The following is a 107901-nucleotide window of genomic DNA, read 5'->3' as shown; positions in this document are numbered from 1 at the left end:
CCAATGAGCAATTTGAACTGTGACCAACAGTAAGTTATGTAATCAAGGTCTCAAATAGATAAATAAATAAATAAAGGTCATGCTTTGTAAAATATCTATCCAATAGATATCTATCCAAGGGTTTCACACTCATTCTATCATGGGCTGATATACAGGTTTATGCAATCCTTTTGTTTTGCTTCCAGTTTTCGCAGATTTAAGTGAAATACCCAAGACTTTTTTATGCACTCAGTAGAAGAAAAAAGAAGAAGATATTCTTTATTAATCAAGGGGAAATTATTTTTTTTCATTCTGTTGTCATATACACGCAGGCCTGAAATACACACATGTACAAACAGGATCTATACATGCATTAAATGGAAGGATGTCAGAGTGAGGGGGCTGCCTTGGACAGGTGCCCCAAGCAGTTGGGGCTTAAGTGCCTTGGTCAAGGGCATTTCGTCCTCCAGCTATCAGCCCGTGCACCATACTTGGTCTGTATGGGTACCAACGACCCTCTGGTTGTGGTGATTCTTGTGTGTGGCAGGGGGCGTGGCTGGCTCTTCCCACTGCAGCTGACAAGGCACACCTGTTCCCACTCAGCTCATCAACCTGCCTACATATACCTGGTCTCCACTCCACTACTCTGCCAGAGAAATCTGTCTGTGTCGATAATGCCAGCTGTATGCTTTTTCAGTGTTGCTTCTGTACTGATTTCTTCCTTGTGGTTTTTTGTGCATTGTGCTTACTTGTGTTTTTGCCCTGTTTTCCACATGCTCAGCCCTTGTCATCTCCAGAGATCTGGTTCTCTTTACTGGTGGACAACCACCTAAAACGTGCAGTTTGATCACAGAACACAATGCCATACATGTCCCAAGTTTTGAGGGAGTGTGCCATTGACCTTCACAACAGCGCAAGTTGGTTACGATGGAGAACTGCTGTCAGGTCAAGACCCTGGTGAGACAATGAGCATGCAGATTAGCTTTCCTGGGACAGTTTCTGACTGTTAGTACACAAAATCTAAACATGTGCAAACCAATTTTTGTGTCGGCTGGGTGGCTGGTCCCACATGATCTTGCAGATAAAGACGCTGGATGTGGAAATCCTTGGCTGGTGGGGCTACACATGGTCTGCAGTTGGGAGGCCATTTCTGCACCAATCTCTTGTGCCTGTTTATATAATTAATTAGCACTGCCATTGTAAGTGGGAGGCAATGTAATGAGTTGTTTCTCCATATGTAGAGATCCATGTTTGCTTGACCTACTTTAGTGCTTACACATTTTGTAAGTTGCTTATATCAACGTATCTGCAAAATAACTAATGTAATGTAATGAGTTGTGTCTAACAGCTATATCTAGGCCTGGAGTGGTGGGATGGATTTTGTCTGACCTTTTCACTTAGTTTCTTGACTTCTATAAAGACAAATAGGGTGTTATTTTTTTTTATTTGACATGCCTTCACAGCCAAAGTCTGCAGTCTTCGAGGTGTTGCTCAGCTTCTTTTCAGCTGATTTATTTGTCCAAATGAATCAGTTTTCTGATGTGGACTGCAGGCTTTAGCAGTTGGGACATGTCAGGGAAACAATAGCATCCTATTTGTCTGTGTAACAAGTCAAGAAACTATATCTAGGGTGATTGTTATGTGTTTATTTTCACAGAAATTGTCACCCATAGATGAATTAGTGCTGTTTCTGATGTACTGGTCTCTGTGCCTGCCTCTCCCTCTCAGAGATCTTGCCAACCCTTTTGGTATTCTCCACACCACAGCCAGCAGAATCACTGCAGCCTGGACGCACTTTCTGTGCTATGTTCTTGGCTCCCTCCGCCTGTGGATACCACCAGAAGAAGTCAAAGCTCACAGTTACCACCAGTCTTCAGCATTCCCTGATACACAAGTGGTGCTTAACCATACAGTTTTTTTCCTGGCTCCCTCCTCTCTCATTTTGCAGAGCAAGGTGATTGCAACATATAAATCACACCACATCCAAGGCCATGACTGGCATTGCACCCCAGGGTCCCATCACCTATGTGTCTGCGCTATATGCAGGTTTTATGAGTGACTGGGAGATTTTCCAGCTATCTGCCATGACCAAACTCCTCACAGCAGACATAGTTATTATGGTGAACAAGTGCTTTCTTGTGCATGTTCCTCGTTCCCTGAAAGGTTTATCAACGTGCCTTTCTTTCAAAGAATGCCCAAATGTGTAGGGAGTGTCACAGTCTATTGCTCCTTTCAGAGTCCATGTCAGGAGGTGTATCCTCAGGGTCAAAGAGAACAAACTGTTTGACAAAGTCATACCATTATCACTGGCTGAGCTAGCAGCTAGCAGCTAATGGTGCTAACCACACGATCTGCGCACAATGCTTACAGTGGCAACAGTGCTGACAGAGCTAACGGTGTTTACCTGGGTGGACAGGCGGTTGCTAGCGGTTAACACTGTATGAGCACAGTGCAGAATGGCAGCAGTTAGCTAGTTACTGGAATACACACACAGGGACTCACATGCACTAACATGCATGGACAGCAGGTCCAATTACAACACGCACAGAGGTAGCGTGATTTGATTTTCTGCTCAGGATGCCATTACTCTAAAATATTTTTACATAGTAAAGTTGTTTGCTGCTATTTTGATGTTCTTTATGTCGTATACAGCTCCTTTAAGAAAATGACAGGTGAACAAATAATGCCTTCTTTAGTAAAGAGGATGAAGAGGCACTTTTAAATCATTTCACATATTCTAATGGCTTATTCTAATGCAAAGTCAAGTGGAAAAAACTGTTTTCAACTCTTTAACTCTTTGTGTACCTTGAAGAAGGCAACAGGGCTAAACCACATCAGATGATGATTTTTAAAAAAAAAAAAAATACCCAAAGCCACATGAAGGGTTTTTGTCTGACTGACAAACATCTCTTTGTTATAACTTATTCCAATTTCTTTTTTTTTCTTTTTATGGTTGAGAAAGAAAAAAACGTTTTTGAGTCTTGTCATTACTCAACACCAACTTCAAAGCATCTGTTGCTGCTTCTCACAGAATTAAACTTGTGTTTAACGATACCATTAAAAAGAGAAAAAAAGGTAATCTCATTGCACTTTAACGTACAGCCAGTCAGGGGCTGTATCTAATTTGGAGTTTCTGCTGACATGTGTGGGAAAATTGGGTATATTGGAGAACAAATAATAAATCCATGCACCACATCTTTGTTTTATATCTGACTGTCAAAGATGCGCAGTGGGCTTTTTTATAAAGTCTGGGGAACCTTACTTAAAGCACCTACACTCTCATCTTCCATATTACAGGGATTTCCTGAATCAGCTTAGCCAGTCTCTGTACATTGCCTGTAAATCAGTCTTCTTATAATCTTGCCATTTGTCTATATGCCCTATTTGTTTGTTTGTTGCTGCCTTTGTGTGGTTGTAGGCAGTGGTGTAGTGGTAGTTGATGAGGTGGGTGTACTGCTAGGTAGATAGGTAGGTTATGGATGAGGAAGTGGGCATACTCTCCTATATATTACAATGGCTGTGAAGCTGATAGGTGGATATATACTGTAACTGGATAGAAAAAGAAGTGGGTATACGCCGTATACCTGAGTATACCCTCCACGACACTACTGGTTGTAGGAGGTAATGCCCACTATTTTTCCCCTCTTTTTCCTTTTTTTAACTACAATTTTTTTTGTCACGTCATGTCCGAGCTACTTTGTTCTGTATTGTATGTAAAAAAAAAATGTAATAAATATATTCCTTAAAAAATGCACAGCACAACACTAGAATTTGAGATATGTATTTTCATCCTCATACTGATTGCCCTAGTTTGACAACAATCAGTCTTAACCAGCTGAATACTGGACTGACTTTGTAGAAAAGTCTAAATAATAATTGGAGGAAAAAAACTTTAGTCTAATTAATGTTTTGGCCACTTGGGGGCAGTGTGACAACCTAAAAGCACAACACTGACACATCAAATAGAATTGATAGGGTGAATGTGCTAGCACACAGGAGCTTGTTTGCACATAAAGCAGGAATAGTGCAACATCAGTATTCATTTGGAGTCGTGTTATTGGCCACCTGAAGAATGTAAGTCTATTACTCACTCTCCTTTTAGTTCCATTTTAGTGTCTACCAACTACCAAGGGCAATATCTGGCTCTTTATTTGCTAAATGCTAAATAATGAGCCACTGTTTACCTGCTCAAACTTTGTCCTGACCGCTGTGTCATGCCTCACAGGTACAGAAGGTTAAAGTCAGTTAACTACATGCTGTGTCTGAAAATGACCTGATGAGAGCAGTAAGACTCAACAGAAAGGTTTCGGACCTTGTCGCTGTCCAGCTGAGGGGAAATGCAGAGCTGGGTGATAATTTTCTGTGGCTTTATTAGTGACACCTTTATTTATTATACCGATATATGCCAGATTAAAATTGTAAATTAACAGAATTTTCTTTATTTTGTCATAGGAGAAACTTGTTTTTTTGTCGTGTTGTTACAAGAGGAGGCCTTTGCTTTTTAAACGATCGATTATGAATCGATAGTGTATGTATAAGTTTAAATGACACCCCCTCTGCTGGAAATGCTGAAAGGTGCCTGCCCTTTAGATCTCCACATCCTTCACTGAGATGAAAGCTCTCTGATTTATTCTAATCAAAAGGCTGCTAAATACCAAGGCCAGACCCCCTGAACCAACCTTCCTCCAACACAAACACACACACATACACATACACACACTTCCTGGTCGGCTCTCTGCGGACTGCAGAGCCAGGTGATCTTCCACAGGACCAAAGGGAGGCGAAGGTAGCTGTGACTCAGAGGGAGACATGGCATTGGCAGGCAGAGGCTTTAGCATGAGGCTTAATTGCAGCCAGCCCCTCCTGCTGAGCATAATTAGCGTTAGCAAGCATGTCACTTCCTGTGGAGTTTCATTTATTAGAGATGATGATTGGCTGAGGGATGAAACGCAGGGGTGACACCCCCGCCTCCACTCTCAGCGGGAGGGGGGCGCAGCCAGGAGGGCAGTGAGGAGAGGATCTCACCTGCTGAAAGCTCCCCTGCCTTGTATAATGACCTAATTAAGCTGGGCTTATTTTTCCACTTGTAATGCTGATTATCTCCATTTTTTCCCCCAGTTTCCTTTCAATCAGTTCCTCCTTTCTGCTCAGATTTTTTATCATAACTTCAATATAAGCCTCTCTCTTATTTCTTAACATTTTTTACAAGTATTTTATGATAGTCTGCAAATAAACACCACAAAAACATTAACCAATACCAACTGACAGCTGAGGGCAAACACCAGCTGATACATCAGTAACTATGCATCCTAGCAGTCCTGCTTAACTATCACTTCCTTCGGGGGGTAAAAATCTATATACTGATCTATCATGAACTATTTTCCACAATGACTAAACTACAGTCATCTGTCATGCATTTTAAGCAAGATCCTAATTTGTTTTTAAGCTCTGTGGGCAGCAGCAGAACTTGTGAAACGAGGCACTGCAATATGTCTCTAATATAGACGATCATTAGTCACACTTTGACCTAATGAGGTCCAGCTGGAAAAATGCCTTGTCACCCCGCACACCTGCTTTCTGCTGATTACATAAGTTGTGCTCAGCAGAGCTATGCTCACCCTGCATCAGGGGCATCGTAGTGAGGGGAAAAGTGGGACTGATTACCCAGCGCCCCACTGGGAGGGAGGCCCTTCAGAAGCCTGGAATAAAAAGTTTGGTATTGTTTATAGTTATTTTATGTAGTGCCATAACCAGTGTTCCACCGCCAGGAATTTTGGGCCCCATGAAAAAAAAAATCCCATTGGGCCCCCCCTGCACAGCTGTCACGACATCTAACATACCTAACTGATCCATTAAAAGCTTTAAATATCTCTAACTTTGAAGGTTTGCAGCTGTCTCGCTTCGTGTAGTTCAACACTACCAGTACATTATTTACTGCTAGTGAGGTGTACATGCAACAATCTGCATATGGTATGCAATTCACTATTTGATGAAAAATTAAAAGCCGCCATAAAAAATGTGCTAAAGGCCATCTTTTACAGTCTAAATGTAATTTTTTTTGTAAAATCCCAAAATGGAAAATTCTCTTAACATTAATGAAAGACTTGAAAAAATAACTTAAATATACATTAACTTTTCAATCATAATAAATTGAGATCATCATCTCAAAATAATGAAAACAGCAGATTTTTGAACACAATGGATGTTAAATTATGCCATATACCAATAAATGAACAACACTAAATCCTACAGAACATTGAACCAAATTACCTACAGTCCTGTATCACCACCATTAGATTACATACATTAGATAAATTATTATTTTGTGTGTGTGTGTGTGTGTGTGTGTGTGTGTGTGTGTGTGTGCAAGCTGCTCAAATAAATTGCCCTTCATGGGAATAATGAAGTCTGTATCTATAGATGTAATTTAACAGCCAGTGCAAAAATAATTTGTTAAATACTGAATGAGTGATGAGGACTTCAGACAGAGTGTAATAAATGTGTAAGCTGTAGAGGGAGAGGTCTGTCGCAGTCGAGGTCTAATCAGACACAATACGTGAAAACACTTGGGATGGTGCACCGTGGCGTGGTTGTGTAGGGACTTTCAAATGCTCCAGTCACCACTAAAACAGGTCTAAGCTCATTTTCACACACTGGAAAAATGGCAAAATTAAGCAGTCTTAAAACAGTCAGTGGCCAATGCTTTATTTTTTGAGTTTGCTGATGATGAACACTCCTGTCCTACGTTGTCTCCAGAGGAAATGGATGAGCTCCTCCACAGCTGCACAAAAGTAAAATCAAGTAATTGTGGTGGTAAGACAGCTACAGAAAGATCTTGAGAAACCAAAACATACACTTTGAATATTTGGAAAAACATTTTGGTTCATTTCTGTGTAGTTTAGTTAACAGTACAATTCTATATCTGATATCCATTGGTAAACGTATTGCCTCCTTCGTAGTACAGGCCTCAGGTGTAACTAATAACACAAACAATGGCTCTGTTCTATTCAAGTGTTCCCGTGACAGTGGGCAAGTACAATACCAGGACCCTAAAACTGAGGCCCAGTCTACACATACAGATATTTCTGAAAAAGGATATTTTCCTCTACAGTTTGGGCTCTTGTCTACATGCAAATTTTAGGTAATTAAAACTGAGATTATTTAAATTGCTTTTTAAGGTGCAGATTTTTCCAAACTCTGGTTACTGTTTATCTGTATGGACATGTAAAATGTAACATTTTGGAAATTTGCACATGTTCAGTGTTGCTTTGTGTCTTACAGCAACAATAGCAGACTACTGCTTTGTTTATATTTTATCAACACTGCTTTCAATAACTACTTCATACTTAAACTTAGTACTGCTGCACCACTTCATGGACGAACAGACGCATCTGTTGCATCATGGCTGTGCCCAGTGTTATTTGTGCCACCTCAGCATCTGCAGTTTAAAGCCCACCAGAAACAACAATTTTGGATCAGGTCCGGTTGAACCAACAGTCCCTTGTGGGACACTTTCCAGTGTGGGATCGTTGTTGATGACGAATGAAAAGAAAACGTTAGCATGTCCAGAACCTAAAAATCACTCCTCTTTATGTGAGCTCCTTCATCCTTATGTCCAGGAACCTTATGTCCGGGAACCAGCAGTGATGAAATCTGCAGTAGATGTTTTGTAAAAGGTAACATTAGCCTGTACCCTATATTTCCTTTGTGATAAGGGGAGCCTGATGAGGACAGCTAGCGCTAGTGTTTGGGGTCATTTTTGCATTCTATGTGGACGATGATGTTTTGTAAGGGTCATGTGGACAGAATTATTTATTTTAAAAAAGGGGAAAATAATATCCGTTTTCAGAAGTGTTTGTTTACATGCAGGTAGGGCCTGAAGCAGCTAAGTGGAATTCAGCCACCATTCATTTTGTTATTGACACCTGTGCTTTTCCTACTGTGACATGTCAAGATGTCTGCCATGAAAAAGGCCTATGATGGTGCAAAGTAAGCACAGGTGATTTGAGTCAGGTGCTTGCTCACACACTAATCAGGCAAAACAAGGCAAAACAAGTCAAAACACCTGTGCTTAGGGATAGGAATCGAGAACCGGTTCCTGTTAAGAACCGGTTCCAACTGGTCCAATTCATCGACATCATTAGCCTTTATGCTTAACGATTCCCTTATCGATTCTTTTCATTATGCCGAATCTATGCTCGTCAGTCAGCAGCCCGTTCAACAACAAAGAAGACGTAATGGCGGAGAGACAGAAGCGGTCAAAACCATAGCTTCGCTTCAGCTGTTGTTAGCCTCCCTGGAGCTGCTAGCTCACTGTGGAGCTTCGGCGCATCCCCACTCCAGGTGGACAGCGGGCGGGGCGCTGTTGTTGTTAGCCTCCCTGGAGCTGCTAGCCCACTGTAGAGCTTCGGCGCATCCCCGCTCCTGTAGTCGGATTTCATGGGAACACCAAGGATGGTAAGATGAGGGCAGTTGAGTTGATTTGCACGCTATTTGTTGTTGTAATATGCTGGGCTAGCTGCGTTAGCTGCCTCACCTGAGTTAGCTGCACTAGCTGCATGGTGTTGACACACTCAGGCTGGGGATGCTTTTTTTCAAATCTTTCTCATCATCTTTCTAAACTAGACCATGGCTTTAAGGTTCATAATAAAACGTTCTGAAAGCAGATGTATTGTTGTTACAAACAACAGGAGTTGATATCATTAATTCACAGGAGGAATCGATAAGGGAATCGATAAAGAATCGGATCGATGAGCAGAATCGATAAGGGCATTGATATCGATAAAATCCTATCAATTCCCATCCCTACCTGTGCTCATGCACTACAGGCATGTAGGAGCTTATAGAGACATTTAATATGTCTTAAATATGGGACGTCCTGGATTGTACCAGTTGTTTACCAGTGATTAGCAGCTTCAGGCCTTTCTACTGAAATTGGATAAAATCCCACAACTGCAGATTTAGTGGCTCGTTTACCTGAGTAAATGCCAGAGCCCGAGGTGTCAGGCAGCACCAGCTGGAAATAGTGGTCACATAGTGTATTTAAAGATAGTATCATAATGTTCACACTTATTGCTGTATACTAACCTTTAATAATTTCTCTCTTTATACAGTGCAGATTTAAATTGTGGTCCAGCAATGAGTGCATAGATTTTTGCCTTTGGTGTTTATGGCCAGGTCACTACCCCAGGGACTGATGCTGGGTTATATAGTTAAGTGTTCCTCTGATTGAGGTACTTGCCTCTGGCAATAAAAGGTCGACATCAATGATTAATGAGAGGAAAATGTCATAAGGGAGGGGAGGGAGTAAAAAGATGTGTAAGGTAACTTGGGAATAAGTCCTGCATCCTAAAATTTTCTTCTACTCTCTTTTGTACATTGTACATTTTATCATGCCAACCTTATATGTTTAACCCCATTTTAAATCTTTGATTACAGTAAAAGTGGGGTTGTTTACATGCAGTGATCAGCACACGCGGGTTACTGTTACATCAGATGGACAAATCGATCACAGATTAGCTCAGCCACAGTTTCCTCTTACGTTGTTTATCCCTTTAATTGTGAGGTTTTGACCTATCATGCATATTCAGATCAATGAATAGAGAATTCCATATGAGGCTCCCACAGAGGAGAGTCCACTGACACGTCTCCATCTGAGTTCAGACGAAAGCTCTTTACCTCTAATTAGAACTCTTGGCAATTCTAATGGATGCCCTTATGAAAATATGTTTAATGACCTGATGTCAGCAGGAGCCCATCCGCTGATGTCTGATTCATCTCATTAAGACTCTCCTGTACATGTGTGTGTGTGTGTGTGTGTGTGTCTGTGTCTGTGTCTGTGTGTGGGTCATTGATTGAACATTCCTGACTGATATGAACACAGATACACACCAAAAAGCTTGTGTGTGTCGATATTTTACTTCTTATCTATATTATTTTAACACCACAAGACAATTTTATCACACACAGTCAACACTTTTATAACTGTCTTTATTGTAAACACATTTTTATGCACAATAGTTACAAAATATTCTCTCTCACAACAACAGGAAGCACAGACTCTCTCAAAACTGCCTACTTCAACATCACCAATGTCCAAATACACAATGATTGCACAAGAGTTAACATTTATCTCCAATTAAGATTTTTACCAGAGGATGTCTTGCAGCACACGAGTCTTTTAAAACTTTAATCAAAGGGCAGTACTGTGTCTGGATACTTCAAGAAAACTGTAATTTACAATGTTCATTAACCACACGCTACACTGAAAATATATGTAGCTATAGTGTGTATTGAATTTACATAGTCATCATTGCCACAAACTTGAATTTACAGCCACCGAAAGTCATCTTACACTCATTATGATGTAGTTCTTCCCTTTTTAAAACAATAAAAAGACAACATTATGTATAATGTTTATCATATATACAAATGATACTGCTCTATTTATAGTCCACCCTCATATTCCAAACTGATTACACGTCTTACCTTTGAATAATACCATGAACACAGCTGACAGAAAACAAAATGATTTACGGTGTAGCACTCAGGAGTCCATTCAACCCACGTCTCTTGTCTGCTGTCTGAGGAGTGTATTGAAGATCGGCTGGATGGTGGTTGTTATTTTTCCCCCTCTTTGTTCTGGTGCTCCCACGGCACGGGATCGTTTTCCTCTGTGTGTGATCCACCCTCCCTCTCATGCCAGAACTGCTCCACATCAGGCAAGACAATCCCATCTTTGAGGCTCGCTCTGTCTACTTCTCTGTCTCCTCCGTGCTCCGGCTGGGGCTGAGCCTCTCTGCTGGGACCCTGGACGGAGTTGGATCGAAGGCTCCTCTCCCCACCAGGCTGGCCAGAAGTCTCTGGTCTGGGGCAAGGCGACTGGAGAGTTGTAGGGTTGTGAGGTCCCGGTTTTGGCTTTGGGGGAGGTTGCTTGCGCAGGGTGAGGCGCCTCCACAGCCCCCTGTAGCCCTCTCTGAACTCCTCGGAGAGAGAGAGGACAATGAGAGGGTTCACCAGGGACAGAGAGAAGGTGAGCAGCTGAGCAGAGAGGGTTAGAAGAGGGGGAAGAGAGGAGACGAGAGGCTGAGCTCCTTCGATTTCTTTCTCTGCTATATGACGCTCCCAAACCCAAACCACCCACTGTGGAAGCCAGAGAATAGCCATGGCCACGGTCAGGCTGAACAGCATCAACGTGAGCTTCCTGGATCTGATCTGTGTGCGTAGGTTCTGTGTTTTACTGGAGCGACGCTGGCACTGGCCATAAGCCCTCCAAAAATACATGAGGGCAAAGCTAAGAGGTGCACAGTAGACCCCCAGGGGGTATGCTTTGACGTACACAGCCATGAAGTCCCGGGCTTCAGGAGGAACAACCAGCACACACACCAACCCGCGGATCTCTCTCTGCAGCGTGGCAAACAGCCAGTGAGGGATGGTGACAGAACAGGCAGACAGCCAGATAAAGAAGAACACCACCAGGATGGAGCCCAGATGGATGCTCACCTGCTTGGTGGGGTTGGACACATAGCGGTAGCACGCTTTAGCCATGACAGCCACTGTGAAGCTCTTCGCTGCCATGCAGGACTGGAGGAACCAGTCGGCCGTCTTGCAGACCACCCAGCCCAGATTCCAGCTAGCTTTGGAGTAGGCGGCAGCCCTGAATGGCACCGTGAACAACAGCACCAGCCCGTCTGCAAACATCAGGTTGAAGATGAGGGAGTTGATGAGAGATAGTTTGCCTCTATGAGCGTTGGAGAACAAGATGACCATCGCAGTGAGATTACAAGCCATACCCAAGACACAGATGACTCCCAGAATAGCCGGTACCAGGACCCTAAGCTCCCTGGGGTCCAGGTGTTGGTATGAGCCACGTTCGTTGAATGGCCACTTGTCAATGGAGCTGTTCACCACTGTGGCGTTGTTCCCACTCAACGTATCCATCTTTTCCAAAAGGATGGCGAGCTGATGCGAGAAGAAAAGATGAGAAAAGTAAAAGGCAGCCAGGAGAAGAAGAAAAGAGGTTCTGGGTCGAAGATTTCCAAAGACTGAAGTGCTCGAAAGAGAGAATTAATATATCTAGCAACACTCTCACTCTAAATCTAAACCTGTTGGAGTATTAGCATCAGAGAAGGCATCGATTGACGATCAATAGTCACAGTGGAGCTCTTGTCTGTCCCTGGGTTTATCCTGAGACACAATGATGCAGCTTCTGCAGCTGGTTATAAAGATGCAGTTTGATTGACAGCTGCTGTCCCAGCTGACAAAATGTGCGTCGACTACAGCCTCACGGGGCCAATTAGAAAAACTCTGCATAATGTGCACAGTACGACAGATGAATGTATTAGATTTGTAATTTGTGTAAATGTTTGTGAGTAAGTAATCGTTACAGTCAGGTTTTCTAAGAGATACGGACGCTTAATTGCTTGTGAAATGTGTTTTTCTTATTATAGCTAAGGCATTTTTGGATTTGTCACAAACAGTACATGAACTCTAACATCTGAAGCATCCAACAGCAATCCAGATGGATTCTGTCCTTTGTTGTATGAGCTGCATAGATCAGCAACCTTCAGCTGGATGCTGGATTTCTACTCTTACAATGTTACATCAGTATAATATGAATAAACATGAATAATTTAAAGAAATTAAGAAAATTGTGACTGTGGCTAGTTATTTGAAATCAACCACCAACTGTGTCCAACTGATGAAAATGATCTTCCCTACCTTTTTTTTCTTTTTTCAGCAGCTAGATTGCCTTCACATGTCTCTCTTCATCCACAAGAGGGCGCCATTACACCACAGGCAGCAAGGTATCATTCGCTATAATACATTCAATTTGAAGGTGTAGCTGGTAAGTTTGATAATATCTGTTGAAATTGTCACTATATCCACACTATAGAACATTAGACAAAAAAACAGCATGTCTCTCTGCCTCCTCATAGTGTTCTAGTGGCATTTACAAGAATCCACTGCAGCTGAGAGAAAACAACCAATCAGAGCTGAGAAGTCTCTAATGTAGCTGTCCATCATGTCATGTCCCTAGGAACTGTGGTCAAACTGTCAAACTAGGCAGTGCTGCTCAAATATGAGTCAAGATCCTGCAAATGCATTACATATTTCTTGCCTCAGATGTTTTCAGAAACATACTTAGTGTACTGTTTGGATGTAAAATGATAACCTTTGTGACCCAGCTGCCATGTTTTATGCAGTTATATGGAGTACCAAGCACTGCCTGCCAGCCGGACCAACTTTCTCATTTTACAGCTAAACAGTACACTAAAATATGCCTCTGAAAACATTTGAGATGAGAAATGCAATAACATAATAATGAACAATTTCCCCTTGGGGATCAATGAAGTATTTCTGAACAGAATCTTGATTCATATTTGATCAGCGCTTCCTATTTTGACATTTTGACCGGTGTTCAAGAGAAATGGATCTTTTTCACAGCAGACATTTTAACTTGTCATAGTAGAAAAACCACAGGCAAAACTGATGAAGTTCACAATGGCTTAGTTCCATTTAGTGTCCCAGTACCTATTCATGTAAGCCAGCATGCACAGTATCAGGGTCTCCCTAAATGCAAGTGAACACACCTGTGCTTTTCCTACTATAACATGTCAAAATGTGTTTTCCTTCAGACCCAGTAGATTCTTGCAAATGCCATTAGAAGCACTATAAAGTAGCTGGAGGAACATCATTAATTCTATTTGTACAGTTCTGTGTGGATGTAGTGGTTTCAGCAAATATGACAAAAAGTTATTTTATATAAAAGTTATCAGGTGTAGCTTTAAGTCAGCAGCATTAACAGAGGAGGTCCAACAACGCAGGCTTTGAACTTGCACATCTTTATTCTTTTTTATTCAAAGAAAGTCCAGTAAGCATAAAGACTGCATGGTAATTAATTGCATTTCAATACATTCTGAGCTATAAAAGTTTTTTTTTTGTTTCAATTAGAAGTGTCACAAAGGAGGTTGTTTAGAAGACATTACTGTTGAACGGAATCACACTTAATAATTCCCTGATTTCACAGAGTTCATTTAGACCTTTGACTGCTTTTCTTTAAGGGAGTTGGCTCTTAAAACAAATCTGACACAAATGAGGGCCTCCAAACCGGTCAGAGCCGTGCGCCAAAATACGAACCTGCTACTGCTCCGCGTCACCCATCTTCTACAAGACAAGGAACGTGGACAGGCACTGCAGCGATCTTAAATCAAACCTTCTTTTAAAACTCGCTACTTCTGGAGAAAGCCAAATATTTTACTTGCATAGTGCCTCAGATGATCTGTAGATGTTCAGATATCTATATGCAGGCTGTCGGTTTCATCAGAATCAGATCCAACACATGCAAAAAGAGCTATGCTAGCATTATGTTACGCCAAGAAATCTCAAGTTCAATAATTCGACATGAAAAGTTTACGGTTCTACCATCTACAGATCATTTTCAGAACAATCCAAATAAGGTAAAAAGGAGGGTTTTTTTGTCCAACAGGGATTTTGCAAAACAAAATTTAATGTGGCTTTGTCGTGTCTCTTGCAAACTGATGACATCAGACTGACTGCAATGTGATAAGAGCAACAATTACTTTGTACATATCACAGCGTCCTCCCCAGAACTCACAAGCAAAGTAGCCGGTGCTATAATGTAATCATGACTACATCGCTTCAAGCACTTTTTTTCCACTTGGGACGTCAGTGGAGCTTTTTTTGTTTTTCTTTAAAGAGAAAGAGAAAAAATAAATCAAAAGAAAAATTTCTAAGTTAACATTTCATTTGAAACATTCACACTCCTGCCTTGTACTCAGTCCCCTCCCCCCTCCCGCTCCCACTACATCAAACCCCCACATACCAAAAGAAGGCACCACAGCTTCTAAACAGACTCATTGACCGAGCGAAGGACTCAATAAAACAACAGCATTAAATAAAACCATTGACACAGCCTGGAAGGGCTTCATTCACATTACAGACTACAGCAGTCTCCCCAGGGAGACACAGAATCGGTACTAGAAAGACTGACCACGTTTGTGTCACAGGCAGAGAGACCTCTCAGTTTCTGGGGTCAGAGATTAACAGTCTCTTCTTCTTTTTGTAGGATTTCTGCAGCAGGTTGAACTGCCCGAAACGCCGCCTCAGTTAGAGGCCGCAGGGTTGATCACATGCACTGGAGCATGAGCAGAGTGGCAGAGAGGGGGCACTGTTGCTACATGACAATGAGCCACCATCATGTAAGCAAGGTTTCTGTCTGTGTGCTCTACTTTGTGTTCAGTGTACCCACATCCAGCCCCTTCCTGCAGGGTCCGGACGGCTGCTACATCATGTCACTCATGCAGCAATCCTCTTCTTGCACAGGATTCACTTCTCCAGGTGTCCACATGGCTAAATAAATTAAATTAGAAGTCAAACTGAAGAATGAAAGTCCATTCTTGATTTCAAGGAACCTTTTTCCTTGCGCGTTATCCAGGTTGTTTCAATTTCCTGCTTCCCAAAATTCGTCCGCAGTTCAGTCACTGGACACTCATCTCTTCACCTCCCCCAGCAGAGCGGCAAGACCATTTCAAGACCAGCAGCAACAAGACATAGGGAGAGGAGGAGAAGGATGTAGATACCGGCTTCATCTCTCTCTTTCTCCAACTCTAGCTCTCCCTGCAGCCCCTTTGCATGTGGGGGTCAGGGGTCAGCATGGGCAGATTGCCCTTTAGTTGACCTTGTCTTGAAAGATGTAGAGGTTGTTGGTGGCCGCTACAGCAATGATGTTCTCATGCGGGTGCCACGTAGTGTGAAGGATCTTCTTGCTGAAGTCTAGGCTGTCCACACTGATCTCGTCCTTACGGCGCTTCCCACCCACACACACCTGGAGGACAACAGGAGGGATAAAGAGGCGTTAAAATATGAGTGTGCACAGCATAAATTAGCACTGATTTTAGTGATGTTAAAGCAGTATTTATTTATTTTTGCCCACTTGGGGGCAGGCTGTGAAATGCAACACTGACACAATATCACCCTATAAAGTAGATATGGAACATACGTTAGCAAACTATTTTCACATTCAGGAGACACGCAGCAAAATTAGCATTCATTTGGGGTCATGTTTTTTTAGCCACTCAGAGTGTGAACTACGACGGTAAAGGCCATAAAATTAAAACAATGGGCTAAAATGCTCAGATGAACTGAGGGGAACATCAACGTCAGGTGATAATTCTCTGTGGGTTCACCACTTTGAGTGACCCCTTTCACATTACACAGTCATTTGACCCATTGTACATTTAAAATATTGATTGCCGCAGTTTTAACCTGCTTCACTTTGTGTACGTTTACAAGCCCAACTGGTCTGTTTTCTGTGGGGAGAAATGATGTGAAGAGAACAAAAGAAACCAAACATCTAATGCGGAGGTATCCAACTGTCTTCTACTTAAGAAAAACTTTTATATTCCATTTGTACAATTTAATGCAGATGTTTTTTGATATTCAGTTTCTAGGGGGCGGCAGTAGCTCAGCCCATAGGGACTTGGGTTGGGAACCGGAGGGCTGCCTGTTTGCCCGTCTGGACCAAAATATGGAGCGTGGACTGGTGGCTGAAGTGGTGCCAGTTCACCTCCTGGGCACTGCTGAGGTGCCCTTGAGCAAGGCACTGAACCCCCAACCTCACTCTGACATCTCTCCACTTTGTGCATGTATAGGTTTGTTTGTGCATGTGTGTGTTCGGACCTGTGTGTAATTGACAAGCAAGAGTGAAAACACTGAATTTCCCCTCGGGGATTAATAAAGTAAAAAAACTTAAACTTAGATAACATATAATATCATATAGCTCAGTAAATAGAGATTTGGCAAGGGTCGCCAATTTAAGTCCCAATGGAACAAGTATGGCGCATGGACTGGTAGCTGGAGAGGTGTCAGTTCACCTCCTAGGCACTGCCGATGTGCCCTTGAGCAAGGCACTTAAGCCCAACAGCTCGGGGCACCTGTCCAAGGCAGCCCCCTTGCTCCGACACTTCTCTGTTTCATCCATGTATAGGCCCTGTTTGTGCACGTGCGTATTTTGTATTTGCGTGTATATAACAACAGAGTGGAAAAAAAAAATTCCCTCAGGGATTAATAAAGTATATCTAGTAATATTTTATTATTATTAATAATAACAATAATAATAATAATAATATGGTAGCTTACCTATGATGATTCCGAGTTATCAGGATATCTAAAAATGCTAATCTGAAGCCAAGTGGAGGCATCTAACATTTTCCTCACTCATAGAAATACTCTGACAATATTCAAATCCAGCTGCCTTAAACCTAGGTATTCCAGATATCAGGTAATGTCAGCCTCACACCAATTGCTATTGCTGTTTCGCTATGGTTGACAAATATCCAAAGTCGGAATAAAATCTTGAGTGTTTTTTAACTCCGCTGATGCATGCTTAGTTGATATAACGTGGTCATATAACTCAGTGTGAGCTGTCTTTTTCTCCTCTTGATGTTCCGACACATTCAAACATGTTTAATATTGTTGTAAGGTTTAAGTCTTGGCTGAGGCAAATAGTGAAGTTCAGTGACATTTGACTTGATCAAGGTGTGTATGGTGAACACTGGGATGGCAAGTGGGAATATTTGTGTTTAATATTAAGTTCATTGATGAAATATAAAAAAGGGGGTAGGAGTCAATAAGTATTCGCTTCCTACTCCTTTTCAGACAGGAAATACTTAAATCTAACAGGGTCAGTTATACAGCAATTATATGTGTAGCAAAGTCAAATGTTTACTTGTAATATTATGTATCATAATTACACAAAATTAGTTTCAGTTGTTATTAGCTGACACGCTCAGGCCTCCATAGTCAGTTTGTGGAATGTTTGATACTGGTGCGTTTGTGAAGGGAACAGGAGTCTGTGTTTAATCAGAGCGTATCTGATCCACCAGTCAGCACTAATTTTAGTGAGAAATCTCAATTTCTGAAATGTTTTGCCTCTCATTCCCATTCCCTGTCACGCTAAAATATTGCTGCTAAACAACGGAGGCTGGTAGCAAGTTGTAGCAACAAAATCAACGATGTAGTTTGTACACAAATACAGTTTATTTTTATAGATTATATTGACGCCGATGTGATAAGAATACTGTCGACAAATGACGTCTTTTATCTTGCATTTCTAAAGCTATGTGTTTTTGCAGACATGTAGAGAATTGTTAAAACGTCATATTTCTTAAAGGGAGTTTGGTGTAATATTTTAACTTAGTTCTTTTAAAAGTCTTTCAAAGTCTTAGTGTATGGTAGGTATGACTTGTACTGATGAGCAGTACTGTACCTTGCGAGGCTTGAGAATGGCTCTGGGTTTGCTGTTCTCCCTGGACGCCTCCAGTGTGACGTCACGTTTGGTGTTTCGGTCAAACATTCGGAAGAAATTGTTGTAGGAGCCGGTCATTATGACGCTGAGGAGGAGCAGAGGAGAGCAAAGGGTTATTAAGCTAGATAAATGCATGCATGGATGGATGGAAGTAAATAAATCGTACCTGTCTGATCCATTCCAGACACACTCAAACTTGTCGAAGATGCAGTCATTCTCATACAGAGAACAAAGTTTTCCACGTAAATAGTCATGGACCTAAAAAGCAAACAAAAACATGAGCATCTGAAGTAGTTGGTGGATTACGATCACACTCTCCCAGCATCTTAACTTCATCACATTGCCTTTCATTGGACAACCACACAACCATAAGCTGCACTGCCATATGCTCTACTTTCAATAATCCCTCCAGACCTGGTGACCCCTGCTAAGATGCTAGGTAGCAGGTGGAGGCGTGGCTAGAAATGGACAGAGAATCCCTTGAGCCCAGCTGATGGCCTTATCAATCATGACTTGCCCTAAGATGGCTTCCGCTGATCAGACAGTGTGGATCTGACCCCGGTGACCACACAGTGGGAGGTTTTGCCCTTCAGGATGCATCGGCACCGTCACTATCTGTCTTTTTACGGACAGTCTGCTCAATAAGCCCCCCTGGGGTCATCGCTAAAGATGACACGGTCACAGATTGCCAGGGTGACAGAGAAACAGGATTATGTTGAGTGATTAGTCTGAAATCAATAAGTTTTGATTTGATCTCGGCCTAACCGTTACTTAGGATTATCTTTGGAGCCTTCAAGCTGTCCGACAGGCACGTAAAAGCATGATGAAAGCTTACCTGGTACGTCTCCAGCGGTTTGTTCTCCATTTGAAGATCCCACACCTTGACAGTGAGGTAGTCCCTTGTCATCAGGTAGCGCCCGTTGTGGCTGAACTTCACATCAGAGATGGATGAGATGATTTCAGAGAAAAAGGAGCGAGTGGAGGGATCCTCGGGCTCCTCAAAGTCTATGAGAGAAAAAAGAAACAATAAAGCAGTTATCTTCTGACAGAGAAAACACATTTTACACTGTAGGAGGTCGCTGCTTAGAAGAGATGCTTTTCCACCCGCAAGTCTTTTAATCATTCGCAGCGAGGAGAAAAAACAAAGCAGATTTTGTTTGGGTGGTGGGGGCCGTCATTAGCAAACAATAACAGCCACAACAATGCGAGGATGCAGGGTTTTGCTGCAGCAGCTGCATCTCTTCACGGTATTATTTCTGTGTGTGTTTAGGGGGAGAGTCGTGGGTCAGCATGCTGGGTAAATATTGGTTATGATTCATATTGATTCTGGCAGCTGCTGATCTGTGTGCAGGCCAGCACGCTGGGGATAAGAGCCAGGCATTCCATCGTTAGCTGTCAAGTTATTGTTCCTCCTCCTCTTTTTCCTCCCACCCTTCCTCCCCTCGCTCCTCTCCATCTCTCCAAAAATGCCCCCACCATTCTCTCCCCTTCCCTCCTCCTCAGCTGAGGCCTGGAGAATAGCTCTGTGATGTGTCAATGGGGAGTCTAACAAGGGATCCAGCGTGAGAGATGAAAAAATGGGGGGGATGAGGAAGGGATAAGAAAAACAAATCAATGTCAAAGTGCTGGGCCCATTTGGGCCCCTCTGGATTTGTGTGTGTCAGTGAATGAGTGTTTGTGTATATGTGGGTGTGTGCAATATGTGCATGTATGTATGCATGTGTGTGTGTGTCCCTGCCCTCCCTCCCATCCCACTCCAGGGGTGTATAATAGGGTCCCTAGGGAGTTGGCATGGGGGCTGCTTGGTCCCTTTCTCTCTGTCCTGGGGCTCTGCGCTTTGGCAATCCTCTCCTGTCCCTCCATCCATCCATCCTCAATCTAACACTGACTGATACCACCAGCCTCCCAAATTCATAGCTATGGGAGGGTATGAGTGTATGTGTTTTTATGTAGAAGGTTCAGGAAGTTTTGTGTGTGTGTGTGTAGATGTCAAGGGAAGGAGGAGCTGTGTGTGTATGCGTGGGAGGGAGGGCATTATTCATCGCTCTGAGCCATACACCGCTCATGCAGTGAGACAGTGGGTCGCTATCAACAGACCTGTCCCGAGGCTAACGAGAGCACCTGCCTTCTCTGTGAGTGTGTGTGTGTGCATGTGTATGTGAGCACTGCGAGCACCTGTCAAGTAACAGCACGTACAAGTCAATATCAAACAGCTGTAAATATCTTGGCTTAAAATTTACACCTAAATCCAAATATTTTCTAATACTTATACGCTTATTTCGCCCTCAAATAAATGCTCGTGCGCAATTCAACAGGCCGTGTTAGTGCATGGTCCAGTGAATGCATCAATATGTCTGAGGAAATGACTGGCATTATCGAACAACAAGGTGTGTCCACGAGGGACTAATGCAATTGCTCTTAAGCCATTGATTTTGCAGCGAAAATGTCAATGTATTCATTATTCATTCATCCAAAGTGTATGCACCTGATGTTAAGCTTTAGAGAAGGCCATTCATTGTTTGAAACACACAGAGAGAATTATTGATGGGTTATCAATCCTGGCATATTGAGCAGGGGGAGGGCTGCATTTCACAGTCAGACAAGGTGGAGCTGAAGCAGAAAAAAATTGTGTGAATTTGCAATCATGGTGCTACTATGTTGTATTTATGTATACATAGAGGGAGGGGAGCGGACCTCTTACGTTTTTTTCTCATATTATGTCATATATATTATGTTACAATGATGCATGTTCATATTAAATATGGCCAAAGTTTGAAAAAATGAGGTAAGCGTATGTAAAAGTAATTCATGTGAGCAAAAGCCTCAGGTTTCAGAACATTCTGAATACTCTATTTAAAACAGTTTTTTCTACTTTCTGGACAAGCTGACGTCTGATCACGATGGATTTCTTTCTATGGTCATCTGCTCCAGGTACGCTACTGCAAGTATTGACACTGCTACATGTAGCTACATGCTGACATCGGGAAAACATTTCATCTTGGCTGCGGATGTTGTTAATTTCTCCCAGATTTAGGATGAAATTCCTGCAGGAGCAGTTGTGTTTAGAAGTTTTGAGTGATGATTTTTCATGGTAGACAGTTCCACGCAGATTAGGGCATACTGGACTTTTTCGGGAGGGGGGCTAAAAATGGTACTTTGCTGATTTTCTTACAGATTTGTGTCATAACAATGTGGGTTGTATGTATAAATTTAGTAAACTTTCCTCCATCTGGTGCCTAGATCTATTTGTCCCCCACCCAGATAACTCAAAACACGTCATCTGGTGGAGTTTCGCTGGCTCTCAAGGCTGTTCCTTGACCTGCAATCTATACTTTTGCATTTTGCATTGCCGGCCTCCCATGCAACTACACTGTATACAAAGAGTACAGAAGTGGATCAAGAGACAGACCCGCCCCTCTCTTTGTCTCTCAAACTTACAGTAGACCAAATCCGATCAAAACTAGGCAGTGCTGATCAAATATAAACCAAGAATATGTTACTGAATTGCCCATTTCTCACCCAAAATGTTCTTTAGAGACATTTATTAGTGCCCTGTTTAGCTGTAATGTGGAGAATTTGCAAGAAGGGAGTGGGCACCACTTTGTTTCCTGCATAGTGAAAACAGAGGCTAAAAAACTGAAATCAAACTGTAAACCTAAGCAGAGCTGACTGAATATAACACAAGATTATTTTACTGTGTTGCCTCGACCCAGATGTTTTCAGAAACATGTTTTAGCTTGCTCTTACTCTGTAATCATTGTTACCATTGAAAATCCAGCATTGTGTCAAACTGATATGTTCCCTCTGTTTTCTCCGGTCATGTAGCACCAGATAACACACAGTGGGTTTTTTCAATATCTAAATTTGACTGTTTTTAGGGGGAAAAAATATTCAGTTAAAATAAATAAAGGGATTCAGTGTTTCAGTTCAGTTCAGTACAATGCAACTATTTTTTAAACTTTATGCAAAAGCTTGCCAGAAAAGGCAACATTTAGATGACAGGAAGGAACAAAAATACGCAGAATATATCACAGTTAAAGGTAAAATATGCAAGAATTGTCATCACCAGCATAAGTAAAAGCCCACCCCAGATTTAAATGGGGCACCACTGAAATCCAGCATTGTGTCAAACTGATATGTTCCCTCTGTTTTCTCCGGTCATGTAGCACCAGATAACACACAGTGGGTTTTTTCAATATCTAAATTTGACTGTTTTTAGGGGGAAAAAATATTCAGTTAAAATAAATAAAGGGATTCAGTGTTTCAGTTCAGTTCAGTACAATGCAACTATTTTTTAAACTTTATGCAAAAGCTTGCCAGAAAAGGCAACGTTTAGATGACAGGAAGGAACAAAAATACGCAGAATATATCACAGTTAAAGGTAAAATATGCAAGAATTGTCATCACCAGCATAAGTAAAAGCCCACCCCAGATTTATTCTCCTTTTGGAACAAGCTTTGTCCACTTGGTGTTTCACCTTGCCATATTTGTTTTTTCTTAGCAGTGTGTCACGATTTTCATAGCTTCCTCTTTGATGTGCACTGCTTACAGTCTGGCACCTGGTCACTACCTTATTGTAAAGTCCTGACTTCACCTTCATGCTGTGGATGATCCTGAACACAGCAAGATAAGAAAATACAGGCAGAGGGCAGAGTCTCTGCAGAAAAATATACCGCCACACGCATACATACTGGTTCATATGTGCTGATTGAGAGGGATTACTTTTAGATGAGTCTATATATTGTCTTTAAGGAAAATCCTCAATAGTATACCTTTAAATTACTGAAATGCTAGCACTTAAGTTTTACAGCACTTCTTGGTGGCTTGCCCAGTAAATATAATGAAGCACCATAAATATTAATAGACATTTTATATTTTCACACAAGCGCTGACTGTTTCATGTCACTCTTTTTTTCCCATGATGCACGCCACTGGTACTCACATTTGCAGTGTTTGTCGCAGAGCGCGGCCTCTCTCATGTCACAGAGGCGTATTGAGCCTTTGCTGCTGCTGTAGGCAAAGGTGTGACACTGCTGGGGATGAAACTCTGCTGAGGTGATCACCTCTGTCAGCTCCTCCATGTTGGCTGGCTTAATGTCCACGATGTCTGAGAGAAAGGCGCTAAGGAACAACTGCAACTGTTTTGAATTTTAGCTCTGAAAACAGTGACTCATTTTGTGTACAAACAGGACTAAATAACAGGACTACTTTACACCCATTTTATGCAGACTTTAACAGCTCCTAAACACAGAAAAGACCCGTGTAAGAGGATACTGAAGCTGCGATCTGTGATCTCCAGGTTCCACAGGTTGACCCTGAGGTCGTCGGTGGAGATGTACGTCTGAAGGTCGGAGTTGACAGAGATGGAGTTGATGTGGTAGGTGTGGGCATTACTGAATACCCGCCTGGCTGTAGCCTCAACCATCAAGTCCATAGGCTGCAGCACCGGCACCTATTGGTGAAGACAGGTCAATTAGAGAGGGGAAAAATGAGATATAAAGAAACAGAAAAATATGCAAGAAATTCATCTTGAAGGCTTTGATGTGTTTTGAAACACTGTTTCAGTGTTATGTGTACTTTGATGCTGGTTTCCTCGAGGCCTTCTTCGATATTATCTGTTTCTGTGAATGTACATGCACATAATTGCTTGTGTGTGTGAATATTGTGTGTGTGTGTGTGTGTGTGTGTGTGTGCGTGTGTGAGAGAGAAACCAGATGACTCCAGGGGTTCGTGTGACATTTACTCCACAAATCTTAATGAAACAGCAACAGTGACTGAGGGGCTCAGGGGCTGTTTGATGCGCAGGTTCAATCAGACGGTGAATATCTGTTAGCTACACAGCTACTCTGAGATCACGCCTCCCTCCATCGCTCTCTGTCTTTCTCTCATGTAAGTGCTGAAGAAGTCACTCCTGCTCGCTTGTTTGTGTGTGTGTGTGTGTGTGTGTGTGTGTGTGTGTGTGTGTGTGTGTGTGTGTGAGAAGGCGAGAAAAAAGAGAAAGCGAAGGAGGTGGAAAGAGAAATGGCCCGAGGGCATCACTCGGCCCTGCTGAGGAATGATAACTGAACTCTGCAGAATTAAGACGAGCTCACACACACACACACACACACACACACACACACACACACACACACTGCGCTGCTCGGGCTTCAAAGACACCCAGCTCCAGTCTGCATGCAGCCCCCCGTTGGCCAGATAAAACCCAGACAAAGAGAGAAGGGAGGGGAGCGAGAGAGGAGAACAAATCGACTGCTTCTTCCCTTTTTCTCTCGTCCGTTGCTGGCACTGACAGAGAGACATGGCAGCCCAGCAGGCTGCTGTATCTCCATGGGTGTCACTTCATTTCCATGTCTTTCACTGGCTGTCCAGAGAGACACGGACCGTATTAACCCATAACCCCCAACACTGACAGTTACATGGCTCAGCTTTGCTCCTGCACCTTTGAAATGACCTAACACAGTCTCCTCCTTATAGTATGTAAAACAGAATATTTTACATTAAGATATTTCTAACTAATCTGATCTTTTCACAGCACAAAATTTGAAAGCAGTTTCCTTTTTATAGCTGAAATCTACGGACGGGTATTGCTGCCACGCCAGGAAAAAACAACAACGGATCAGTCAGTTACATCAACATGAAAAGTTTCATGTTATAACAAGTTCTTTTTCATGTTTTTACAAGATATTTTTTACATTGTAACGTTATAAGTAACCACATTATAACATGAAATATTTTACGTTATAACAATATAAACCAATAGAAATCAAATAAAACACATAAAGTACATATTTTTTGTTTTTAGGACGTACTGAATCATAGACTTCTCATGATACAATAAAGAGCGTGCGTTGTTTGATTATTTTTGGCTACATTTTGGTATGATTTTTCTAAGCTCTTCCCTTTCCTCCTGTGCTTTTTCCCCCCCCCCCCCCCCCCATGCGCAGATTTCACAGCCTCTAAACAGGATTGCCACAGTCCCGGCCTGTCCTCCAGGTTGCTATGATCCCCTGGCCAGCCAGACAAAGAGGGACAGACACGCTGAACACAGCACTAATCTACTATGGCAGACACACACGTACACACACACACACACACACACACTGTCCTATGTGCCTGACTGCTTTGTGTGAAAATTAAAGAGGTAGTGGAGTGATAAGAATAAGAGGTGGGGGGGGGAGCGGGGACAGGCAGAGAGGATGATCCCTTCATGGTCTTCACCTCAGCGCACATATCGATCACTCATTCTCACTTTCTTCTGCTAGATTCAATTCCAAATTGTCCAACGACTGTGTGTGTGTCATTTATCAGAACTGAAAGTGAGCATATATTACTGTGTCTGCTTTGATACAGTGCAGACATACAGCACGCCCTGCTAAGAAGTTTATGATGGATTAAAGGCTATCATAGCATCCTGACTGAATGCTAAATTTTGATTTAATCAGCTTATCTGGACTGTACATATTCAGACTTCAGACTACTCACAACTACCTCCAGAACAGGAAAAGCACAGGTGTTAATTATAAAATGAATGAAAACCTATTTAGCTTCTGGTATTGTTCATGCTGGTTGACTGTCAAACTGTCACTTCTTACTGGGACGGAGCCATTGCTATTGTTATTAGTAACAATATTAGTGCTTTTGCCACTATGATGAGTCAAAATGTCACCTGGGAAAAGTCTACCATCAACATGCCTTTCTAGAGGGACATCCATCCAAAAACTTCCTGAACTGCTGAATTGTTTTTAAGAAATAGTTGAACATTTTGGAAAAGGCCCTTATTTTCTTTTTTGCCAAAATTTAGATGAGAAGAGTGACACCATTCTCATATCTGTAAGTTCATTATAAACCTACCACCAGCAGTCAGTTATCTTGGCTTAGCTGGGCTGCATAATATGCAGTATTTTTTATCGCAACCTGGGTGATAAACACATTTTGAAACACTGTAATATGCACTCAGGGATCTCAGGGAGTTGAAAGAGTATCAGTAAAAACTGCACTTTATTATGAAACTATGACTCATGTTTTTTAGTGGTGCCTTTTGTGTTTAGTTCAATGTTCAATAAAAGAGTGCTGGGAAATTTTTCCTTTGACTTTTTTAATTCAGCAAGATATGTGTTGTATTTCAGCAGCATACTGAAAGCAGCAAATGCAGAACTGATGTTCACTTTAACATCTTTTTATTGCAATTTCGCAAGTGTATATCATTATCAATGTTGCATATTTTCCTACTATCATGTAGCCCTAGTCCAAAGGTAACTTACTTTTAATGGAAGCTGGGGGTTGGAGCTGGGAATAACGTCACACTGGAGTTGACTGCGTTCCAGTACAACAAGTCAGAAAACCAAGATGTTGTTAGCATTACCAATTCTAGCCAGGTTAGCTTTTGTTAGCAATACCAGTTGATAACAACGCATTACGCTGTATTATGCGCATACCAAACCTGTAGCAACATGTCCACAGATAGAAGTTGGACAGACTGTGTGTACGACTGTTTTTAATGAGACACTAATAAGACAGAAGTGCTAATAAAGTGTGTATTACTACAGCTTTCCTTAATGATGATGCACAGAGCAGCCATCTTGGATTTTGAGGTTGGGGTAGGTCTGACTTTCCCAGTTGGAAATTCAAATTAAGGGGGCGCCTCAGTTTAAATGTCTGTTTAAATTGTCCAAAGAACAAAGTTTAAGAATTCCAAGTTGCCTTTGTAGAATGTAACATGTTTATTTGTGAGCTTTTAGAGGTGCTGGTAGGCCGATTTAGTTAGCTTGGATGGGGCAACACTAGCTGTTTCCCTGTTTTTTTGTGGTAATGCTAAGCTAAGCTAACTAGCTGTTGGCTCAAGCTTCAAGAGGCCATCTGGCTGCAGCTTGAAATGTTTTGTTTTTGTTTTAATTCAAGACAAAGGTGGAATTTTTTTGTCTTCAGATCACAACCTGCTGTTGACTTTGAGTCAAACTGAAATTTTAACACACCAGCCGTTGACCTGACTCCTTGTGACATTTTGGGTTGTGTTAGACCTGACAGTTTTCTGTGACCCCCTCACCCGTAGCGTGGTGATGGTCGACGGGTCTCTGATCCGTCCATCGTCATCCTTCAGGTTGTAGCCCTCCGGACGCTTGTCTCTTTCGCTGATTTTCCACAGCTTCACCGTCTTGTCTGGGATGGATACATCACACAAACACACACACAAACGGACACACACGAACACAACATACAGTTAGATCAAGGCTCACTACAGTGAATCTCAGATACAAGATGGATGCGGGGGGTTGGGCAGCCAATCTGGCATGTAGCTGGGCAGGAGCCAGCGAGAATGATGAATGGCAGTTCCTGTGTACATTCTGATGTCACTGATATCAATCTACATGTTGACTACATTTCCCGGCTGCAGTATACGCTCCCCCTGAAAAAGCCATCTGGGCGCTTTTCAATTCTCCATCACACAAACACCAGTTACATCCCATCGTCTCAGTCTAGTGAGGGGGATGGCGGCAGCAGTCAGGTTGTTTTTTTCTCTCTATTTTAATTTCCGCTGTGAATATTGGTGTCAGAGCAGCGAGGCCATCGCCACAGGACCCTCCGCCATCTGCTCCAGCCACCGCTAGCACTTCTGTAGCAGCCATGCATGAAGCTCACAATCTGCAAGACGTCTCGCCGCTGATGTGTGTGTGCGTCTCTTTGAGCTAGCATGCATGTGCGGTGTGTGGTGTCACATGCTTTGATATGTGTGTCTGCTCCTGCTGTTGCAGCCATGCATGAAGTTCTCAATCTGAAACGCGTCTGGTGGCACTTGCTCAGCCGAGCGCAACACCAATACATTCACACAAACAGTCAAAGAGACATTTTCTTGTGATATTAATAACATCTCTTACATCAGCTGTACTGTATATCTAACCATTCTGCAAAGTGAGGGATGAATCATGCCTTCAGCTGACACTGTTAGTGAGTAACAACAACACTCTGCCCACATGTAAAAACACTCTCATGACTGATTAATGGTTTCTTTGACCATTTCGCCACTTGTGTTGCTCCAACAATACCACGATTGCCTTAGCTTACTAACTGACCGTTGGTGGAGAGCAGAAAGTAGGCGGCGTTCTGCTGAGGAAGCCATTTGATCTTGTTGATCTTCTCCTCAATCTCCAAACTCTTCAGGTAGTCAAACTCGGGCTCGTGGCTCTGGAATGTGCTGTAAACATTGTACTCCCCTCGACGTTGGGGCTGGCTCTTACTCTGCAGGAGGAAAAACATAGTGAGGGATTGATCTGTTTGCTGTTAACGCCACAAGATTAAATACTGGCTCCCACAACAGAGTTAAAGCCCTTAACAAGGTGTCCAACGTTTGCTGGTGTAAATTCAAATTTTAGTCATCTTAAACTTTCCCTTAAGTAGCTTCATAGTGAGAAAAATACTTTAGCCATGGTAATGGCATGACTTTGACCCCATTACATTTCATCTTGGGAAACATTACAACCTCTAAGCAACAAACAGTGTATTAGCAAAGTCTTTAAGCAAAGTTTTGCTTAATTTGCTCTGAGCAGAGTTTAAACAACATGCAGGCCCAGACACACGACTCGGCCGTGCAAAAGACTGTTTGAACTGACTTGTTTTAGATCGTAATGTTTTAGTTTTGTGGAAGATCTGAGCATACAACTGGATAAAATAGACTTGGATTATACTGTGCGAGTTGTGTGAGTGTTTGTTTTGATGTAGTTTTGCTGTTGTTGATCATGGCTCCATTTACTTCAATAAATGAGGAATGTTCTCCTTTTCTTCATTCACCATGGAGGCATGCAAGAACAACAGAGTTTTGGTCACAAATAAACGAAATATGCTGTGAGTATTTTAGAGACAAATGGTCAAATGGTCTTTTTTTTTTTCAAAGCTCCAGCCTTTTTTCAATTGTTCCCAATGAGGAGAGAGCATGCCACCGCCTAGAGAAAAAGAGCTGCACCCAGTGTCTTTTTTTCAGAGCATATTTGTGCAGCCCTTTTGTATGCTTCTGGTTGAAAACCTTGGAACTTTTCACAAGGGCGCTGGTGTCGTCACTGCTGCTCCTTCAGCTATTGTGTATCCCGAGCTGTATGATACGTCAGTAAGAATCTATCACAACAAAGGTGTGGGAGCAGATCGGCTAGACACTAAATGATGCTGGTGAGTGTTGCTCTTCTTTGACCATACGTGTTGTAAGCATATTGTTAAAAGTGTAGTAAACCATCTGTTAACATGATGTTATGTTAGTTGCCTAGTTACTCTAGATCTTTGATATTGTTGTCATAGAAACAAAACCGATGTGTAGCACGTCATTAAGGAAGACTCCCAGATGAAGTGTTCTCCTGCACCCTGCCAACACTTTTCTGCCAAAGAAAACTGTAATGTGGACAGAAAACCTTAGTCCTGTTTTCTACACTGTTTCACAACATTACACGTGTGTGTGTGTGTATACAGTATATATATGTTTGTGACTTTTATCAAGGAGGTTATGTTTTCAGCCCATTTTGTTTGTTTTTTAGTTTGTCTGTTGGCAGGTTTACTGAGAAACTACTGGCCCAATTTGATGAAACATGGTGGAAGGGTGCAACATGGGCCTGATAAACATAATGGCTTAACTCTTGGAGTGGATCCAAATCATGGGGCGAGTACACAAATTATTTTTCACTGTCATTAACATTGCGAGACAAGACATTTGGCCTTGGCAGAATAAATGCCATACATTGTTACGTTAGAGCGTTTTTAACTTCTGTACTGTGACGTATGTCAGTACACAATTACAAGAGGGATTTAAAACAAATCCTTCTTATTTAATTGGACCGCTACAACGAGTGTGTGGCGTGATACAGAGCAACAGTGGAGTCTGCTGTTGAGCGGACTGTTGGCTCCACACATACGTCCCTTGGTAAGGAGGAGGACAAGGGAGAGATGAATGATTATTCCTCCACCACATTGTTTTGGATATGACAAAAAAGCTTTAGCCCACTGATATCCAAACACACATCTCTCTTGCTCTGTTAGCTAGCGACTGCAACCCACAGACAGTGAGGTGTGGTTTTACATGACCTTCGTTGCCAGCTAGTCACCCAAAGCCTTATTTGATTGGATTCATTTTTGCAAACCCCACTGAGGAGGATGCATCATCAAACAAATCATTTTACCTGGTTTCACAGAACGAGAAAAGACAGGCATGTTGATGTAAAAATATTCAGATACTTTTTTTAACATATATTAGGCATATAACAAGAGATAAAATCATATTTTTCATTTCATGGAGACTTTAAAGTCCAGTAGATGGGAGTAAATTGTAGAAATACGATGACTCCATTTTATAATCCATATTCACAGGTACCAGTGATCCTCTAGGATAGCCTACACATAGAGTTACTCAAACTTCATGTAGCAACAGATGGTATGGAACATTTGGGCACAGTGGTTTTATGCAAGAACCAGTACAGTTGTAACACCATGTGTGTAAATGATTAAGTTACTAAATCATACTGGTTTGGGTTATAAGGTTTTCTTTCTAAATGTGAATTTAAATTTGACTCAAGTAAAATGTCTTCCTTGTGATCACATATGCTGATCACATATATATATGATCATACATATGCATGATAATTCAGTGTTTTCTGATTTAAATAAATGCATGTTAAGCATGTGAAATATTTCCAATTTAAAAGCAAATAATACATGAACAGCTAATAATGAGGCTTCAGCTAGGTACAGTCATATAGTTTGGAAATATATCCATACATCCATATACAGTGTTTGTGCTTGCAGATTTGCATATCATAGAGGACTGGACTATTGGCCTTGGCAGAGCTCTGGGTGCTCTCCTAGTTTGTTTTATTATTTGCTTGTTCTAGCACTCCATAGCAGCTACATTATATGGCACATTTACATTGAATCAACATTCTCATCGTGCTACATATTTATGGCTGCTCCATTACATGAAATGTAAAAATCTAGACATGCATACAAGTTTTTAGTATCACTGGAAACCTTGACATCGTAACTGGAATTCAGAATAAATTTTGGTGGTTTTAAACAATGCTTCTCCATGTAACATGAGTTTATAATGATGGCTCCACCAAAGCTTCTTAGCGGTCAAAGAGATGTTTATTATTTGTGGTTTTAAGATATTTACTGTTGAATTTCCAGCTAACAATCCTTTCCAATGAAACCCTTGACTGACTACTTATCTAAAAGCAAACAATGCGACTTTAATGTTTCAAGGCTGTCAAATGCTCTCGGCAGAAGGGCAAGCATAATTAGTGTTGCATTGTTGGCATTTCCTACCTCCTGCTCCCTCTGGAAGACAACCACTCTGCCTCCTTTATCCCCGGTGGCCAACAGCTCCCCCGATGAGTTAAACTCAACCGTTGAGATAATGTCAGCTGCAACACAGGAAGCAGAGCAGAGAGGGGGAGAAAATGTCAGTGTGGACGTACACAAAGCTGTCAAGGTATCAGTCAGAAAGAAAGAAAGAAAGAAAGAAAGAAAGAAAGACCTTTCCATAAGATCTGGTAGAGTGACTTCTAGAAAACATGTCAGGGGAAGGGAAGGGGAATCTCGTGAGGAACTCACAGAGGACTCTTCGGCACAGATACCCTAGTTTGGTGAAATATGGGTTAGGAGAAGCCACTGAGTGAGTCACCGCATGATATCAACTAATTCAGCCCCTCGTCTGACTGAAGTGAGTCAATCTGTGTCATTTAATGGCACTCCTGCTTTTTAAAGGACGCTGTCGCCACACTAATAATCCCATTCACCTCTCCTCCCGGCTGCAAGACCCCGTGCTGCTCAGTGACTCTCCTGCTCCTTCATTAAAAAACACAATCATAAACCTTTAAATAAAGCAAGAGCTCTTTGCTGCCGATATGTGTGGCACACTTTTTAACTTCCAATCTTATGCAGTGCATCAACAGAATAGCAAAAATATAAATATATTCACAAGCCGTCGCCAACATTTCTCAGTGTCTCTGCATAGCTACAGTTTGACCAAAAGTAAATAACAGACACCTACCCTTAAGGTAGCTTTTCCTCTCCTCCTCAAAGACATACATCTGCCTGGATTTAGGAGAGGCTAATGGTGACTGTAATTATTATACAGCCCCAAGCTAAAAAGGCACAGCATAATATCTGTCACACACACACACACACACACACACGGACACACACCACAGCAGAGGCTAGCCCCCTGTTTAACAGTGACAATAATATTAGAGAGAGAGGGAGAGAAAAAGAGAGCTTGTTGTTTTGTACCCCCCACGCCCTCTGTGGACCTGCTACTGGCGGAGCGCTGAACAGGAGAGGGGAATGTTGCTATGGAGACCGTTTCCATCTCTAGCGGCAGTCAGAGGGGTGTATATGTGTGTGTGTGTGTGTGTGTGTGTGTGTGCCAATAGCTCTCAGACTTAGTTGCTGATGCTAGCTGTAATTCAGCAGACAGAGCGAGTGCTGCAATAGAGTGAAAACCTGCTACTGCATCTGGGGCGAGTGTGTGCAGTTCAATGCAGCACACAACTTCAGACAATGGAGTCCCTGTAGACGGGCTCATCTCTTCACATAAAGCTGCTGTGCATGGTGGGAATGACTAAGCGTCATGTCTTCCAATGTATGTGTGCGCGTGTCCTCCCCTTGTTTCGTTTAATTGTCGATGAGAAAGCTACATTCAGCGATGACCCCAGAGGGATTCTTATGGCCATGTGTTAATAATGACGTGAGGGAGCATTGGTGGCAGCGTGGGGGTGTGGATCCTAATCATATTTGAATCTATAAACTAATTAATGTTGCACAGACAAGACACACTCTGACCTAATTACAGCCTGGGAGTACCCCACTGACACACCCTCGCAAATGCATGCAAAAAACAGACACTGGATTTATCTCTCTGTATTTTCTGCATCACACACACTCTGTCACACACACACACACACACACACACACACACACACACACACACACACACACACGATGGTGTCTTCCCCAACACCATCAGGCCAAAGCCACTGGTGTGAATCGAATGGAATCGGCTTAGCAGTCAGCATTCTTGAATCAAAGCTTTTCTCTCTCTCCCATTTTGTCCTCCACACTTTTTTTCTGTCTCCCCCCTCTCTCTTCTCTCTCCTCATCATCAACCCATTAAGTCACCGAGGAGAAACAGTAATTGATGGGTGCCATTTAACGAGTTTACACACGGATACATCCTTCAATCATCTCGCAGAATGAAGAATCGGGAAAAAGCCAGTGAAGCTGAAACTCTTTCTAACGTGATGGAATGCCTCCCTAAATTAGATTTTCCTCATGCAAATGTATTCAAGCCAGAAACAGGCAATCTACTCAACCTCAGCCAGTTACAGGGCCATGTTTGAGCGGTGTTTTCTGATAAACTTTCATTATAGGGAACAAACTGATTGGCAGGTGGAGATGCCGGTGGGCGGGGTCTGTGTCATGATTTCCGCTTGCATCAGATCAGATTTTTATTACGTGAGCGTCAGCAGGTTCAAGGTGGACTGGAATTAGCAGCAGGCTGATCAAATGTGTACTTACACTCTCTCTCTCGCTCTCACACACACACAGCTTCATCAGCAGACCATAACCAGATGAAGCCCATAAATCCTGTGGCCAGCCAGGTCTGACGCAGACAGGTCAACGCTTCGTGATGCATCAGATGGATGCTCGAGATAACACACATCAATCACCAGTAATAACACAGACAAGCCTGTTGGCCTGCTGCTGTGATGTGTGTGTGTGTAACGGCGTACATATGACCGAAATAACACAGGCTCTTATCTGTTTCTATTCCCTAGTCTGAACCTCAGTAACCCCGCCTACAGCATGCAATATAGAATCTGGGCTCACACCAATTGGATGGAAACATAGATATGCATTGATTCTGGAATGAAAAAGCGTGCACGAGGAGCCAGAAACACAGGGCGGGGAGAGAGGATATTGAATGTATTTATAGATGCCCAAGCATGCAACATCTATCACGCATAACAGAAAGGGCCACTAAAAGAAAAGAGGGGGGAAGTCTGGGGAGGTAAGTAGGTCAATAAAAGATCGTACAGCGAGCCTCATCAGTACAGAGTGCAGCGAAGACCAAAATAGGAGAACCCTGGCTAACCTCTTGACAACATGTAATCCTGTCAGGGGGTGAAAAAAACAAACAAACAAACTGAGGCTTGATCCTGTGGCACTGGAAAGTTGTGTAAGACAGACAGATCCAAAATAATGTGACTGAATGGAAAGCTAGTTGCGTAAGTGCTGTACAATAATTCCAGGTAGCGGGAGGGATGTGAGCAACATGGTGTCGTGTAAATGCTTTGTTAGACGTTGAGAGGAGAGGATTACAGCACTTGTGCTGAGCTGCCTGCGTCAAAGGATCAGGACGAGGGATAATTCACGTCCATTCTCGCACTCTCTTTTCACTCGCTGCTTTCATTCCTTCTGCGATAATCAACAATACCTATCAATCTGCTTTTTTTTCTCCAGGGACAATAACACTGAAATTTTGCAGCGATAGACTGAACACCTGTCTATTCCTTTATTTCTGTGCTGAATAAGCAGCTGATAACGGCAACAATGGAGATCAATCGAAATTTTGAATAAACCGTGCTACCTACTAGTCTGGTGCCCAGTCATATGATTAAGGGTTTATTAGGCTTTATTAGCTGCACACAAAGCAACAGAGCACAATGCAGCTCTCTTCATCTGAAGAGCATGACTCTTTGTAAGATCTGGAGTGAACAAGCTAATTAACCTGGTTTCTCCAGGATCAGCCCCTTGAGGACAAGACAGAATGTGTGCGTACGTGTGTGTAGTCCCTTTCTTTTGTACGCCCATGTATGTGTGCGCTTGCTTTCCTGTATCCCCACACTCCGGGGAGTGAAGGGTGAAATGGGCGAGACATGTTACTGCTTCACTTCTCACACTTCATTAACACGTCGACGTGGCACACATCTGACTACAGACACAACACGGGACGGGGCGAAAGGAGGAGAAGTGGTGAAAAGCTGTAGGATCAGCGATCGATTCTTGCATGCGCCGACACGAATACCAAGAGGGATACTGAGATCATTTCATATGCTTGTTATTTGGTATTCTCTTAGAAATTGAAGATGTAGGAGGGGGATGGTGGGGGAAGCGGGGGTGCATAGAATTATAATCCACCACCAAAACAAAAGCTGTCTCTCCCTCTCTATCTGTCTGTGTTGCTTTGGTGCAATCCCTTTCATCTCCCCGTTTTCAAGGCTGGAGTGAATCAAAGATTAGATTGCTGCTGCACAGACTGAAATCCTGTATCTACAGTGACCTTATCACAAAAACATGAAAGATTCCGAGTGACGCAGGCTTCCTCGACAGGACACAGGAATTAGCTATCAAAACTTACAAATGTATCCCATTATAAAGTCCAGAAAGGTCAAACACTGCTTAGCCTGCAGGCTAGCAGTGCACCGAATGACTCACGTACAGTACATCTATCACGGCGGCACCTCAAATGACCAGGAAGTCATATGAGAAGTAGGATATTTTTTTGTAATCTTCCTACAGTAGCAACACCACGGGTATTCTTTAATAAATTCTCATTAAATTTTCATGGAGCTGCAGACTTAATAAGAAGCTAATCAGCGGATGAAAGCAGCTGCTGAATAAGGAGTGTGACTCGCCCCAACTTCACAGCTTGCCATTAAGCACCCGCCGCCCCCCACACCAACCCCCATACACACACATGGACATTATCTTTCGTGCGCTACGTGCTGAGGAGGGGTTCGGCGTTTTGAGTGTTTCATAGTGAATAATGGATGGGACCTGAGGGTATGGTGGGCTAAGTCTTTTTATGCCGGGGTCCTAAAGTGTGGCCCCGGGCCGTTTGCCTTGGCACAGGCAACCATAGGCGGTGCTCTGCTCTCATCAGCAGCTGCAATAAAGGCTGCGAGCTCTCTGTTACAGGGACTGCATCAGTATTCAGCAGGTCTGGAGGGGTCACATCACACACAAGCTTGTACTCGCATCACACAGACATATCAGCAGCAAGGCAGGAAGAGAGAGAATGAGAGGAAAGAGGGGGCAGGGGAGAGAAGGTGGAAAGGATTACATGTCCTACCAATAGATCTTTAGGTCATTGTTCCGGTAGCTAAATTGTAAAGGAGCAGAAATCAATACCAGCGCAGACAATAGGTTAGGTCCTGCCTCACAGCGAGGAAGGTATTTACATTTTTACACCCCAAGTGGTTTTCTGCTATTTGACAATTTCATCCATTATAGGAACATCCAAGGTGTAGATTATGAAAATTAACTGAGACCCATGTTGTAGGAGCGTAACAGTCCATTGACTCAACACACACTGATGTGCACAGCTGCAGTGAGACACACACCATCCATTCTATCACCATTAGCGATGTGTCATCCGCAGGCGGCTGGCAAATGCAAATCAGACTGTAAAGCAATTTTCTTTCATCTAGACAACAGAGATGTTCCTGGAAACTTTGCATTGAGGTTGACTTTTTTAAATTTCCAACCATGGATGACCAGCACAGTGTGTGCACGTAACGCGGTCAATGTAGCCGCCCACAGACCCACTGGGGCGTGGGATTGGTGCAAACCAAAGGTCAGCGTGAGTGACATCATTAAAATGTGACATCATTAAAGTGTCCTGCTGCTGTGGGCAAGCACGGCCTGAGGGAAATCCCTACCAGCTCGCCGCCACTCATCAGGGACCTATGTGTGTATGTGTGACTGTGTGTGTGTGTGTGTGTGTGTGGTCTGAGCAGAATGGGCCTGATGGAACATGTGCACTTTGCTAAATTTACGAGGACGGATGATAGACCCAGACACCAGCCTGTATGATCTTTGGCTTCAGACTGACTTCATACCACTTAGAATACAAGGAGAAAACCAGTGAATGGGCACACACACACACACATTCATGGTATACGAGGTGTGACGATCAGTCATAAATTACAGCAATAAAAAAAATAACAAAAGTAGACGTTCCTTGTTTGAAAAGCGCAGATGGGCCACAGACCAGACAGTGCTTCGCTTTAAGGAGCCACATTTTACACCCTGGGTAACTCTCGCCCACTTTTTCTTGATCAAATGAATGACACAGAGTGAAAGAGTGAGACGCTGGAAAAGGGAAGATCCCCTACTGTTTTCTCATCTCAGTGCACACATCAAACAAAGATATCCATCACACCCACTCCCACCCCCACTTCACTTCTCCTCGCTCTCAACCGGTGCCTGTGTGTTTAGCAGTGACAAGGAATCATCTGTAAGAGCGGGAGCGGAGCAAATGATCATGCTCTGCCATATTTAAATGACGAAAGGAAAAAAAATTGAGGAAAGCAGCAGGAGAAATTGTGAGAATGAGACTCTGCTTCCTGAGCCTTGACTTTGTCTCTCCTCTAACCTGCAGTGGCATCAGTAACCTGAGCTGGTGGCAGCTCCGACCCACCCTGCAGCCACAAATACATCCCCTCCATCAACCCATGTGTACTCTCTATATGCCTCTACCTATGCTATGACATCAAATTCTGCACATAATTTGTGAGGATGCGCTATTTGATTGTTAAATTATGGGACTATCCGTCATATTAAATGTGTTTCTTTTTTTGTCAAACCTCATGGTAAGTGGGTGGTGAAATGTGTCTGGTGTGAAAGAATTTGAGGCTGCCCCATGCTGCAGAGACTATAAATAAGAGCTGACTACACTGTAAATAAAACAGTGCTTCGAACTGAACAATATGGATCACCTACTGATCAAATATTTGTTAAAAATGAGAATAAAAGAGAAGAAAACAGACATCCACATTATGCACATAGACTGAAATCTCGTATTAATCTGTGGCTGCGTTTTACAGCATTACATTATGTTTTGTAGATCAGTCCCAGCAATGAGAGGCCTTTAGTTCCCAATGGTTTTATTACCTTCTGATATCAGTCCAGCAGCTAATGTCCATAACTGCCCTGCATAATAAAATAAAGTTATTATAATCAGTGAACGGGGACTGAGGTCGTAATAAGATTAACAATGGTTCTTTTATCTTTAATCAGTGTTTGATGTTGATCAGTGATCTAAGCAGCTCGAGGAGGAGAGGTGGAGCTGATCGGTGGAACATAAGGGAACTATTTCGCATCAATTAGTTAACAGGCTGATCATCAAGGGGCTGATGTGTGGTCAATGAGGAGGAAACACACATGTGCAGGAGCAGCATTTAGAGCAGCGGGGCTGTAGGAAACAGCTATTGTTCAAAGCTGCAGTTATGAGCGTGTACAGTAAAAATATACTGTGTGTTTGTGTGTGTGTGTGTGTGTGTGTGTGTGTGTGTGTGACAGAGAGAGAGAGAGAGAGAGAGAGAGAGAGAAAGAGAGAGAGAGATCCATATTTCAGTATCTCAAAATGAGGGCACCTTCTCTGTCTAATTCTTTCAACAAGTGAACACATGATGAGACAAATCCATTCTTTCATCACTAATTCATGTTATTGTACTGCTTCACATGTTTACTACACAGACTCCAGACGCTGGAGCAGCTGTACAGGAGGCTTTACTCCACTGCTGCTCACAGTACATACAGATTAAAGCCCTGATTCCCCTCGGTCAGGATGGTCATCCTAAAATAGCAGGCATGATGGGAAGCCACCTCATCATCTCCTGCTATTGACACCACAGCTACAGGCTGAGCTACAGGCTCCATGTTTATAACAATTGAGCGGAATATTTCTTTAATGCCCCTAGAGCAGCTTATGGTGTGGGTGAGGTGATTAAAATGCGCTTTAAATGGCATTTACGCACTTTATGGGCTAGATGTATATTTATTTTTATCACCCAGGCCATTCATCCAACAGTGACATTTGCGTAATAGGTATTTTTATGGTTCCTTTAATATTCCTATGCAGTGACTTATCTTGCCTTGATATCAGCATCCCTCCAGCTACAGCCTCAGGTTATTTTCTGTGCCGGTAAAACAGCTTAAAATGAGCATTTTTTTTTTCCATTTTTAAATACCTTCGGTTGCATAGTTGTGGTCGCGAAGGAAGCTGTTGTTGATTTTCCGGGTGTCACTCTCCTCCTCCATTGATAAATCGACTGGTTCGGGATCCTGAACGCGGCAGACCTGCTCCCATCCTGCCCGGTACCGTCAGCAGGCGGGCTGTGGGACCAGCGGGGGGCCTGTCATGGCTCCAGATCTCCGGTGTAATCAACACAATCACGATCAAATGCCTGTGATGATGAGGATGCTGATGATAATGATGATGGTGATGATGATGGTGATGTGCGGGCAGGTCCTGTCCACACCTCAGGGCGCATCCAACCGCCCACCGTCCGCGACGCAGTGACAGTGCCGATTCCAACAGTGGATTTAATACCCTAATTATGATAGCGCATGAGGTCCTCTTGCTTCACAGACATGTGGATCTCCCAAAAATATGCTCATTATCACCACAGAGCGCCTGTAGAGCCAAAATGAAAGAAATGTCTTCTTGAAGGTGGCTGAACTCGCAGCAGCAGCAGAAGCAGCGCACTCCGTAAATCTCTTGTGGAGGATTTGAGTTTAGGCAGGCGAGATTTGCCCCCCTCCCAGTGCCAGCGGGGCGGGCGGGATTATGCGTCAACAAGCTTGCTCCGATCACTTCACTGTTTCCATGTCAGTGTCTCAGCTCCACGCATCTCCAGAGTCGCACCTTCGCCTTTCTGTATCCAAACCCTGCAGGGTCCCCTCTCTCATTCATTCACTCACTCACCGGCGCCTGTGATCCCGGCAACTCAGCTGACTCACTGTGATAGCGCAGAGAGAGCAGAGCTGTGCTGTAGTTACCCACAGTGCTGCTGCTGCTGCTGCTGCTGCGCCTCAGCAAAGGAGGGCCCCTCCCATGCTGCCTGGCGGCTGGCTCTTTAAAAAAACACAAGCAGCAAATGTGACGCTCACTCGAACCACCACCACCAGCGCCACAGAGGAAGAGTTCATATTCTGCTTGCTCACAGCTTGATGGCCACCTACAAGGTTCGTGCGTGTAAAGCCGACAGCTGCCTTATGGCCTGGTAGCAGGTTGCCTCATAAGTAGATCCTGCATCACCATCCCTCCTTCCTGCTGCAGAGGCATCTATACACTGTCATATGCTTTCCTCTTTGCATCTCCAGTTCTCTCACAGCGGCTGTGCACGAGGAGAAGACAACAGAGGCTTTATAGCATGTGTGATAGGAAGCGCATGACATGGCACATTTCCGTCCAAACACTTAAGACTGGGTGCGAAGTTCAGATTCAGAGAAATCAGGGCAGACAGGGAAGGACGAGTTCAGAAAGGGAGAAGACCGCAGAGCAACAAAGAGGGACAGAAAAGAGGGCAGAGAAAATGAAAAACCCAGACACTGATTAATTAGATTAGTAGGGCCGTGTTGTCTGTGCCTCTTTCTGGAAAGATCTCATTTCCATGCTGAGTTATCCAGCCTTCTTCTGGTCAAACTATAAGCTTTGATGAGTGTGTGCGTTGCATCAGTGTGGCTGCACTCACAGTGCATCCCTGCCCTTATCTACTCACTTTACTCTAAATCTCTCATTCTCCACAAAGGGACTGGGTATCTCCCCTGCACGAGCCTCAACACACACACAGAGCAGTGGCAATAAAGAGATTGGAGCCCCCTCTCCTAAATGCATTAGCTCTCTAATCCATGGGACCATTTGCACATCCAATCCTCTGCTCCTGTCCTAATGGGTATCTGGCTGTGAGGGTGGCAGCCTGCTCGTAGCAGAAAAACAGGGCCTTCCTACACATGCTATTTTACACCCCATCACCCTCCAACCTCCATCTCCATTGGAATACATTACAGGGAGTTATCCATGCAGGGGGATAATGAAGGTTGCTGGAGCAGCAGTGAGGGCCTAGCGATTCACATGCTTCCGTATTTACAGTCCTCTGCTCCCTTAATGAAATCTGCAGAGAAACCCTGCCATCCTTGACCCCCTCAGATCTGACTGAGTGGTCAGCGGTGCTTCCTATCTCTATCAATATTTAAACAGGCTCTATGAGGACAAAAGAAACACAGCGCGTTCCTCTTCCACAAAAGACTTCGGCTAAGTTACAGCTGAGCAGCGAGACCAAATGAAATTGAAATGGAATCAGGGAAAACAATGGATTTCGTAGAATGAAGCCGCATGGATGAGAGGTTCAGGTTTGTCAGATTTTGTTGGGAGGCGTGGAGGAAATTACGAGGCAGAGAGACAGACAGATGAAGGGCAGGGGTGGCAGTTAAAGGCACGGAGATATTTGACTGTATAATGAGGGAATAAGTGGGTGAATGCTGCTCGGAGCCAGAGCCTGGGATCAATGCTGCCTCTCTAATAACATCTACCATCTCTCTCCTTGCCCCTGTCCCATTGCCTGTGCATATATGCCAATCTCCTCTCCCCTTAACCCCCCTTCCACTTCTCTTCCCCGCTCTCCTGCCAAAGCAAAATATGAACACGGTGGCTCCTTTGCCAATGGAAAGCATCTCAGAGCAACAGCCCTGACTGGAAACCAGTCTGTCTCTTGAATTGATGCAATCACATGACCTTACAAGTGATCGCAGGTCGATACACACATAGTCTAAGATCCTTCACTCAGAAGGCCTTACGTTTCTGCACCCTATGGCTCATTTATTGCTCCCCTCCCCTACCTCCAGCTTGTTCTCCTCTACTACCTCACTTCTCTCGCTCATTACACCCCATATCCCACTCCGCTGAGTAAAGGGCCAGTGACGGCGCGTCTACAGCCCAGCTGCTGTGTGTCAGACTTGCAGGAAATGCTCGGGGGGCCACCAGAATTGGAGAGCGTGTCCTCAATTCTCCTCAATCGTATGGACAAAGTGGGTTAAATTAGGCTCCAGCAACCCAAACATAGGGACACAATCACATGGCAATGATATTTTAGTCATGCCCAATTGCTTTCCTTGATGTGTGGTAATTGCTTGACCTGGGGATGCCGTTGTAGGGCTACAGGCAGCAAAGACGCTGTCTGCATACCAAGCAGCATACATGCACATACACTTACACATGAGTAGAGATATTTAACCACACGGCACACTTACACTCCACCTTTACTGCAGATCTCTCATAGCTCAAGATTGCAGTCAATGGTATATTGACCACTGGATAATAACTAGTTTATGCAGGGTAGAATATTGATCATTTTCATCTGGTTAATCCAAGAAATATGAGATTAAGATAAATCAATACAAACTCTGTTTAAGGCCAAAATTGTTAATCAAAGTCTGCAATGGATCAAGTATAAATGATGGAACAACTAAAAGTGGAAAATGTATTATTGCGCAGTAAACTGAATTAACTGATAGACAGTGATGCAATTGTAGATGGTGTCTTTCTCAACAGTTAGTAATCACATGGCTGATGAAACCCATGAAATTTTATTAAACACCTTTGAACACAAGATATGCCACTAAGATTTACCAAAATTTGCAAAGTGGAAATTGAAATTTCCCACGAATGTTAGTATAAAATGACTTAATATGAAGAAATAAATGCAATGCTTTTGTGTAAAACTCTGTTTTTTAATAGTTTACCAGACAAAAATGGACTGCAGATACACACAGTGTCTCATCTGCAGCAAGTTTCACAGTGTCTTCAGGTGGGAGAAAGGGTGCAAAATCTAATAGAGTATGTAATCTCACATTGTGATACTGATGTATAAAGTAATGCCTCTGTACTGTCTGTGCTGTTTAAATATAAAATAACCAGTCAGGAATGATTGTTGTTGGCTAATACAGTGAATGAAGTGCCTGTAAAACAAAAGTTCATCATCACAGTGACGCCAAAATCATACAGACAGACTATGTCTTGTCAAATGAAGCTCTGGCGAAAGTTCAGTCAGAAAGACAATACTTTTCATGCTCAGGCTGTAAGTTTCACCCAGCCATTCACTCCTTGCACGTAAGCTCACTCACTATCTCTAGGTGTCATCATCTGGGTAGGTCAATTGAGTCATCAGCTGATTCACAATCAACCAGTAGCACAGCGACATGCCTTCTCTGTCAGAATGTCATCTTACTGCTCCTCATTTTAAATATGGTTCTTTCTCTGCTGTAGTTCTTTCTTGCTGCACTTTCAGCACCATCCACCTCCCCATCACCACCCAGTCTTTATGGATTCATCAGCCTCATATGCCTCAGCAGTCAGCAGCCTCAGAGTCAGCAGCCACCACCAACATCAGTGTCTGGACTCCATGGGGGGATTTATCCTGCTGCCACTCAGATGTCCCTCCATCGTGAAATATCTTCCTCTGGTGTCCAAGAGCCAAAGACTTCTGTTAGATCTTAATCTTAATTTGTACCCTCATATTCTGTATTAAATACTATCTTGACTTCATTCTTCTGTCTCTCCTGATTGAACTAGTCTGTAGCCATGCTAGTAAGGTTGCTCTGCAAGGCTGTCGTTATGAGCTAAATGCTACCATGGCACAATTGACTGACTTCAAATTGGAGTCATAATTATCATGTTCACAAGAGGAGTTCAAATGAACACCCCACTCATATGGTATTCATAACCTATCAAGTGGAATTTTCCAAAAGCTCAGAGTTCACAAGTTGTGACCTGTTTTGCTGACGTTCACTTCATTTTTCAGGGGATGGTAAGTTACGATATTGTAAATTTAGTTGTATAGAGTTGCTCTTTATAATGTTATTGTACATCTGAGGGAAATGTTGATATGATGATAATGATGATGATTGGTAGTTTCGCTTAATCGTCAGAAAAAAAATCTGAAATTTGTCTTGCGTTCCAGGATGTCAACAGTTTCAAATAAATACACATAACTACAAAAATACAAAACAACATTTAACCAAATGACAAGATCCCCAACAGCCTCATCTTTATCTCTATTATTATGCCTTTGCATTTCCTGCATCACAGTAGCTTGCTAAATAGCTAGGGTCAGTGGCTTCTAGAGCTAACAGTGGTGTCCATGTTGCCTAGCAGTGAATTTTTCAGCTTAATCACTTGAATGCCAAGCATATTGTATACGCAACTTCTCATGTCAGAGCCATGAGCTCACAAGTTCCATTTAATGGCAGCAATGCTCACAATGTCAGTGTTAACATGCTGATGTTTAGCAGGTGTAATGTTTTCCATGTTCACCATCTTAGCGTGTTAGCAAGCTAATATTAGCTAATTAGCACAACACAAACTAAAGCTAAAGCTCAGTAGCTGTTGAAACATTTCACTTAAAACACAAATATGAACCTCATACTTACACAAAAGGAAGTCATCAGGTCACCATGTTGAGGAAATGCGCGCAATGTGTGTACAAAATTTTGTACGAATCCATCAAGTCAAAACTTTGACCTCATGACGGCACTACAGTCATTCAGATTAATCCTGCTGTGCACCATGAACAGGGTATCTGTACAAAAACTCAAGACAATCTGCCCAATAGTTTCCAACAAATTTCAGTAGAATGGTGGTAGAATGGTAGAATCCATTGACCAACTGACCAATATTGCCATCCATAGATCCACAAGCGTGGTTAAAAACTCAATCATGTCATAAAGTATTCCTGCTAATGGATTTACACTATTGCCCACAATGTTTTTGTACAGTCAGAGATTAAATGGAATAGACACCGCATGTAAATTTAATGGCAAATCTCTTATGGTAGACAGATCTATATCATCTAATGGTACATACAGTCACAGTGCCCAACACTATGTGAGAGGCCAGGCAGTAGTGATGGGATGCCTAAAAAGTCACTTTCTTCATCTTTGCTGGACAAGGATGAAATCACTATGTGAAATATATACAGTAAAGCCTATTTAGTGGCTGAGCTGATTTAATATGACATCCCTCAGTGAGACACACTGTATCAGAGTGCACTAGCTGAGCTACAGTCGTCATGCTTATATTCTTCACTGCCTGTCGCTGGTTTTAGATCTCCTCAAAGTTGTTAAATAAATGGTGATGATCATCATTCAGTAGCATGAGACTCTCCCTCCAAACATTCATTGCCTCCCATTAGCCATGCAACCCACCCTGGCATTAAGAGGAGCTAAACACATGGGGGTAATAGGATTGCCCTGGCCGTCCATCTGTCAGGGGACTGAGCAGCAGCAAACCCCGGGGACGCAGCACCCTGGCCTGGATACACCTGCTTAGTCTGCCCTTTCTTTGCGCTCTCCTCTCGGAGATATTTGTCCAGTAATAAAACATAACCTCTGTGAGAGTAAAACACATCCATTCAAGTGTGTAAACGCCAGACGGAGTAAGTAAAAAGCTGAAAAAATACCCGCTCTGTGGGAGTTTATAACCTTCTGCCTTTAAATATAATAAAATGCAGCTACTGTTCGGTTAATAGAGTACAGATGGAGATGCATGGCTGTAGCTGGTGAATGAAGAGAGCGCGAAACAGGGTGGGGGAGGAACACGAAGTGGAGCGGAGGGGCCTGCAAGAGGGAAGGAGAGAAAGATAAAAAGATGGATGTATAGTTTTGGCAGAGGGCATTAAATCAAGCCTAGAGGCTGTCCCTAAATCAGCGGGCTTTACTCTTGGTGTCATTCCAATTACATCAGGATGAGACTAATGCTCCATTGCTCCGAGACTTCAGACCAGCAGGATTGGATTTTCTGTTTCCCCCTGACTCTCTTTTCCCCTCCCCCAGCCCACCTCCCCCCCTCTCTCTCTACCTCCCTTGATAATGAATTAATTGAAAAGAATGCATGTACAATGATTAGCCTAGGACGCAGCATTCTGGATGAACATTAATCAACTGAAATGATTTTGTTTGCTGCGACACAGCTATTTTATAGGCTTTGACACACCTCTAGGGTATACAGATGCACACATGACCCATATGGATGTCTACATAAACAGGTACCCTATCCATAAAACACACACACACACACATACACGCACGCAATTCTTTTGGCTGCATTTTAATGTTAGGAGCAGTAAAGCAACAAAAACATTAGCCTGGAGGTGAAGAAGCATGCACACATTGCAGATTTAGATTTGTTTTGTGAATGTACACTGTAGTCTCGCTGTGAGGAAATGATGCCACTTAGCAGAAAATCATTTCATTGTACCTCTCTGGTTGCTAGGAAACTGCAATTGAACTGGCATTGCAATGCAGCACAACAGCTGTCTACATAATTGGACAATTAAGATCTTAAAATGTCATTATTTTGGTCATATTCATCTCAATGAAGGTTCAAGCGCATCCCAACACGTTTTCTACCAGTTGGGTTAATGGGCCAAACATGAGGAGTCCATGTTCGGAGTGAGGCTGGATTTCATTAGGGAAATGATCAGTGATGCATTGAGGGTAAGGACGCAGGAATACAAGAAAGCGTGGCACTATCGGTGTTGTTCAGAAAGCCGGGATGGACACTGTGTGTGTTGTTAAGTATGCTATATTTATCCTACAGCACTTTCCTCTCTGTGGACAGATGAAAGGCCGGCAAGTAGAAAGTAGGTTAAGCAGGTTAGTGAGTGACTACAAAGCCACCTCCCCATACATGACCAGGGATCCATGCGCAGCTTATGTTCAGGACCGCGGACAGCTCTTCCCAGAGCAGACGCTGAGGCAAACAGAAAATGGGTTAAAGGGAAAATCCACATGAAAAATGTAAATCATGTCCACAGACCACAGCTCAGTTTTAATTTTAACAAGCGAGAGAGGAAAAATGTTGTGATGATGTCATCTAGTGACCAATCCTGGAGCTGCTTCATAGACTAATGAATGCTGGAATAAAATAATGGAAAAGCTCTGATACAACACCCATTATCATTTTCCATTTTCTCTACATTCAAACAAATTTAATTGTCATATCTCAAACGCTGGACCAATCCCAAAAGTCACATTTTCAATTCAAATTTGGTGAGAACTGACATTGAATTTATTTGTAGATATCTGTATTTACTGTCAGAGATCATTGTAATAGCACATTGCAATTTTGAGGATCTTATAAATTGCCCTTTAAACTTTTAATTTTTGTTACATATCATATGATTATAGACTAAAATAAAATTGCACCTGCAATAGAGTCATTGTGTTTTGGGTTCGTCTGTCCATCTGTCCCCTTCTCATGAATGTGATATCTCAGGTGAGCCTGGAGGGAATTTCATCAAATTTGGCACAAACATCCACTTTGACTCAACAATGAACTGATTAGAATATGGTGGTTAAAGATCACTGTGACGTCACAAAACACATTTTCAGCCATAACTCAAGCACTCATGCGCTAATTATGACATTTCAAACACATCTAATGGGATATAATGATGAAATTTTATATCCAAAAGGTCAAAGGTCAACTTCACTGTGACATCATAAGATTCTGCAGTAATACTTTTCTGGCCATTATTCAACGCTGTAACTCAGGAGCAGGAGGGGAGACATTTGGTCAGACACTGGTGACACTAATCTTGGCTGCCCACTTTGAAACGGTGCTGATTGTATAGATCTTCTGAGATGCCATGTTGAAGATCTGTATGAAGCATCCATGTTTGAGAATTTGTAGCTTCTTTGCAGCAACATCCATATTTGAAGCATTGTCTACTGTCATGGCTACATATGAGTCCGAACAGACACAGATGTAAACTGCAAGTTGACTGGTTAGCGGAGGCAAACAACAACAAGGTGGTAATTCTAGTTTTCAACATGTATTATCTCTCTATATTATTATCATATGGCAACATCATTTGAAGTACTTTTTCATGCAATGACACAAAGAGTCTACAGCCATTCTAGCGGCTTTGTGGAGGTTATATTTCCCAGGGTTGTGATGTTCAAAATAAGATAGCCACTGATTTATAGATGTCTCTTTCACAATGTAAATCAATGGGAAGAAGTCTTTTTGGGCCCAATGGCATCACATGAAGGACTCAAAAGTTGTAACTGAACTCTTTGGCCATTAGGAAAATTTGGCTCCAGAGCCCGGCACACTTCCTAGGGGCCTGCTTCAAAACTGGCAGTCCACAATCCGTCCATTATTTTATACAGTCTATAGGTTGTACTTAAGTATAGGCATAACTCAAGCATAGCATGCTAACATTTCCAGATGAGACTGATGGGAATGTCATTAATTTTGCAGGTATTTTGGTCATTAACTGTGACCATGGATTTCCAGTACAGCTCAGTGCAAAACCTAAACATTTACCAGTTGACATGCAGTAAAATCAGCCTGGTCTAAACATCCATAGGCTTTAGCTAAGCTATATTCACAAGATAAATAAGGTCTTTTCAGCTGTTCTTATTAATGCTGCTAATAAGAACAGCAGCAGTTTGGAAAAAGCCTGACCCCACATCTGAACACGTTCCCTCCCTTTTTATGCACACAGCTTGCCAGAGAGAGTTCAGCCATGTTCCAACCAGCCCCATGTGACAGAGACAGAACATGTTCTCCGTGCACCTCGGCTCAAGACCCCCGCACACACATTTAAACGCACAAAAAACCCACACAGCTTTATTACAATAGTCCCTCACACGCACTCCGTCAACAACAAAGACAAACACATGCAAGCGTGTCACACTTAGAGGCTGTAATCTCCAGGAAAATCCCATTTGGCAGAGCAGCTGCCAGCGTGGATCACAGATAGACTGTAGTCGTGGTGCCCACAGGGTGGCAAGCTGTCCATCCACGCTATTCAAGTAGACACACACACATACATGCAAAAACACATTTGAAGACGAGCTTAAGGTGGGATCAGGCCCTACCACTGTGATGATAAATTCATGCTACTTGATTTAATAGAAATTTGTCAATTGGCTCACCAAGTCAGTTTCTCATTTGAACAGGGCTTAATTTTTATTGCTCAATGTATTGATCTGGCATGAGGGATCTCTGTTGCACAGTAGCCTCAGGGACCCGCCATTTCTGACATAGTGGAGTCTGAGAGGACTGGCTGGCAAAGGTGGTCTGTCCATCTGTCTGTCTGTCTGTTTATCGTGCTGGCTGGCTGTCAAAAACACTCTGTGAAATGATACACAGGTAATATAAAACAATAACAGCATTAATATGCATTAGAAAGTCTTAATATCTAATGCGATCTAATGTCATTTACCATCTACATTATGAAATAAAACAAATGTGAAGTACAAAGTCTATCCATCTATCTATCTATCTATCTATCTATGCTTTGTATGGTATTACACAGCACACACACATATAGAGTAAACCACATTGAACTTACTGACATGAGCAACCTGCCTTCAGCATTAATAGAGCTGATCTTAGAGCACCACCATCTGGCAAAAGGAAATATTACACGTTTAAACTTGAGTAGCACTGTCAACATACCATATAAGATGTATGAATCACACGCATTAACCTTAGCCTGTGCAGGATTTCCCAAGAGCTTCTTGTCAGCCTGTCAAACCAACAATACTATTCACAACTGTGTGTGCGTGTGTGCAAAAGAGAAAGTGTGTCATATATCACATTTAGTTAACTGCTGATATTTCCCTCACACATACACACACAGACACACGCACTACACTACACTTCTACTACATTCAGCACAAGCTATAATGGTTCCTGCTATTGTTGGGATTGGATTGAAAATTAGATTTAAGGGTTAGGCGTGCACTGGGCATACGCCAGGAAGAAAATCAATCAAATCAAAGGCAATGCAAAGAAGAGCTCCAGCAACACTGGGCTTATGAGGCAGATATCAATATGGATGTGCCAGAGTAGAAGTGCTGATAACAGTACGCTGTATTGTATGCCATTGTAACACATAACAATGATCCCTCAATTGTAGTCATTAAAGAGTTGGGATAAAGATATGGAGTGAAGCAGGATCTTTAATTAATCAGTAGGCTTTGTTAGTAAAGATAACTGGACTTCGGGTGAAGTGGTGACTGTTTGAATTAAATGATAGGTCCATATTTCTTGTCATAAATATTCATATTTAAAGAGATTTTGTTAGCTGTAAATATTTCTCCTGTTCATGCTGGCTGTAAAGATGCCCTCCTAATGCAATTACAATGTAAATAATGGGGACAAAATTCACAGCCCTCATCCTCTGTAAAAATGCAAGCTGTTCTCATGCACTGTTCGTACTTATACCTGCAAAAGACAATGCACAAAATGCAAATATGTCTCTTGTGTGCCAGTAATTCCTGTACAACCCATGTGTTTGGGAAGGCTGCAATCATGTGACAAATTTACAGGTGGGAGTACAGGAGAAAACAGTCCACATGAGGGCAGGTTGGGGTGGTGGATGGCTCATAAACCACAGGACTTTCCCCCAGGAGACCGGTATTCGTAACTGTGTGATACCAAGTGAACTTTGAGTCATTTTATGGTACTTTGTCACCATGTTTCTTTTCCTGAATCTAACCAAAGTAACTTTACTTGCTAAAACCTAACCTACGTTACTAAGTTTAGTGCATAACGTCATTTGTGGGGTGCTATGTATGATAAGATATCATACAAACAGTTGTATGAGGATACGTTGAAAGATATATCGTGTAAGTTCAGCTGAAGATATGAGGCTTCAACAGTCTGAGTTAGTCAAATCGATAGGTATACTCCAAAGCTACAGTCTTCTTAGTAGAAAATTCCCTCTTTGTGGTACCATCCCTCTGCAGTGGCTTTCACTGTCTGCCGAAGCATCATTGCTGAAGCATCATATTTGCTTTGGCTGAACTTTGGGATACGTTTTTGCACAGCAGGTGAACTCTGACCCTCATCATCACTTATATTGAAATTGCCTCAGGAAGCAATCTCTTTGCTGCCAATATGGACAGCAGGAGCAGTAACAACCCTTGTTGCATGTCTTTCCCCTTCTCTCTCTTTCCCCCTTCATTTTCTGATAGCTCTTTACTGTAGACTCACCAATAAAGGCATCCTTGACCCAAAACAAAAAAATAATTACAAACACAAATATAAAGGTATGTTAATTTCAAATGAAGGACAAGTACAGCCTATGAAACATTAAAGCTGCAATATCATGTTTGCTAATACTGTGACAATCAAGCATCAGCTGTAATACAATATCTTCTCTCTTTCTAATGGGATGTCCCCGAAAATAAACTATTCGTGTGTGTGTGTGTGTGTGTGTGTGTGTGTGTGTGTGTGTGTGTGTGTGTGTGTGTGTGTGTGTGAGTGTGTGTGTAAAGATAGGGCTCAGTTCACATTTCAATCAATGCAGGAAATGCTTTTTTCTGCATCCCAAGACAATCTTTAGCAATCATATCGTACATGAAGGATTACAAGGAGGATGCAACAAGGACCTTTTTTTATCTATGCGGAAAAAAAAGCTCATGTTGGTGCATGTGTCCTGATACTAGATGTGCTCCGCCTGCATGCGATGTGACAGCATCAATATGGGATCCATATTTTGTCAACCCCTGGCCTAAGACACCAAGCAGAACTAATTACTGTGGTAACACGTAGGCCACAACCTGCCAGCTGAGGGCCTGTAGGAGAGCTCTGAGCTCAACAATCTGTGGGAGGTGGAGATGCAGGAGCAGCCCTGTGATTCGAGTATTCGCCACGGATGTATGAGGTCATACACGTGGGCACACAAGCGAGCAGATAAACACATGTACATTTCTGAAGGGGAGTGGTGCTAAGGGGGGGGGCACCCGTCTCCTCAGACAGACGAGCCAGTGAAGCAGCCAAAGGAATGAGGAGTCGGGCTGGGAGTTGTGCTCTACAGACACGCTTCAGTAATCATACAGTGAGCAAGCAGACAGAGGGGATGTTTCTTTATGAAACAGCCATTTCCACCTGCCAAGCCTCTCCCTGGTGAAAAAGCTCCTGGAAACACAGCACGCTACTTCAAACTGAGAGCGTTTTCATCATACAATCACAAATAAAATACCTTTTCGCCTATCTGTCGCTTATTCATTTATTGTCATCTCTATCTGAATGTAAAATAGAAACAATAAGGACGGCTAGATTGTGATGTCACACATGCAGAGACACACAAGGCTCACAGTGAATGGTTTAAGTTTGGGGTAAACAGTAAACAGCTCCTGTGCCAGGACAGCTTGGCCTAGCTGCACACCGTCAATACTAATGACATCAGGATACAAAGTATCACTATGGAAACCTGGAGGCTCTGGCCCTATCCCATACCCTCTGTACTACCGGAAGACTGGAGAAAAAGGGTCCGACTGGGGTCGAGAGAGTGAAGGTAAGAAAAATTGAAAAGAAGCGAGGCGAAGGAAGGAGGTAGTGAATGAGAGTCAGAAAGATGAAGAGGGGGAAGAGAGAGGTTAGCCAAAACATCAGAGAGAGAAAGAGAAAGAGAGTGCGCGGGTGGGTTATGGGGTTCAGTGGCATTGGTCGGTCGAAGCTGGTTAGGAGCCAGAGCCGAGTGCTTGGTATGAAAACAGGCAGAGCAGTGTGCCGCAGCCAAGCCAGAGACTCAACTCTGCCGGAAAAGAGTTCCTTTTCCCCCCCAAATCTGCACTCTCATCTTCTCCCCTCCCCCTGCATCCATCATCCCATCCATCACCCTTTCTATTCTACCGCCTGACCGCCTCTCTTAGACTCAGCAGCACTTTCAAACAGGCCAGATGGGCTCAATGAAATACACCCAACTGTCTGCAGCCGTCTAAATCTCCATAATGCCACTGCTCTCCTGAGCTGCTTTATTTTCAAGTACAGTTTTGCCAAAGCGTCTACTACAAAACCAGCTTGGCACAATGTCACTTTGAGCAAGCCTGCTATGTGGTGATGTGTAGGTCATTACAAACCATAGAAAAAAACATAATGCCTCTCAGGACGCGCTGCTCTGCTCGTGTCGGGTCGTGACCCTCAAAAACATTTACTGTAAGTCATTTCCAGGCGTTAAATTGGTTGCTGGTGGGAAAGCTAATTTAAGTGCAGTGTTGTACTTTGTCACACACCAGGCCTCCAAACACATTTTATGCTAGGTGGGTCACAGAGCCATTTGGTCAGATCAATGGGAGCTAATCACTGAGAGCCAAGGTTGAGAACAAACTGAACAAAGCTCATTTTATATAACAGAACGGGAACAAACCTCTACTTATCGACTCATTTTTAAGTTAGAAAGGACTATAAGGTCATTTATTTAAAGGTCAATGCCAGTTTATTGTACTGGCTGACAATATTTTATCCAATCATAATTTAGCTGGACGTAATGTAGCACAGTAAATTTGCAATTATTCTGTAACTTTATGTTTTAATGTTTAATGTTGATGGCTAATGATCCATAGTGTGGCTAATATTTCAGATGAACTGGTTTTCTGAGGTTGCAGTGGATGACCTACAGCTCTTTATGTATTTTAACAATATGTGCAACACATAGGGACCTACAGTTTTTATTAGATTTATTAGACTCCATTTGTGATGGAAAGTGACATAAATCTGTACTCCTTATTTCTCTTGGAGTCCTTGGCCTCTGACTGAAATCAGTGTGGGAGTCTTTGTCTCTCGAGCCTGCCTGTGAATATGTCGAACAAATGAGATAACAAGTGCTGATCCCGCAGAGTCTCGTTCAGTCACGTCTGCATAATCCCACTGGAGGAGAGGGAGATGTGAATCTGGAGTATGGTAACGGTGTCACTGGTGGGATTTACAAACTGGTTATGTTCCAGTGAGACAAAGCTGGTCAACAAGGCTCTTGATCAAATCAATTTATGTGACAAAGAGGGGTTGAAATTGTAATTTGGGTAAAATATTCCACACTTAAAGAAAGAGAGCACACATTTAAAAACAGAGGTGATCTATGAACTAACTCAAGCATGACATTTCTTTAGTCTTCAGTGGAATACTTACAACACTATGAGTAATGTAAGCAGGAAAGTCCTTTGTTATGTTATATATTTATGTACCTAGTGGTTAATATTCAGTGTTTGCGAGCCACACATCTAGGCTTGATGTTTTTTATTTTCACAGCTTATGTAATTCAACAAGCATGAATTGTGGACAAATTTGCGAAATGGAGCATGGGCCTGAATTCAAAACTATAAACCTTAAATACTATGAAAATATTATCATAAATAGCTTCCAGACATGTTTAGTATCCTAACCCCTCCGCGTTGAGAATGAATTACTGCCCCAAGCCAGGGAGTTCAAGTATCTCGGGTCTTGTTCACGAGTGAGGGTGGAATGGAGTGTGAGATGCAGCTGCGGTTTGGCGCGGCGTCTGCAATGATGCAGGCGCTATGCCGGACAGTCGTGGTGAAGAGAGAGCTGAGTCAGAAGGTGAAGCTTTCGATTTACTGTTCCATGTACATCCCAACCCTCACCTATGGTCATGAGTTCTGGGTAATGACCCAAAGAATGAGGTCACGGATACAAGCAGCCAAAATTAGTTTCCTCTGTGGGGTGGCTGGGCTCTACCTTAGAGATAGGGTGAGGAGTTCGGACATCCAGAGGGAGCTCGGAGTAGAGCCCCTGCTCCTTTGCGTCGAAAGGGGTCAGTTGAGATGGTTCTGGCATCTGATCAGGATGCCCCCCTGGGTGCCTCCTGTTAGAGGTGTTCCGGGCACTTCCAACTGGTAGGAGGCCCCAAGGCAGACCCAGAACATGCTTAAGGGGTTTACATATCTTGTCTGGCCAGGGAACACCTTGGGGTCCCCCCCTGAAAAGCATTGCTAGGGAGAGGGACATCTAGAATACTTTGCTCAGTCTGCTGCCCCCATGACCCAGCTTTGGATGGATGGATGGATGGATGGATGGATGGATATGTTTAGTATCCAAGTCAGTTTCTTGCCTTACAAGAGACTTGAATAGTAATAACATACAAATGTGATGTATATCAGGGTTGGGCAATTGGACAAATATATTGGCTAACAGTGTTGGTGATTGTTGGAACAGTGGAAAAACTAAACCAGATGGATTTGGTGAGTTTTATTTTGTTTCTGTTGAGATTAAGTGGGTTTCACGATGAGCTAACAAGGCAATAAGGCGAGTCTTTGTTCGGTGAAAGAGAGAAACGTTAAATCGCCGGTTGTAGGGTGACGCAGGCTGGTTGAAAACCTTTATACATATCACCCAACCCTAGTCAATATACACCAATGGTAGGCTATAACAAAAAGTTGCTGACAAAACATTTAAACATAAAACGATGCAAACAATGCTAACAAGAGTCTACAGCCATACTAGTGGCTCTCTGAGGTTGCACAGTGGTGCTTTGAGTTAAAGACCAACTTGCTCAGAGTGATGATGCTAACATACTGTTTTTTGCACGTATAATATTTACTATGTTCATCATCTTAGTTTAGCATGTTAGCATTCTAACATTTGCTAATTGGTACTGATCATAAAGTTTAGCAAACGATGAATGGAGTACGCCTATTTCACATAACGCGAGCGGGAACCATATGTAGGGAAAACCCACATCCAGTATTAGCGCTAGCTTAGCTTATGGGTAGAATCAGTGGCTGAGTAATGAAGCGGTCAGTTAAACTTCTTTTTGTTTGAATTCCAAAAAGAAACAAAAGTGTGCCAAGAAGATCATCTCCCTCTTAACAACAAATGATAAACTAGAAATTAGCTTACAGGTTAGCTAGCATAAGGCACATACCCTGATAATGAAAAATTAATTGGTAGAAAAAACCTTATATGTGCAACGTTGACCTTTTCTCATCTCCTGTAATTTTTTCAATAAGACAACATCTAACTTACCACAATGGTAACTTTGGGCAAAGAAAGAGGAGAAAAAGCACTGTTTAGGATCTGTGTTGCAGTGGTAGCAGACAAAAGATTGTTACGACGAAAACGGAAGTAGTGACTGAAACTTGTGATTCCTTACTTCTGGTCATGGTCACCATTTTTGTGGAATAGACCTATGTCGTCAGCTTTACCGAACTATTAGACAGAAAAACATTCTGATGTGATGATGGATGCTACAGACAAAGTCAGGGATGATCAAATTTATTATAATTCATCCTGAGGGGACTATGGATGTCTGTACCATGTTTCATGATTATCCAATAGTTGTTTACACATTTCAGTCTGGGCTAAAGTGGTGGAGGGACTAGCCTACCTTCTTTCCCATCTCAATTTACACTGTGTCATATCACATATGATTGTTTACTTCATTTGCATTTAACTGAACACATGTACCAAGGATTTTGATCTTAAGATTAGAACTATTTGATAGAGGGAAAAAAAAGTTAGTGGTAATTTTTTATAGTCAATAGCACTTGCATTTCAAAGGAAACAGGCAGACATAGAAGCTCGGATAAAAAAAGATGTTCTGTAATTTATGATATGTGGTGATACAGCTGTGTGACTACTGATTTGAAACTGTATTGTTTTTTTTTCAGGGTAGGCACTACTTCCTGAATCTAACAGGTAGTTTACAGAGTATTTTACAGGCTTAAACGGACCTAGTTGATGACTAATAAGGTTCACACAGGGGAACTCCACCAGCTTCCTTTCCTGCATAACAATACCAGCTATAAATAAGGTGAGGCACGCAGTGTGAATCAGGATAAATGTGCTGCATGTAGAGGCTGTTTTTCACAAATTGTCAGAAACTAGAGAAACACAAAAATATAAAACAGACAGAGGCAGACAGAGACAGAGAGAGAATTGGTTTGCTGATTTATGACTCATCATGTGACATCATGTGCCATCCATCCATTCAGAGAGTTGTGTGTTTCATACTTTGTGTGTGTGTGTATATATGTGTGTGTGCAGGGGTGGAGGCTTTGGGGTGGCAGAGACAGACTGGTACTTCATGTACTGCTGCTGTCTGCTGCCTCATACAGTGGCATTAGGGTACATTATTTATCCTGTGTCACGGCCTATGTGTAGAACACCATTCAGACTGAACAGTAAAAGCCTTCACCACAGCACGGCCTGAGGAGTGATGTAGTATCTCTCCTGTCTCACATACGTCACTTTACTCTGTCCATGGTGTTGACAGACAGAAAACACAAGAAACGCCTCATAAACAGCTTTCTATCTACAGCCACCTCTGCTTCAGTCTATGTTTTGGTTTGATCCCTGCTCCATATCGACCGTGTTACTCAGGTTATTCTGTACAAACGGGGCTGTGATGACTCTGCAACAATGGAGGGCTATTTTCAGAGGGATATTGAGAAACTATGCTGGGAAACTATAAAGGGCACCTAATGTGAGATCTAATTGGATCACAGCCATCACCCCTGTGGGTATGGTTTGGTTTCTACAGGCAGCTTAAACCCCCCGCAAATCTCTTTCTCCACCAACCAACATCTGGGGCCTTTAGGTCTCTTGCCTTTCTATCCGTAGTCTTTTTTTCCTAGTAACTTTTATTCACACAGAGTTTTGCATCTGGAACCTACCCAGTGCAACCACAGTTCTCACATGCAGAGGGAAGTGTTATTCATTCATTTTCACACCCAGGAAGTGTTGTGAGACTACTTCCTCAATGCCGCCTACTCTCTTTAGCATTTACTTCCCATGGAACATAAATAAATGTTGCAGAGCAGTGGATCTATTTTGTCTGAGATAGACACCCCAACACCTTATTTAGCTCTGTAGCACCTAGATGCTTCACTACATTCACCAGCTAGTCACTGACTTTGTCTGCCTTTCATACTCTAGCGTATTGGTAATTATTAGTAATCAGAGGACCTATTATGCTCATTTTCAGATTCATACTTGTATTTAAGGGTACTTCTTGGACATGTTTACATGCTTTTATGAAAAACACTTTATTTCCCTCAAACTGTTTGAGCTGGAACACCTGTATTCACTCTCTAACACGGTGATCACACTATAGGGCTGCCTTTCCATTTTTACACACAACCAAATGACGGCAGCATTGTGTCACTCTAGTGTGTGATTTTAGATGGCATGTTGGCAACCCAGAAACAAAAGAGGCATGACAGGTGTGATGTGTAACACAACAGCGTCGGCCTCTAGTGTGACATGTTGCATATGAGTCGGCAGCGCTGTATAAACAATAACGATGGCATAACATGACAATTACAATCGTTTACTGTCTCTGTTATATGGTGGCTGATCTTGTTATCTGCTCAGAGGGTAAGGGGCTCCTGGAGCTCAAACACTTAAAGCAGCAGAACAATGATTCAGCCTTATATAATGTCACATACAGTACAGGCCAAAAGTTTGGACACACCTTCTCATTCAATGCGTTTTCTTTATTTTCATGACTATTTACATTGTAGATTCTCACTGAAGGCATCAAAACTATGAATGAACACATGTGGAGTTATGTACTTAACAAAAAAAGGTGAAATAACTGAAAACATGTTTTATATTCTAGTTTCTTCAAAATAGCCACCCTTTGCTCTGATTACTGCTTTGCACACTCTTGGCATTCTCTCCATGAGCTTCAAGAGGTAGTCACCTGAAATGGTTTCCACTTCACAGGTGTGCCTTATCAGGGTTAATTAGTGGAATTTCTTGCTTTATCAATGGGGTTGGGACCATCAGTTGTGTTGTGCAGAAGTCAGGTTAATACACAGCCGACAGCCCTATTGGACAACTGTTAAAATTCATATTATGGCAAGAACCAATCAGCTAACTAAAGAAAAACGAGTGGCCATCATTACTTTAAGAAATGAAGGTCAGTCAGTCCGGAAAATTGCAAAAACTTTAAATGTGTCCCCAAGTGGAGTCGCAAAAACCATCAAGCACTACAACGAAACTGGCACACATGAGGACCGACCAGGAAAGGAAGACCAAGAGTCACCTCTGCTTCTGAGGATAAGTTCATCCGAGTCACCAGCCTCAGAAATCGCAAGTTAACAGCAGCTCAGATCACAGACCAGATGAATGCCGCACAGAGTTCTAGCAGCAGACCCATCTCTAGAACAACTGTTAAGAGGAGACTGCGCGAATCAGGCCTTCATGGTCAAATAGCTGCTAGGAAACCACTGCTAAGGAGAGGCAACAAGCAGAAGAGATTTGTTTGGGCCAAGAAACACAAGGAATGGACATTAGACCAGTGGAAATCTGTGCTTTGGTCTGATGAGTCCAAATTCGAGATCTTTGGTTCCAACCGCCGTGTCTTTGTGAGACGCAGAAAAGGTGAACGGATGGATTCCACATGCCTGGTTCCCACTGTGAAGCATGGAGGAGGAGGTGTGATGGTGTGGGGGTGTTTTGCTGGTGACACTGTTGGGGATTTATTCAAAATTGAAGGCACACTGAACCAGCATGGCTACCACAGCATCCTGCAGCGACACGCCATCCCATCCGGTTTGCGTTTAGTTGGACGATCATTTATTTTTCAACAGGACAATGACCCCAAACACACCTCCAGGCTGTGTAAGGGCTATTTGACCAAGAAGGAGAGTGATGGAGTGCTGCGGCAGATGACCTGGCCTCCACAGTCACCAAACCTGAACCCAGTCGAGATGGTTTGGGGTGAGCTGGACCGCAGAGTGAAGGCAAAGGGGCCAACAAGTGCTAAACACCTCTGGGAACTCCTTCAAGACTGTTGGAAAACCATTTCAGGTGACTACCTCTTGAAGCTCATGGAGAGAATGCCAAGAGTGTGCAAAGCAGTAATCAGAGCAAAGGGTGGCTATTTTGAAGAAACTAGAATATAAAACATGTTTTCAGTTATTTCACCTTTTTTTGTTAAGTACATAACTCCACATGTGTTCATTCATAGTTTTGATGCCTTCAGTGAGAATCTACAATGTAAATAGTCATGAAAATAAAGAAAACGCATTGAATGAGAAGGTGTGTCCAAACTTTTGGCCTGTACTGTATGTCATACAGAAGCACACGTAATCAGAGAATACTGAGGGAGTCTAAACAATTGTTACACAACTCTTGTTCCAACCTATTTAACATTGGCGTCAAACATCTACAAGGTCTTTAGTTTACAGTATCTTAACCTTCAGACACCCTGGAGCTTCTTTGCATGCCTGCATGCAGACAGTGAAGGACTCTTTGTTACACTTTCATATTTAATAATTTTCCACGACAGCAACCGTGATCACATTTCCCTGGTGTTAGAATGTAGATAGATGTACATTAGCAGTGTACTTGCAGCTGGGGAATGACTGTGACAAAAAGTAGCTGCACTTTCTATCATGAAAAATCACCAATGAAACACTGGACACAACTGGACATGTTCTAGTAGGAATATGATCTGCAACCGGGGATAAATTTAGAACCTCAGCAACCACATGTTTCCCTGATATTTGCATGTAACTTCCTGTAGCAGTCAAAACTAGCAGTAGCGTGACTGAGGCAGATGATCATATTAAGAAATCTGGCACACTATGACATCGTTGCCAGAGTAGAGAAAAGCTTTTGGAAACAAAGTGTTTAAAATGAAAATCTGAGGTTTTTGCTCACAGAGATTGTCTCTACTTATGTTTACCCCATGTGAACATCCTTCATTGTAACACTATCATAAGACACAAAACAGGGAAAAGCATAATAAGTCCCCTTTAAAGATCAGCCTAACACCAACTTGTGATCCTGTTTCTGTGTTTATTTACTTCCTAAACACAAACGCCAAAATAGTTGAGCTACTCCTCTATCTTTCCGCACACCAAATGGTAACTGCAGAAGTACCCCTTGGGGTATTTTTTCCAGTACACATGATAATCTAAATACAGTTCAAATACACATAAATCTGCTTAAAGCTCTGTTTTTTTTAATTATTAATATGTAAAGTTACTGTCACACTTTGTCATCTCCAGCACCATTTGTTCTCCTTATCAACTGTATATCCTCTCCTCTACTGCTGCACAACCTCATTAAAGTTTCATCCAAGCTACCCTGTTCTTCAAAATCCACAAAACTTAAAAGGGTTGCGATCAAACAAAAACTTTTTTTTTTTAATCCGCTTGTGTCACCTGGGTATGCTGAGCATTTGCTTATGCTTAAACCTGGGTTTGTCTCATCTTAAGCGTTTAGGTTTTATATGAAAAGCAAAAACAGGATAGAGATTAACACAGAAGCAAAGAGAGCACTCAAAGCATTGTTGCCTCGAAACTAATCTAAGAATTCATCACATTGGAATAATACTCTGTCAGTTTTCATTGCTGCATTATTTTTTAAGAGGCAAATGATACAAGATGCACTTCAGGATTTAATGAAAGGGTTTTATTGCAGCAGTGCGAACCTGTCTCACTCAACTCATCAGGACCCTTTATAAAACCACAGAGACAGATGGGCGGAGAGGGAGAAAGAGGAAGCCCATCCTGATGTTCTATATATACCCCCAATCCCAGTAGCAGCCTCTGTCTCTGTGCTGCAGCCTGCCAGCTGGAGCAAAGGCCCAGCAGTCCAGCTCGATAAGGAGCCTCTTTGTCTGGTTCTATAGCTCCCACCAGGAGCAAAGTCGATGCCATATAACACAAGGGGCTCAAACACTGAGGCTCACCGTCAGCTTACTGGCCACAGGTGGAACATTTATGCTGCTCTTACATATTGCGAAACAGTAATAGAGAAAGTAGAGTGAAACTTGCGTCACTGTGTTTGCTGTAATAATACGCTGCCCCCTGTGAGGCTGTAGGAGCAAAGGGAGTCTCAGTGATACTGTAATTGCTCACTTCTTTCCTTGTTTTCATGTAGGCTTACTGGGGAGACCTGGCAGGAAGTGTTTGTGGTAAAGTGAGACTGCGGATGAGAGCTGTGTGAGAAAGAGGCTAGTATGTTATGATGTTTTTGTCTCGCTGTGGAAGAGAACGTCATGTTGGTTTCAGTTCCCATAGGCTCCTGAGAAACACTTAGTGGGATTCAATCTTTAGCCCACTAACTATACGCCACCTATATTTTATAATGCTGCTCACATTTTCCAGAGCAGGTTTTACGTTGACGTCCTTCCTTCAGACTGCCATTTGTTTCCTTTAATCTTATTTCAGTATAAATATGATATAGCACATAGAAATGTACTTCATCAGTATAAATATTCTGGCACCTTTTCCAGTTTGTCACATGATCATGTAGCTCAATAAAGGGAAGTAACTGCTAGGAACATTTCTCTCATGTCCTCTTAGCGTGACCTTAACTATATCAGACTCATTTAAAGGTCCAGTGTGTGGATTTAGTAGAATATATTGATGGCAACTGAAAGTAATATATTAAAGGGAAATTTCAGTTTATTTCAACCTGTCTCCTATCGTCCTAAATTTGTTTCAAGTGACTAGTGACATAGAAATAATAGTTAGCATGTTAGCATGTTAGTCTTTAGCGTAGATACAGCCGGGGCACATAGTAGCATCAGACCTGTTAAAACGTAATTGAACGGGCATCCCTTCAAGTGCAAAGTTAGTCCACTAAACAAGCTTTTTTCTCCACAAAGACCGCCTCATATCGTTAGGATAAATGTCAGAGAACATATAGAAAACGACATGTAAACGTGTTGTCTTACCTTACCGGTGTGCTGCCATGTTTGTTTATCCCTCTCACTCTGCTTTCCAAAGCGCGGCCGAAATATATCTCGCCAGCTCTAGATAAAGCCCAGCTGGATACTAACGTTACTCCAGGTGGAGGTGTCTCGTCCTCGGTCACATCCAGACCTTGAAAATAAGGCAGCAACCGGTCCCATTCCTTGCAACAGAGGCATTCCTCTTGTGTGGGCACTGGGGCACAGCATTCACAGGTACACCACCAATCTCCAGAGCTACGCAGCCTTGCAGCAGCCATTCCTCCTCTACCTGTTGCGCCTCTCTCTCTCTCCCCTCCTCCGTTCTTCAATTTCACGAAGCTCTTCGTCAGTGTATCCTTCCAGCTGTTGCTGCTTGTTCAGGCACGCTATGAGATTGCTGCTTGTTCTTGCGATATTTCGGCTGCGCTTTGGAAAGCAGAGCTAGATGATAAACAAATGTGGCACCACACCGGTAAGGTAAGACAACACGTTTACATGTCGTTTTCTGTATGTTCTCTGACATTTATCCTAACGATATGAGGCGGTCTTTGTGGAGAAAAAAGCTTGTTTAGTGGACTAACTTTGCACTTGAAGGGATGCCTGTTCACTTACGTTTTAACAAGTCTGACGCTGCTAATGCGCCCGGCTGTATCTAGGCTAACGGCTAACATGCTAACTATTATTTTTCGTCACTAGTCACTTGAAACAAATTTAGGACGATAAGAGACAGGTTGAAATAAACCGAAATTTCCCTTTAAGTATGTTTTTTTGGTGAATAATAACCTAAAAAAAAAAAGAATCGCTGTGTTTTCATCATTTAAGAATGAGTCTTTTGTATCTAAATAGGGAGCTAATTCTCATCTACAGAGCCATGTTGCAGCGCCATGTTTCTTCAGTAGCCTAGAACGGTAAATTGAAACACTGGCTTGAGATAGGGCCATTCGATCTTTCGTTATGGCCACCATAGAAGTCCCTCTGCAAGAAGAAATGTTGCAAAAACACAATTTTTTAAAATGCGAAACTGCTTTATTCAGTGTTTTTACTGCTTTTAATCACCAGTTTATTTTGGAGAAGAAGAGATCTCTGAATAACTGGATCTTTATAGGAGAAAAGGTGAGCACACATTAGCAGGTGCTTGGCTAACTCCAACAAGCCAAAGAGCATCGTAGAAACACTGATTTGTGACGTAAAACTGCTTTATTAAGTGTTTTTAACAGTTTAAATCACCTAGTCCATTTGTTTTGGAGAGGAGACTTGATAATTCGGCTCCTAGATAAAACCTCCTGAATGATGAACACTAAATAAATTCTAATCAGGAAAATTTCAGCTGATTAAAATCTGCAATCTACACCACTAGATGTCACTAAATCCCCCTAAATCTTACACACTGCTCCTTTAAATTTGAAGCAGAAGCTGAACTTAACCCTTCCTAATCTTACACCTACATGACTAAACATGACAGTTTGACTGCATTTCTCTCCCTTTTGCTCCAGTTTGGACTAGACAATCCCCATGTCACTGCTAACTCCCCTGTTAGCCTCAGGAGGGTACACACTGTACTGCAGACCATGTATTGCAAATGTCTGATGCAATACACACGTAGTTGCCAACCACTGCTTTTCACATGCCAGTGAGGAGGGCAGAACAAGTGCCAAGGTCCTATCACACAGACACCCTGACCAACAGGAGGAGTGACTCCTTACAGACGCATTAAATCTTAAATTAGATTAGTGTAAGGTTTATAAAATTGTTTTGTTACAATCTTATGATCACTGGGAGTAGAAAACACCACTTAATTAATATGGACCGGATGGGTTACATCTGACTGATAAATGACTGTTCAGTAAGGTCAATATCTGCACCGATACTGATCAAGTTCATTGGATTAGTGCGTCACTTAGTGAAAACACAACCGATATGTTTGTTTAAAATGGTAGTAATTGACATTTTGGCCACTTAGGGGCATCACAACAAGCTATAAACACAACACTGACACATCATTTTATACAGTTGATATGGAAAAGTTGTCAGCAAACACTTGCCTCTTTACACCACCATTAGCACTAGCATGAGACACACACCAGTATCTGGTTCTTTAAAGGCTCCACTATGTTCACCACCTCATCATTAACTTTGCTGCTGGTGTTTGGTACAGTAGGTTTATCGGAGCTTGTGTGCTAAAAACAGATGCCTGCTACCACTGGAAATGATGCTGAAGAGAGCAATGAAAGTGAAACACATTTTAGAAAAAAAGGAGAAGTCACTTATAAATAAATATATAATTCAAACAATCCTTTCCAAAAACAGAAACAACTTTCTCATTTTGTCGTCCTAGTCTTTGAAGAGAAATTGTCTTTTCTTCCAGCTACACCACGAGCTCTGCTGCAGAAGACAACCTGAAGCTAGTAGGCATGAAAGTGTCTTGCTCTAGGGCACTTCAGCAGAGCAGATGTTTGTTGTCACAGGAGCTTGTGCGTGTGTGTATTTCACTTTAAAAGAGGCACTCTACCAATCGCACACATCAAGTTCAGTTTACTTGTCATGAAGAGTACTATTCAGCCTGTGAAGACAGTTGTATAATGTCTCTTATGGCTCTGAAGGAGCTTTCTAAAGTCTGAGGAAATAACCCAGATGATGTCACAGTGATGTGATCGCAGCTTGGGGCAACTTTTAACAGAAAGCCTGTCTTATAAACACTAAGAGACTTTAAAGGACACGGGCATTAACCAGGCAGATCTCTCACAAAGGGTGCTATTGAGCTATGCTATGGGAAATGTATAGGGTCCAGGGTTTGGCAACCTGTTCTCATTCCCAGGCCATCAAATACTGACACTTTGTCACACCTCAGGGTACCTTTTAGGGTCTGTATGTGACACACTGCTGTCTCCCGGGTGAAACGCATTGTAACACATGGTTAACACTGTGAAATGGTTGTCGTTTGGTTGTGGGAACAAAACTACTTGGTTAGGTTTAGACAAAAACACCATGTTTTGGGTAAAAATAAGTTATCAGTTATTTTTTACAGGGTTATGGTTAGATGTAACTTTGTGAAAATACATCATGTGAGTATTGTAACTAAGTGAACCTGTAGGTAAGTTATATAACGTTTCAGTGACGCAATGTTGACTTTTGGTTTCACACAGGACACAAACAGTGGCCTCCTGGGTGAAAGTCTCGTGTTTGTTTGACCTATCCACTTGCCTCCCTCCCTCCCCATATGGACTTTCTTACTATTGGCAGATCATAAGACAATGGCCCGTGGGCACAGATATGCAAGAGGCCCCACCACCTGTTCTTATTAGGAGCAGGACATGCAGACCTCGAGGTTTGTATCACTTTGTTTGTGTTTTGTGTCTCTTTGAGGTCATTTGTGTCTTTTTGGTCACATTGTGCGTCTCTGTGGTTGTTTTGCCCATTTTTGTAGTCTCTCTTTCAAGTTCATTTACATCATTTTGTGGTCATTTTGAGTCTCTTCCCAATCAGATTATGTTAATGTGAATGACATTTTGCCAAAATGGTCTCACTCCGAAGTCATCGAAATCCTGTGCTTGGGCAGTGATTTGCGGTGTCAGACACTGACGAAAAAACACATCCTTTAATGTTGGCATGATATGTGGCCTGTCGCCATTATAGTTTGTTGCAGCAGGACAAGAATGAAATTTAAGGCGCCGAAAGTCCTTGTAGGGCCGATGGGAGGGGTGGTAGATGGGTCCAACAACCATCAACTTTCTCCCTGAAGAATGCTGATTGTGTCCTGTAAGATTATAAAGCCAAAACCTGCTCCTTTTTCCTAAACCTAACCAATGTGTTGTTGTTGCCTGAACCCAACCATATTTGTTGTTGAAGGGAAAAAAAAGTCAATTTGTGGTGTTGTACCAACGTAGTGCACTTATTTTGAAAGAGACCTTATGTAAACAGTAACTTTCCCTGTGAAAACAGAAGTGTATTTTGAAAGAAGACAATACATGTAACAGGCAGAACTTGACACGGCGTCCCGGAACGTCAACAACCAACGCACCCAGGGTACCTTTCACATCATATCAGGACGTGGAAGATCCATGACCAAACATCAATATGTGACGAGGTTGGAGTGAGAATCATTTTGCACATGAAGGCCAGGGGGGCCCCTGACACTCTGGGCACCTGGGCCTGTGTCTGGTGGGCCTGTTCAGTAATCCTTCCATGTTTGTTGCTCTTAATATTACATCAGTTAGTCTCAGTGCGAAATATTGCAGTGTTTTTTGCCTTTCATGACAGGACAGCTGTAGATACACAGGAAAGGTGGGTGAGAGCGGGTGGGTTGACGTGCAGCAAAGGGCCATGAGTTGGAATTGAACCCTTGCCGCTGCAAAGGACTCAGCTTATATGGGATGCATACTCTACCAGGTATGTTAGAGGTCAGGTTCCATGGATAGGTTCACATTGTAGTTAACTGAAAGCCCGATGCATCTCATAAAGACGCAAAAGGGTGCTAGGTGTCTATATCACTCACAGAGGGGTGTGACAAGGCATCAGTATTTGATGACCTGGGAATGAAAACAGGCAATGTTTTCTGAAGCTTGACCCATAGAGACTAAAAATCAGGATACCTCTGTCTCTGCTGCTTCAGGACATTCTCCTTTCTCAACATGTTATTTTGCTTGTCACGATGGTAAAGTATAAAGAGGAGGATGGACCGGGTTGGGCTGACAACTCCAAGAACTACCACTTCATCTCCTCTCCCTCACTCTCTGGTATCCTTTCTAGCACCCTTTTGTTCCCCCGCTGTCCCATCTTTATACCCTCTGCACAGAAAAGCTGACCCAACCGAAACAGAACAGTCACGTGTACGAGTGTGTGGATGCCTTATGTGTGTGTGTGTGTGTGTGTGTGTGTGTGTGTGTGTGTGTGTGTGTATGTAGGGTGTTTGTCCCCGGCGGCATGTAAGGACGGGTCGGCTACGAGGAGTGTGTTCTGAGCTGTGAAGTGGGTGTCTGTCAGGATAACAACAACACAGCAGGATGTATGATAACGGCACACATACACACCAGCACACGCTTCGCTCCTCACCCACCAAACTCCTCAACTCAGTGTCATGCTTTGACAAAATGCCGACAGAAGTCTCCCTCAGGCACCGCCATGACAAGCTCACTGCTCCTCTTATAAATAAAACAACCGGGTAAAAATGCAAAATGCACAGATACACATACACAAATACAAGCACAGCACAAGACAATTGTCAACTGTAGTCCTTAAGCACAAAGATGTTCTTGTCATCGATCCAGTCTTAAATATTCACGACTCTATTCTGCTATTTTTGTGTCACACCTAAACAATGTATTGCACAGTTGCCCTCAGATGCCAAAGGAACAGGAAGGAGGAAGACAAGGCAGAACTGGCTGTGTTGATTGATGGCAGCATGAGATGTGGCGAGGTGTCAGTTGGGGACGCACCATTTTTCCCTGACTCCAACACAAGACAGCAGAAGGGAGACGCACATACAAACACAGACCCATCAGAAACCTTTAAGACTTAATCCATCACACCAGAACTGACAGATTGATGTGAAATGGGGAAAAAGGAGAACACCAGGGGACACAAGAGCAGAAAAAAATCAAGTGAGACTCAGAGTTGCACAGAGGCCCAAACACACACACATTTCAAAAGACACAGGCAGTCAAAAGCTGGCTGTGTATCCCTCAGAGACTGGACTCAGGTGAATCCGAGTGATGCTGGCACACTGCTCCCCACTATGGCCCAGATAAACAAAGAGAGCACACACACACACAGAGAATATGGTCCAGTACGAGGCTTATATAATGTATTTTCTGCTAACATGGTAACTGCACACTCATCTTCCCTGGGGTGAACTCGGCTCAGCTGGGCCGGACATGAATGCTGGGAGATGTCGAAGAGAGGGGAGGGGGAGCTCGAGAGGAAAAACAAGGACTACAGCGGTGCACCGAAGAGCCTCCTCAAGACCAGGAGGTCTAATGGAAAGGCAGAGCACGGTAACAAGGTCACTGCAGGAAGTGCAAACACAAGCGTAAACAAACACTGAGGCACTTCCATGCAGAAACATGACGGGCCTCTACTTTCTCGTATTTTTGAAACACACTAACAAAAACAGTGGATGGCGTGCGGGAAGAGAAGGCCTGTGTCATTTTTACACATCACATTTGCAAGGTCGTGTGCTGTGTCATCACACGCCGCTGGCCTCCAGCGCATGAGATTCAACATCTCCCACTTGCTTTCTGAGTACAACTGTTTCATATTTCTCCACACAGAGAGCAAGGCAAGATCATGTATCATATTACTGTGGCTGTCTGAGCATTGCAGCTCCATGTTTACTGATCTATCACTTCCTCTATTATACCACTCCCTTATCTCGGGCAGAAGGAATGACAGTCTGAGAACGGAAAGAGAAAGGCTGTGTTTGTTGACCTCACAAGCTCACGTTTATGACTTAGACAATCATATCTTTACTTTTAATGTGGCAAAGAATTATTTTCAACTGTATGGTACGCACACACACACACACACACAGACACGTGTAAGTGTATGACTTGTTCAAACAGATCAAGCAGCTGCTAAAATGGAAAAATATAACCTTTAGATATGAACAAGATAATGTTTGAGCGCAAACGTTCTTGACCTTGGAAACAGTACTTTGACAAAGAAAAACACCTTCAGTCTTCAAGCTCCACTACTCACATTTTCCAGAACTTTTAACCACATCTCACTTTCTGTCTTGCTAAATGGAGTTTGCCCAGTTGTCACAAAGATAATACTTTAAGGCAGAAGCTCCTTGAAGATAATCCTTTGTTGACATGACATTTTGTCACAAGTTCTCCAAGCTATAGACTAGATTCCTTAATTTATGACATTTTTACTTTAAATTACACTATTTTTCACACATTATTTTGAGTGCATTGTCATTTTTTTACACCAACTCTTCAAAGAAAAATATGTATATCCAGTTTTCCTTCTCTTTCAGTGTCTTTTGGACACTTTGAGCCCTAAATATCCTTTTGACTGCCTAGATACACCAAATTAACGAATTTCAACCCCTTGATTTTTTATATATATATTTATTTTTTCATAGTGTCTTTAAGAATGTATTTTCCGTGTTTACATTTAATATTTGCCGTCACACTCATGTTATCTTTCGTACACTGTATTCAAAATATCAATAAATAAACCTTGCAGTCTAAATTTATCCCACAAATCAAGAGCCACTTCATCATATTTTAAATAGTTAATCAATATAAAACTGCTCAGAAGGATCGTGAATGGAAAAAACAGGGAGTAAAACTTTGTAAAAAGGAAAGGTACCAGATGTGATGGAGCGGCGGCAGTCATGAGTGAGTGAATGCCTTTCATGTCTTCATCCTGTTTACTGAATATATACAGTATATAGGTCAGCTCTACAGGCTGTGAAGGGCCCTGTATGACCACCACATACTTTACTGTACACTGTACCACACACACTATCTTCCTTCCTGTGCCAGAGGGCTGAGGGCAGAGCGCGCACAGGAAGGAGGGCAACCATGCAAAACTAAATAATGCAGTGGCTCAGACTCCACATTATGACCTAGTAAATGGCTGGTTATACAAACACTCAGACCCTCTTGGGCTGCCCAGTCTGACAGCACAATCAGAAGGATGAATGGACCGGCTATTATGGACTAATTTATTGCAATCGAGGCTGGGGTCAATTCACTCAATTCAATATTTTTACTCTGCACAACTCCAGGACCCTAACTATGTGTATAGCAAGGTAAAGGTTTAGGCACCCTCTGAACTGAGTCAATCACAGGTGAATTCATCATCTGGAAGAGGCCTATTCCCATGCATGTTGCCGAACAGGTTATCCAAGCAAAGTGTGAAAGGGTTAAATTAATTAGCTAACCTATATTAAGGGGCAAATGTAAGATACTTGTCATGCAACTCCACAAACTGAGTGTCTCTTGCATGCTGCAGGCCTGTGTGTTGACAGCTCTGGCTATAAGGAAAGCAGATTGAGTGAAACAAGGAGTGCTACTCTTTGCACCAGACACACACACAAATATAAAAAATCCTCTCATTCATCTGCATTTTTTTTTCTCATCTCTACATCTGAGAATGGCTCCAACAACTTCACGCACTGTGACACGTCTGCAGTGGGTTAGTAGCACTACAACTGGACAATCTAACTTCTGCACACATGCACACTGTATGTGTCAGGGACAGGGTAGCAGCCCTCAACATTCATGTCACACGCTCAAAGTAAGCAACTCACAGCCCGTGACAGCCCCCTCGGCGTCCCACCCTACCTTCGGTGTGGCAAGTGGAGGACAGGATGGTGCTCGGAGGGCGGAAGAGGTACGGGAGATAACGGGAAAAACATTTCATCTTCTCCTCCGATGCTTGCCGACGGGTGAAGAGCGTTGCGTTGCGGGCTCCACATCCGCACTGCCGCCGCGACAGCAAGCCAGAGAGGAACCAGGGGGGTGCGGGAGGGGAAAGAGGCTCTCTGTCCGCGGCGCAGGGGGCTATGACAGCATCACTTTTCGCAGGCAGACAGCGCAGCCAGGCAGGCAGCAGGCTCCGGTGAAACTGCGCGCCGCCCGGGGAGTAAACAGCGCACTGTGTCAGCGCACCTTCGCTTCCGTGTCGGTAGTTCACTCCGTCAGTGTAGTTGTTGGAGTGAGAGCAGGACAGGGGGTCGTGTCTGTCCTCTCAGATGGGAGGTCAACGTATGTGTGGTCTGCCGGTGTAAACACCCCCACCCCTTCGTGTTTCCCTCTCAGTTTATCAGAATAATCAAAGCACAGTTACGCAGATGATGATGTTGAGTTGTTCCCACGATATTCCTGTGTGTATCTGGCAGACCACTATAATAACCTACCCATGATTTACATAGCCTGTCTTCTAGTGTAAGTATGATTGACAGTTATATTCGCGTAGTATCAAATTACCAGTGTAAGCACTTTCTCCTAAAAGTGATGGAGCAATAACAACAGAACAGTGTGTGATGAACACAGGCCAAAACTTGATGAATCATAGACAAAACTTGTTTCCAAGTGCTGACCAGGTTATTGATTAATTGGGTTTGGCGCCATCATGTGGTATAATTTCATATGAACAGCAGCGTCACAGAAATCAGAATCAGAAATACTTTATTGATCTTTTATTGGGGAAATTGTGAGTCATTACAGTCGCTCTGGTGTAAAGCGTAGAGAGGTATAGAAGTAGAAATAAGAAGTAAGAGTATAAATCATGTAAATCATAAAAAATAAAATATGGAGAGTGTGAGTGGGAAGAATATTGCACAGTTGAAAAATTGCTATAGTTGAATTATTGCACAAATTATACTGCACAGTTAAAACAATGTTATAAAAGAATATTGAAGCCTACCTTTAAGTTCCTATTGCAAAGTTGAAATATGATAAATAAATTCTGTTATTATAACTGCAGACGGATAAATTAAGTGTAATAAATCAGTCAAAAACGATGATTAAATCAGTGGAAAATGTTTGATTTGAATGAAAAGGAGTCTAGTGAAATTTATTTGCGCACTTTAACTTGTGGTGATAATGCAGGACCATAAAAAGTAGTTAAAAGAACATAAATCTTTTTAAATCGTCAAATAAGTCAAATTTAACCATTAGAGCCACATGCAATAGTGTTAAAAATGCTAATACGACTAAATGTAAATGTTCCTGATGTATATTTACTGCGATAAGAGTGGGTTTTAGGTTTTAATACTGTCGTTGACATCTCGCGAGACTTGAGTGTGAACTAATGCCAGCGGAAGTACTATGCGAGCCTCTTTTCCGCCGGCCATAGAGGAGCAAAGGCAGGGTAAGAATTCCGGGCAGACTATTTCACTAAAGTTATCACCATCCATCCTCACTGTACTGTCACCGTGTATCACTGTAAACGTTCAAACACCTTGTAAACATTGTCACCATCAAAAAATGGCCAATATTGAACCGATATTGATGATAGATTGCTAGTAAAAAAAAACCCTCAGTGTCGGCTGCTCCTGCTAGGTCCGTCTGTATCCGCATGTCGGAGAGTGAAGGCGGTTGATTCCTGGTGCTAGTGACCAAACTCGACTTTCTTCACAGTTAATGGTTGTTCTTTTAAGTCTGAAACTCGTTAGGTAATATAACAGAGTTACTGTTGGCACAGAAATGCAAATGCTCTAGTCAGTTCGTTGTATTATGCTAACCTATTAGCGTCACTTGCTAGCTTAGCATACCACTTTGAAGCCTTCGTTAGAACAACCGAGCCAACTGGCTAACTTGCTGCTTCGATACTGTAAACGTGAGTGTTTTAAGTGACGTTAGATGCAATGTCAGTGGCATAACGTTACTTTCTATGTTTTAGGGAGGTAGTATATAAAGAAACTACACGTTTTCCATCCCCTCATCTGTATAGTTGAAGTTCACATTGACAGTTGGAGAGGAGCGATATATTATAACTTGCAACCAGCTTGCAGGAGTCACGTTGTTAGCTGTTCAGAGAGTGATATTCGTCAAACAACTTAATGTTTTTAACCTGAAACTGTTGCTGTCAACTTGTTAATAGTACCTGTTGCTCCACTGTCCACAGCATCATGAAGCTGAATCCATTTGTCACATCCTCCCGCCGCAAGAACCGCAAGAGGCATTTCAATGCCCCCTCACACATCAGGAGGAAGATCATGTCTTCCCCTCTGTCCAAGGAGCTCCGTCAGAAGTACAATGTGAGGTCCATGCCCATCCGCAAAGATGATGAAGTCCAGGTAAGGTTGCTTGAATTGCTGACGTTTGTCACCATCAGCTTAAAAGGTGTAAGCTGCACTAGCTTGACTTGCCTGCGTTGTTTACAAACAGGTTGTCCGTGGACACTACAAAGGCCAGCAGATCGGCAAGGTCGTGCAGGTCTACAGGAAAAAGTACGTCATCTACATTGAGCGCGTGCAGAGAGAGAAGGCCAACGGAACCACAGTCCATGTCGGCATCCACCCCAGCAAGGTGAGACACAGTTGTATAGGTTCTCAAATTGGTGTGCCTGCCTCAGTAGAAATGAGAAAGAGAGATGAAAAATGTTACATTGTTAGGCACTGTAGGTTACACTGGGAAACCTACTGAATATTAACATATGTGTGTGTCAGGACTCACACTAGAGTGATGTTTCTGCACCTTTTTAGCCCCTTTTACATTGCTTTTTCAAGGAGTGACTTTCAAGCTGTTATGCCACCTTAAGGTTTTGTATTAAAGGTACAATTGAGTGATCGGAGGACAGAGTTTCTTGCCTTTAAGTCAACATCAGAGGTAGTAACGGCACTGAAAGGTCAATACAAAAGGGACAGTTGGCAGGTCGGGATTATGTGTGGCACAGGTGTGACATTCAGACAACATAGCATGCATGTGACCCACCGTGGGAGATTCAAAAAGTAGCTGATAGCAGTTAGGATCTAACTCAAAAATGAAGAACAGCAGCAGAAAATGTCTGCAAATTGGGAAAACTGTGAGGTCCAGAAGCTCCTTGCCCTCACAGTAGATTATGTCAGCCACCATATCACAGGGATGATAAATTAGTGTTATTACTGAATGCCATTGTTACTGTTTATAAAGAGATGCCAATGTGTATGTGTCCCGCTAAAGGCAGACGCTGGTGTTACATGTCATGCTCGTCATGCCTCTTTTGCTTATGTGATGCTGGCATGCTGTCAAAAATCACACCGTTGTTTGGTTCTATGTACAAATGCAAAGGCAGCATAAAGGAGAGATTTAATAACCCTATAGTGTGATCTCTGTGTAAGAAGGGCTTTTGGCATCTTGTCAACGTGAAGTGGAAAGTATCACAGTCTGTTGAATGATAAGCTGGAGAACTGTACCTGCTTTTCTTTTATTGCCCTCCTAACGTACCAGAAAAATGGTCCTATATCATCGTTCAGATGTTGTATGACTGGCCTTGCAAGCATTTTGCAGTAGAGCTTAGATCAGCAGAGAAGCACTTAACCGTTGTGTGTTGTTTTCAACACTTGATTGAAAAAGTTGGACCACACTTACACATTAATTAAACCCCATGCCCACCAGGTGGAAGATCTGTAATACACAAATACTGTTCAGTTCCTAACACTGTCACAAAGGTGTTGACTGGAGTTTGTGATGATCTTTGAGGTTGTAGTAAGTGGTGGTGTTGTATTGGACTGCATTACATAGAAGTGTTTCTGATGTTCTGTCCACCACTTTTACATACATTATGTGTGAGACAGTTACTTGAGGGATTTCTAGTTCTCTGAAACGGCACAATGGTCACTATTCTTACCTTCAGTTGTCAATAATGTTTTTCCGCTATTGATTTCCATGAGATCATCAAATGATCCAGACTTGAGCCTTATTGTTCACCAACATGAATTTTTATTGTGCTAAACTAGTAATTGTCACAAAGAATATGCACTCTGTGTTTTGTCTAAAATTTTGAGGGCACTAAGAAACAGGGAAGTGCTATGTGGTTCTGACAGCAATTTAACACAAATTAAGGCATGATGAACGTGGTCAGATTGAAAAAATATGTAAACTGTTTTACTCTGCTAAAATGGCATATTTGTAACTGCGTAATGATAAGGTATTTCTTTCTAAAAAAAATAGTCTGGGAACAGGAGAGATTTAAAGATATTTGAAGATATCATAGACAGGAAGCAATGTAAAACAGTTCTGTCACTGTGTCAGGTCTCTGACAAGTCAAACTATAAAAGTAGGGAATGTTAACAGGTAGTTAATTTATGATAAAGATGGGCTATACATAGTAACAGCCTTGTACCACTGAATTTTGAAAAGATGGGGATTTTTTTGTTGGGTGTCAGAGAGGGTTATAATGCTGTAGTTCAGTGTTTGCATGACATTGAATTGTGAGGTGTTAGTGTAGTTTATGCTTATCTATATATAAACAACGTAAACAAATTAGACATGCCTGTATAATGCAGTCCACTACAACATTATACTTAAAATTTAGCTTCAAACCATAGAACAGAATCATACAAACAACTAATATCTCAACAAAACTGTACAGATTTTTAACTAAAGTAGTATTTGTAGAGGTCCTTTTCACAGAATACATTTTGTCACAGCACAAAAAGTGCAGGTGTAAATAATGAAATCAGTGGTGGCTGATTTCCATTTAGCTCCTACAGTTTCAGGGTTCTGGTATTGTAGCTCACTGTCAAACTGTCATGGCATACTGTGACACTTGATAAGATTGGAGCCCACATTGTTGTTAGTCACACCTGCACTTTTCCACCTGTGACAAGTCAAAATGTCTGCTGTGAAAAGACCTGTTGGATGCACCCTTTGTTTTATTGTTTCACCCACTGCAGCAAACCTCCAGTTTGTTCCTCTTTTCCAACAAGGTGTTGTAGATTTACCCCACCGTACCATTTTTGTACTTGAGAGACTTTATAAATATTCCTAAACCCAGCTGACAGATATATTTGTATTTATGATCAAATTCAAGTAGTGTAGTGTTAAGCTGTAGAATCTGAGTTGTGTGTTCATCATCAAGAGACAGTCACCCAGACATGATTAATGAAAACTACACAGCAGCATCTTGTCATGCTCGCACAGGTGCATGTGAACTGGACAATGCAAACTGCAGTTCTGATACTGGACAGTGGAACATTTGGCTCAGCTCGTATTTTGAGACATTTTTACATTTCCATTACTCTGGAAGGCAGATAAATCTGCAGGCTCAGTTTTTATTTTCTCTGGCAGATGTGTCTGTCCCCTTTTTAATGTTTAGATTTCCAGCCGACCAGCTCAGGTCAGGCCAATCGAAATTGAATTCTCTATGGGGCTTGATATAGTACAACTTGTAGAGCCTTCATACTTTACACAAATTACGTGAGGACATCATTTTGGCTGGCACACCCTCGTTAGTGACATTAGGACACGCATAAACCTAGCTTAGTTAAGAGAAGCGTTGTTGAGGCAATCAAGATGGCTGCTGCTGATGTCAAACTTTAAACTGAAATACCATTTTCAAATTGTGATGGCAAAGATTGAAAGCTGTTCAGACATATTGGTGCAACACCATCACAGCTCATCTGTGCATGCAGACTTTGTTTGCTGTATCAGTTGCTGAGTGCTACATTATGTTTTTTTGCTCTGCTTGGTTATAGGTCTGTCCACTTGGGTCTAAAAGCATTTTGATCCACAGCAGTTGACAATGCCCCTTGGAAATTGAAAATGAACTGGGAGATTGCAGACTAACTGCAGTTCAGTTTGATCTAGTGATGTCAGCTTACATGTAATAGCATATACATGGCAATAATTTCCATTTCATTGTAGAGTTCCAGTAAGCCAAGCCTTGCTATTAAGCCAGCATGTACAACACACGTGGCCCTGGACTCAGCACACCTAAACGTAATTCAGCCACAGTTAAATGTTTTAATTGCACCGGGACTTTTCTTGTTGTGGCATCTTAATATCTGCAGGGGACAGGGTTGCTTATCAGTGTTTTAGAGAGCAGGACAGCTGTGGGTCACTTTCAGTTGATGCCAGTATAAGTAATGCTGTGACTGAGATAAACATAGTTGTGTAGTTTTTTGACGCATGGCACAAGCAGATAACTGTCCTAAAGCCAAACAACTATCAGGCATGTAAGGCCCATGTTACCCCTCCAGGTCTGAAGCCTTGGTGATGGTGTCTGTGTCAATTAATTCTGTGTTGTGTGTTTGTACTGATTGAAGTGTTTGTGTGACCAACAGACTTTAAGTGTTTGCAGAATGTCTACTGGTAACTAGTCATTAAAATGTGCTGTAGACATTTAATGTTATTGTATATTGTGAGATGTGATATCAGACCAGTTTAAGACATGCTGCGTTTTTCTTTACATGATTTGTAACACTGCCAATGAGGCATTCCTTGACATGTTTACAAACCCACTGTCTTCCCTCTGCAGGTGGTTATCACCAGGCTAAAGCTGGACAAGGACCGTAAGAAGATCCTGGAGCGCAAGGCCAAGTCTCGCGCCGATGGAAAGGAGAAGGGCAAATACAAGGAGGAGACCATTGAGAAGATGCAGGAGTGAAAATGATCTTTTGCTATCAATAAACTGTATAAATGGACCATGCTTTGTCTGTCTTGTCATTTAGTTCTGGAGGTGGGATGGTTTTGTCTTTGAATTGTGTCGAATGTACTTCTAGGTTTAGGAATCAACATTTCAAACATGCATACTTTATTTATAGATTGTTGTATATCACCTGTCAGAGAAGATAAGATCATTGTGAGCCCAAACAACACTGGTGCACTCGGTTCTAATGCAGTGCTCAAAGTGAGTCTTGTAGCAGCCAAAGGTGTAGGAAACTTTTTTTGTGCTGGCAGAGGTTTGCGTTCCAGAGAAACTCCTTTTGAATACTGATCTAACCCAGATGTGATATTTGCAAAAACATGACAGAATTTCACTAATATTGGACTTGAAGTCTGAGAACATGGTATACAAGGATACTTCCTGGATAAAATCAACAACTCATTGTCATTACACAAGTACATCGAAATTGGGGTAGCTACTCTCAGATTCAGTGCAATAAAGGTATAATTTAAAAACAAGGCAGCAAAACAACAGCTATAGAAATGTGATTAAAAAACTAGAAACAAGAAATCACTCAACTGTCCAAAGACAAATTACACTAGTGTACATATTTACACTTTTACAATAGTTTTGTTGCAAGCCACATCCGTGAGTCCCAGTAGAAGGGAAGGATAACACCACTAGAACCCAGTATATTATATGCAACAGTGGAAAAAACAGGAATATTGCACAGAGTATTTTGTGAATATTCAAGTGTTTCAGGATTGTGCAGAGTTCAGTGTGATGACAGCTCTGGGTAGAAGCTGTTTTTCAGTCTGTTTTTGATTTGATGGTGCTAAAGCGCCTCCCTGAGGGCAACCGTTCAAATAGGTGGTGACCAGGGTGGGATGGGTCTCTGAGGATGCTGTGGGCTCTCCTGAGGCAGCATCTATTGTCCTCAAGACATGGAAGAGGGCAGCCAATGAGCTTTTGGGAAGTGTTAAGGTATTCTTCCTGAGTATCCTTAGGAAATACAGTCTCTGTTGTGCCTTCTTCAGCAGTGCTGTGGTGTTTGTTATCCATGACAGGTCCTCCTCGATGTGAGTGCCCAGGAACCTGAAGGATAGGAGTTACAGTAAATGCTGCTTGTGCATGCATATATTTGTCTGAGGGACTTCATTTAAATGCCACATGCATTTTAAGGAAAACAAGTAAAATGAAATCAGATTAAAGTCGTGACGTGCAACATTTTTTGTCACATGAGGTCTGTCTACTGGTGTTGCCTGTTTGGTATTTGTGGTTTTGTAGTTTTACAAATGAGCAGTAGGTGTCACGTTTTCCCCACAGACTGAACCTTTTCATTACTCTAAGTCCGAAATGAAATAGTGTATAATAAATAATGTCAGAAGGCAAAATGATTTTACAAAGAGTCTGTCAAAATTGAATTCTTTGAACAGCTTATGTTTAATCCAAGGAAAATGGTCCTAATCATTTTTTACAAGCTGATTTTACAGTTTCTCTGTACTCTTAACTGTAGTAATAAACAGTGCGTTTATCTACAGAGCAGTACGACTTAATTATCCTTGTATCTTTTAAGAAAGGCCAGACTATAATCAGATATATGCTTTAGAAATTAATAAGTATAACCGCACTCGCCCTCCTCCTCCTCCCTCTGGTTACTAGTCACATGATACACATTGCCACTTCAACACTGTGGATCCTGTCTGGCAGCTGGACGGTACTGAAGTTGTCTTAAGTCGAAAGTTTGTACTTTTTGAATATCTTTTGGTGTAAAAAGAAACACCACCATGGCGGAACTACGTTTCGTGATCTCCATGTCCGTGGTGACCCTGTTTTGGGGCATTATTGGAGGAGTGGTGCCCTGGTTCATCCCCAAAGGACCAAACAGAGGGTGAGTTTGTTAGCTTCGCTTTAGCTTCCAGCTGGCTACAAAGAGCTAACGTTAACTAAGTTAAGATTATATTACATGTTATCCCTTGACTGTCAGGTGTATAAGGTAGTGATGGTTTGTTTAACTTAGTTTCTTATCGTTACATGAACAGTTTAAGAAAGTTTAAGCTTGTGGGTGAACTTTACTCGCTAGTTGGTAAAAGTTACGGTTAGCTAACTGAAGCTAACTTGACAGTCCACTTCCTCCCGTGACATCGATGGCAGCTCAATCATTTTTACCTCTTTTACACTGGGGTTATTGACACCTCTCTATCACAAATCTATATTGTATTTGCCGGAATATTTAAATAATAAAGTCAAGAATATATATACACCATCTCTGGAAAATGTGTCCAATACAACTTCCTTTATTTGCCCTGTCACTCGCATCACGAGATCACACTGTTAATGGCCTGTGTTGCGTTTAAGACCTATTATGCAGTCGTTAAATATTCATTATACCACTGTTAAATGTTTTCTCTATTCCCACAGAGTGATAGTCACAATGCTGGTATTGACTGCAGTATGCTGCTACCTGTTGTAAGTATCCTCATAATGGAAGTGTACAGGATTTCTATAACACTATGTTATAATAGATGTCATACATGTGTGCACAAATAGCACGTTTAATCAAATTATTGGAAGGTCAGCAAGATTTAGATCTATATTATGAATTGTGGAAAGGGTCAGTCAGTTTATCCATTGACAGAAAATTGCTTGACATTTATTTATTTATATATTCAATGTTTATTTGTATAGGGACAAGTATGTAGCAGACATAAATGCCACACACCACAGTCTAAGCTAATTTGCAATGCCTGTCTATAGCTGGGCCTTAAGATACAAAAGACTCAGTTACAAGAACACAGTGCAAAGTACACACAACAGTAAAAATAGAGACATAACAATACAAGACACAATCTGCAATGCATATAATTAGCACCATAGAATAGGAAGCACCAAATTAGTCATGACTGCATAACTGATTCCTCTTTAAAACTGTTTCAGTTTGAGTTGAAGTGATCGAAATCAGGATCCAATTTGAGATCTGTTGGTAAATCATTCCATATATTAAACACACAGACAGAAAAAGCTGAGGAATGACACAGGGAAACCTTACAATTCCCATTGGCTGCTCCATGTGTCACTGAGCCAGAAGTTCTAAGAGGAACCACAGTGTCACCTGCCTGATCATGTAGGCATTTATGAATGAGTTTAAAATTGGCAAAATTAATGACATTATCAAAACATAACAATTTAGTTTCTGAGGAACATGGCAGTGATGTGCTCTTAATGATTTCCTGTCCAGAATTTTAATTGCTACTGAATAGATGATAGATTATAATCATTTAACATGAATAATTTCAGTAATTTGATACACAAAAATAAATTAACAAACATTCCCTTGTTCCAGCTTCTCAAATGTAACTCGCTGCTTCTCTTTGTCGTATGTTTTATTGAATATCTTTGGAATTTTTGAGTGTTGAAGACGTTCCCGTGGCCTCTGGGACATTGTTACTAGCATTTTTCAATTATTTGATGACATCACTTTCAGTTGCAGCTTTGAAAATCTACATCATAAATAATAAAACAAAAAGAGTACCCATTATGCGCATTGTGTTTCTCTGTTGTGATCAATTATTTACATTCACACCACAAGTAGTTGTAAGTGTGCATAGGGTGTCATGTTACATGTTAGATGGGTAAAAGAGTATAGAAGAGACAAAACAGTGTTGCAGCCAAGTGGAGGTATTTCCCACAGGCCCTCAGTTTGACGCTGTGTAGAATAATAAATAAAAACTGGATGTTTTTTCATCACAAATGCGGGCCTAAATTCAGAATTATCTTTTGTGAGAGAATAAGAAATGGCCTGCATAACTGAGCTTAGAAGGATGTATTTTCAATTGTACAAGTTTGTCTTTATCTTAATCTTCCCTCTGTCCATCAGCTGGCTGATAGCAATGCTCGCCCAGCTGAATCCACTCTTTGGGCCTACTCTGTCCTCTGACACCATCTGGTACCTGAACTATCACTGGCCTTAATCTACCTTTCTAGGACTCCTGACCATGCAGGTAAACTATTGAACCTACAGCTGATGCAGTAGCTTTCATGCAGCTCATAAAGCCTATAGATTAAGTATTTTATTGCTTGGCTTGAATTTTTTAAACTTAGTCTGTCATTTCTCCCAACAGGGAAGGAATTGATACTGCTGCATACCAATGGACGTCTGCTTCTCACTTCACGCAGAGATCATTCCTTCTGAATCGCCTTAAAGTCAGGTCTCTGTGTGATTACTGAGTGATGCCCACACTGGTGCCTTGTACAAAAATGATTTCCAAAGGACTTCTGAGAGATCTCACCGAATGTGCTTTACTTTAAATTAAAGCAACCTCCACTTGGTGTTGTTTGGCTTACGCGTTATGTATATTGTGTTTATTGCTGTTGTTAATATGAATGACCGTGCATATAAATAGTTCATGTGTGTTGTGTTTGATGCCGTCTCTTTTTTGTCTGATGATATCAGTGATGGATGTAATCCATTCCATAGATGTTAATTAATAAACTAATAATCAGTATTGGTCCTGCCTAATTTGCCTAATTTTTGAATGTAACTTAAAGTATGAATGATATGACTTGATTTTCCAAGTCAATAATGTCATTGTAAATATGATCATTTCTCTTTATTATGTTAACATGCAGTTAGTGGTAATTTAGTTTGGTCCTCCAAAAGTATGCCACATAATAAAGAACAGATACAACAAGGCAGTACAATGAATGGAAAAACAACACCCAACTTCTAAAACATTTCCAACACAATAATAATCATTTGTTGACCACTGTAATTTTTTTTAAAAAAAATTAAGTTTGCACATTTGTATGCATTTTATATCAATATGTAAAGAATGTATGCATTTTATTTTCATGATACATCTTAATTACATCACCAAATATGTCATTAAATAGACTAGAAAGTTATTATAACACTTTTGTATAAATGTGTCTCATTTCAGTGCGTATAGGTAAAATAATTTTTTCAAGGTGTATCAAATCTGTTCATTTTTTGTTATATGAAGCATAGGATTATGTATTACAGGCATATATATATATAGTCTCTTTTTAATACCAGAAAATGTACCGGTTAGTACGGTCGAAGTCGACGGTCGAAGTTCAAAACAGCCTTCCTGCTTTCCGTAGTTTAAGCCGACTACGTTGGCAACATGGCGTCCTCAGATGTCCACGTCCGAATATGTGAACAAGAAATACTCAAATATGACTTGGAAATCAAAGCTCTCATCCAGGTGCGAGTATTAATTTGGTAAGACGACTTAGCGCCACGTCGAGACATGCTGGTGTGTTAGCTTGTCATGTAACGGAACCGTGTTGTTGTGTGATAGCATCGATGCTACATCAGTCAGCCGGTGCACCGACAGCTCGAGCTGCTCTGTCTCGAGAGGAGCTTCCGCTGCCGGTGTAGGAAAAGTGTTTCAGCTTATCTCTTTAATGTACCAAATGATCTTACGGATAAGTTAAGACAATTATATGAAATGAGAAATTAAAACTGGAGGCAGAAGAGCAGGAAGCAGAACTATAAGTGTCATAAATTGGCAATAAATAAAGGTAACGTTAGGTCATTCTGTTGGAAGATGAGGCGTCATAATGACACTGATTTGGAGGAGGATAAATGTGCTTTATTTGCCATGTTTTTCCCCCACAAATTATTATTAATATTAATAATAGTGTATTTGTGATAATTTAGCCACTTAATGCTGAATTTAATTGATTAGTCAATTACAGACAACTGATAGGCAAGGCAGCTTTATCTGTATAGCACATTTCATACACAAGGGCAATTCAAAATGCTTTACAGAGCAATACAATATAAAACATAATAAAGGATACAGAAAAGAGTAAAGAGAAAAAAGATATCCGAGGTAAAATTAATTAGCCTACTAAATTATTTACAATTTAAAAAATAGCAGAATTGTAGACAAGAGGTGCAAAAATAAAATGATCCATTTAAATTTGAGTTTAAAAATAAGGTTAGCCATTACAGGGTGGAGTAGGCAGTGTAAAAGAGGAATGTTTTTAGCTTTGATTTAAAATTGGTCAGAGTCGGCGTGTCTAATATCTCTGCATGACAACAAAACGCTGCTTCACCATGTTTTGTTCTGACTCTTGGGACGGTCAATTTTCCAGCCCCAGGTGTCCTCTGGGTAGATTTTGATGATCGATTAATGGTTGAAGTCATTTTTAAAACAAAAACTCCAAGTATATACTGATTCCAGATTCTCAAATTTCCCTTTGTTCTTTGCTTATCATATCATTTAACATATAACACATCATATCATTTTTTTACTGTTCATCAGAAGGAAAAACAAGGAATTTAAAGGCCTCTTTAGACTGTGGGACATTGTAATTAATTGATAATAAAAAGAATCATTGCAGGTTACTTTATTTTTGAGCACATTTGGTAGCCTATGTTGACGGATTATTCCCACCTGACAGAATGATGCACCTCTTATTTACAGCGATTACCAGTGATGGCTTATTGTTCGAACACTGATCGTCCATCAAGGTGTCTTTACTGTCACAAATGAGAGCAACATTCATTCATCTTCTAACCGCTTCATCCTCTTGAGGGTCGCTGGAGCCTATCCCAGCTGACATCGGGCGAGAGGCAGGGTACACCCTGGACAGGTCGCCAGACTATTGCAGGGCTGACACATAGAGACAGACAACCATTCACGCTCACATTCACACCTACGGACAATTTAGAGTTATCAATTAACCTAGTCCCCAATCTGCATGTCTTTGGACTGTGGGAGGAAGCCGGAGTGCCCAGAGAGAACCCACGCTGACACAACATGCAAACTCCGCACAGAAGGGCTCCCACACCCAGGATCGAACCGGCAACCCTCTTGCTGTGAGGCGAGAGTGCTAACCACCACACCACCGTGCCGCCCTGAGAGCAACATGTCAATACCAATAACTTCACCTGACAGTGAACACATAAATGCATGTGTCTCTCTCATCCTTTTCTTGATGTCTCACCATAATAATTGATTGCTTCAAACACATTTGTGATGTTTTAATTACTTTGACAGGATTTTGAGCAGATGGCGATGGAGCAGGACAAAGAGTCAGACAAGCAAGCTTTGATGAGTCAGGTGGAGGGACATAGAAAGCAGATGCTGAGGTAATGTTCACCATTCCTTGACTTGTATAAATAATATTTGTAATTGAATATCTATTTAATGATTTAAATTTTTTGCCTACGGCTCATTTTGCAGTAACCAGACAGGTTGGAGGAAAGCCAACCTGGCCAGCAAACTGTCCATAGACAATATGGAGAAGCAGGCACTCCTTAATGGAAGAGATAGTGCTGTGAGACAGAGGTGAGCTGATGCATTCAGAGACAGGGATCAGCTTTATGTCTTGGCAAAGTATTTTCAAACAACTTACTAAATCCTGCCAATGTTGTAATAAGAAAAAAATACATTGTTTTGTCATCCTTCTAGTCCTTTTATCATATACGTTTGATCAGAAAAAGGACATTTAAATCAATTGTATGTCTTGCTTTCTGTCTGTTTCTCAGGAAGATGACCAAAGAGGGGCTGGCTCAGTCAGCCAGTGACATCACGGAGAACCTTATGAGCATCAGCCGGATGATGGCTGAGAGGAGCGTCTTAACTGTGTGCTACCAAAATCCTGAATTATCTCTCTAAAACCACGGGCACCAAGTACTTAAATTGTGATTGTTTTCTTGAACTTGTTTGATTCAGATTTAAAAGGTACTAAAGGGGATCAGGGGCGGCACGGTGGTGTGGTGGTTAGCACTCTCGCCTCACAGCAAGAGGGTTGCCGGTTCGATCCCAGGCATGGGAGCCCTTCTGTGTGGAGTTTGCATGTTCTCCCCGTGTCAGCGTGGGTTCTCTCCGGGCACTCCGGCTTCCTCCCACAGTCCAAAGATATGCAGATTGGGGACTAGGTTAATTGGTGACTCTAAATTGTCCATAGGTGTGAATGTGAGTGTGAATGGTTGTTTGTCTCTATGTGTCAGCCCTGCGATAGTCTGGCGACCTGTCCAGGGTGTACCCTGCCTCTCGCCCGATGTCAGCTGGGATAGGCTCCAGCCCCCCCCGCGACCCTCAAGAGGATGAAGCGGTTAGAAGATGAATGAATGAATGAATAAAGGGGATCAGGGGCCGGTTGCACAAAACACATTAAGTTAAGATTTTTCTTAAAGTCCTAGTTAAGGTTTCCTCAGAATAAAACTTGTTGCGCGAAACACTCTTAAGTCTTCTCCTTAAAGTTTCCTTTAAATGTTCACTTAAGTATTTATGGTTTTCTCCTTGCCTTGGTCTTATACTTAAGGAATGCCATTACATGAAAGACCTTAGTGACCAAAGCAAGATAAAGAAAACTTAAGGTACCCTCAACTCTATCTTAACTGCAACATGACTGAGTTTATGGTGGTAAATGAAAAAAACGATCACTCCAGAGGAGAGTGTTCTGCTACCAGGAGGATCCAATGGCTAGGCTTTTGATTTTACACTTTAGATTTTATTGAATTCAGGTTTGTTGCAATTTCTTACAATCTTTTTCGGTTATCTGGGTTTTTTTTTGGGATCACATTTACTTACGTGCTTTTCATGATTGTACTCCTCCAGAAGTATAATCTTTTCTACCTCTGACCAATATGGTTTTCTTGTCCTCTATTCTTTTGCCATTTTTCCACTATCTAACTTTAAGCCAAATTTGTGAGATGATAACAGGCATCACAAGCGTGAGTCCTAGGTAACAAACAATCTCCATGGAAAATTTTGCCGCTGTAAAATGTCTTTCAATGCAGTAAATTAGTTTTTTCTTAACTAAGGAACCTTTTAAGGGATTCCATGCAACTGTGTAAGCCCCTCAGCTATGGAGAAAGTAAGCCTTGAGTGTCATACTTAAGGCGAAAACTTGTGTTTTGTGCAACCGGTCCCAGCTAAATCACTCTGTTGCCATGGATGTTTAGGCTGGGGCAAAAACTTTGTGTCCAGTGATTTTAGAAGACTTTAATCATTTCACAGTATTTGTTTTAATGCACGTATTAATTACACGTCTTCTTTGTAAAGCAACCTCCTCGAGGACAATCCTAGAGACCAATGAGGAATTTAAGACCATGACGGGGACCATCCAGCTCGGGAGGAAACTCATCACCAAGTACAACCGCAGAGAGCTCACCGACAAACTGCTCATCTTCCTGGCGCTCGCCCTCTTCCTCGCCACAGTTCTCTACATCCTTAAGAAGAGACTGTTCCCCTTCCTATAGACCAGGTACCTTTCTGAGGAGCTCTCCCATTACCACATACATTACTTTCCATGCTCAGTGCAAATGATTTAAACAACCCCAACTGCCTGCGTTTCATATTACACACACATCACAGACGAGTGTCTGCGCGGTGGAATGTGGACCGCTCACTCTGCGGAACTGTGACACTGCTGAGGGTGAAATATTGTCCACAAAAAGTGAAGATAAACCTACATGGCTGTAATGGCCATGCAGTGTTTTATTTACTGAGAAGGGTTTTGTTCATCAATGGGAGTATTTTATTCTTCTGGAAAAGAAGACGTACGTGTTGGTGGCATGAAATGTGTTAGACGGCCATCTTTGATTAGTGTGAGAGTCCATTGCTTTTAATGAGAGGAGATAGACGATCCACATGAATCTTTTCTTTCATACATTCCAGTACGGTTTCTGTTTTCATACATATATAGTTCACATATAAAATACGCACAGTACATATATTCATAAAGATACTTTCCGTACTTTCTGTACAGAAATTATTCTCACTCCTATAATGCTCTCTCAGTTTACTTCAGATGTTGCCATGACTACAGGTAATGTGCTGACGGCAGTGAAACTCATCTTTATGTGTGACACATAATGGGATAGATTAGAAAATGTCTGAAAAAATAATGTGAACACAATTTCAGTACAATTTAATAATTGCAAAATAAGTGCCACTATTAATTTCAATTAAACAAGCTCTTATTGCTGTGTCTGTCATTAAAACAATGACCGTACTATTAATTACTGTTCATCAATAGTAGTATTACATGTCACAATATAAAGGATGTATGTGGTGGGAAAATTTTTAGGACTTAAGACAGAAACAGTTCTTCACTAACTGATGTTTTAACCAAACAATTTCCCATCACCTGATATCATATAGTCACTGTGCAAATCATGCAACGATTATGATACAAGCATTTTGTTTAATTGTTATTTATGAGGATATACTGTATAATCACTGTGAGGTATAAATTATTACATTATAATGCTATTATTTAAAAATACAATACTGAAATGGCTTTAAACCTTGATATAAGTCCGACTGCAGTCACTCAGTTTGCGTTTCACCAGCTGGATAAGCAGAACAGTGCTTGTGCCTGTATATATGCACTTCAGTTTGTCCCTATGTTTTATTCAGTTAGCGAGCAAACCAAAAAAAAAATTCAAAGAAAGAGTGCGCACACTTCCCTCCATCTCGGCCCGTGTTAGCTTGGCTCTGGTCTGCAGCGGAGCAGAAAAGCTCAGAAAAGCAGTGGCAGTGATCACACTGGCAGAGATAGAGCAGCATGCATCCCTGCCTTTCTTCAGATAAGACCCGGAAAAGCAGATTATTCCGACCCGTTTCCCCTCTCCCTTTCCAGCGTGGGTGGAGGGCGAGGGGGGATATTTTTAGGCTTGCACGGCGCCGTTATCTGACGTTGCCTTTTCAACACCTCGGAGGAGAGGGTGGCCAGAGGAGCTACATGACCTTGCTACCCTGTCTGCAATTGCCTGGCATTGCCACTGTTTAATACATGTTAATATTGTCAGTATTGACTATCAATAAACACAAAGTCCTCTGGCTTGATGTTTGACGTGTTTCTCAAATGTGTGTTTGTGACGGTGTGTTGTTTAAAATGAGATGGGAGCCAACAGAGCATGTGTGGAGAGACCTGAGAGATGCATAAGCGTCTCTTACTTGTGTAAAGTGGTGGCAGTTGGGCAGAGCCCGTTCCCATATAACTACACACTTAGACAAGGCCTCTGCCTCTCTGTCAAGCAAATTGGACTATTCTTGCATTTAGCACCGTGATAGTGTCCATCAAGTGTTTGGGTTTGTATCTGGACATGTGGAGCGGGGTCTCAGGGGAGCGTACATGGCATCACACTCATGGTGTAAACACAGGAACCAGACAGAACATCCGCAACTCTGCATTCATACCGTCATTTCTACAGATTTGTCCAGTTATTGGTTTGTCATTGTGTATTTTCGCTGTGAGTCCAGTTAAAGTTTGTTGGTTCAAACTCTCAAATAAAACAAAGCAATGACTTTACAAAATCGAAAAAGTTTCAAAAAGGAAGTCTTTAATAAACAAGTATACTGTCCAAAAATAAAGAAATGTCTTGGATCAGGTAACATCTTGAATTTGTCCTCATATTTACAGATACAGAGAAAAGGTCACTGACTCTCAGGATGCCATTTGTATAGAAAATGTGTGTACACACAATACAGTTAATGAAAATTTGTAGTTCCATATAATCAAACAGAATATTCTTGCTGAACCTAATTAAATACACGTCAAGGTCATGGCTCGCAGCCATCTCTGTCCCAGCAACTTCAACATGTGTGTACACGTGGCTGACAGCGGGTTGTAAAAAGCATAAACTTTTTTTACAACCTTTTAACCTTGTTTAAGCGTATTGAAGGAAGCTGCCTAACAGCCACTTGAACATTTTAACCAGACACAAACCATGTGAGGGTTGTACAGATGTTAGAGTCCTTTATGTGGATCTACTGTATATAACCGGGTCAATCACTGTGTGACCCACAGGTACAGATTATATACTATAATTATAATCATAGTTCACTATTACATATCATATAATGTAGACTTATTATTGTTTTTAGTGTATTTCTTAATGATTTAGGAACTGATAGTCAGAGCCAAACCAAGCCAATTATTACATTGGACAACTTTAGATAATTTTAAATAGTTGCATGTCAACAATATTATTATTATTTTTATTATTATGAATAATAATAAAAAAAAATAGCCTATAAAGATTTAATTATTTTAATTAATTGATATAAACATTTAATAATTTTCCATTGCCTTAATTGTTACAAAATTCTAGCCTATTTTTCATCTTTGGTCATCTAAAATATTGTCTGATTATTTTTTTTTTTTAATACTTATAAATATTGTATCAGAAAAACAAAAAAACAAAATGAACATTTTACAAAATGGTCGGGCAAATTTTAGAATAACATTTCAAGAACTGTGGCTGCAGCTTTTTTCGCTCAAATGCCGTGTCTGCTCGCTAATATCAGGGAAATAAATAAAAATGTAACCTATTCAGGCAAAAGCCGGTGCTGAAAACAAAAACTCCCCAAACTAAATAGCCTAATTAAATATAAGAGAAGTTACACAAACTCCGCAAAGTCTTGACACATTTAAAAATGCATGCATTCATAAAATAATAACTGAATATGTAACACGAGTATTTGATATTGAGTTTACCACGTCCTAATGCCATGTAACGAAGACACCCCATTACTGGAGGGAAATGTGCTCTGCACGTTATTCAGGTCCCCTACCCCAAAGTTCATGTAGCTCCCGTTGTTGGAGGATCCCTGCATAGTTTGCATTGTGGCTGCGGGATAATTACACGCATAGTTTGTGTTGCAGCCGGGGCTGGTGTAGTTACTGAAAGCCGGGTAGTTGTTATAAGTGAAATGGTTGATGTGACCCATACTGTAGGAGGGGTTGTAAGTGGCTGTGTCCCCCGCCAGGCAAGGCTTCCCATCCCGCACCAGCACCGGCACCGACACCCTCCTGGGCGGCGGCAGAGACACCATCTCCAGGCTCTGGTCCTGCCTCTGCCGCTTGCATTTGTACCTCCTGTTCTGGAACCAGATCTTCACCTGGGTCGGGGTGAGTTTGAGCACCCCGGCTAAGTGGTCTCTCTCCGGGGCCGACAGGTATCTCTGCTGCTTGAAGCGGCGCTCCAGCTCGTACACCTGCGCCTGGGAGAAGAGGACGCGGGGCTTCCTGCGCCTCCGGGGCTTGGGTCGGTCCGGGTCCTCGGGTTTTATGTCCTCTGCAGGTTCGGTGTGAGGGCTGAACTCCTCTGAGTTACCAGACAGAAATTAAAAGATAAAAATATATATATATATTTATAAGTGCAAAAGTGATCTTTTGACAGAGGGGCTGGAGGCATATTTATTTTCATTAACACAACACATTCAACTTCTACTAGTGCTGATCAATAATAACAATAATCATATAGCTATTATAATATATAATATTACATGGTATAGTTAATTTGCTTGTGACACTTCAACCAAGTTTGGTGATTTAGCTCCCCTGGTCGCCCATGATGCATTCACTGTAAGCTCTGGGGAAAAGTAAACACGAATAACACACCTAATCGAATAATGTAATTGAAGATATATTTGCCAGTGCAGCTTTTTTAGTCTTGATATTTATATTTTGATATAAATTTTATAGATCTATATAAATGTAGCAGGCCTATAAGAAAGTGCTGACTATCATCTCAACTTTTAAATTTGCTTAAATTTGGAAATTCCAGTGTCACAGCCTGTAGGCCGGTCCAGTGAGTGTTCCCCATATTAATGCGTATTGCTTTGGAGTTCTGTGTGGAGCATCTGATGCGTTTTGCACAAGTGAAAGACCACAATCCAGTGGGCCTCGTTTTGCACAGGCCTACAAAATCAAGTTTTATCCTGTCATCAGCTCACCTTTTCTGCGTTTCCCCTCAAACGCGTCTGATTTCCCGTCCTTCACTATATCCATCTCCATGAGTGATTTCCCATAAAAGGCAGTAGCAAAGTTGAGCGCATTGCCTCTGCCGGCTCTGGACTCATGGAGATCCTCTCCAAACAGCGAGGCAGCGGCGGCGGACATGTCCCGGAGAGGCTCCTGCTTCAGGCGGGCCAGCATGCAGGAGGAAGAGGAGGAGGAGGTGGAAGAAGAGGAGGTCGGGACGGTGCAGCAGTCCATACGAGAAGAAACGTCCAGGGAAGACACCATCACGTCGTGACTCTGCTCCAAGTTTAATATATCCTTTACAGAGAAAGGAGTGGACGTGCTGGGGTTTGGAAACATTGCCAAGAGCAGAAAAAGAAAGCTATTAACCTGTCATGTGGAGGTAACTAAAAAGACGTCAACAAACTCCCTCTCCTTCCTGGTAATATTTACTGGATTTAAGTATTAGTTTGGTAGAGCAGACTGATCTTGAGTGAAGTGTGCATTTTGAATGTCAACTTCTGTCTCCAAACTTTTTTTCTTGGCCTCCCTCTCCTCCCGGTGACGCAGGGAGGAGGAGGGAGGAGGGGAGCCAGTGGGACCCTCTGTATGGAGCCATTGGTACTCCCATTTCATGACGTGAAGTGATGTTTGGTACATGCCACGGCTGATGTTGTTTAGGGGCCTACATGTGTTCAAACTTACACCACCCCAGATCTCATCAGTCTCTTACCAAATTAGCCATTTATTTTATTCTACCTTGGTTTAGGATAAAGTCTGGCCTCTTACGCACAATACGAGTTTCCAGTCAATTCCAAAAGGCCAGCATTGGGACGGATGTTTACACACACCTTCAAGTACCAAGAGAAATAATTTATCTGACTGCATGTACATCAGACGTGTGTATTAATGACTAAGGAGCCAAACTTGCACCGTTGAGGTTACTGAGAGGGATCAACAGGGGCCCGTCGTGCGCGTGCACGTGTTGGGGGGTGTCGGAAACGGAGCAGACAACAGGTTGGGTCCCTGAACACGGAACCTGAAACCAGCAGCGACACACTGTGCTGTCTGCCTCCGAGAGATTCTGGAGCCACTGTCTGCGTTATCAGGACGCGATAACAGACGACAACAAACCTGCACACACACACCCACACACTCCCACCCACGCTGCAGGCCAGGTTATCCTAAAGATGTGTCACATATGACACCCAAGGTTTAACCAATAAAACAGTAACATTTTGTTGCTTTTCAGCTTCAGATTTAGCAGTTTCGCTGAGTTTTTGTTCATAATTCCAGTGAACAAGACACTCCTGCCTCCTCCAGCTGTATATTCTTCAGCATAAGACAGTGTCAATTAAACATACAATCAGTGATTTGTAGATTCACAACAACAAAGTACAAATCATCACGCCGGACAGCAGTAAAACGGGAGACAACCGTGCGTAATGACGCATACACGTGTTTCCCCCCACGCAGTTGGCACTAAACCTGCTATTAATGCCTGTGGAGACGGTCACAGGAGACAGACAGTATTATCGTTTGTTTTATCTTCAGCGTTTAGCACAGCCACGGGGTAAATGGGTCCCCCTGTCTCCGACCTAGCGATGGTGTTTATAGTTTTAAAGACTATTTGTGCGCCTCGAGAGCTGATGAATGGCCGTAAAATCTTTCTCAGGCGCAGTGAGAGTCAACACTGGCCCGGCTCTTGCTGTAATAATTGGCGAAATAAAGTAAACGCACGAGGGGAGGGTGGGGCACAAGACGTGGGGGGAAATGTTCTCATCATGATTGATTTCTTCTGGCTTTGTGTGGTTAGAATGTAATGTTTTACTGTTTTCCGTCTATAGTTGCAAATAGATATTCAAAATCCAAATCAATAATCCCGTGGGATTATAAATTATCCACTAAACTAGACGCGTCTTCAGTTCCACCGGATAGAAAACTGTAAATTGAACATGACAGGTCTGGCATGTGTTTCATATCCCTAATGCTCCGTCCTACAGCAGCCCTGCGGTCCCCTTTGACCTATCTTTCTGCAGCACATCTCCAACTCAGATAAAGCGTCAGATAAGGTTGCTTAAAAACTTCCGCTGCATGAACCAGTGAGTATTTTGAGGGCTGCGTGTCGGAGTGAGGAGCCTCTCCGCGTGGGTGTGCGCGCGCGCGCATGTGTGTGTGTGTGTGTGACCCGAATTAACATTTTTGTCTCTTTCCTAGACGTTCCTGGTGGCGCACGACGCTGCTTTATAATGGACTCTCTCTGTCCTGGAGGCCTTTTGGTGATTTAGATCCATTAACTGTTGAGTGATTACACTGATTGGGATGCAGCAGACTCATTAGGATGTAATCCGGTTAAGAATGGCATAGCAAACATTTTACACTTTCACCACAAAACCTGGTTGGCCTCTTTACCTGCTTAAAATCTCAGTGCGTCAAGACCTATCTCAAACGTTTTAGTAATATAACAATTTCTAGTTTCAGAACTTTGTATATGAAAAAGTAGGCTGTGCAAAAATGAGGTGTAAAATGCTAGTTTAAACTGTTGCAATGTGATATATATTATTCTATGTCATTTTGTAATGTTGAAATGCAGAGTAGCTGACTTATCTGTCAGAAGTAACTTTTAAAAATCCAATATTCATGTTGTAATATTTAGGAAAAAAGGTTTTACATTTGATTTCTTTTGGTTGGATGATCATGAGAAATTTGAGTTTTGTTTCACGGAGGGAACCTTTTTTGTAGCTGTATTTCTTCGTCAGGCCTGGGATAGAAGGAAGTATTCTGTTTCTGGACTGAGCAGTAAAACAACGTGTACTTTGGATTGTTTACTGCAACGTCATTGTAATGGTGTCTTGTAAACCCATGGGGGTTGGGCACATGTAAGTGTGCATGACACCAAATAAACAATCAATCAATCAATCAATCATGTAGAAAGTTTCAGAAAATGTCTAAATAAAGAACAAGTGCTTCAAAATGTTGGAGGACAATACATAAGTACATGTAGGTACTGTTAACTCCTGAGATATTGTTGAGAAGATTAAATGAAAAACAGAACGTACTATTAAAGAATCCAACTACAGAATAAGAATCAAAAAGCATTGGAAAAGAAGCCTGAAAAACGTATAACAAAATTCACATATATGGGCACATCAATAGATATACTCTATATTTATATACAGAATAAATACACATACACTATATGTAAACACACGTACACATATGTGCTGTATTTTACATACAGTTACACACCAATGAACATAAATGTGTACACACAGACATACAAATACAAAAAATAATTATGCGCATGCCACTAAAATAATGTATAAAACATTCAAATAAAGTGAAATCAAATAAAATATTCTTCACTTCACAATTGAAGAAAGAGAGAGTGAGTTTTAAGAATTTAAACGAGGACATACAGTGAACCCGCCTGACCAGACAGGCTCAGTGCTCGATAAGAAGAAGCCCACTCCCGATGCCTTTCATCTGGAACCCGGGACAACCAGAAGGGCCTGCTTGAGGATCTTACAACACACCCTGGTTCATGCAGAGTTACAAGATCTGTGATGTTGAAATCTGTAGTGATGTGCTCTGTTGTTCTGGATATACTAAGAGTCTGGCTGCTTCTGATGAGACATTAAAAAGCACTGTCTCTTGACCATCTGTGGAAATAATATAGGCGACTGGAAAGTTTTAAAATTACTCTTTTCTTTTATAAAAATTACATCTGACTGATTTGTCTTCTTTTCTAGACATTAAAATATTAAGTCAAATTTTTATAGTTTAAGGAGACAAAAACACCACACTTACGTTGTCATAATGTAACAACACAAATTTATCACACCGACCAAAGGAGAATATTGGAAGGACAATCCAATTATTTCATGTATACAGTAGTTGATGCACACTTGTGGACGAATACAATGCTTCAAACTGAGTATTTTCTTCATTTAAAGATCATTTTTTGACATTTCTGCTTTATAATTGTTAGTGAGAGAGACAGGAAAGGCAGAGGAGAGACAGACGATGACATGCCGCAAAGGGCCCAGGCTGGACTCAAGCTCTGGCCTCTGCAGTGAGGGCTCAGCTTTAATGGTGTTTGCGCTGTGCGTTTGCAGAAAGCTCCCAGGACGCCTCAGACCGACTCATATCTATGCCGGGGAGTTTAAATGGGAGCTAACTTAAAATTCAGCATCATAAAAAAGAAAATATGAATTAGCCTGTTCTAAAAAAAAAAATCAGTTTTGAAACTAAATTCATTCAAAAATGACATTTATCTCTTTTTGAATTCATTGCCTGATGTGACAGAGATACATTTCTACATTTCTTATCTTGTAAATCACTGAAAAACCTTCATAATTCTGAGAATATTAGTCATTTTTTTCCCCTGCATGGCAATTATCATACATTTTGTCTTCAAAAATTGAAACAGTAACAAAATGTTAACAATAATTCCTGACCTACATTACAGTAATACAAATTACAAGTTAACTTAGCACAAATATTGACTGGACCTGAATTAAATTGCCTTCTAAACACATAAACCTTTAACATCAGACGTCACAGCCTTTGTGTGACCCAGCAGCACTGTAGCCTGATACACTGTCAATTCATATCACCACCTGTTGCTCCATCTTTCTTTTCAAGAGTTATATTTCCCAGTATATCTCCTGGTTCCCTCGCGTATAAATTAATGCTTGATACTGTCCAGTTTGCTTTGGGTCCAAGGTCAGGCCTTGTCAGCTGCATCATCACGCCATGTCTCCACCTCTGCCGCTCCTTGGATGTTTCATATAATATTAGTAACGGGTGGAGATATGATGAACTGATAATAGACATGATTGATGTGGTTTGCTGGCTGATGAGTTAAGTCTTTGGCCCCTTGGCTCTGTGTCCTCACCACCACTCCCTTACGAGTTACACCACCACCATGTGGCCATTACAAGAACACACCCAAACTTTGGTTTAATCCTTGGTCCGTGTGCTGTTTATGATGACAATATGGATTTTTATTGTAAGAATAATCGTGGTGGAGCTCCTGTTGTGGCAACTGTCATTCAGTGGTCAGCATGCTGTATCATTTATAGCGTGAGATAAGCATCCGCTGATCCAGGGTCAGGTTATTGAAACTGGAAACTAACTGAATATGGCAGGAATGTCGAGTGCCATCTGTCTGTGCATCATTTGTCTTGTCTGTGATGGAGGGAGCAGCATCCCCTTCATCTACACTCCATCCTCTGCCTCCTCCTGCCAACCTCCCCTCCCCTGACTCGCACCCTCTCAGGTCATGTTCATAGGCTTGGCAAAGCTTCACACAGTCTTCTGCTGAGTTCAAGGTGGTGTTAGGGTCCCCAGGGGACATGAGAGGATGGTTTTTACTCTGTGGCTGCTTTAGTTTTGTCTACAGCTGATGTTTGAGGTCAGTGGTGGGATACTGCTGTATTGTAGCTCATGAGCTGATGAATGGATTTTAAGGGACAGGTTGTGCCTTGCTGACATGTGCAAACTCAATATGAAAGCTGGATTCTAAAGGGGTATTGCTGTGATTTAGTATAGTTACTCAAAATCAGAGCAGCAGAGGCCGAGATGTCCTAAAATTTAGTCAAGCTTCAAACCACTGGATGCTATATGTCCTATAACTTAACTCAATAGCATCTTTTATTAGACCCTCCCCGCCCTTAAAGGGATAGTTCTGATTTTTTTAAATGGGGTTGTATGGGATAGTCTACTTATCCATAATCAGTGTATTACCTACAGTAGATGGCAGCAGGCACACATCCACTTTGGAAAAGCAGACAGGAATATCGTTACAGAAGCTAAACAATGTTCTGCTGTGGATGGGCGTGGCAGCAAAACATATTTTAGCCACCTATACCCACGTTTAACCATCAGTTAAAGTATGTGGCTTGTTATTGTGTGGCTTTACTGAATCCAGACGAACCACTGAAAACACAGAGGTAACACAATAACATAAATAAACCAAGTGATCGAGTCAGTGAGACCAGCAGCTCCTGTGTTCTGTGAGGTAAAATTACTGTTGTTGTCAAAGGAGTCTAGAGCGTGCTTCAGTTCCCTGTCGGAAAGAGCTGTCTTACGACAAAAGCAGTGAAAATATTCTAAATATAGTGTACAATTAAACTGATAGGTGCTCAAAATACTTTTTGTTGCTGCCCCCTTCCACAGCAGGACATTGCTTAGCTTCCATGGTTGTACTCCTGCCTGCTTCTCTATGGATAAGTGCATCATACAACCCCACTTTAAAAAAAATCGGAACTATCTCTTTCACTACAAGGTAAATGGATGTTGAATCAGAGACATATTAAAACCAAGTATCCGGAGTAATAGAACCCCCTGAGCTGCATCTGCCTGATAAAATTTTTCCTAAAAAGATTAGATCTATCTTCGCTCAAGTGTCCATCAGTGTGTGTGTGTGTGTGTGTGTGTGTGTGTGTGTGTGTGTGTGTGTAAATGAGTGAATGAGAGACAAAATAAAATAAAGTGATTTTTGTGTTGAGGTAGAAAAGTGAAGTCTTGATGGGCAATACCAAACATTTTTAATTTGGTACAATACTGATACTGATACTTTTTGTTACAATTTTAACAATACCAACACTGCACCAGTGGTTAGCACTGTCGCCTCATGATTATGATTATGGAAATGAATGAACAATACAAATTATAAATCTTTTTACAAATATTTAACTTTTTAACCAGTTTTAGTATTATTAACTTTGGGGTTTTTATACAGCTATTTATATGCTGTGTTACTGATTTTATACACTGTAGACTGAATGATTTTAGACAGGGCTACATACACTTAAAGGCAAATCATATGACACATACTGGCGATTAATAACAAAATTATTACAAAAGCAAATATGAGCAAAATTTAAGAAAAATGTTGGTCCTAATAAGTGTAAAAATGGTCCAGTATTTTACAGAAATACTATTTTTAAATAATAGTAAAATAATTAACATAAATATGAGCAAAATAAGTTAAAATACCAATAACAGAAAACATGTGCATATGTCGCACATTTTGTATTTATGTAATTTTACTTTCGTCCATCCCTACAGTACATCCATTTAAAGGAGACTGAAGTCTCAAACCCATCCTGTGATGACCCCATTACCTAGGTTATTTTTTCAGACTTTAGAAAGCTTCCTCAAGAGCTACCCAAGACTTTAGACAACTATTGTTGAAATTATACTGTAGAAACTAGTAGGCAACAGCACTCACAAGACTGGAGTCAAAACCAAGTTTTAATAGGACAACACACAGCCAAACAAAGTGACAGACGCATTCTTCAGTGTATCAGACTGGCACCAGTCACAGTGCAAGGTGTAATGAGAGGCAATAGACACCATATGTGTAGCAGCTGCAGCAGTGACAGGCTGACACAAGACAATTGCCAAGTCTGATGCAAAGTCTGATGCACAAGAATCAATACATGCAAACAGAAACATTCAAATACAGTGAGACATATAAGAACATCAAAAATATTAAGCTTCAGACTAGTTGAATGAGAAATTTTACTGTAAAAATTCATGGTTCCTCCATTTCACGGTATTTTTAGAAAGTTTTCTGCATTATTGCAGTGTTACTAGAAATTGTTGCTCCTCTGAAAAAAAACCAATATCTCTTTAGTCATGCTGGTATGTTCTGAGGATCTCCACCCTTGAACCTGTGGTATAGTCGCCACTATGCTTTACTTTTCTCATCAAGTGCAGTGTTATCTGCTCTGTCAGTCCGCATATGGCTTTTGTTGTTAGAACACAAAGTGACCAGAGGAGGGCAGCATCACACAGTAGTTTACTGACACTCCTACAATAATACCTCAAACTCATCATATCTTTTTGGATAACTGTCATTGAATGTTGTATCACATCATTACATCAAATTCAGATTGCAGACATTTGCAGTTCTTGATGTAGATTGAAAATTGTTGCAGTGCTGCTCCTGCATTTACAGCAGGTAAGACCTACTGACTCATTGTTTGCTGAAAGTGTGTTTATCTGATCTGTTCATTTGAACTTTTCCAACTCTAAATTATACTTGTCTGGTGTATTAGCAGCTATGTAATTTCCCTAATGCTCAGCCTATTTGTAAATATACAGTATAGCTCTGCGTCCTCCTTTGTCCCCTCTATAAATATTGGTTTTCATGAGCATGAGCTCATCCTACTAGAGTTCTCCAGTGACCCAGGACCAACTATGTGCCCTGAGGTTTGCAGCGTCTCTCCGCGAGTCTGCATGTGCTGTATCAGCTGCCGTCGCTTTATGGCCCTTAACTCACCCAGCCTTCCCTGAGCCCATTTAACATGCTGACTGCTCTATTTTCCATGCAATTGGAGTTGACCAAGAAATGAGGTAAGAGCATTGCTAATAGGCTAAATGACCAACATTGTAATAAGGCTTGCCGGAGCAGCTTGATTACCACACTTGGCCCTGATGGATAATTCATGTGGAGACAAAAGGTGGCGTGGAAAGAGCACTGATCTCTGTGCACGTCTCTGGTCAAGGATGAGCCCTGCGTGCCACATATCAGGTCCTGACACACACATAAACACACACACACCCACACTGTCAGCTGTGACGTGCATGTATCGCCACGAAGGCCACTAAGTCACTGGCGTCATGCTGTCATCCTGTGCAAAAACCAGTGGCATACTCACACATAAACACATCATTCAGCGACTCTGAATCCATTTTCATCACCTCTAACTGTGTGGCAAGTTCTGCAGCGTTTAGAGCATCGATCATTGTGTCGTCATCTTGGCACAGAGACTGTGTCTGGACACTGCTTCATCCAACTTGAGCCCATTATTCTCAGTATTTGACAGGAAAGTTCAGGGACCACCGGCATGATGGCTTGACCCACGTCTCGGACACTCGCTGAGAAGTCTGTTGAGCAGGTTAAAACACAGCTGAGCAATTTAGAAAAGGGCTAATTATAACGTGCTGGGCTGAGCTGAGCCACCGAGTCATCTAGCAAGCGCAGGACTGCGTAAGGTTACTGTACGCCCACTGTGTGTTTTGTGTGCGAGAGTGAGAGACAGTGTGTTAATGTGTGTCCTCTTCCTGTCTTCCCTCACTGCCTGTCTCTCCCTCTCTAATGGGGACAGTATGAGAAGAGAGCTTGTGCTCCGTCTGGACCTTTCTAATTGCCCCTGCCACAGAGGCCTGATACAGCAAGACCCTGTGTTCCCAGCAGGTCAGGCGTGTGTGTGTGTGTGTGTGTGTGTGTGTGTGTGTGTGTGTGTGTGTGAGAGAGTGTGTGAGTGAGTGAGAGAGAGCGAGGTAGAGAGAGACTCGGGCAGACAGAATCATCACTCAGGTGGTGCTCCCTTGGCTCCACCACACACATTCAGGCCCCACATAGAGAACACCATTCATTATAAATATCAGCGCTACGGGAGCAGAGCAGGAGTGGTGGGAAGAGATATGAAAGGGGGAGGAGAAGGTGAAGGAGGAGAGGGCAGGACAGAGAGATGAGCAGAGGAGATGGGAGATATTTGTTAGACGGTAGCTCAATAAATTCTGTAGAACTTTCTAGTGTCTTTATCAGCCTTCTCTGTTGAGAAAAGGCTTCTAGGATACACACACACACACACACACACACACACACACACACATACACACACGTATGCAGCTCCATCTTATGCGAGCACATAATCTTCCTGCAGCCCTTAGGCTCTCTACTATACTGCCAGGCCAGGTTATGAAATCCACCCAGGGCCAGGTTACAAAAATCCTCTCTGTGGTATCTGCCAGGGAAGGCAGCTCCGTGTTGACAGATGGGCACAGCATTCCTGGGCCCCGGGCCTCGCCAGTGCTCTGCCAGGAGCCGGACTGAAGGAGCCATGGAGAGGCTGACTGGCATTTCTTTACACCTATGTGCTTAATTTCTGTGGCAACCTCGAGGCACGTACGACATGAGTTACATTCCCTGAATGCTGCTCCTTCAAACTGACACTTAGGGGCAGTGATGGGTGTTACTGTGGAATGAATAGGGTAGTGATGGGTGTGGATTCATGCATGTGTCTGATTTAATTAAAACTGCATTAAATTGATATGGTAGCTACAAGGCTCATATTGATTTGGTCACTTTTCTTTGTTAATCTCCTGCGATGTAAAACATGACTTGTAAATTCCTTTTTTCTCTGGGTTTATTCACATGTGACACCAAGCTTACACTGATCTAGAGTGTTTTCTAGTGGTTTACCTCCACAGCTGAGGCAGGCTCCGTCCCATGCTGGCCCAGTTATGTGATCTATGTCCAGGCAGGGAAGAAAAGTTCGACCCCTTCCCCCCACGCCTCATGCTGCTTCCACAGGGATAGTGTTTTACATGCTCAAGGTGAGTGGAATACCAGCACAGCTCCTGTTAGCCCTGTGCTTTACTCGCTCAGGGTCCCCCATCTCTCTGCCCTATCTACCACTGACCACCTGCTCCAACACCGTCCCCTAACCAGGTCACACTAATGAAACCTGCATGTGGCCACTTAGCATCCGCTGCTCAGACTGCACACAAAAATACAAACTCAGATGATTATGAGGGCAAGATATATATGTTTTTAAATTCTTTATCTTGGCAAAATTAAGCAATTTCTTGTGTTTTCATGTGAAAAAAATGTACAGTACATTCTACTTTGCAATTCAGCAGAGCATTTGGAACACAAATATAGCTTTGGCATGGCTGAACTTAATAGGCTGGCATTCTGCAAAACCATGCCACATTCTCCGCAATCACCACTCTTTAACATCTAGCACTGCATGGACACAATGTTCCAAGACGCAGTGCACAGAGGGTGCCCTGCCAACTCCTCAGACAGTGAGAGATTACAGTGATTACTCCTAAAGCAATCTCACTATGGCCTGATGTATGCATGGGGGTACAAAAAAAAAAGAGGGAGGGGGGCTGGTTTGTTGGGTGGGTGGGTGGGGGGTTCAGGAACATTGGCAAGTTTCACAGCCCGAGAACAAAAAAGACCTGCAAAACGTGAGCGAGTCGTTGACCTCGAAATCACTGTTAAAACACGGTGTCCCCATTTGGTAATTATCCTCCTCCAGAGATGAGGTCAGGCTGAAAATCAGCTGAAAACAAAGTGGGATGATGATGGCAGCGGTGACGACGGGAGCGAGAAAAAGAAAAGGAGAGGGGAAGAGGACATGACAGGGTGAAAATGAGAGAGAGAAGAGTGAGAGAGTGTTGTGGAACTCACTGCTTGGTGTGAGTGAGCATGGGAAATGCGTGGGACCATCACTGGCTCCAAGGGGATCTGTTTGGTGACTGACGCACACGCACGGACGTACATATATGCATGGGTACACACTCACGCACACATAGACACACACACAACCAAGTGTAGAGCTATTCATTCACTTTGGCTTAGTCCTCTCAACAACCCTCCATTTAATGCTTAGCTGCAGCAGATGTCCATCTGAGCTACTGCAGTTTTTTTTGTGTGTGTGCAAAAATGTTCCCAAATTTAAGAATAAAATGTGTGCAAAGTGTTCATTTGGATCACATTTCCTAATTTACACAGCAAAAATCTGTAGTCTGCAGCTGTTAGCGTTGCTTTTCACTTGTCGAGGGGTGATGCACAGACAGTGCTGCCTGAGTTGCACCACCAGAGGGCAAAATCTGGTCAGAAACTATAATGGAGAGTCTCTCAAGCTCACATGCATGTACACACAGACACACACAAACACATGTTCATGTGCCTACATGCACAGCTGCACACTCCCCACTATTTGACACACATCCAAACCTTATGTCAGCATTTACATTCTTCCACTCGCGGTAACATATAGTATATACAACTCACAGCGTGAACAGTTTATATTACACATTCTGTTGAATGTATAGAGCTGGATGTATAGCAGCTTTGCTGAGCACTGAATAGTCTACTGCAACTGAAATGCAGTGACTGACCCTTAAATCCCACCAGAGTGTCATGTTTAGGGAGGGAAATGTTATGTATGAGAGTTCATCTGACTGCCCATCAGGATCAAACCTCCACACAGCACAGGTAGCTGTCATGTTTGAGCTGGGAGGTCTCAAGGCTGACTCCCCTATGAGCTCACCTCATGGTAGATTATGGGTCCACTGGAGTATGTCCATGCTCAAGCCAAACTCTGGCAGCATGGAGCATGATGTGGCCTTTTCTCATGTCTAGTTATTTTTATGGCTGAGGTGGTGGTGGAGCCATTGGGAGGTCTGATTACCCTTTGGAATAGGCCAATACAATCAAGTCTCCCTGCAGTGAATCTGTGAATCCAGCTTTGACGAAGCAAGACTGCAACAGCCGGTTGCGAAGTGCAGCAGCAGCAGCAGCGTGTTATTACGCAGCATTTGCTGTATGCTGCACATTCAGCTCCATCGAGGTAAAGCTGAGCGGCCCACGCCTGTGCAGCTTTTTTTTTATGCTATGTTTTTATGTTTCATATACGTCTGAGGGGAGAAGTTAGCCATAGGTGGTTCAGGTCAGCTGTTGTCAAGCCCATGCTGAGGGGCTGAGGGAAACAGAGCCGCTCAGGGCCATGACGTGTGCTGTTACTGCATGCGTGTGCACTTTTATACGGCTTTAATTACAGACTGCGAACACAGACAGACTTGTTTATTCTGCTGCGTAGTATACACTGAGGCCTGGTTGGCACCACAAACACACGTGCCACACACACACACACAGACACACAGACACACACACATTGCTTTGTAGTAGTAAAAGTATCTATCCTGGACAGCGCAGCAGGTTGTACCTGCCAGTGGAGTGAGTCACTTGTATTTTATGTCCGTGAATTTAGTCATTTATGGATATCTGAGCGCAGGACATCATCACTAACACCCAAGGTCGTCTGACGTTCTTCTTTTCATCATTTTTGTGATAAATAGCTCACATCTTTTTCTACTTTGCGGGCATTAAACAGTTCAAAGTTTCCAGAATTATAGTAGGCTATCAGCACCATAAAGTTGTATTCTAATTCCCTTAGCTTAAACAAACAGGCTATTTAAAGGGCATCAGCCTAACATAGGCTGCTTTATTTTGAGTAGACGAAGAAGGTATAAATAGACTTTGAGGAGTGCAACAAGCGAATGCTTCATATGAAATGGCTGGCGTTACATCATTGCCTGTGAGAGTGAAGTTCTGGAGAGGCGCTGGGCTCTCTGGGCCAGCCATTATGGTTTGTACTAATGTTCTGGTTTCACAATCCAAACATTCTAAGAGCTGTTATTTGCTCTCTTTTTCCCTTTTACTCAGTAATTCTGCTTCTTTTTTTCAGCCGAGCAAAGCTGTCAACAGAGAGGAGAAGCAGCTTTAAGTGGGAGACAGAAAAGGGATGGAGGAGGAGGAGAAGGAGGAGGAGGAGGAGGAGAGAGACGGGAAGAAGGGAGTTGGATGGAGAGAAAGAAGGAAAAGTAAAACAACACAAACAGATTCAACAAGTTTGCAAACTGTGTCACCTGTGGGGTAAAGTTATATTGCGCCATGTGTCCATATTCATCTGTCCATATATGCGTAGTGGTGGCATGGGTGTATATTTGTCCATGCATGTGCTGAAAGAAAAGAAGGTCAGTTTGATTAAAGGATGAAAATGGCTGAATGTTTCTTGGCACACTCCCGTATTCCCAACCACTCAAACAGCAAGGTGTATCTCTGTGCAGACAGTCTGAGGTCTGGGGAGGCAGCGTCCACCATGTGGTTGGCATACTGCAACTCATCATTACTGCTGGCTTCAGCCAAAGCTACTGAAATGACTTGTATAAGCGAATCAGTGCCGCTGTGAGGAGTTCCAACTGGTAGCAAAATCACAGGACAAACCAACGTCCCCCATCATGCTTCTTTCCCGCATTTATCCTCTGTCAGTAACAGAGCCTGCACTTTTTCAAACACGGTACGATGAAGAATAGCTGATTGAGCACATTCTGACACCAGACTTGTGTCTCTAAGTATTGGCTTGTGCGCTTGCCATCTCGTACGAAATCCGAACGAGAGAGAAAACGTTTAATTTTGAAGTGCAGAGATGATGAGATGAAAACATAACTTGTGGTGGAGACGTTTACGGTGGCCGCTGAAACGGGGCTGGGATGTGTCCCAGTTGTGTTCTATATTCTGTCTTTCTGTATGACTGCATGAATGATTACAAGATAAACGCAGTTGAAACCACTAAATGTATGAATGTGGTCTCAGACAGTACTACTGTACACCGTTGTCCAACAATGCAATGCGCAATTAAAATAGCTCTGTCCGATGGGAACAAAATCTGCCTACCAAAGGTTTGCTCCAGACTAAGTGTTAGTCCATTGTGCATTTTGGTTAAACATGTCTGTTTAGTGACTGGAGTTTTCTCCCATTACATTTAATAATAATAATCGTGACTTTGTTGCAGCTTGATCTTTTAAAGTGGCAGTAAATGCTCACGATCACGTCTGTGCTTTCTAGGGGTAAGTAACTCCATCACATGCACACACAGACATGTTCATGCACAGCTGCACACTCGCCGCCATTTGACACACATACAAACCTTATGTCAGCATTTACATTCTTCCACTCGCGGTAACATATAGTATATACAACTCACAGCGTGAACAGTTTATATTACACATTCTGTTGAATGTATAGAGCTGGATGTATAGCAGCTTTGCTGAGCACTGAATAGTCTACTGCAACTGAAATGCAGTGACTGACCCTTAAATCCCACCAGAGTGTCATGTTTAGGGAGGGAAATGTTATGTATGAGAGTTCATCTGACTGCCCATCAGGATCAAACCTCCACACAGCACAGGTAGCTGTCATGTTTGAGCTGGGAGGTCTCAAGGCTGACTCCCCCTATGAGCTCACCTCATGGTAGATTATGGGTCCACTGGAGTATGTCCATGCTCAAGCTAAACTCTGGCAGCATGGAGCATGATGTGGCCTTTTCTCATGTCTAGTTATTTTTATGGCTGAGGTGGTGGAGGAGCCACTGGGAGGTCTGATTACCCTTTGGAATAGGCCAATACAATCAAGTCTCCCTGCAGTGAATCTGTGAATCCAGCTTTGACGCAGCAGCGTGTTATTACGCAGCATATACTGTATGCTGCACATTCAGATTTATCTGTGCAGCTACGTTTTTATGTTTCACATACGTCTGCGGGGAGAAGTTAGCCATAGGTGGTGTAGGTCAGCTGTAGTCAAGTCCATGCTGATTTAATTCCCTTTTAGTTATGTGAAATAAACTTCTTTTTAGCTGCAACTCATGTGTGGTCCTCCTTTGTCCAGCCTAGAGCCGGCTTGTGACCAACTGGGGGCTCGTCCAGGATCAGATTAACCATTTTGGTAAGATGAAGTCTAGGCTTTGTGGTTTGGTTTGTGTTGCTACCTCCTGTGATAATGAAGATTTGTTAACCCGTGTGAAGGCGTTTAGAGCTTTGGTCAAAATTACAGCTTCCTACTTGTTTAAATGCAACTTTGGGAAGTTGAAGAACTCATACACGAGTTTTTTTTAATCTCATGAGGCAAAGCAATATTCAAGTCCTTTGTCCTTTTTGTTTTTGCTCCAAACTCCAACTGCCGAACGTTCAGTTCTGCTCGCTAACCATTTGGCTAACATGGTTGTTCATAAATGATAAGCTAGGGAGCTGAGAATTAAGGCTGGAGGACACCACATTGGTTTCCAGTGAATAAGTGCTCCCCATCAGTAGCTGCCTGAAGATGAGGATCGAGGTTATATAGTTGTATATTAGTTAGGGGGAAGCCTCCAGTTTGTTTGTGTGTCTGTTAATGCACTTTTTGTGTGTTGTATCTGATTTGGTGAAAGGCAATGGTTAGTTACCTTCCTGCTTGTGAGTGTCATATAGTCAGGGTTTAGGTGTAGATTTTTACATTTGTCAGGGTGACTGGCTGTCCCACCTGTATAGTGGTCAAGCAGATTTACTACCTGTGTGCTTGGGAAGCTATTGTGCCAGTGCTGGCATTGTGCATGATTAGCAATTAAAAAACCCACAGCTGGCGGACCTGTTATTAAGTAGTGACTACCATCAGCCAAGTCAACAACTCTGCTGGACACTCGGCAATCGTACATTAAGTCCTTACAGAATAAATAGAAATGTGATATTTTGACTAATAATGTGCGAGTTGAAGGAAAGTCAAATCACCTCTGGGTCAGTGAGAAAGCTATTGGAACACAATTTGTTTAAGCTGCGTACAAATGGCAGGTCTTCATCCCAAAGACAAATTTCAGTTCATTACAAAGACAAATGTTGGGAAAAATGAACCCAGTGTACTCACTGTGTTCTTTTCAAGCTGGCATGCTGTTAAACCTAACAATTGGTCTTTCACCAGGTGTTGGGCTGCTTAAGGCGGATTTGTCAATGGGCTGCCATTATTGCATTGACACAAGTCATGTTTTCTTAATCTGTAATTACTCTGCAATTGCAAACCAGCTGTAAAATCACAAGGATGGCTGTTCTCTACATGCTATTGGTCTGAGCTGCTAAACTGTCCCAGCATTTTCTTTTTTTACATATAATTGAAGTGAAACTGCCGGAGAGCGTTCTCCG

General features: G+C 42.2%; 6 protein-coding genes across 7 annotated transcripts; 3 read left to right on the top strand and 3 right to left on the bottom strand.

The window, feature by feature from the left end:
* Positions 1-10362: 10362 nt before the first annotated feature.
* On the bottom strand, positions 10363-12360 carry gpr151 (G protein-coupled receptor 151). Its single transcript, XM_049586179.1, has one exon. The coding sequence runs from the start codon at positions 11917-11919 to the stop codon at positions 10600-10602; it is 1320 nt and encodes a 439-aa protein (XP_049442136.1). The 5' UTR covers positions 11920-12360; the 3' UTR covers positions 10363-10599.
* A 1447-nt stretch (positions 12361-13807) lies between these two features.
* Positions 13808-71519, bottom strand: ppp2r2ba (protein phosphatase 2, regulatory subunit B, beta a). 2 transcript variants are annotated; one of them, XM_049586168.1, is made up of 10 exons: positions 70869-71519; positions 31601-31698; positions 28375-28540; positions 27351-27463; positions 23582-23759; positions 23250-23414; positions 19143-19312; positions 18474-18565; positions 18269-18392; positions 13808-15826 (listed from the first exon to the last, which is right to left on the bottom strand). In XM_049586168.1, the coding sequence occupies exons 1-10, from the start codon at positions 70945-70947 to the stop codon at positions 15671-15673; spliced, it is 1341 nt and encodes a 446-aa protein (XP_049442125.1). In that variant the 5' UTR covers positions 70948-71519; the 3' UTR covers positions 13808-15670. The 2 variants fall into 2 exon arrangements, with proteins under 2 accessions (XP_049442125.1, XP_049442126.1); XM_049586169.1 differs by lacking the exon at positions 70869-71519 and adding an exon at positions 39313-40405.
* A 777-nt stretch (positions 71520-72296) lies between these two features.
* Positions 72297-77656, top strand: rpl26 (ribosomal protein L26). Its single transcript, XM_049586223.1, has 4 exons — positions 72297-72399; positions 73156-73327; positions 73419-73559; positions 77491-77656. The coding sequence occupies exons 2-4, from the start codon at positions 73160-73162 to the stop codon at positions 77617-77619; spliced, it is 438 nt and encodes a 145-aa protein (XP_049442180.1). The 5' UTR covers positions 72297-72399; positions 73156-73159; the 3' UTR covers positions 77620-77656.
* A 1634-nt stretch (positions 77657-79290) lies between these two features.
* On the top strand, positions 79291-82124 carry atp6v0e1 (ATPase H+ transporting V0 subunit e1). Its single transcript, XM_049586582.1, has 4 exons — positions 79291-79510; positions 80041-80088; positions 81497-81620; positions 81741-82124. Exons 1-3 carry the CDS (start codon positions 79407-79409, stop codon positions 81588-81590), a joined length of 246 nt encoding a protein of 81 aa, XP_049442539.1. The 5' UTR covers positions 79291-79406; the 3' UTR covers positions 81591-81620; positions 81741-82124.
* A 639-nt stretch (positions 82125-82763) lies between these two features.
* LOC125895044 (vesicle transport protein SEC20-like) lies at positions 82764-88853 on the top strand. The gene is made up of 5 exons (XM_049586814.1): positions 82764-82847; positions 84654-84745; positions 84840-84944; positions 85145-85261; positions 86650-88853. Exons 1-5 carry the CDS (start codon positions 82767-82769, stop codon positions 86861-86863), a joined length of 609 nt encoding a protein of 202 aa, XP_049442771.1. The 5' UTR covers positions 82764-82766; the 3' UTR covers positions 86864-88853.
* An 865-nt stretch (positions 88854-89718) lies between these two features.
* Positions 89719-91757, bottom strand: nkx2.5 (NK2 homeobox 5). The gene is made up of 2 exons (XM_049586637.1): positions 91350-91757; positions 89719-90718 (listed from the first exon to the last, which is right to left on the bottom strand). Exons 1-2 carry the CDS (start codon positions 91714-91716, stop codon positions 90105-90107), a joined length of 981 nt encoding a protein of 326 aa, XP_049442594.1. The 5' UTR covers positions 91717-91757; the 3' UTR covers positions 89719-90104.
* Between the last annotated feature and the right edge of the window lie 16144 nt (positions 91758-107901).

This window comes from Epinephelus fuscoguttatus, linkage group LG9 (genome assembly GCF_011397635.1).
Source record: "Epinephelus fuscoguttatus linkage group LG9, E.fuscoguttatus.final_Chr_v1".
Taxonomy (NCBI): Eukaryota; Metazoa; Chordata; class Actinopteri; order Perciformes; family Serranidae; genus Epinephelus; species Epinephelus fuscoguttatus.
The sequence above is the reverse complement of the archived record's forward strand: the minus strand, read 5'-3'. Positions and strand labels throughout refer to the sequence as shown.

Coding starts and splice junctions, on each gene's coding strand:
- gpr151 (XM_049586179.1), bottom strand. CDS start 11,919: ATGGATACGTTGAGTGGGAACAACGCCACAGTGGTGAACAGCTCCATT.
- ppp2r2ba (XM_049586168.1), bottom strand. CDS start 70,947: ATGAAATGTTTTTCCCGTTATCTCCCGTACCTCTTCCGCCCTCCGAGC. Junction 31,699..70,868: donor CTCCACTTGCCACACCGAAG/GTAGGGTGGGAC, acceptor CCTGTGTTGCAG/CTGACATTATCTCAACGGTT. Junction 23,415..23,581: donor GATCACAGATCGCAGCTTCA/GTATCCTCTTAC, acceptor CCTTTCTCTCAG/ACATCGTGGACATTAAGCCA.
- rpl26 (XM_049586223.1), top strand. CDS start 73,160: ATGAAGCTGAATCCATTTGTCACATCCTCCCGCCGCAAGAACCGCAAG. Junction 73,328..73,418: donor GCAAAGATGATGAAGTCCAG/GTAAGGTTGCTT, acceptor GTTTACAAACAG/GTTGTCCGTGGACACTACAA. Junction 73,560..77,490: donor TCGGCATCCACCCCAGCAAG/GTGAGACACAGT, acceptor TTCCCTCTGCAG/GTGGTTATCACCAGGCTAAA.
- atp6v0e1 (XM_049586582.1), top strand. CDS start 79,407: ATGGCGGAACTACGTTTCGTGATCTCCATGTCCGTGGTGACCCTGTTT. Junction 79,511..80,040: donor CCCAAAGGACCAAACAGAGG/GTGAGTTTGTTA, acceptor CTATTCCCACAG/AGTGATAGTCACAATGCTGG. Junction 80,089..81,496: donor GCAGTATGCTGCTACCTGTT/GTAAGTATCCTC, acceptor TCTGTCCATCAG/CTGGCTGATAGCAATGCTCG.
- LOC125895044 (XM_049586814.1), top strand. CDS start 82,767: ATGGCGTCCTCAGATGTCCACGTCCGAATATGTGAACAAGAAATACTC. Junction 84,746..84,839: donor CATAGAAAGCAGATGCTGAG/GTAATGTTCACC, acceptor CTCATTTTGCAG/TAACCAGACAGGTTGGAGGA. Junction 85,262..86,649: donor GTGTGCTACCAAAATCCTGA/ATTATCTCTCTA, acceptor CGTATTAATTAC/ACGTCTTCTTTGTAAAGCAA.
- nkx2.5 (XM_049586637.1), bottom strand. CDS start 91,716: ATGTTTCCAAACCCCAGCACGTCCACTCCTTTCTCTGTAAAGGATATA. Junction 90,719..91,349: donor TGAGGGGAAACGCAGAAAAG/GTGAGCTGATGA, acceptor CTGGTAACTCAG/AGGAGTTCAGCCCTCACACC.